Source organism: Bemisia tabaci, chromosome 6 (assembly GCF_918797505.1).
Source record: "Bemisia tabaci chromosome 6, PGI_BMITA_v3".
NCBI lineage: Eukaryota > Metazoa > Arthropoda > Insecta > Hemiptera > Aleyrodidae > Bemisia > Bemisia tabaci.
This window is the reverse complement of record NC_092798.1, coordinates 46,797,422-46,941,600: the sequence shown is the minus strand read 5'-3', so window position 1 is coordinate 46,941,600 and position 144,179 is coordinate 46,797,422. Positions and strand designations below refer to the sequence as shown.

Here is a 144,179-nt window from a genome sequence, read left to right as displayed (position 1 = left end):
TTTGCACAGGTACAGTTTTGTAAGATAAATTGATTGTTTGAGTCCGTTTGGCAACCTTGGAATGGAGTTACAATCCTTCGTCCGGGAGACATTAAATACAACTACATTTTGCAATTCAGAACTACAACTCTTGGCTCGGTTAAGGAACAACGTATGTACCATTAGTTTCTCTGTGTGAATACATTTTTCTTTACAGATGAGTCGGAAAGAATTGTAGTTCCTAACTACAAAATGAGTTCAATTATAAAAACTATGAAATTATGTTGTTGGTGGAGGGGGCACCGGGGTCATTCTGCTCCCCTGTGCCTCCTGCGTCAGAAATTTCTAGTTCCGCCTAAGTTTAGAGCACTCAAGGCGAACCCTGGGCGCGCGGACGGATTAAGTCGTAAAGATGTACTTGAGTAGTGTCAATATGAGCTAATCGAATATGACGTAAAAATGCAGGCCGCGCGACGACGTGCTAAGGAAGAACGCTGTATGAGCCTCAGACGTTGCTAAATGTACTTCGATAAAACACGAATTTCTTGTACACACAAGGTGGCTACCAAAAGTTCGTTTTATCATTCCCTCACTTCTTCTGATGAAATTCTCCGATTTTTTTACGATAACGTAAGGTCACTTGATTGACGTGGTCAAAGCGTTGACACAACGACGCGATCAGCTGGCCCACTGCGGACCCGATTTTAACGTGGAACCCGGCTCCATAAAAAATTCCCTGACCGTTGGACAAAATTCCCTGACTTTTCCCGGGCGAGTTGCATTCCCTACTTTTCACGGTGTTGCCGGTTGCTAGCCACCGTGATACGTTTCCCTTCCAATTTTTCAGAGAACTTTACTCCGCTGAAAAAAAAAACTCTGGGCGTGGAAGCCGTACTTACGGGCGCACAGACATACCGTCCACACTCCGGGCTCAGAGGCCAGAAGTTCCGGGCGTCGCACTCGGAGCGATCGAAGCTACGGTTGTTCCCATGGTTGCCACAGGATTTAGAGAATGAAATTCCCTGACATTTCCCTGACACATTTTGGTGAAATTCCCTGACAATTGATGATGTGACGGATGGTTAAGAGGGCATAATTGAAAATAGTTTTTCGGCAAAATTTGTTGTTCGAAATCTCAAACCCATCCTAGAAAGCAAAAGAAGGTGATTTAACAATTCCCTGACATTTTCGTCATTTTCCCTGACTTTTTAAAATTCCCTGACATTTCCCAGTTTTCCCTGACTGTGGCAACCCTGTACGGTTCCAAGACCCGGAACTTTCGGCCTCTGAGCACGGAACGGACGGTACGTCTACATAGCCCATAACTTTTTTCCAGTGTCGCAATTCAATCTACAGAATCTGAAAGTTAAAAGGAGAAACACTCTTAACTCTCCTCGAAAATGAATATTTCATGGAGGCAACATTGAAAAGTTGATAGAGCGTTCTTCCTTAGGCCGGCGGGTGAGGTCGGATTATCCTAACCGGTGGCGATTTGCATCGTCACCGAGCTGGGTGCGTGAAAATATTACAGGAGTCTCCGGTGAGCCTTGGCAATGGTCAATTCAAATGCGCGCCGGAGTTCACGCCGAGACGTGGATGACATTCTTCTGCTCGTCAAGATCGGGCGATTCGCCGTTGCAAACGATCCCATTACCGGCGCTTGCTCACCTTCGGCGTTATGCGTTATTTCTTCTCCGAGGTGCTGCCGGCCTTTGAGACGAGCATCTCAATGATAGGACGTCCTCAGATTTAAACGTACCTTTACGAATCGATAATCGACCCATCTAACTCCTCCCTTCCTACTTTAGACGCGATTTTGATTACATTTTGCGATAGATCGTATTCGATGCATCATTGGTTCAATAGGTATCGATTGGTTCAACATGTAAACATAGCCTCAAAAGTCCATTCAGAAATCTGAGGGAGCGGGTTTTTTGTGATGGATTTTTCATTCTTTTGAGTATCAAATGAACTGCATTTTGCAATTTGGAACTATAAATTCTGGCTCATCCGGAAAAACATTTATGTGCATAGGGAAACTAATGGCACATACGTTGTTTTTAAACCGGGGCGGAACTTGTAGTTCCTAATTGCAAAATGTAGTCCAAATGGCAATGCAAGATGTTCGGAATTAGCTCATTTCAGCATTCCCACCTTAAATCCTAAAATTTTCATTTGAGGTTATGTTCTATTGTTTTGAACCGAAAGATACATCGAACCACTGTCTAATACGATCCATTAGGAACGATACTTTCTGGCTCGTCCGAAAAAACACTTGGGGAAACTCGGTCAATGGCGATTCATGCAGGTTAGCAAAATGGATTTCGTCCATTTCAAAGTGGGTAAAGCAATCCTTAGTTTACCACGACAAGTTGCCTTACCCCGAGATTTTGATGACGGTACAACAACACTTTCAACTTCAAAACATCACCGCTAATGCAGTTCAAACGAGACCAATGCAAGAAAGTATGGGTTAGTAAAATACCAAGAAACTTTACACACCCCTTATCCATAGTATCTTAGCCGTTCTGGCTCAGCGTGAAGTGGACAGAACCAGAGAGAGCAACTAAAGATGAGAAGCCAAACTACTACCTTCCTCGAAAACAAAATTGCGGGTAGAAAAAATTAAACACATACCCGAAAAAAGATGTGGGGTGGGGGTGGGTGGGAAAAACTATAGGCCTATCGATGGAAACTTAATCACTGCACTGATGGTGATTCGTTTCAGAACGATCACGAAAAAAATGTCAAAAAGAGGATTTGAACAGGCAACATCCAGCAAAATCACTGCCTTTATCAAAAACGAATTCGTGCCGAGAAAGGATGAAACACATACCCCAAAAAAGGGGGGAGCGAGGGGAGGGTCAACACTGTAGATTAAAATGTATTAAAGTTGAAAACTCAAAATTTCATCACTACGCAGATAGATCGTTTTGCAACAATCACAAAAAAGAGTGAAGAAGTTCGAAAAAGTTTTTGTGAGAAAAAAAAGCGCAAAAGGCACTGAGGGAGGAGTGAACCGAAACTGGAGATCAAAGTGTGTGCGTAGATGTTATCACTACATGTGGCGTTCGTTTCGACTTTCGAGATGATCACAGGGGAAAAAGGTCGAAAAAAAGTGGTAAAACGAGGGTGTTGAACACGCGATGAGTTCTAGGGACCGAGGATGAGCAACTAGTCAAACTAACGACGAGGATTTTGACGAGAAATGATGTGCGGCGATCGGAGAGTTGGACACTAAAACAAACGCCGGCCGCGCGTTGGGCTCACGGGCTGAATTTTTTTTGCACGACCCTGAAGAAGGAGCGAAGGCCTCATCCGATAACTAAGGCCAGCGCTAATTAAGATTCACGGCGGATGAAAAAATGATAAAATTAGGTCAACAGACAGAGGCAGGACAGCTGAGAGCTCCGGCCGAGCCACGCGGAAAAAGATGGCGATAATTAAAATCACCATGAATTCCGATTCCATGTCTCCGCTAATACTACGTTATAGCCTAACGCATACCTCCCCGCCCGACCGGTGTTTATGTATCAAAGCTTGCGACACATCCCACCGGTGAAAAACAATCGCCCGCTCCGCGTCGCTCGTAGAATTAAGTTTCGACAAAAAAGAAAATTCCTGACGTTCCCGAGGAAAATTCTTCACTGATTCGGGAAAGTTTTAATTTAAATTGAGACAATTTTAAAATTCGATTTCAACGGAGAAAAAAGCGAATTCCTGACTTTCCTGAGGAAGATTCGCCGCACTTATTCGGAAAATTTTTAAGTTAAGTAGAGCTAAGTTTAAAATTTGATTTTAACGGAGGGGAGAGAGAATTTCTGACTAATTAGGGTACAAATTCCCGACATCATTTTATTGTTATTTAAAAAAAAGGGGGAATTTTCGACGCACTTTCTGATAGGGCGAATATCACACGCAGTGCGATAATCTCACAAAATCAAAAAATTCTCATCTTTCTTGGATATTTCAAACAGTCGCCATCAAAAAGCTGGAGATGATGGTTCGTCCAAACAACGTAAGAACTTTCTGAAAGTTAGCATGACAAACACATCAAGGGACCTTCCCAGGTCTAGTGAAAAGCGAGTGTTGTCATCTTCACATGCCGAGAGGTTGTTACTATGCAAAGTGACTTTTTCACTGTTAATTAGCGAATCTTGTAATCATTGGAAAGAACCGAAATTGCAGGATTGGGTGCGAAAAGATCACTCTTCAATTTCAGTGTTTCAGAATTTCCTTTTACACGCTCTTCCTTGAATGCTCGTAGAGAGATGAAATGTTAACTGAATCTTGATCATCATATCTCTAAAGTTCTTTAGCGCAAATCTCGAGTTGAATGATCTAACACTTTTCCCACACAAAAAAGCAATTGCTGGTGAAAATCCTGAAAAAGTCCAGCGGAAAAGTTCTCTTTCCGCGGCCAAACCCGCAATTGGACTACATTTCGCAATCAAGAACTACAATTTCCGGCACATCTGTAAAAAAACACGTGTCCATAGAGAGACTAATGGTGGATACGTCCTTCATAAACCGAGCCCGAAATTGTAGTTCTTAATGGCAAAATACCGTTCAATTTGGACAAATTTCCACGATCGAAAGTTCTTAAGCAAGAGGCATTTACAGTTATTTTACGGTGCGGAACATTGAGCACCATCTTGGATTGAAACACCTGATGATGCTCAACAAGTTATGATTTTTTTCACTTCTGACCCGAGTATCTGTGCTGCCGTGCTAAAAAAAAGTCGTAGGAGCCCTCAGACATTGCCAAATTTCCTCCGATAAAAACCGAATTTACTGAGAAAATCGTGCTTATTTGATTCCAAAATTTTCACACAATTTTGTACGCAATTTAATCTAAAATATCGGAAAGTTTAAAGGAAAAACACGCACAACTTTCCTAAAAAATAAAGGTTTTATTCGGGGAAATTTGGCAACTCTCGAATGTTCATACGGCGTTCTTCCTTAGCACGGCAGTATGTAAGGAGAGTGCGGACGACCGGACGTGTCGAAATATGGAGCTCTGAGGGCGCAAAAGGGCAGCCAACCTTCCAACATAAAAAATGTCACTGCCAATATTCAGATTCCAACATCAAACCAATATGCCAAAGAATGTTCACAAATGGGCGTTTTCCCGAAAAAATGAGTGAATTTAAGCAAAAACTAAGTCAAATGCGTGCTTTACAAACAATTTTTGTAACAATTGTAATAATAATTGACCGCCTTTTTGGGCCCTGAAAGCTCCTAAACCTAACTTCAAAATCAAAGACATGCCCTCGCTCTTCCTATTTAGGTACTCTACTCCCAACATGTTTAACATGTTTCGGCTCCAGGAATGAGAGCTTTCTTGTCGCCAGTCGCTGAATTCTTGCAATGGGCTCCTAAGCGGCGTTCTTTCAAAGAAAAGCCGGATGTTTTTTAAAAAACGCCACACACATCAAAACATAATCCTCGGCACTCGATAATCCACTGGAAAAAATGCAGTATTACCCGAAATGCATGAATGACGATCGACTCCACCATCCACACCACCATTTAAGGCGAGACCGACATCGCACTCTACCGGCACGCTCGGGCACTAGGATCACTTTCACGAAACGAAAAAAAAAACGAATTCAATTGTGTTTTTTGGAAAAAACTAAACGGAATACGTCGGAGTTGATGCGCAGGGGACTCGAAGGCGACGAATGTGAAGACGCTCTTTGAGAGTCGTGGCTCGGACTTGGGCGAGCGCGGCGGTGGCAAGTGACAATGACTCCTTTCAAAGCTGTCTGTGAAACCAAATGACACACTTTTCAACAGCTGAAAGACAAGGTCTAATCTTGCATCACATGCCCAGTGCCGGCTCGACGAGCTTATAAGCCAATTACTAATATTAGCTGAGTGCCTGATCGGTAGTGACAAATTTCAACAGCCGGTGAATACATCAACCAGCCGCGTTGCCTATTCGGTCGGGCGCAGTCTCCATATAGATTCGATAGACAAACGCCTTAGAAAGGGAGGAGGAGGTCTACATATAGATTCGATGGACAAACGCCTTAGAAAAGGAGGAGGAAGTCTACATATAGATTCGATAGACAAACGCCTTAGAAAGGGAGGAGGAAGTCTCCATATAGGTTTGATAGACAAACGCCTTAGAGAGGGAGGAGGAAGTCTCTACATAGATTCGATAGACAAACGCCTCAGAAAGGGAGGAGGGAGTCTCCATATAGATTCGATAGACAAACGCCTGGAATATCTCTAAACTATAGGAAAAAAACTCCGGTCGTAGAGGCCGTACTTATGTGCTATATAGACATACCGTGCGCGTTTCGGGCTCGGAAGCGGAGAGTTCCGGGTATAGCACCGGGAGCAATCGGTGCTACGGCTGCTGCACCCGGAACTTTCGGCTTCCGAGCCTGGAACGGGCGGTATGTCTATATAGCCCGTGACTGTTTTTTCAGTATTCCGAATTCGTTGTTTCCTAGACAAAGTAACGTAAGTCCGTTCCAAGGCTACAAAATTAACTCTAACAATTCGATTTTTTACAAGACAGGGTGTCCTAAAATTTAATTTCGAAATTTCCTGATATTCCGTACGAGATTTCCTAAATGATTATTCGCGCGAATAAACTGACTCTCGTTTGATTTAAAAAATTAACGTATTTGATGAATTGACTCAAATGTTTGAGGAATGCTTGCAGCACTCGAAATTTCCTGATCTATGACCAACTTTCCTCATATTTTCCTGATGACATCGAATTTCCTGCTGTATTCCGGTGTTCACTGATGGAAGACACCCTGAAACATGTACCTACGCAATTTGCGTCCGAACTTTGTCCGATTTTCGCATGACATCAGATGAAAAAACAGCGAAATTTTCAGTAAGGTAGATATTCCCAAGACTCTACGATTGAAATTGCCACTAGCGAGGGGAAATTTGGCAAGATTGAAATGTAGTTACGCTCTTTCATTTCCGGGGCTTAAAAATTTTAACAGACTATTTGCGGATATAACGGACAAATGCTGATCTTTTTCGTGTTTTCTGACTGGAGATGCGGTTAGTTCCGCGAACTAAAACGGGTATTCTGGTAAAATTTGCGATGACTATCTGCAGAGCTTTTGGTGCTCTATTTGTATATTTTTCTTAGAAAGTTCAATCGGCAGCACTGCAGGCTGGTGCCGAAATGTTTATTGAAATTTTTTCAAGCGCGCTGGCCGTGCAAAATATTAGCAGAAAACGCCAGGTCATTTTACGGCCTGGCTGTCCTCGCCTTAACTGATCGCGTAGGTCGGCTGCTAAAACAACGTATCTTGTTAAAAGCGTTGCCGACTTGTAGTCCTCTTCGATTAGAACTGTTCAGGAATACTTAATACAATGATATAAACGCATCAATAGTTATTTAATTTCATTAATTTATGTAAGTGTTCATTTTAATTGAGCCAGGGACCATTAAATTGCCGCTTAGACCGTGTACGTAGAAGTCACTTATTTCTCTCTATACGGTGGAAGGGCAGTATGCAACCGTCTGAGGAAAACTTGAACTTCGAGCTGATAACGTCAAAAATTGCTCAGAGGAGATTTAAACCCATGTTTTGACGGAAAACGTCACGTCAAGACGAAATTACGACGGTTCGAAATTTGCAGCTCATAAACTAGCTATAAGAAAAATCTAGGCAGTTTTATTTTGTCATGTCAAGGGTTAAATTGACTTCATTCGAAACTTACTAATTGCGATATGGAGAGCGCGTTTACAGTCACATATTCTAAATTCAATAAGTCGACTCAATCTGGTAAAGTTGGCTCTACTAGAAAATTGGGCTGCATTTTCCGATTGGGAACTACAATTTACGGCTCAATTTAGAAATAACGTCCGTTTCATTAGTTCCGTTAGTATGCGCATAATTGTTTCTACGGATGGATCAGAAATTGTAGTTCCTAGTTGCAAATGCATTACAACTTGCCCTTCAGCATTGCCAGAGGGTTTGTTTCTATACGGACGGTTGCATGGCGAGGAAAATTAAATACACGCGGGAAAATGACGATTAAAACTTGCGGCAAGCTCATTAAAAAGGACGCGGTCTTGGCAACATCGCAAAAGCGGTCCGTGCCTCGTTCTTTAGAGGAGGAAAGTGATACCGGTATGAATTAACATAATGTCAACGAATATCAAAAGACGATTGAACTAATCCCTACCGAAAGATACTTCGTAACATAAGCTCTGAGTTATTTCGCGAGAGGATCGCGTTATAAAAATACAAAATACTTTTCCGGATCTATTCTCAATACAATGAAGAACAGCGCGAGTTTTTAAAACGGGATCTCGTTCATGTATTCGTACTGAGAAAAAATCGATATAGCTGCCTCGACTAGAGTCGATTATTTGATGGATTTAAATGGATGAAACGCGGTGTTGCCAATTTGAGATACAATTTGAAAACGGAGCCAATAGGAATCAATATAGCATAAATACATCTGCCAACGCCGAAGAGCAATGGCGTGGCGTGCGTTGCGATGTATCGATTGATCTGCCATTTAAACCTATGCAAAACTATCGATAAACAGGGTGTTCGCAACGAACGCCTTAATAATCGATTATTTAATACAGCTTTAAATGGGGAAATATCGATAATCGATAATTCATGCCTCGCCACTGCCGAAGAGCACTGGACCAGAATCGGACCAATCAAAATTAATTCTCCGCTGGTGCTCATTGGCGGGGGATTTCTCAACTCGGCCAAATATTTTAGATCCCGCGTAAACTGGACATAAAAATTCATCAGTTTTCATGTGAGAAAACGAGTAAAAAGAGATTTCGAAAGAGTGCAAAAGTATTAGGCGGTGCCACGGAGGGAAACGACAACAACGAAAAACGAGACGCCGATATGCCAAATCGAACGAATTTCTCGAGGAATCTTCATTGAGAAACTGATTACGAGCAACAGTGAAGCGTGAATCGATTTTGATCCATTTGAAACTATGATAAAAAATCGGATATTGAGGTACACCCTGATAATCGATCTTTTCCCATAGATTTAAGTGATAAATTAATCGATTTATCGCACAGAACGACACACCGTTGATTCCGCGACACGACGACATTCCAACGCGAGGTGCGAAACATTTTCCTTCTCCCCTGGGCAAGATACACGTGTTTGCATCAAAATGAAATACATCCATTGTGATTGGCCCTTGCCATGCACGTATTCTCGTGGATTTTAAGGCTCATTTCAGAATGGACACAGTTGCTTTTGACTTAATTACGTCCACATGAGGAATAAGGAAAGTAAAAAATCCGCGGCGATACTTCGAATCCGACAGGGAACTCCGATTTCGTTCCACCCGATCCGGAGTTCTCCGGGATGTGTAAAAATAGCTTTTAAAACGAAATGATCCTGCGTAACACTCGGATGAAGACGTCAGTACGATACGTAGAATACGATTGGAGAAAAACCGTTGGAATTAAAAGCTTCGATAATTATGAATTCAGCTTCGGAAAAATATGCCGAAAAAACGTACTTTAGAAATCACAGGATTTTTTTCCCTATAGAAAAACGTCGATAAAGCGGCGGTTTTTTCGATCGAAGCAAGAGAGAAATTCGCGTCACGTCAAAAAAATTCTGTTTACAATGAGATAGCGAATTTAAAACTATGCAAGTTGTCCTTTCGAAATTCATTACCTAAACTTATTAGGTAAAAGTTTCTCCGTCAAATCGGTTTTCAAGCGCACCGTTTTACACAACGGATTTACTCAAACCGTTGGAAAACCAAGAGAAAAACCGTTGGAATTAAAAGCTTCCATAATTATGAATTCAGCTTTGGAAGGCTATGCCGAAAAAACGTACTTTAGAAATCACATGATTTTTTCTTCCATTGAAAAACGTTACCAAGCGGCGATTTTTTCAAATCAAGAGAAGAATTCGCATCACGTCAAAAAAAATCCTGTTTACAATGAGTTAGCGAGAATTCAAAACTATGCAAGTGTTCCTTTCGAAAGTCATTACATACACAAACTTCTCAATGTTTTTCCGTCAAATCGGTGTTCAAGCGCATTATTTAACACAGCGGATTTATCAGACGGAATTCAGCCAGATAGTTGGACGTTCTTGAGTTCGCAAAATTTCTAGGAGAAAATTTCAGTAAAAAAAAAGAAGAAAAGCGAATCCTCTCGATAAAGTCTAAGCGCCATGAACTCATCATATGTATGTTGATCGACGAAATCATACGGGTTGCATTACAATTTGTTGAGTGTTAAAGCTACAACCGGAGATATTTCAGCAATATTAAGTAATTATAAGCGCGAAAAAACCTTCGCACAAATTCTGAGAAAATCCTCGTCAAGATAAACAGCATTGAAAACGTTAATTTTTCATTAGGACAAGTATAAAAAAAGACTGCACTGGGATGATCTTATGATCCGGTGAGGTAATTAGTCATAATTTCCGAGACATCTGAGGTTAATTGCTGGGAGCGGAATTCACTGTAGATAAGATAACCCCGGCTCATTCATATTGACTCATATGTAAGCACTCAGATACAATAAGTAAGCGAGTATTTTTGACGAAAAAAATTGCGCTCGGAATGCGTTTACACTGCTGATTACAATTTGTCAACGTGTTTCATGGGTAGGGACCGTTTCGGACCTACGTCACGAACAGGTGTGGATTATTCAATATGTACTTTATCGACGAGCCCACTTATCGATAAAGAGGTTATGTTATTGTTAGGATCCAACAACTCAGTGGGCATCTGTAAACGATACTGACGTGTACCACTTTCAGAGGCGAATTTTCCTTTTGATGCGCCTGTGGGGAAAATTAAAGAATTTGAAACCGAAGCAAAGAATTATTCCGGCAATTTCTAAAAAGGCAAAAATATTGACGCCGGTTTTAAAACTTGCAAGTTGCAACTTGGACTGCAAGAATAAGCCAATTTCAAAATTCCCTGGCCCCTGGCACTGAATTTCCCTGACTTCTTACGAGGAGAAAAGAAAAGAGCTAATTTAAAAAGCGCGGAAACTATGAAGCAACGCGAGATTTTAGTTGCTGGGCCGTAACGCTGAGAATTTAACAAAGAATTAGAAGATCGACATTTAAAGTCGCTCGTTCTTGGACATAAAGTTCAACTAAATTGCATGATACAACTATTTCAACTCTGGAGTCGCTCAAATTGTATCCATCCAGTTGAAGGCGAACTTAACTTCTCACTCTCGTTTTCGTACATTCAGACGTTAGCGCGAGCGAAGGGCTGAATTTTGATATTCGCAACTTAACTCGAAATGAATATCGAAATACTTTACTGCAGGGAGAATGGAGTAAAGTTTTGAGGACCTTTCGCTCCGATGGTCATGAAAACACGAAGATTACGACGAAAGTCACTCGTTCTCGCGTTAGCAACATCCGACCGTTTGATCAAACGGCAGAAATTTGACAAGACAAGAAAAAAAAACTTCAGTGAATCGAAAGAGACTCCTCACATTTTTTAGTCCAAAAATACGTACAACCCACTTTTGCTTGGCAGCTACTATTCTAGAGGCATAATGTAACAGAAACTCCTTTGGGAGGAATTTATTAGATCCAAGCAGTGAAAGAATTGATCCTAGGTATGTTGATGAGGCAAAGAGTGAAATATTCATGACTACGAGATAGTGCAATCTACTGAACTTGACTGTCTAGACACTTCATTAAACTTCATTAATTCAATCATTAAATTCACGAACACGCGGTGAGGATCATGTGGAATCATGATGGACCGAAATAAAAGAAATTAACCCACTAAACCCGGAAACACAACAGGCTTTAAGTGTGTAGTGAGAATTTTCAGCTAAATGCTGAGTTTTTTAACGCACATTAGCGGGAAAAAATTCCAATATATTTAAGTATGAACCCTAGAAGAGGTCTTGTTTTTACTCATGAATTTTTGAGATGATAACTCCGAATTTCTATAGATTTTAAAAATGAGAGGTAAAAATGTTGGTCCGCTATTCTTATCCTTTAAATGTTTCTACCAAAGTTCAATCCATTGAACCTCAAATAACAAATCAAAAGAACCAAAACATCGGATTCTGACATTTTAATCATTAGTGCATCAGTCTGCTGTGCATTTTAAATTTTCTAATAGTTAATACCTCAAGTATGAGAAGACAAAGGAAAATTAAAATCTAAATAAAGGTATATTACCTACTAGTCAGTCTAAGCCTTAAAACAAACCTTACTTTGAACCTTCATAATACCTAACTTGAAAGTTCTGAACGAAGAACAACTATTGGGCAATAATTTTCAAAACTCTTTTCAGACAGGGTGCAGAAACCTGAGGCAAGAAAACTCTCTTGGAAAAAATGTTTCAGGCCTTGATCTGATCAAATAAATGGAGAGTTCATAAGAGGGTGAAAATCATCAGTGCAGAAAAAAGTTGAGAAAAATTAATATCTCTGAGAAGATACCTCGCCATTGACTATTAGAAAGTAAGTACCTTTGAGAAGCTGAAGTTGAAAACTGAACTTGAAAAAGTGAGGTTAGGCTAGGTGTATATAATACACGAAGCACTCACTTATATTATCGACTTATTGCAAGGGAATTTTCTTTGATTCGATGGACTTAGCTAAGAAAATAAATTGAGCTTTGTGGAGGCAGGAATGGTTAAAAATGATTAAAACTAATGTTTTGACAGAATTGAATGATTAGTAATGTTTGATCTTGATGATTACTCGAGTATGAATAAGATCTGTTTTGATTTACTGACGCTCCAACAAAGTTGGGACCTTGAGTAAATTTTCTCTCTAGATATACACCATCTTAGAAAATTGACTTGCGCAAAGCTCCATTGATGGAACTAGATAGAAAATTAATTGAAACTTGATGATTGACCACATGAACACAGGGAAGGCTTGAACTCGGCTTTCAGTCTCGCCGATGTTTCACTTCAAATACAGGAAAATCAGTATGATAGAAGATTTTGAAAAGAAATATTCCTACAATTCTAATAAACAGCAATAAGGACAGAACTTTGCCTCACACTAAGTAAGACTAGGTTCTGGCAGAAATGTGCTAGATTCAAGATTGCGAAACCAGCAAATGGTCGCTTTAGCAATCGGCAAGGTCAGCATACATCAGAGTGATTACAACACATCAAAAGGAATCTACCAGAGAAGTTGCAGCAAAGATGCTAGTTGCACAGATATCTAAGCGTATCAATTAGGTACTAAAGAAGAAAACTAAGAGTTAATAAAATTCCTGCGGCAAAGGAAGAAAATCACCTGGATGGCCAATGGTAGACATGTGATACCATATTGAACTCGAAGTTTCCCAAAATCTCGAAAAATTGAAACGACACTGAACAATGTAACCAAACCGAAAAAATAGAACGTCCAAAGGGAAAAATGCTAGGTTTCAACCGAATAACTGGGTTATAAACGCACCGAAGCTGAAGGAATGCTGTTATCACTAAAACAAACTTGAAGCACCTCACGATGAAGCGCAGACTGTACTTTAGAAAGTCAACTTGGACTTCTCGAATTCGACCGATTTGAAAATTCTAAAAAAACCACAGACATGAACACTTAGAAAATCGAATCGCGAATATCACGGATTGATACGCGAATTTGAAACGGATCACAGACACCGCCCGCTTTCGGAGAAACAGAGGGATGCGTTGAAAATGCCGCAGAGATGAAACTTACCGGCTAGGTTCCATTGTTGAGATAGCGTTTTCCGAATAGTAATTTGGAGAGAAGGTTGTCTGAGTCAACATTCCACCTAGATAAAAAAATATCCAAAGTGTTGCTAAACCACACACGAGTACACTCACAAACTGAACGCTGCTAACACTCTCAATACAACTGTTACATCAGCTGGCTGAGCTGTTAAAACTCGAGAGCCGAGCCGCGTACGCTACTTATACGGGCCGCCGCGATGACGTATGCTGTTCGGGAATTCACGCGCCGACCCAGGAATTACACTGCCGATTTCCATGCCGTATAATTCAAACCACTGACCTATAGCAACTTGGAAATTTCTGCCCGCCGTCTCCCGATTTCCTCGCCGCCCTGGAGCCGCAATTTTCCGTCCAAAAGAAATTTCCCGGCCGGGTTTTCGCTTTCAGTGCGTCATCGGCGCTCAAACGCCGCCACGAACATCAGACATCACACCATGAGACTCGTCGCTGATTGGCCGATAGAAAGTGGAGCGCTCACTTGGCCGCCTCATATGAATTGAATGCATCCTCCGGAATCCGCATCTCTCCTCATCTGCCATTCTTGACCTGGGACAACAATGAGTCCTGGATATCATTTGCTCAATCCAGACTCATCCTCCCCTGCCCATTTTTGCACCCTAGCGTCAACGGTCAAAGCCGGCCGGCGCGGCGCGCCATCGGGCTTTCTTCTCTTTTGATAACGGCAAAGGCTTCCGCATGTCCTCCTCATAGCCGGCATAGTTCCGTTACCGTTATTTAGAGGAAGAAGCAAAATATTTCGTGCAATATTTACAAGTTTATGCCTTCTCTATACCGACGGAGAATATGATAGAAAAAAATATAAAAAATCGCTGAGAGAATAGAACTACCTATAGCAAAGAAAGGAAAAGTTTTTCGGGGATGCCCGGATGCGTAAAATTACGCATTTGCAAACTACATACTAGTAATCCCGAAACGATTTCCTTGCAATTCCATGATTTGACTCGAATTTTCAGTCGAGTTTAAAAAAATTAAAAAACTAGAGGGTTTTTCCTTCTTTTTTTAAAAAAAAATCCACATTAAAAGTGGCACGTGATGTTTTGCGAAAAGATACAAGCAGTCTACTCAAGTTTTAAAATTCTAATGTCAGAGCGCCGGAACGTAACGACATTTAGCGTAAGGGGAGAAAAATCGATCAACCTTCGCCCACTAATCGCAAACATGCGAAAATACTCATATATTTAAATTTATAATTCAATATTTTTTTACTTGCTCTTATGGCCAACAATTCTGGTGAGGATTTAATTTTAATTTTCGTAAAAATGTCAACTTTGCATCTGGTGGTCCTGGATAAATATCATCATTCACCGAAAGATGACTATGTGATTGGCACTGAGGCGGTCGCAATCGACGGGCGACTGAGCGGTTTGAATCGCCTTCAAATCGGAGGCATACGATTTGTGCGACAGTCAAGTTGATTGTGTTACGGTCGGCCAGGCGATACTTGAATCCTTGTCGCATTTATACGTGGAAGTGTGGAATGATCGAATCAATTCTATGATACTAAAAGGCACTTATCTCCATTCTGATGCCATAAGCTCTCTGTTTGATCGTGATATTGTCAAAAGAAGAATGAATGATTGGTATTGTTTCCGCACATTTTCAAGGTGGTCCTCTCGGTTGGTTCTGCTATTGGTCAGATGAAAGTAGGTGAAAAATATCGAACTTCGCGACGTAAATATGTGCATTTCGCTTTACTTTGTAGCAAACTTTTTTCCATAACCATTTGAATTGAAAGCTAGTTTTGGATTGTGTCGTTTTACTTGATATTTATTCTTCGAAAGAGGTTCCTAATGTGGCTCGTTTAGAGATGATATATTTTAGAGACCTCGCGCTAATACCTCCTTAATTGCATCTGTAAACGATATTTGTGAGGGTTAATTAAAAGGTTAAAAGACTTCGATTCGCCGAGTCCTACTCAACGTTTTGAGCAATATGTTCTGCATACGATACCTAGTTTGACAAACTTGCTTTGCAATAACTCCTCGATGCGACTTCCATCAGTCCTCTGGACCAATTAGGTGCTCAACAAGTCGTTTTACATTTTCACACTGAAAAAAATTTCGGTCATACATAGGAACTGAGCGTCCGGTGTTCCATGTCATCTAAACTATTTGGTTTGTCAAACTGAACTGTCGGTTCGTGTAAACAAACATTAGGCTCATATAATCGAGCTTTATTCGTCAGTTAACTTCACCGTTGAAGTTCGGCTTGACGAACCGGAAATTTAGTTTGATGAACCGGAAATTAGGTTTGACAAACCGAATCAGTTGGGATGATATGAACACCGAACTTTGGTTCATACGGCCGAACTTTTTTTCAGTGCAACGGGCGAAAAATGGTGCTGAACACTGAACTCGAGATCTGCTTAAACCAATTATATACCTCTTGAAAAGGATGCGACGTTCAGTAATATGCCGTCTTTCGACTGGTCTAGACTTTCATTTTGCGTTATTCTATTTTTAAACTTCTGATTCAGAGGGACTTCCTTGAAGTATAATACTTCCGCCACATCCGATACAGCTGAGGAGTGGGGGCTGGGGGCGCGATGAGCTAACTCGTAAAATTGTGGCAAATTATACATTCAGATCAGGCGCAGACTCCTACACACAATTTTATAGGCTTGGAACATCCACTTCATTCCAAATCTTGAGTAAATGGAGGATTTTAATGATCTTATAAATATGTCAGACATCATAAAATCATTTACGAACCCCAACTCAGTCGCTCTCTTTTTTCTTTTCTCTCTGCATCACCAGTTTACTACACTTCTGACTATTATTGTCATTTGTCAAAAAACCAGGCGGAATACGAAATGACACCGAAAAGAAAGTGAAGTTGATTTAACATTATGGATGTAAAAAGAGTGTGCGATAACTTATAAAATGCTGAATTACCCGCCACTGCGCAATTAATTTTACATATTGGCATTGCTAAAGTAACTAAACTGTAGCGGGTAATTCAGCATGTAATAAGTCCTCGCACACTATTTTTACATCCTGAATGTTGAATCAACCTCACTTTTTTTCGGTGAAAGCACCATAATTTGTGTACCCAAATCAATTTTTTTTAAACACGATGGGCACATTAAACAATCCTAAATTCATCTCATAAGTTAGAAAATATAAATTTTTGTGTGGGTCAGATTCAAATTTTCCGCTCCCCGAACAACCGAACTCCGAATTCTAGTCAAATATAGCATTCATCTTATTTCAGTATGCTTCACGATGGAAGATTTTTCCCCGTAGATTCAAGAAAGGGAATAATTTTTTCAAACCAAATATTGATATTTCCCGCTCACAAAATAACCGAAGTCCAAACTCTAGTCAAATTGAGCACTCAACTATTTTCAGTGATCTTGACGATGGAGAATTTTTTCCCCGTAAATTAGAGGAAAGGGTCAACTTTTTTCAAACCAAACATTGATTATTAATCGGATATGCTTGTTTTCGAAGGCTTGGAAGTTTCCAAAGCGTTCAAAGTGTTCTCTGTGACCCTTTCACAGGGAAGCAAGTTTTGTTTAAGTTCAACTTTTATCATTTCTAGTGACCCACTGCACCGTCGCGTCGGTTTTGGTCGATCGGTCTGGGTGATTCACATTTTATCGATTTGACTCAGTAAAAAAAAAAAAAAAAAAAAAAAAGGAAGTAACGCGAATAAAATTCTCGGAAGAGCCTCACATACGATAGCGAAACAATAGCATGACGTTTCTGCCGAGGAAGATCACAATCTGTCATTCAATTTTATTATCAACGATTTTAATCTGACGTCATCTGACACAAGCGATTGAAAAAAAATTGTCAATTGAGGGGCTTGAGGACAAAGCGCATAAGTGCAGTTTTTGCTATGTCGAGATATACGTGTTTTAAGTTTCGAAATTGCATGCATTCTTATGGCGGAAAGAGAGTTCAAACCGACTTTTTGATGCTTAAATGCATTAAGATTAGTTTCACTTAAAGTCAGTAATTCCACAATTTTTCAAAAACTAAACTGCACATGCGCCTTTGTCCTCCAAGCCCCTCAATTGTCAATTCGATTTTCCTCTGTGTTCAACTTGGAACTAAAAAGGTATGGTAGTCAGCATGAAACCGGGGGAGGGGGAGGACGGGGGGTTTTTTCACATGCACATACAGGATTTTACGATTATATCATTAAAACATTGTATAGTTTGGAGCTTCTAAAGTACATTAAAAAGTGAGAAAGGTGACACACTAAACGGTGCTCGGATTAAGATCCCGAATTCGGCGCCTATGATGGTCTAAAATCACTGGAAAGTATGCTGTATGGAAACGAAATAGAATCTACTCTTTTTGCGGTATGAATTCTACTCTTACATGGGAGTGAGTCACCTCTTCTTGCGGAGTTGACCCTACTATACGGAGCAAATTTCACGCTCCTTTCGTATCATTTAGGTTCTTTACACGCAAGATGGACTTCAATTTGCAATAAGGAACTACAATTTCTGTCTCAATTTTGAAACGACGTATGTATCATTAGTTTCCCTATGCACATAAGTGGTTTTACAGACGAGCCAAACATTTTAGTTCCAACTCCAACAACATACCCATGCTCCCGTGCTGAGGAAAAACGTTGTATGGACATTCGAGGATTGTCAAATTTCTCCCGAGAGAATGATTATTATTAAAGAAAGCAATGTATATTTCTCTTGGATTTTCCGATACTTTAGATCTACTTGCAAATAAACTTCTTTGAAAAATTGAAACAAAAATATTCACAAGTTGTCCATGAATTGCGTATTTTACCATGGAAGGTTTTACGTCGTTCGAATGTTCTTATGGCGTTTCTCCTTGGCACAGCACCAGAAGAGTGACTTAAATTGAGTGGGTTACCGCAAGAACAACCCATATGCAAGAAACCAGTTTTGAGAAAAATTCATTAGGAGGTTCAATTCGTCGCTAACTTGTTACTTTTTTGAGCTCTTGCGTTCTTATAATTATAGCCCCCGTCGAAGAAGGGTTACATAAAGATCCATGAATTACTTGGGGGGGGGGGGGGGGGGAGGGAATGCCTACGCACCCTGCATGGCCGCTTTGGTGTCCAACCCCCCCCCCCCCCCCCCGATGCTCTTCGCGCCTCATGCGTTACGCGATACTCTTATGATTTTATAAGATAGAATACGAAGTATGATTTATAGTTTGACGTATTTCTATCAAACGGAGCTAAGCGTCATCTGGGGAGGAGGGAGAGGGGGGCTTGGATTGGTGGGTGTTGCGAGACGCGATGCTCGTTCCGTCCTTTACTCCCAATGCTTTTCCATGGCACTTAGTTCCGTTTGACAGAAAGCGCTATCCGGGATTCTCAAATCCTCAAAAGGAACTCAATTTGGCACATAGTTCCGTTTAACAGAACTACATCCATTTACTCAACAAGATGTTCGCATATGGGCTGTTGCTGCAACCACCTCCTCAATTTGTTTTAGGCTTCAAATAGAGAATCAACCTACCTCCTTGAAGAAGAATTCATGAAGTTTTCGGAGCGATATCGGAGGAGAAATTTCCAGTCACAACACTAAACCCACATCGAGATGTTTCACGCACAAAATAGAAACTAGAGCGTCGTGCGTCACACAAAAGAGCCTCCACATCCACTGCAAATTCTAGTATTTTCTAATTTTATTTTTAAGAAATTTAAGCACTATTTTCACTTTTCGGCCGGGACGATGGAGTTAGAAATTCCTCTCGCACATCCGGGTCCGGGATGATGGCAGTCGCGGTGGGTGAGCGGCCGATCGAAAACTGGTGTTGCGGAGCCTCGTTTAGCTATTTTCGAAAAAATTAGACCAAGGTCAAGTTTAAATTGGCTCGAAAACCTCCCGAACGATTGTCAAACTCAGCCGACGCCGCCGGCGAATTTCTAGCCAGACGCGATTCGGCTCATTGTCGGGCTCGGGGTAGCGCCGCGCCGTTTGGAAATCGCCCAATTTTATACCGGATACGAGTTGGCAACACTGTATTTTGCCATTTAAATCCACTATACCGCCGTGCTTAGGAAAAACGCCGTATGAATATTGAAAAGTTGCCAAATTTCCTCCGATAAAATGTTCATTTTTGAGGTTAGTTTTGAATATTTTCCCTTGAAATTCTCAGGAGTTTTCGAAGGAATTGCGAGCAAAATTATTTGAACAGTTGGAAGAAGTTGATTCATAAATTTACCATAGAAAATTTGTGTTTTATCAACCGAAATTTGGCAACGCCTGAAGGTTCATACGGCGTTCTTCCTTAGCATGGCAGTATAAATAATCGATTCTATATCGATGGCGAAAGTACCTGACTACACTGAAGAAAGAAGTTACGAGCCATATAGACGTCGAAGGCAAGTAGCCAAATCAGGCATTTTGTTAAATGCCTAGGTGAGTAGTCAAATATTCTTATTTAGATTTATCGAAGGAAATTTGGCAACTCTCGAATGTTCATACGACGTTCTTCCATAGCATGGCAGCATAGGTGCATCTATGGTGCGGTTCTTCAGCACTTTGCAGGAATGCAGAACAATTCGACAGTCGAAGGATCGACTGGACTGCATTTTGCAATTTGGAACTACAATTCCTGTCTCAGTTTAGAAACAACGTTTTTACCATTAGTTTCTCTTTTCACATGAGTGTTTTTACGAATGGGCTAGAAATTTTAGTTCCAAATTGCAAAATGTATTCCAATTGATACTTTCTGGATTTTAGAACTTTTCTATAGCATTCCTGGGCCTAGGCCTCGCTCGCATCATGCTGCGGTAGGACAGGCATTCGCGCATAAAGTTTGACGAAGAAACATTTTGAAATAGCTTTACTAGAGTTGTACTTTCGGAGCGATTTCTAAGTTTCTTGGTCAATTTTTGTACGCGCGTGTCGCGCAGGTAATCAGGAATCGCTGGCAATTTGTGAGCGACTTACATATTGTTTCGATTGATCGCAATAATGGGTAACACCATTCAAACGGTTCAAAAGAACGATCTTGGCTCAGAGCGCCTTCAATTTTCGTGATACTTAACGCTTTGCCATGGAGTTAGGTTAGTCGCCTATCCGGTATGATCTCAAGTAGGGTCACGAATTTCACTATACACACTCTTTTGAGTGTGTTTGTTACAACCATATTCTTACGGAGGAAAAAGTGTCCATCCATACTGAAGGCAAAATAATCAGCACTCAAATATTGTCCCTCCTTTTTTTTTACGGAATTCTATGCTTTTTTATTTGCTCACAAGTGACTTGTAAGTTGCCGATGACTGCTAATTGCCCGCGATACATATCAATACCTGAAGAAATCTTAAAATCCAGGAATTATCAATTTATCGATCGACTAATCGAATCTTTCTCCACTTAGCCGAAGAACCACCTAAATTGAACGAAGTCCAGTATTGCCACTTTGTGCGAATCGACACTGGACATGGAGGGCTTTCTCGTCGCAGTTGGCAACCATGGCGATTTCTATGCCCTCCGCAAAGCATCGGTTAGGTTTAAATCAGTTTAAATACCCCGCACCAATCGCCGATGTCTCTGTCGATCCGCAGACGAAAGACCTCCCGGGCAAATGATAATTCAGCCCGTCTTTCTAATCAGTGTTTCTCAGTATTCTCGGCCAGAAATCAGTTTCATAGACCTCAGCGTTAAGGACATGGGCGCAGCTAGGTCATTTTGCTGGGGGGGGGGGCTGGCCCTCCACCACCGGGGGTCTGGGGGGTATGGAATATCCCCCAGCTCAATGGGGGTCCGGGAAAATTTTTGAAATTTTAACTCTATTTGAGCGCATTTCGAGGCACTTGTGGCGCTAATCTTCCTTCAATTTCTGCCTAAAAATCACCCAGTTTCGTGTATTTTAAGGTTAAAATACTTTGAATTGTTGCATTCACCAGGTTATACTATTTAGAGGCATATGTTAGGCATGGTTGACTAACATACTGAATACATACTAACATACTACATGTTTACTAATTGCCGAAATATTTACTTTCTATTTGTGACGCATGAAAAATGCAAATGTTAAAAGGTAAAGAAGAAAAAGAAAACACTGTCTGTAATGCTTCTTTTGATGGTATCAGCTTGCTGCGTGCAGTAAAATGAGTAAACTAACGATGTGTTGCGTTCAGTTAGGTCACGCATCTAAACTAACCTCCCGGAGAAACAAGAAGTATAGCCAGATTTGAAGGCGTTCTATGCGTTCGGTTGGGTCACGCAACTAAACTAACCTCCCGGCAAAGCGGGAGGTATCGCCAGATTTGAAGGCGTTCTAAGAGATCGTTTGGGTCACGCAACTAAACTAACCTCTCGGCAAAGTGGGAAGTATCTCCAGATTTGAAGGCGTTCTAAGAGTTCGGTTGGGTCACGCAACTAAACTATAACCTCCCGGCAAAGCGGGAGGTATCGCCAGATTTGAAGGCGTTTTAAGCTTTCGGTTGGATCACGCAACTAAACTAACCTCTCAGCAAAGCGGGAAGTATCGCCAGATTTGAAGGTGTTCTGAGCGTTCAGTTGGGTCACGCGACTAAACTACCCTGCCGATAAAGCGGGATGTATAGGCAGTATTTGAAGGCTCTCCCGGCGTTCACAAACTAACAGTTAACTAAGCGTTCACTAAAACTAGCCAGGTTCCAAAAGATTTTCAGGCAGAACTAATATTTATTTCAGTCATATAAGATTAAGCAGACGACTGCGATGTGAGCCTTATGAATGCATTATATCTTTTGCACCAAGGAAGTAAAAGTTCTGGCTCATCCAAAAAAAAGCACCTATCTGCACCTATTTATCCCCTCTGCAAGAGACTAAAGGCGTAGCTAGATCATTTTGCTGGGGGGCGGGGCTGGCCCCTCACCACCGGGGGGTCTGGGGGATGTGGAATATCCCCCAGCTCAATGGGGGGTCCGGGAAAATTTTTGAAATTTTAACTCTATTTAAGCGCATTTCGAGGCACTTGTGGCGCTAATCTTCCTTCAATTTCTGCCTAAAAATCACCCAGTTTGATGCATTTTAAGGTTAAAATACTTTGAAATTGTTGCATTCAACAGGTTATTCTATATTTATAGGCATCCTCTCACGGGCCACGGCGACAGAGACTTACCGTTGAAGAAGATGTTTTTGCACCATCCAGAATTTCTGGGGGGGGGGGGGGGCAGATGATACTATTTCCAATTCTGGGGGGCAGCCCCCCCTGCCCCCTTCCTACGCCTCTGGTTAAGATGGAGAAGAAGAGGAACAGTAGTGTGGCGTGCTTTGCGATGTATAGATTGATCTGCCATTTAAACCAATGGGAACGGATTGATAAACAGTGTGTTCGCAACGAAGACCTCAAAAATCGATTCCTCGCCATAGCTTAAAATGGGGAAATATCGATAATTGATCATTCACGCCTCGCCACTGAAAAGGAAGAAGAGAAAAACTTTTGGAAGTTCCTGCGGCTACGCAGAATATTGTCAAAATTTGGAGAAATCTTCAAAAGGAGCTTAAGGATACAAGGAATTGTCAGGATAAAAATTTTATCATGGGTATAGCTTGACACACAGATGTGAGGGGTGAGGGTCTCGCAGAAACGCGGGGTTAAATGTATGGTAATATGTTTTGATATGATTCAACCTAAGTTTCCTTAGACTCGTGTGGATTTTGGATGAGGGCAATCAGAGAACTGCTACCATTTACCTCACTCTGTGGCAAAAGTGAGGTACCTAAACGTTACCAGAACTTTTATCATGCATACCCTCACTCAAATATCTACCTACGTTCAAAATTAGTCAGTTTTTCATGCTTCGCTACCATGAAGTGAATATATCTCGTATTTTTTGGCGCACACGTCCCCAAAACATACTTGGAGAAAATTTTCTGAGTTATTTCCCAAGAGTGCACAGAATGTTCTTGGTATACAGAAGGAGAAAATTCAAAACATTCCGAGTGTTAAAAAACGTTTTTGACGTTGGTCAATTATTTCTCTTATTCTAGAGGGATCCGGTGACCGAAGAGACGAAAGTCATGCCTTTGAAATAGTGCACCAAAAATATTTTCGCACCATTAATATGAAAATTTCGAGGAAAATAGCGGATCGCGCACTTTTGGATAGACAGAGCAGCGAGTCCATCTTGTAGCGCGTAACATGTTGCACCGTGACCAACATGAGGAGGATAATATAGTTGGAGCACGTTAACGGAGTGGACTCAGAGATACAAACGGAAGTCTATACGACTGAATAACCTTTAGAGAAAAGATTGCCTGGACGACTGCCTAAGAGATGGGCAAAAAAACTGGCTCTCTACTCCTGAAGATAATTGAGTATTTCATTTCCGTTTTTGTTTTTTTTTTTTTTTTTAGCTTGATGAATCCTCATATTCATAGGTGATTTATTTAAGCTCGGTACTTGAGAGCTTGACATACAGGGCCGTGTCCTAGTGAACGGTGGAAGAAAATGCCTGTTTCTGCCAAACGGATCTAATATAAGTGCATCATAATGACGTTAGCCCTGTGATGCATGTATCTTAATGAGTCTCAGGGCTCATGTCTTAATGCACATGGCAGAAAAACGTCCACTTAAGACCCATAGATTTAGGGAAAATCTCCCAATCAAAAGTTCTTGAGACGAGGTCATTCTTAGGTCCTCTTAATGTGAGCGAAAACGTGAACGAGCTTATTGTAGCACCTGGTGGCGCTTAAGGTGCTTTCAATGTTAACTTATCATCAAAATTAAACGAGGATAAAGTCAAGAACGTGGATCTCCACGGTAGCGTTGAGCTTTCCCGTTCGATTAGTTTAAATTTTCAAAAAATAAGTCAAAGATAAAATTTTCTCTTGGAATATTACATACACAGGGAATATACAGGGGTGCAGAATCTTTCAAGCTTTCACGTTTTCACGCGCCCGCCCGCGGCTTTCCAAATTTTTCTCATCAGAGGCGTGGCTTGCTGTGCGAAGTATCGATTGATCTGCTATTTAAATCTATGGAAGCATGATAATAATGGATTTTCAAGCATGATGAGCGATTCTTTACTACAGCTTCAAATGGAGAAATATCGATAATCGATCCCTCACGCCACGCCACTACTGTTACTCATTTGTTTCCCACTAAATGTCCTGCTAATTTCAAAAGTGAGGATCTTTTTCCTTTTCTTTCCTTTGGTTTTTGACTTTTGATCCTGTAAAGTTATCTCTCCTTCCACATTTGTGAGGGCTTTTCCACATTTTCACACGCCCGGGCGGGCGCGTGATCGAGGATTTTATTTTCTGCACCCCTGATTGATTCCACATTGGAAACGACAGCCATGGAAAATTTGAGCGAGCTCCTCGCGGAGCGACGCACGGTGGATCGAGTCAATCAGAGAGGTCGGACATGAAATTTTTTATTACAACTGAAAATTTTAATGTTTACTTCGTCATATTTCAAACTGCAAGGGGTGCTTCAAGAAGAAAATTTCACGAGGAAACCAATGGAACCGCACTGAAAAAAAATCTCGGTGTATTTACTAAGAAAATGGTAAAATTACCAAGAATTCAGGGGTCTATTTGATCCCAGTTTTTTCTTGGTAAAATTACCATTTATGGAATTGGTAATTTTACCTAGAAATCTCGGTAAAATTATTGAACTTTCTCGGTAATTTCACTGGACCTTGGTAAAAACGCCAATATTTTTTATCGACTGTGGTAGAATTACCGAGATAAAATGGCAAAGCTAACGGGAATTGATTACCGATAAAAGTGGTATTCTTACCTGAAAAAAAAATAGTAAAAATACCGGTTTTTAGGTAAGCGTACCAGTCTGTCTTGGTAAAATTACCAACAGTTGGTAAAAAAAAAAGTGAGATGGGAAAGGTACCAACGGACCGTGATAAGAACGCCGATAATTTTTTTCCAGTGCGTCTCTGGAACCTCAAAATTTTGTAGGAACGGAGTTTCAGGCTTTTAAAGTTTCCAAATTTTGTCCGACCTCTCCTATCGACTCGATCCACTGTGTGACATTTTGAAACAGACGTTCGAATTTAAATCTATCATTAGGGAGGCAATAGATCTTCGGAGAGCCCCGCGATTAAATCCAAGCATAATTCATGACTCGTCTTCACCCGCGAGTTCTAGCTGCGGGTCCAAAACGATGCGCTTCAACTTTGTACCGCACCGCAGATGGGGAGCCCGAAAAACCCCGACTGATCGCGCGAGAAAGACTCATGAAAGATGCGCAGCTCCGGGCGAAAATGCGAATCTGACTTGCGACACGTGTGTCACGCCGAAAGTTTTTGCGACACCTGTAAATCGTAGATAGCGAAGACTAGAAGAACTGGTCGACTGTTACGAATCGCCGCATTAATGTTGATGAGGAGTTTCTTTCAGAGGAAACCAGTGGTACCATTTTAGTATTAACTAGGAAGCCGTGGTTTCTGACCGCTTCACGGTCCAAACCTCCTGAGCGCTTCGGTCCCAAACAACAGCAAAGCAAAGATAAAAAATAAGAAAAAATGAAAATTTATTAAAAGGGAATAACATGAATTTAAAAATGAAATAAAATTCATAGTAATTAATTTTAAAAGTCGAAATAAAGATAGAAAAATAAGTAAAATCAAATTTAATGATTTGAGTACATAAACTAAACAAAACTAAAATTCGGATGAATCTTATATAAAATTTGTAAATTCTAGCAACTTTTTCAATGACAGAGGCGGATCCAGCAATTCGGCAACACCGGATCCCCTCCATTTAAGCCAATGGAAATGTATCGATTATTTAGCATAGGTTTAAATGGAGGCAATCCGGTGTTGCCAAATTGCTGGATCCGCCTCTGGTTATGCGTTACTCCTATGCTGCCATGCTAAGGAAAAACGCCGTATAAGCCTTTAGACGTTGCCAAATTTCCTTTGATAAAACGCGAATTTCCTGGTAAATTTATGAATATTTTCCTCTCAGTTTTTCAGATAATTTAGTTTGCAATTTTACCGAAAGATTCTGAAAATATAAAAGAAGAATATATTCATAAGTCTCCCAAAAATGAACATTTTATCGAAGAAAATTTGGCAACTCTCGAATGTTCATACGGCGTTTTCCCTTTGCACGGCAGTATGATGGAGTAAGATCAGTTCATTTTAAACTTTGGAAATTTAGTATTTTAAGCTTTTGACTTTGCTCATATTTTTAAAGAACTAAGAGCGTTCATCCGAAAATAGTCCGCACCATAATACAAAACACCTTAAAACAATAAATAATAAAATATATTTTTGGCGAACGCAAATTAATTACGCAAAACTTGCGAGTTGAAAACGGTCGTATTGTATTTGAGAAAATATAAATTTTAAGGAAAAATATCGCACAGCTCGAGATATTTGGTTCTCTAGTTCCAAAATTGGCACATCTCAATTGTCTGGCGGAAGCGAAATTTCAATGTTAAAATGCGTTCAATTCATTATGTGTAAGAGTCATTGCCACACCACGTGGGCCACTCGACCAAGGTCTTCGACTAAACCTACATCGAAATTCCCGCGGCAGTCCCGATTCCAAAATCTGCGTTATTTCCGATCCTCCATGCCCAGCTGAATAATTGTTGGGGATTGCTTACAGCGGTCAAAGGTCAAAACGCTGTGCCATGCACGGGTGTGATAACTGCCGTGCTAAGGAAGAACACCGTATGAACATTCGAGAGTTGCCAAATGTCTTTCAATTAAATGTTTATTTTTGAGAAAAATGATGAATGTTTTTCTTGAAATTATTAGACTCTTTAGATCAAGTTACGAACGAAAGTATTTGAGAAATTGGCGGGAAAATATTCAAAAAATTTCCTGAAAATTAGTGATTTGCCACAGGAAATTTGGCAACGCCTGAAGGTTCATACGGCGTTTTTCCTTAGCACGGCAGTAGACTAGAGGATTCACCTCTATAACATGTGCATGGAGGTCCCCTTTTCTACATGTATGTTTGGAAAAAAAGCCCGTGTTCGGTTTTTATCGAAATCCTATCTTTGCATAACTCGTCGTTTCCCAAATGAAGGAGCGTAACTCCATTCCAAAGTTGCAAAATTTACTCGAATATTGCGAGTTTTTGCAAGAATATGACTGTGAAATCTTCGTCCAAACTTCACTGAATTTTTCAGCGTGTTGTTGGGAGAAAAATCAGTGAAACTTGCGGTTATGAACGCCTGACAAGTTCCAAGTAAAATATACCGTCTACAGGTGGACAGTTCATAATGTAAAAGTGCAGTTACGTTCTTTCAACTGGGAGAGCGGACGGAGTCTCATTGCCGCTGTGAATAAAAAAATTTGTCTCCTCATCTGTAATATTCATAATGTTGGGATTCATCTTAGCCAAGTCTTAGTTGCTTTCAGGAGGCACCGAAACACTACACGGAAAAAAAAATTGCTGATTCAACAATTCAATTGCTAAAAACAATGAGTGCAATGTTTCAACGCAGATTTTACAACAAAAAAATGCTACTTTAACCACCCCCGTGGTTAAATTAGTTTACAACGTGGTTAAAGTAGCATTTTTTTGTTGTAAAATCTGCGTTGAAACATTGCACTCACTGTTTTTAGCAATTGAATTGTTGAATCAGCAATTTTTTTCCGTGTAGAACTGAAAACTACAGTGATCTCAGAATCTATGATGAAAAATTCTTCAGATGGTAACTGATAGGGTATTTTAAAATCATCTCATGAAAATTTCACACGTAAAAAAATTAAAAACAAATCCACAACAGTAGTGCGCTACGCTGATTGTTGTACCTTGTGAGTCATCGATCATTATTTGGGAAATCAGATCAAGATTCATGAGTCACCGGGAAAAAAGACAGTTTTTCCTGTCGAATCGAAGCCGTTTTTTATACTCGCCAAAACGGAAATGCTTGATTCTGAAAGGAAAAAGCTCGCTGACTCTACTTACGCATGAAAGGAAATGGTAAGAAAGAGAGAGGAGTGGGAATTTCTTACTTCTAAAAAGGACTTTGACCCTAATTTGAAAAAAGAACAAAAAGAGCATCGAAATGCAACTCAAATCGTGCATGCAACTTCTCTCATCGTGTAAGATAATTCAAAAACTAAGACTTTTTGTTACTATCGGCGGAACTCCACTCAATTTATTTTTTTAAATAATAAAGACCAAAAATCACTCTCTAAATTGTATTTTTTCGTCTGCTTGTATATACATAGGTAAAGTGACCAGGGCGCATAGGTGTTTTTCAACTGAAAATTAAGAAGAGGCAGAATTGACACAAAAAAGAGAATGGATCGACACATTCTCACTCCACCTTCAATTTTTAGGACCGACACGAAAATATCCTCCGTGCAGCAAGATTCGAAGATTTCGGTATTGCATTATCTAAAAATCTGCCTCACAGTGAAGTAAATTGAGCTTTACACGGAAATGTCAGCACGGTTTTTCTATTCCAGTCCCAATATGATTGAAAACAAAAACTTTAGATGCATTAATTCATTATCAAATTATTTGTTCTTACGGGGTGGGGGCTCTTTGCTTCGCCCGTCTTAATGTAGGAAATTCCACCGTTGCAGGAAAGAAAAGGAAGGGGCGCAAGACGATATAGTGACAGGGTTGCACGGATGAAATGAAAAATATGAAATATTGAAAATTTCCGTAAAATATTTCATGAAATCTCACAAAGTTGTGAAAATTATGAAAAAAATTGTCGGGGGCTGGGTACGCAACACGCACTTAAAAACAACACAAAGCAAAAACTAGTCGCCTTTCGCAGTTCGCACGAGATTCGAGAACTTTCTACGCAGTGCTTAAATTTAAACCCCTGAATGACCCATTGAAGAGGTGTCGTGCTGGAGGGCTTAGTTGCATTACAGCGGTTCAAAATTTCATCGGTGGCGAGGCGTGAATTTTCGACTATCGACATGTTTCCAGTAGAAGCAATGGTAAAAAATCTACTATCGGAGTGTTCATTGCGAATGCCCTTACAATCGATCCTTATTCATCGGTTTAAATGGCAGGTCAATCGACTCATCACAAAGCACAATCGACTTCGCTGAATTTCACCTGAAATTATTGTACTTTTTCGTTCAGCGGCAATAAACGCCTCACATGAAAACTGAGGAAATCCGTCGTAAAATTCAATAATTTCCACGTGGAATTTCAATGGGACAGTCTGCAGGTTGCACACGGTGTTAAACGTGTGTAGCCATCGGGACATCCTCCAGACTGGCAGCTTCTCTATGATTTACAACCTGCACTCTTCAGGAGGAGGACACTGGACGTCGCGCGTCATGTGAAACGAGTCGACACGAAGCAGCGCGCGTGAGTTCTCACGCTGCCTCTCGATTTTTTCAAGATCGCTTTATCCTCCGAAATCCGCACTTTAATCCGCCCAATAAAGCACACGGTGCCCAACTCCTCGTTCCGCTCCCGGCAGTAAATTCCAGTCGGCGCGCCGATTACGTCGAATTGTCCCAAATAAATAAACTGCGTCTCCGAGCTTGGAATTTTTTTCTCGTCTTACTTGACCACTAATTGCACCGAGGACTGAAATAAGTGGCGCAAAGAGCATACAATGTAAGAGTTTACTAACACACTCACGTGAGTTTCAGGGATCATGCTTACTCACAGTACCAGCGTTGAAAGTGATCGATCGAGGAGCTTGACTAGTAGGACACATTTAGACGAACATGTTCGGAAAAACTACTCATGGCGTGATCATCCATCATCACGAGGCTTTTATGAGTGGTGTCGAATGGTTGGAGTGAGGAAATTTTTTAGAAAAACATCCGGTGTAAATCAAGAACACGACAATAGATGCGACAATAGGGATTACCTACAGCAATTGTCAAAACGCGCAATTTTTCCGGGAATACTATCTTCGTGAAGCATATTGAACCTGCAGGCTGATTACTAAAATTTATAGACAAAGCATTTGACAAAGGAGACGAAGGGAAAATGCGGCGGTCCTATTGGTTGCAAAGTGCGATTGTTTTAGACTAAGAGGGATATTGCCCACCTATTTTGTCCATTGCAAACACGCTTCCACCAATATGATCGATTCAATTCTTCGTGCGTCTGTTTCGTCTATCACTGTGTCTATTTTCAATTCTCAGCCTGCTGAGGGGTGCAATCAGCGAAGTTCCTATAATATGTAAAGCTTCAAGGGAGGAGGGGAAGGGGTTGAGGAGAACGTTGCGCCATTCGGTGTCTATGTGCTGAGGGCTTGAGACCAACGACCAACGTCTCGCAAGAGTTATGAGGGAGGAACGAGGGAGGGGAGTCTAAAAATCTCCAAACTCATCGTTATTTATTTTATGAACAGCTCCAAAAAGGATTTTTAGAGCGTGCAGGTGGCCGAAGGTGCGAGGCATGAGCTTCAAATATGTTGTGAAAGGGACATCTAGCGACGTAACATACGAGAATTTGGTCACCTGTCACCTTTGGCCCGAGTTCAAAATTGAGCTTTTCGAACTTTTTAGCCCAAAATAGCTGGTAATTCATGTTTTTCGAGACCCCATCTCAGAATTTGACCCTGGCCCAGATTTGATAGGTGACCATATATACGCGTATGTTACGAATCGAGATGTTCCTTACAGCAAGTTCAAACCTCACGACCTGTCACCTTCGGACAAAGGGCAAGATCTGAGGTGGAACGCCCGAAAATGCGAATTTCCAAAGATTTTAGGCTCCGGGTGGAGCCTCCTACCCTTCCCCTAAAGCGTTAAGTAATTTGGACCGCGTTTAACAGAAAGGAACCAAGCCACATCAGTTATTGCCAAATTTAATTTTTTACATGGAAACAGTTGTGCGGATTTTCGTGCAAATTTCAGTGAATTTTCTCCATAGTGGGAAGCTAATTCCTCAACATTTTCAAAGGGATCCGCACACACGTTCTCTCGTAAAAAATTAAATTGCCCAGTACAAATTGGCAATAGCTGATGTGGCTTGGTTCCTCTCTGTTAAACGCGGTCCATTTGGGGACGGTCTAAAACGCCATTCTTGAGACTAAACCACTCAAGCTTGTGCTTGATTCTTGATTGTTGAATCGCGTCTTTGCCGTGCATAATTTTTACTTTCGATGGAACTCAAATTGGGAAAGCACCATAACGAGAGTCTCAACCGCTCCATTCATCCCACGTGTTACCATTCCTCACTTCACGACCGACCGACGACCAGGCAGGAAGATGCCGCATTTTAAAACGAGAGAAAAAGTGCGCTCTCTTAAGGACATCGGAAGAGCAGAAAAAAATTAAATTATTCGCACACTTCAACACACATTTGCCAGTTTAGCTCGTAAAGCTGGAATTGTACAGTCACTTTATGGAAATCGCGTAAAAGAAAACACAATATTGTAACTGACCTACTTTTTCACCGTGTACATAATACGTTTTACTCAAAAAAAAAGTTAGCGGCTTCTCAGCTGATGTAGTATCCCTGATCTGGTAGGAAGTTTTGCTAATTATAATGCGCAAAAGCGATTTTAGCAGGGAGAGTTAATTTTTCATTGAAATGTAGCAACTTCCGTCAGGCATGCGCGCCTCTGTCTGAAGCTCGACGCTTCCGCAAAAAGAGATTCGCAGACCCAAAAGAACGTGGCCTTCGCCTTTGTTGCCACATTTCTGCACTATGAATTTTCGGGAAGGCCACCGTCAAACTATAAGGTAACAATAATATGGATCGCATTCAGCAAAAAGGAACCAGCGCGATTACAGTGTAGAGTACCTATATTGGGAGAGTATGGCCATTGGGCCCCATGGAGAGGCTTAGGACTGTAAAATGGCGGTGCTTTGTTTTGGTTTTTGTGAATGGGAGGGGGGTCATTGCCAACTTTTGACGGTTTTCACCAACCGCACTTGCTGCCAACCTTCCTACATTTAAGATAATTTTTCTCAAAAATTGCACGCGATTAGCCTTAAAAATATGTAAAGAAGTCGCAATAGTGCGTTTGGGTAAATTTCTCGTTACGATAAGCAAAGAAAACTACATTTTGAGTCATTTTGCATTACCTCAATTTAAGGCGTCCGCCATTTTTGGGTCCTAAGGGCTCCATTCAGCCTAGGATGTCTGAGCCAATCACAGGTGAGTAGAATCAAATAAGTTTTGCTCTACCATGTCTGCCAACTTTTTAGCCCTTCAAAATGGAAAAATCTGACCTTTTTTTTTTTAAATTTGTTCAAAATTTTACGCTTAATCAGGTCCCAACATCGCTTTAGGCAGTTTTTGCCATTTAATATCAGAATTTTGGCCCTAAACAGCTGAAATGTCCTGTACCGTAGCCTGTCTGCGACTCAAGTGCGCAACTTTAACGCTTCATAACCATCATCTTGCATCTAAATACTTCCACTTCTGCTGTAAATTCACACTCAATTTGTACCTAACTTATTATTTTCAGTTATATTCATCCAAATAAGTGAAAATATTGACCGTCTTTGCGTCATGCAGCCTTGTCTGCGGAATTCGCGTCCTGTACCGTAGCCCCCTTTTTTCAGCATCATTTCGTCCGTTACAGTGCAGCACTTATGAACTTTGTTTACTTTTTTTTGTGTTATCGTGACTATCACACGCTGATGTCGAGCAGAGGAAAAAAAACCGCAATGAAACAGTAAATTTTGACCGTTTTTTATGAGTTTCTAGGTTTAACGACCATCTAGGATGTCCTTACCGTATACCTACCTTTTTAATGCATAAATCACTTCAAACTCTCGAATTTTGGTATTTTTCGATACGCTCTGATATCTTAACCTCGAATCCAGAATTTCAACCACATGCGTGAATATGCCCGAGCACCGTTGCCAATAATCACACGATTTGTCCGCACCGTAGCCGTCCGTACCGTAGCCCGTAGCCGTCCGGTACCGTAGCCCGTAGCTGACGCGCGATGCGGCCGGGTCTACGGTAAGTACGGACAAAATGCGAAAGTCATCCAAAAATCGGTGCGCTGTTTGATAGATCATCCCACTTTACTTTATTTTATCTATCACCAAAATTTGGAATTTAAAAAAAAAAGAGAGACGTATTTTTTTTTAGTACGACGCGACTTAGAAGAAGGAGGCTTTTTTTTCGATGATTGCATAAGGATCGCCATCTTTTTATTTTTTTCATTTTTTCTTTTAGAACTTTGAGTCCTCTTTTTCGTCTGAAGTTCATAGCAATTTATTCGTTTAATATTTATTCGTTAATATCTAACTTATTTTTTTCTTATTGTCCTTTAAATATTTATTTAAGGTGATTTGTGACCACATTTTCGATAAATTTACCTTTTTGTTTTCTTTCTTATTTTGTAAAAGTGCACCTGAAACGTTCTAACGTTGTCAAGCTTGTTTTAAGAACTCAGCTTCTAAGATTTGTCCCTAATTATTTAATGCGTTTACTTTAAAATAAAAGCAGTTCATTATTTTTGAAAAACTGATTTACTTACTCTTTTTACCTTTATTGCCTGTAATTATTTATAAAAGTGGCACTTATAAGCTATGCTATAACTTAGCAGTTTATTCCCCAATGAATTTCAGTTCTTTATAATTCGGCCCTTGCATACAGTAATATTTACGAATGCCTCTTCGTCCTTACCGCAGCCCGTTTGTCCGTACCGTAACGTTATTGTCCTGTACCGTAGACCAGTAAAAAATTGTACAATTTGTAGCTTTAAAAAGAGCAAACCTGTAGAAATTCTTTAAAAAAGTTGTCTACCACATCTTCTAAGTTAGTTCTAAAGAAATTAATTAAAATTAATCGTATAATTACATTTCCCGGTTTTTATGGGAGAAAAATGATGGCGCAAAATTCTATAAATCGGACTTTAGAGCAATTTGGGTGCTAAATTTTGGAAGTAAAAACTTTGAAGGAAATTTTTTTTTATTCTTCTACAAGAATATATCTCATTGAGTGCAAAAAAACTTAAAACGGTATTATTATCGCACGTATTGATAGAAAAACAAGCCTGTTTAATTGGTCTACGGTACGGACAAAAAAACTTAACTTCCAGCGATAAAAGAGGCCAAAAATTTTTTCTGTTGAAAAAGAAGATTGACCACTATTAAAATCGACTTTCCAAGAGTATGAGGACTTCAGAAAACATCCTGAAGTCTTGAAATAACTAAAGTCACTTTTTTACAAAACGATGGCTCCAAGAGCAAAACTTATTTGATTCTACTCAGGTGGTAACACCAGTGGCCATACTCTCTTAATATAGGTACTCTATTACAGTGTTTCCAAAATCATGCAAGCAACTTCTTATTTTCTTTTAAAAGTATAACTAATATATATACAGTAATCAAATGTACGCAATTATTTTACTTTAAAATTAACAATTTTTTGGTGGGAAGAAAAAACTATTCGCTATTCTGGGAGATTTCTTAGGTACTTATGAAGAAGAAACATTTTTACATCCCTGTAATCACGCTGGTTCCTTTTTGCTCTAGTGATCCATATAATGTAAAGAAAAAGAGTACGGAGAAAACATGCATGCCTTCGAACGCACGTACATCTCGGGAAAAAGAGCACGTGGTTGTTGGATGCTATGGATCTCTCCAGTTAATTGTGGTAGTATCCCAATAAATTAGGTTACTAACCCAATTTCTGTGGCACTACTCCAGCTGGAGTTGCGGTACTTCCATAATTAATTGGAAATGTCCATATATAATTAAAAAAATTGGTGTATACATGGGGGTATGGGGGAACATGATGCCAGATGACGTCACAAGGAGGTGCATTTTCTCACCTAAAATCAATTTTTAGACTATTTCCCATTCCAGCAAAAAATTGTAAAAAACACTGTGAAATCAGCTCTGTAAGCACTTTCAGATGGAACAATAAACAATTCGCATGCGAATTCTCCATTTCGAAACCAATTTAATAGTTGTGACGCAATGTGGACTTCAGAAACTGAAAATTCTCAGAGTTAGCCACATTCGAAGCCTTTTAAGCTCTTTGGTCAAAGATTACGAAAATGTCCAATTTAGCATGCATTGAAGCGGCGAGGGTACCTAATTCACGCGGTTAACCGTGTTCCGTAAGAATGTCATGAAACGGGGGGTTTCAGCTCTAAACGTCACCGTTGTAAAAACTTTCAATTCCGATCTTTCGGATTAGTCATTACGTTATTTTTGCCCTCTTCGAGATTTCTGCGTCGAAATTCAAGGTTGAGGAGACGACCTCGGTCCTTCACCTAGCATCGTCGTCAAAGTTCGGCACAATTTGGCAATATTCCAGCGGAGACTGCACAGTGTGATCTAAAAGTCCCGCGCCATCCCTGTGGCGCTTGAGGTTATTTTCAGGGTGGTCCCTTTTAAAATTTGCTGGTTCCCAAAAGTCGCTTTTGATTTAAGACCACACTCACAAAATTTCAAGTCTCTATCAGAATTTGTTCAAAAGATACAAGGATGATACAAAGAGCTGGTGGTGAGGCAATTTTGGATCATCCTGTACAGTTACAACATGTGCTCCGTTTCTAGAAAAATCGCGGGTTAAAGTTTCGACTCTTTCCACAACTTGGGAAAGCGCGATAGGATTCCCTGGAAAACCATGGCACGCACCTTTGCACTGAAGAAAAAACACAGTGCGCCCATTTGAAGGTTGCCAAATTTCTTTCAAAAATATATTTCATTTTGAAGGGAGTTATAAATATTTTTCCTTGAAATTTTCAAGTACACCTAAAAAAATTTGCGAATAAAATTCTCTAAAAACGAGGAAGAAATCAATTCACAAGTTCTAGGCAAATTTGTTTTATGGAAATCAATTTGGCAACGTCGGAATGTCTGTACGGCGTTTTGCCCCAGCACCACGACGCAGGTGTACGGCCGGCGCAGCATGTTGGTTGAGTTGGCATGCAAGAGATGATAGACGCGGCCGGTCTATCATTGCATCACCTGTCGTGTTGAAGCGCATCGTCGAATCTTGAAAAATGTGTTGCTATCTGGCATCTGTTCAGTCGCTAGAGGTTTGTGCTCTCCTAAATCGACAACGTTGTCTTTTACACGGTTATTAATTCACATTTTCAGGCAAAACGCGACGTATACTAATTTTATGTACATTACATGCGGCAGCGGAATTTAAATGAACCCGCAGTGGCAACTTGAAATACCTAAGTCGCACATAGGAGACGAATTTTCGTTGTCAAGACAACAACGGATCGAAACGAGGTCTCTTACCTGCAAAAAAAAAAAAAAAAAAAAAAAAAAAAAAAAAAAAAAGGCCACAACGCATACACTTTTTTCAAAATTATTTTTCGGTCTTTCAATAACATGATTTTATTGCTGCACGCTTTCTAAATGTGACAAGTATTTAAAGTGGATTTCAAGTGACCCTGGTTCAATTTTTTGTATTTTTTGTAATTTTTTTTTCTCCTTTCTTCTTTTAATTGATTGTAATTATTAATCGACATAACATGAATCTTCTAGACTCATACCCAAAAAGTACAGACTTATTTCCGACGGGAAAAATAAAAGAGCAGTGAAAATTGTGGGAAAGCTCGTGAAAAAATTCAGTTGTGTGTTTTTCTCACAGAGTGGGTGAACTACTTCACTCATTGAAATTGATTTTTCTTCGATATACCGATTCAAAAAAGTACAAATGAACATAAAATTAAGTAAAGTAAAACAACTGCAATATTTCTGATTTCAATAAAAGTCCCCGATTTCAGCCAAACGTGCAACGACTGCGAGACTAAAAAAATTTCGGTCGCCCAGATGCAACATCTGTCAAAACCGACGTCGCGAGTCGATTATTGAATCGGTATCGAATACAGAGCATAAGTATTAGCATCGATATATAGCATCGGTCGATATATAGCATTGTGAAGATGGGGAGTTATCGATCGAGTTTATTCGACAATCGACCCGCAAGTTTCAGTCGTTTGGGATTAATTCTCCAAATTACGAGAATCGTCTTCGCCGTTGCATGCGCCGGTTCGATTTATTCATGAGCGAACCACTCATAACAAAATAGTTGACGAGGAGAGGTCTCACAAGTTCTGGTATTTTTGCCATTATGAATATTCCATAAGACGAAGGATTATAGTTTCCTGCGCAAAATTTGCTTTCAAGAGGCCGCGTGCGCGAGGGCTTCCCAAATGACAATTGTAAATTTCCCCGACATTACATCACAATTTTTCCATAAGAATTAATCTTTGGAAGATTTTTGGAAAGTCTGAGTTGATCTCGTCTTGAGGACGACCATTCCAATAAGAATTTGTCCATATTTATTCTTACTCAAATGATATTCCTGACGCAGTGAAGCTCTTTTAAATCCCTCAATTCTTGTTTTACGTCACATGAGTTGAGGAGACTCACTATTCAGTTGACGTTTTATACAGCTGCATGAAAGCACTGAGAGCAGAAATGGTATAACTGCAATGTAACGATTTGAAATCAGATGGCGGCTAATTTTTTTTAAAGGAGCAACACTGCTTTTAAGAAAAACGCCGTATGAACATGCGGATATTACCAAATTTTGTTTCTACAAAGCATTCATTTTTGATGAAAGGTACCCTGGTAAACATTGGCGGTAAGAGCTGCGTTTCAAAATACCATAGGAATTCTTATAGCCGACTAAAGAAGGCTACAGAAAATCATATAGCTGGCTTTAGAATGCGGAGAAAATCATACGGCCGGGCTATACGAAGCGATAAAAAATTATGCGGCCGGGCTATTGTTCCTATCGCTGGGCTTTACACTTTATCGCCTGACTGTTGCTTTTTCGCCATCGATTATAAAAGGCTATAAGAAATTGTGTAGAAATTCGTGCGCTTTGGAAATCATTAAGTTTGATACGGAACCACTTTAATATTTACAAAACACACATTATTTATTCCTTTAATACATATTTTTTTTCATCAATTAAAATGAGAATCATCCATATAGGATGTGCAAAAATTTCAAAATCATGAGTTGAATACCGCTGACTCCGCCAGATCAAATATTAGAGCCTAACACAAAGCGGAGCGGCGACGCACTGGCGCCTACAAACCTAACAGGGATACTTCACGCATTGCGCAACGCGTGAAGTATCCCTGTTAGGTTTGTAGGCGCCAATGCGCGTTTCGCGCTGGCTGCCCGCCTGCCGCGCCGCAGCGTGCCACGGCGCTTGAAGCAACTATTTCACACCAGAGGTATTGCACAGTATCATACGAAACTAAAGGCGCTCTAATATATTAGGAATGGCAGGCATCCATCAAAAGTACGGAGCTTTCCTCGCAAAAGTAAATCAAGATACTACGGCCCAAAAAGAGAGCAGTATTCCAAAAACTCACTAAGTCCTAGCATCCGTAATTAGTAACGTTTAGCATACATTTTATCGCCTGGTTGTTGCTTAATCGCCATCGGCTATAAAAGGCTAGAAGAAATTGTGTAGCCGGCTATAGAAGCTATTGGAAATCTTACAGCCGGCTGTAGGTCTATGGTATTTTGGAAGATTCTACTGCCAATTTTTACCAGAGTATACATATTGTTCTTCGAAATTTTCAGAGACTGAACGAAATTGCGAATAAAATCACTTGAAAATTGGGAGAAAAACGTCTGAAAGTTTCCCTAAATATTCGTACGTTATCGAGAGAGATTTGGCAACATCAAAGGGCTTATGCGTCGTTTTACCCGAGCACAAAAGTATTGTGTTTAAAATTAATTTTAAGACCGGTAATAAAGCCGTTCATAATGATCATATATAAATTGAATAAGGCACTAGAGAAGAGGGACATCCAGGGCTCAACAAATGCCTCAAAGGGAGGATGGAAGGAGCTGAACCTTACGTAAAGGAGAGGGGAGTGGAAAATCGCGAAAAGTTCCTTGCGATATTCATGTCCTGGCGATACGCAAATTTTTTTCAAGGGCAAATCAATGTCCTTGGATGGATTAAAGTGTGGGCAAAGAAATGAAATTATTGCCTGCACACACACATTTACAGTAATTCGAAAGATGAAAAAAAAGGAGGGGAGCCTTTTGATTCTCATTTCGGACCTCAATGTTGAGGACTGAATTCGACAATGGGTAACTCGATTTGCAAAGGTTCAGGATATTTGATTATGTTACATTATTTAATTTTAAATTGTAATCATATTTGAATGAGTGCAGATTAATCATAGAGATATCAAGGAAAAAATTATCTTCGGTTTTCTTTGAAAAATATACCATGTTTATTTATTTTATTTTGTTGGACACAGAGTTGTCCCAGATAGAACTCGCAGAGAGTCTCTTATAATTGAAATAATTGAATGTAACCATAGAAAATGACGTTTACATTAACAATATCAATGAAAATATCCAAGTATTTTAGAATTTGCCCTCCTATGCGAATCTAACATAACCTAAACCTAACAATTAACCTAGGCTTTGTTTATGAGTGTAGAGGCTTAATTTTTACATATTCTACCAACTGCAACTGGCTGTATAAATCTAAAGTCTACACATGTTGAACTGGAACTTAACTACGCTTTGAATTCCCTTCAATTTGCCGCGACGCAATTAGCTAATCTCTAAAGCACGTTTTGTTGCTTGAGCCGCAGACAGAAGGAGAAATTTTGCCTGCGTCGACGCAAGAAAGGAGGGATTGCGATTCGGGCCAAAATCGGCCCCTCCACGGAATCTGGAAATTTGTGAATATTTGGCAGTTGGCGATGCAAATTTTACAAACATAGTCGACTTTTGCCAATTTTCTCATTTTTTGGCTGCGGAACAGGGGCTTAAACACGGAGCCTAATATGGCTGAAAAATCGATTTTTTTTCCCGGTTCTACCTCAGATTTTGACCTGAGCCCAAAGGTGACGGGTCATGAGCTTCGAATGTGATGTGACGGACAGAGGGACAACTAGACACGTATAACATACTGGAATATCATCAGACGTCGCTTTTAGGCTCAAGTTCCAAATCGAACTTTTCTAGCTTTTTAGCCAGAAATAGCTGAAAATCCATGTATTCCGCGCTTCTACCTCAGATTTTGGCCTGGGCCCATAAGAGACGGGTCATGAGCTCCAAATATGTGATATTTGCAGGCGGTAAATTGCATTTTTTTTACACCTAAAACTGTTACTGCGAGCTGATCGCTGTATCTGATAGACAAAAACGATAGACTAAGAAGACTAAAAGGATATGGAGGGATCCTATTGGTGGAAGCGGGTGGTTGCGATGGGCATAGGTGGTAGGTAATAGACTAACTAACTGCAACCCACAAGAGACCCTATAGTTTGTCCATCATTTACCCCCTTAGTTTATGAGAACCACCCATTTCAACCAATATAAGATTGCTTCATATACTCCCTATGTCCTCTATAACTATCGCTATGTCTATCAATGTCAACAATCAGCCCGCTGGCGAGAGAATGTGCATAAACGTGTGCTGAACGGCACGGACGCACCCTGTAGTGTACTTTCTACGTCTTCTTCATCTATCGCTTTGTCTATCTATTTCAACAATCGCCTCTCGTTGGGTCTCGGGCAGAATAATGCTTTTGACGGCTATTCTGTATGAAACAACGTTAATTGGACTACATTTTGCAATTCGGAACTATACATTCTAGCCCGGTTTAAAAACGACGTATGTGCCATTAGTTTCCCTATGCATATAAGAGTTTTTCCAAAAGAGCCAGAATTTATAGTTCCAAATTGCAAAATGCAGTTCAATTGTTGTGCACTTACAAACGAAAAAACGTCTGAGGGCTCATACGGCGTTCTTCCTCAGCACGGAAGAAATGGGGCCACCTGAATTAATTGCACCGATGTTCTGGATGCGCGTGCGATTGCCGGGGAAATTAGTGTCTCGCAGCAAAAGACAATGCTTCATTATGTCTCTTATCAACAATTCGTTGTTACCTGGACGAAGTAACGTAACTTCGTTCCGAGATTGTAAAGTTGACTAAGAAAATAAATTTGTATAGGAATATACTCTTTTTACAGTAGCACGGTTCAACCCCAGTGGCGTTTAATTTTTTACAGAAGAACGTTTCGCTGCAAAATCCTTTGAAAATTTAGTGAATTTGCTTCATACCGTGCAGAAAATCCACTGAAATTTCCACAAAAATCTGTACAACTATTATCATGTAAACAACTAAATTGTCCAATTAAATTTGACAATAGTTCATGTTGCTTGGTGCCTTTCTGCTTAACGCGGTTCACTTAGCATTCATATCGCTGGGGGTTTTTGGGAGCTATATCGACTCCGGTACACCGAATTTCACTCCGCGATTTTCGACAGTATTGTTTCCCGGTGTGCTAATAGGGCAAGAACGAATCCATTGTCTATTAAGTTGACTACTGGAGTGGGAACGCTCTATGTTTCGCCTGTTCGTTGAGTTGCCACTCCTTTTGGATGCGGTAATAGGAAGGGCTCAGTGATGCAGCTGTCAACACAGCCAGACGTCCCGGGATCTCCACGTTCGCCGTTTGTGTCTCGTGTCCAAAGCGTTCCTGTAAATTCAAGGATCACCGTTCCTTGGTTACCATGGAGTGCAACCCCTCCACTGCCCCGCTCAAACCTCCACTTCCCAGGTAAGTCCAAAAATTAGCCACTAGACAGGAGGATACGACTTTAGGGACCGCAATATCGACGCACAGTGGATCGATTCAATTAAAGGGGTCAGACATGAAATATTTGAAAATAATTGCGGACTTTGATGTTTATTTCGTCACATTTTAAAGTTCAAAGGGTGCTTCACTAGAAGTGAATTCCACGAGGAAACCAATGGAACCACTTTTAGAGCCTCAAACTTTTATATAAACGGAGTTATCAGCGTTGAAAATTTCCAAATTTCGTCCGACCTCTGCTATTGACTCGATCCACTGTGCGAGACTAAAGTGCGGAACCACGTATCTCCATTGCGGAGTCTCAAAATGTCCGCTTCTAACAGAGAATTTGTGTGTATATCAAGAGTAGAAAAAGATATACCAATTATTATAAGTAGAATGGTTATTACTGTGGTAATAATCAGTGATAAAGCCAAAATTAATAGAAAAATACTAATATTAATCGAATAACTATTTAAAAAAAAAAACATTTAAAACGCCTTCAAATACTCTCGTATGCAATACGCATTTACCATGAGCACGAATAGTTGCATCAAAGGCGCTACGACCCATTTCGGTGTGCTCCGTTAATAACTATTCAAAAAAAATGTAAAACGCCTCCAAATATTCTCGTAAGCGATACGCATTTTCCATGAGCACGAATAGTTGCACGGAAGGCGATCCGACCCATTTCGCTGTACTCCGTTGATAACTATTCAAAAACAAGCAGTGAACTCCAACACAATGTGTTGATAAGGCGCGTCATTAACTCACACATATCAACCCCTTTAGTTTTCATTTACAGAGATTTCAAAATAGGCAAGTAGCACAACAAGAGAATTCATACGATCCAACTCTTCAACGACGCACTTTGACGAGACCTTGTATTGTGAATGTAGGAAGCCATTCGAACGAGTTTAAGTTTTTTGATCTGCCCCCAGCAATATCTTATCAGATTCTTAAAGAAAAGTGCTACGGAATAATTTAAGCGAAGAAAGGAAAAATTCTGTCGAACTCTTGATTTTGTTATTTTAAACGTATTTCCATGCAAAGAAGTTCATAACCATGTCCATGCTTTATTCATTCATGAATTGAAAGTAAGCAATCTACATCCCGAAAATCTACCGATTTGCCGTAAAAAATTGCAGAAACTTGATATACCCCCAATAAGAACACAAATATTTTAAAAATATTGGAGGTCGATGCACTCACTCGTTGAATTTACCAACCAATTTCGTGGGTGCAAATATATAAAAATCAATATGCTATAGTCATTTTGGGTGCATTTATTTTTCATGAAACAATAATAATTTCTATCCCGAAAAACCATCAATTTTCCGTATAAAATGGAAAAAATCGAGATGTGTCGACTCCCTGACGTGAAAATTAGATTCTACGTGTAAAAATACTTACACATGGATATGCTGAACAGAAACCATGTGTGGACACAGTTAGGATACATAGCCCCAGAATACTTTTAAAGCGCCTTTACTTTCCAGAATCTTGACGGAATTTTTTTTTGGCTTAAACGACTCAAGAGACACTGTAGTTAAAAAATATTTAGAATTTTCGATTTTGACACAAAAAAAAATGTTCGTTCAGGCACACCCTGTATTGTATGGAGTATTGCGCTGGTATTCAATCCTTGCCTTCAGATCAAAATTCTTACAAGGAAGCCCCTTGCAAGAGGCGAATTTTTTGTAATTTCTCCCAATTTTTTCTCCGTTATATAGTTGAATTGCTTGCCAAAGTCTGAGGTCAATTATATTTAATTGTAATTTATACATTTCTTTTTTCCCCTTCATTTTATTTTTTGTATGGAGAAGTTTCGTTGATTTCTTCGGATTTTGAATACTGTAACTTCTCTTCTATTCGGCCGATTTTTATGAATGAGACCTCTTTCAATTCGTCTTTGAATGGAGAGTAAGGAAAAAATTGCTAAGTACTCGCGAAACAATTTTTTCGAAAATTTGATGGATCCCAGCGTGACGGTGAAATGGGTAATCGAGTGAAAGTAATTAGGTCTGACTGTGGCGAGGGCCGCGAGGGTCGCCTTTTGTTCTTCAGCTGGGAAGCCACGCGGCGAACCGAGCCAGGACCGGGACACTACCTGGGTTTTGTGCCTGCCTGTGCACTGTTTTGGCCTGATAGGGGAATGAATTTCTGTATGGGCCACGGTTAGCACATGGGCTAATGAGTCTCGAGGCTCATCACAGATTGCACTTACCACTATCCTGCTGGCCCTGGCTATCAGAGCAAGGAGTACCAAATTTTGAAAAGGATAACAGGGAGGGGTATGGAGATCTGGCAAAGCAACGTTTTAAACCAAACGAAGAAGTGAAATTTTCATTCAACGAGTGCCGACTTGATCAGCCATCCTCGAATCAGTTCGCTTGCTTCTGCTTATATATGCATATTTTAAATCAGCGCGTCGCATTCTAAGGTTTTTTTAAGAAAAACCAAGTAACGTAGACTCTTGGTATTCATTACACATAAACTAGAGAGCCCCAGAATGAGAAACAACTTTAAATCATAATTATTGACGGATAAATAAACTTTTTACACGCTTTGGAAAATCTCAGAAGTTCGCGCTAGTCACTTTTCGGTAAGGAACTAAGGGACTCGGTTATTGTATCGAGTGGGGGGTCGAAACGATCGCAAAGGCGGTATACTACGTATACGCGCCAAAAAATTTAAAACGCCTTCAAATACTCTCGTACGCAATACGCATTTTCCATGAGCACAAATAGTTGCATCAAAGGCGCTACGACCCATTTCGCTGTATTCCGTTATTACTGCGGATATGTCCTGCTTTGCTCGTGCCAAAAAAAAAATCCATCCGAACTTACGGACTTGTCAAAGTTCTGTTGATATGAAGCGAATCTTTAGCTAAACATGTGAATATTGTTCTTCCTATTTTCAGAGGCCAGAGAATTCTGAAAAAGAATATTTCAATGTACCACGAAATATAAAATTAAGTGCCGTGGTCAATGACGATTTTGCAAATTGGCAACACTGTTTTTTCTCCATTTAAATCCCAAAAAAATAAAAATTAATTTAAAAATATCGATATTTGGTGGGGCAAATTAGAGTAGATTATTTTACCTACATTTAAAGTGAGGGGAAACGGTGCTGCTAGCTTTCAAGAATCGCCACTGACCGCAGTTGATGTTCCCTCCATTAAATTTTACTTCGAAATTAGAATGCGATGGATCTATGGAAATTTTCCAAATTCTACTCATAAAATTTAAAATAACGGTTTTCGTCTACAGTTCTTCACACTTCTCGCCTACATGAAAACAGGAGTCTTTTGAGTCAAATAGAGCACTAAATTAATTTCAGTGTACGTTAAAATGCAAGAATTTCACTGTCTGCTAGCTCATTTCTGACATAGAAGGAATTTCATAGAAGGAAGGAAATGTATATAAAACCAAGATCTAGTTATTGCCTAACGTATAGGCTGATTTCGATACCTAATTTGGCCTACTTTGATTATGGTTTTTGCAAGAGTGGGAGGTTTGACTTTACCGTTTATATTGTAAACTACAAGCGTTTACGTATTTCTCACGTGTGAGTTTATTTTCTTGCGAATGGAGAACTAGATAATTTGATATGATCCCTCCATATTGTGTTCCAGTCCCAGATGGAAATTCTGGCAACGACGACGCTATTTGGTTGCATTTTTAGCTTTCTTTGGATGCTTTAACATCTACGCCCTAAGAGTGAATTTGAGCATCGCTATTGTGGCCATGACGTCAGAGCGTACTTCGAAAGTGGAGTCACAGAATGGAACCACTACGGTGTCAACGGTTCGTGGTAATTATCGACCATTAATGTTGAGGGTTTTACCTCAAGATTAACAATTTAACAAGTGATTTATTCATAAAATTATATTTTTATCGAGGGCCAGGTTATGGTGCTTAGCATTTAAAAGGCTGAATATTTAATCTATTTGGCCATTCATATTATAAATATAAAATTAATTTAGCAAACATTAGTACGTATCATTTAAATATTCCATGTTTTCCTAGCTGTTGATTTCCTTAAGCCTTTTAAATATTTTCCAACTTTAAAAAAACTTGGCAATGGCCGTATAAAAATAATTGTCAGCTTGCAGTATTGTCTACTCCAATTAGTGCCCCTCACATACAAATATTCACGATATTTTTTGTTCTCGTAAAATTTCATAGGATATTTCAATAACATTTCCAATTTTTCATGGGTCTCTTTCGTTTCTCGCCAATGCCACCCTTTCTGGAGGTGATGAAACACCAAACAGTAGTAAAAAGTGAATCCTGAAATTATCACGGCACATTTTATGAGCCGAACCTAAGAATTCCTTATCGAATTTTAAGTTATTTCTTGAGGGTTACATACTCAGCCGCTGAAAATTTTATGAATCCTCCGTAACAGACGGATATTGGAAAGCAGTTTCACAAAATTTTTCTAATGCTCCTTCTATGAAGAACATTTTTGGTGGAAGTAAGTGGTGATTTTGATTTTTGTTTTCATAGATACGAGAGTTCGACTGGGATTCGAAGCTGCAAGGGCTGATTCTGAGTTCATTTTTCTACGGCTACATCTGCACTCAGCTGTTCGGCGGGTGGTTAGCCGCGCGAATTGGAGGCGCACGTGTTTTCGGGGTTGGGGTGGCTGTCACAACCCTTCTCACCCTCATCACACCACCTTTTTCTAGGCTCAGTGTCAATTTCCTCATCGCCCTTAGGATTATCGAAGGATTTTTTGAGGTACCCCGTCTTCAATTATTTGAAGGAAAGCACATGTTCTTTTAAGTGCTACCAGCAAAGAAAACTCAGATTACTTCGATGAATCGTGCGATTCCCTGGCTTCAAGTCATTGATCGAGTTGCTTCTTAAAAAATAAGAACTTCACGATATTCTTAAAATCTTGTCAGTTATTTTAGATACATTCTCGGTTCCACTCAGAATCGTAAATGTGCCACAGTCAATGAGTAGCAAATGAAGAAAATATTAATAATTAATCTGTAATGCAAAATTGGAAATTAAAACATAAATAGATCACAGCTCACTTACATGAAACTTCAATTTAACACCATGACCTAGTCGTGACGACTGATGAAAAGCATTAAAAACTTGTGGTTTTGGAGATTATAACTTTTTGGAAAAATTTAAAAAGTTCTCGTAAGAGAAAACCCATCTTTTGTATCCTTTTACGTGAAATACGCGAGAGATAAAATGTGAGTAAATTCAGAGTTCAAAAACTCTGACAAGATCTTTTGTGCCTCTTTTCAATTTAATTGTTTGAAGTGAAAAATTTAAACTAAATTTTACTTCACCGAAAAAAGAAGGATGCAACAGCTCACAAAACGCTGAATTAACCACCACAGCAGTTACTATTCCTCCCCTAAGCACAAGATAGTTGCCTAGGAGAGAAAATATTCCTCTCCACTGCATTGAGTATATAGTTGTTTTCGAGAGAAATGTTTTCTCTCCTGTAAGACGTCGCACACTTTTTAACATTCAGAACGTCAGCATCATTATTTTTCGGTGTTTAAAATATACCCATAAAGTGCTTTCTTTCATGTAATTATAACAGTTTCCTTAGAGTTTTCGAAAAGAGTTTTTAAATAGTTACGATCACAGCGGAGACTCAAAATTTAACTCGTGATTTAATTTGACCCTTAATTCAATTGGACTCGTAATTTAATTTTTACATATTTGGACATTGGATCCTGCTCATTGACATACCCTTATTTTTGCTTGCTTCGTAGGGAGTGACATACCCGAGTATGCACGCAGTCTGGTCGCAATGGGCGCCACCGCTGGAGAGAACCCAACTGGCATCCATCGCATTTTCCGGAAGCTACGTTGGAACGGTCATTGCCTATCCTGCTTGCGGTCTTCTAGCCGATCAATTCGGATGGGCCGCCAATTTCTATGTCCCAGGTGATATTTTGGAAAAAGTACCAAAAGAAAGGTCACACACCAGGACTTATTTCTGCTAAACGGAGCCAGAGACATATGCAGGTGGGAAAGATGGGGTGTACTCATTAGTTGAGGGACGTAAGAATGGATGGGAATTATAAAGCGCCGGTGATGTCAGTTGCGACGAAGCCGCAATCGTGGTTGTGGTTCGTTGTCCGCTTTAACTCATGAGCCGTGTCCACAACGATCTTTTGCCACGCCCACGGCTCATGAGTATGCCGCAAACAGTTGGCTCTTAATTCCGTTTGGGAGAAATGAAAATCCCACTTTTCCATTTTCCCAAAGAGAATCGCGCCCCCTTTAACATTGCCTTATATCCAGTTTTCCAGAGCACATCTCATCTTTCCCACTTGTCTATTGTTCTGTTTAGCAGAAATACTTCCAATAAGCAAAAAAATCCGACCATTTTCTCAGAAAAAAGTATCGAATATCATTAAGAAAAAGAAATCGTAGCTTTTTCAATGGTTTTGCCCCATGTTTGCGGCTCAAACGTAAATGAGTATTTAAAATTCAAAACCTGACAAGCGAAATCAGGTGATGCTAGGATCCTTAAGAGGACCCATGGGGCAGGCATTGAGGGCGTACGCTCCCCCACCCCTCCCCCTTTGCCCCGAAAAAAAGGAAGAAAGAAGAGGAGAGAAGGAAGGGCCGGAGGAAAGAGGAAGGATGAGCAGTGGGCACTCAGATTTGATAACTATCCATGACGAGATTGACCCAAACTGCAAATCAAATGCTTTAAAACTTTCAAAATTTTTCGGAGAGAAGCCCCCAGGGCCCCTCTTAATTCCGCTCCTCTTATCTAAAGCGTGTGTGAGGATCCACCTATGCTAAGACTACACTGTTAATCTCTCTCATTTAAGGGTGGATCTACAGCTTTGGCGCAATGCATTCTGGATACGATCGATTTATCTCTTATTTCAACCATTTTGGTGGATTATTTTGGGAAAATCAGAATTTCAGTCAAATCTTTATCCACATCCTTGGTCATAACTACCAACTATGAAGCTGAAAATAAAGTAAAACGTATAGCATGGACGTCTTGCTAAGAATTGTTTTCTAAATTCTAGTGAGTTACAGAATTCTGTCGCATACTTTCTCATTCTCTCAACTTCGAATTTCCCTGTTTTACAGGTATAGTTGGCTTGCTCTGGGTTCTAATTTGGTTCGCGATTGTCAAAGATCGACCAAAAGACGATCCTCACATATCGAAGGAGGAGCTGAGGTATATTCAAGACACTCTGGGTAACATCTCAGATGAAAAGGTAACAAAAAATTGGACTACATTTTGCAACTATTAAGAACCTCAATTTATGACTCCTTGCAGAAAAAACAAAAAAGCTATTAGTTTGCTTCTGCATATCGACGGTGAAACTACCAAACCACGTATCTCGGTTTGCGACGTCGCAGACTTCCTGTCATACTTAATTTTTTAAATGAAAAACTACTTAACGTCAAGTCTTGAAAATTTCTGTGATTTTTCCTCTTCGTGCGGAAAAAATTCTGTGAAAATTTTAAGGAATGATATTGATTTGGTCTACTTCCAAAAAATAATATGCGAGCGTAAGATTTTTAAACACCGCAAACGGGATACGTGGTTTGGTAGTTTCACCGTCGATATGGATTATTTCATGTATGAGCCAGAAATTGTAGTTTCTCATTGCAAAATATAGTCCAAATTACAACAATAGACCACTAGACAGGATAAAAAATTGAGAACCACAATAATTGAATGGTATATTGCAATTAAAAATTACGATTTCTGGCTTATACATAAAACACCCATCTAAATAGAGAAACTAATTGGGCCGGACAGCAGTCCAAATAATTAGTATTTTGGTTCCGCAGAATATTGGCTGGCCTATCGACCCTTTATCCCCTAAAATATTGTCTCACACAATATTTTCTTAACTATTGTCTCTTCCTTACACCACCAGCAATTAGTTAGAGACTAATGAAAACTCAATTCGGAACCATTTAAATATTCCTACCATGGTAATAGGTTATAACTGTGCATACATATTTCTCCTCCAGGATCGACCACTTTACTTGACATGACTTCGATGCTTTAAGCTAGAGGCGTACTTCTATAGTTCCGTGTAACTATTAGCTTTTCTAACCCTGTGCCACTTTTGGCACACTTAGCTCTCTGGAACTTTTCTAAAATTCTGAGCGTTGACATTCGAGACGAAACAATATGAGTGATGGTCATTCAAGCCGTACAGTGATTAGACCGTTTGATTTCAGATATCAATACCGTGGAAAGCCATATTTACCTCTATGCCCGTCTGGGCGATTGTCTGTGCTCATTTCTGTGAAAACTGGGGCTTTTACACCTTGTTGACACAGCTGCCAAAATTCATGCAAGGTAATCAATGAATCAATTAATTACCTGGTGATTATTTACCTTATGTTTATACCTTATTTTGCCTTATGTTCATTTTACTCGTATAAATCAACGCAGTGATTTTATAATCTCTTCTATACACGGACAATTTTTAAAATAGCCGATGTAAGAATGGACCAAGACGCAACTTAACTCACAATCAGAGTAAAGTTTTTCCATCAACACTGACAATGAAAAACAAGCGGAAAAGCTCTAATACGTTCGTATTAGATAAGCGCTCGGCTGTTTTCTATGTAGGCGCGCTTTTAAATTAGCCGAAGAAGATGAGCAACTTGAGTGAAAGAACTCGCTTTACCAAAATTTAAACTATCAATTTTGAGAAAAGCACACTACTGTTAGACAAATATATTATAGAAAAATGATTATCGTCCTTCGCGCTTTGATACCAGAATCATTAAGTAACGGTAAAACACTTAAAGATCTATTTTGAATATGTGAGGCCCCTATCCGCAATCTTGTCATTGAGCCGGTGCGCCATTTGAACGCATTGCCACTAGTACACTAGAATTCTATAGGCAGATCGAGATAAAAAATCACTCCGTAGCGGCTGAGCGCTTGAAACGCATAAAATGTAATCAATATGGTGAGACTGGGCAGCAACGACTTCTGTGCCGCGCATTGCGCTTTTGAAGTATGCCGTTACTTAACTTCTGTATCCTTGGTTGGAACCGCATCGGATTGGCAACTATACAAACCACGTGGCAAAGCGCAAAGTATCATTAGAAAGCGAAGGCACCTCGAGCCAAGGTTGCAGTTATAAGTTCTTTGTAAATAGAACCTCCAAACAGCATAAGAAACAGAGAATTTCATTGGTTGAACCGAAAAAGTTATTATAAGAACCAAAAAATTCGCCCGATTACGTGACAACAAACTTTTCGTTCTTTCGATCGGCGATGATAATTGTAAGTTGGCAACACGTCATTAAAATTGATAGACAAAGTTATAGAAAAAATGTTCAAAGAGAAAATGAAAGCTATTCGGTCGGTGGAGGTGGGTGGTGGGTGGTTGCAATGGGAAAAGGAGACAAGTAATGGACCAACTAACGGCTACTCACGGGAGATGTCCATGAGAGTCAGTCCATAATTTTCCCCTTAGTCTGTAACAACCACCCGTTTCAACCATTCGGATTGCCTCATTTTCCCGTAGGCTCTTTTGTCCATCGTTTTGTCTATCAAGTTCAATAATCAACCCGCAAAAAACTTACCTCCTTGCGGGTTACCTATAACTCAATCCATTGTGCGCACTTAATATCGTACGATCAAGTTATTGTGATACCACTATTTGAGCTCCTGTGTGTTGCGGAGTATCATCATTATTTGAAGGCGTTTTGAAAAACGGAGGAAGGAGACAAATTTAAATACTTAAACGTATTTTCCCTCTCGAAAAAAGCCGTGAAAAATTGATTCTTAAGGTTTTCGCTAGGAACGGCATGTTTTTCGATCATTTTCCATCGGTATAAATGACAGATCAACCGATATATTGCAAAGCACGCCACGCCACTGCTCTGGATCCAAGATACTTTTATTTTCAGTGTCGCTACTGCGTATGATAAACTTAATTTTCAGGGCGTCCTGGCTAGGCGGCCACACACGATATACCCCCTTACGGAAAATGTACACTAATCCTGATGCTTCCTCCTAGATACTTTGAACTTCAAATTGTCCGGATCCGGGTTCATATCTGCCCTGCCATACTTGGTCATATCCATCGTGATTCAAGTGTCCGGCTACCTTGCCGACTGGTTACGATCCACTCATCTGACGACCACTCAAGTAAGTTGGAAACTCTAAACTCGGACAATGGAGAATTTGCACACAAATATTTTATTGCTTCATCTGAGAGTACCGAATAAGCTGAGTTCATAGTATTTTTATAATATTTTTCTCGCATGGCAAATTGGAGAAAAATAGATTCATAAGTGAAAAAATGTGCCGCCTTATGACGTCCTTTGGCGGCATTTCCCGTTTAAACACATGTATTTTACCAGATTAGGGTTTTTTTTTCATACTTCCTGAAATAATTGTTCAAATTACAAACCAATGATATCCTCGCACTCAGTTTTCCTAGCAGTATTAACTATTTCAAAGATGAAATTCACAAAATTTAAGACACCTGCAAATTTTCCATTCCGAGGTTCGAAAAAAAAAACACGTCACGGCATTTAGAGTAGAGATTTGAATGGATGTATACTCTCTAAAAGCGCGTGCACCCGAAAGCGCAAAATCCAGACGCGCAAAAGCGGTAGGCAATAACCACAAAGGTGCAAGAAGGAGTCGCGAAATGCGAGTGACTAGCGCACTGGATTATCAATGACGAGACCCAGGTTCGTGCCTTTCGATACGCGCCTAATTTTTAACGAGATCGCAGATTTCTATAACACAAAGATTTGGTCACTTCAACCCCAAGCCCAAATCTTTAGTCGATTCGACACAGGGGAGACCAACACACAAAAATTCACTAGCAGCTTGTGTTAATTGGACGTATTTCTGCCAAACAGAACTATGTGTATTAAATCATGAGCTCTGAGACCCATAAGAATGTATGCATAACAGGGCTCACGTCATAACGCACATAGTCCCGTTTGACAGAAATACATTCAATTTGTGTTATACTTCCGTATTAATACAAAATTGTTGTTACCTTTCCTTAATGCGTGGGAAATCCGTTCCCAATTTGCTCATTATTTTCAGTAATCTTAGGCTTATTTCGTTGTTCCTCTGACGTGAGGGCGTATTCACGTATCTGTAATTGCCCATGAGCCACGGAAAGCGTTGAATTATACGGAGAGCAGGACTCAGGTAGAAATTGAGATAAGCCCTGTAGTGATGCATATAGTTATGTATTCTTCATGTTTTAGTGAAAATCGCATAGAATTTTAATGTGTATAATCCTCTATGAAAGAATGGGAGGAAATTAGGTAATGCTAAGAGCAATTGGACCGCGTTTAACAGAAAGGAAACAAGCCACATCAGCTATTGCCAAATTTAAGGGGGCAATTTAATTTTTACGAGAGAGCGTTTGTGCGGATTCCTTTGAAAATTTTAGGGAATTTGCCTCGTATTATGGAAAAAATTCACTGAAATTTGCACTAAAATCCGCACAACCGTTTTTATGGAAAAAACTAAATTGCCTGATTAAATTTGGCAATAGCTGATGTGGCTTGATTCCTTTCTGTTTAACAAGGTCCAATTATGATTATGCTGAGCGTTACTTTATTAAAAACGTGAAGCTAATTTGTTTAAAAACAGTTTCAAATCAATTATCAATTTATGATGATTTTTCGCATTCATTTACAATTACAGACTCGAAAACTATACACTTGCACAGGTTTTATCAGCCAAACCATTTTCATGTTTGCTGCATCGCATCTGACTCATCCTGCTGCCGTCATATTATGTCTTGTCATGGCTTGCGGACTGGGCGCTCTTGCTTTGACTTCTTACAGGTATCTCTCGGTATGACCTAGTTGGACTGCATTTTGCTATAAGGAACTGCAGTTTCTGACCCATAGATAAATTTACCTATTTGCATGGAGAAGCTAATGACACATGTCTTGTTTCTAAAATGAGCCAGAAATTGTAGTTCATAATGAATTGCAAAATGTTGGTCAGTTAAAGGAGGCTGGTTCTCACTGGAATTCACCTAACTATGTAACAAGTTACGTAATTTGGTCTCTACTTTTAATTTTAGATTTGACACTTAAAAAATTGTGCCTTGAAATGAGATGGATTTTTTTACCCAGGAAAAATTTGTAGGAAAGTTTTAAGAATGGACCACTAGACAAGGTACGAATTTAAGCAATTTAATACCAGTTTCTTATCCAAAATTTTACGTAGAACACGATTCGCAGAACGAAAATTACTGAAATCAACTCCTTACGAAGATATGAACGCTTTTATTTCACATTGGTTACGAAGAATTTGAACTGCCCGCTCACAAGAAACTCAAAGCTCTACGTGAGTCAAATCGAGCACTACAACGGTTTCAGCAAGCCTCTCAGTCGAGCAATGTTCATTTCCCACCGTGTTTTCTTCGAACTATAAGTAATTTGCTATAGCTGAGCCAAAGCGTCAACATTGAGGTTGCCAGATTTTTATATCGCAGAGACTGTCATGATAACGTTTAGCGCGCGATATGAATCACGTAGAGCAATGAGTTTTCATGCGCGGGCGGTTTAAATTCACGCATCAAGAATTTTTAATTATCTTCGTAAGCAAGGAGTTGATTTCGGTACTTTTCGTTGTGCGCATTGTGCTTAACGTGAAATTTTGGTTCAGAAACATGTATCAAAATGCTGTAATTCGTACCTTGTCTAGTGGTCCATTGCGTGGATTTATTTCAGGTTAAAACAATTTGAAAACGAGAAAATGAGGCATAGTTGAACGCTGTTAGGCTGATTTTGATGAAAGTCATTTAAATGATGCATTTCGTGTTAAGAAACAAAAGAAAGAAAAGAAGAAGAAAAAAATTCAAGCACCCCCTGTTCTTTAAGGAACGCAAACTTTTGATTTTATCTTGGAATATTTAGTAAATTTAGAAAGGAATCCGTACGAACTAAATTGGTTACACTGCGAGAGAAGCTATCAAAAACTGTCAAAACTTGTTGTTTTTTCCCTAATTAGTCGATCATCAGTTGTACCTAAGGCTGATGCATCAGTAGGTTTGGTAGAATGAGGAGAACTTTCTAAAAAAAGAAACAAAAAGATTTTCGATCGATTATTTGCTGCTAAGGGGGATTCGTTTTGCTTCGGGAATGGGCCAATAGACCATAATTCAATAAATATTTCTTACTATTAATGATTATTTCACTTCTCTAATAGCTCAATGCTTCGCGTTTCATTTCCATTTCAGTGTAAATCATTTAGATATCGCCCCGAAATACGCTAGTTTATTGATGGGACTTTCGAACACTATCGCCACACTTCCAGGAATGATAAGTCCAATAGTAGCAGGAAATTTAGTGCAAAACAAGGTAAAAACTGATTTTTAACATATTTGAATACTTTTTCCTAAATCCAACCTTTAACTCTAGTAAAATATTTTTGAACAGATTTTCCCTTCCTCTCTTGAACCTGCTTTTTTAAAGAATAAATCCTAGTCATGCCGTTGAAAAGATTTGAAATTAACATGCAAATTCATGTGATTTTCTTTTGACCTGAATTCTTAGGGTCTACAGATTCCATGATCAAGAATAGACCTCTATCCCCCCCCCCCCCTCTTTATGCATTAAGATTTTTCCTCGTAGAATTTGGAAGAGAAGTGTAAGCGCCCTTCACCGAATAGACAAGAGTTACAAAGATTAATAGTAGGACTATAGAGAGACTATAGATACTATGTGCGAAATGTTCAAAAGTGACAGTCTTCTAGTATGTATACAAAGTGAGCAAAAGCCTCTTAGGAAGTCATTTGGTTTGAAGTTGGCCGATTTATCGAATTACGATAGTCATAAATTTCGTTATTTTTTTCACGCGATGAGATAGAAACCATCCGAGTGGCAGAACGTGTTTCTGGTCGCTAGTTTTATCTACCTGTTGGGAGCTATTGTATGATTTCTTACCGTGAACGTACTGCCTAGTAGAATTTTTCTGGCAATGAAATAATTTTGATGGGTGCAATCAGAATCAAGTATGGTTAAAAGCCATTTCGCCTTGCCTAATTTCCAGCTCTATATATTTTTCAACGAAAAGTTAAGGAACAAAGTGCAATGGAATTTTGTATAAATTTCTCCATATCTAGATTACGAATAAAAAACGTACGATATATTAGGGCAAAATTTTCCGAGAATTTTTATTAAAATATATCTATTTGAAGACATGTAATGTGAAAAATGAACGGAAGTAAAGATATGTGCGAAGTTCAGCCATACCGATCCTGACCAAAGCTGTCCACTCGATCGATGAAATAAATTAAAAAATTCAATTTTATGAGAATTAATTATCCTGTCCCTCCAATCTTTAAAATAAACTTGAGTCTAAGATGCCACTGCAAAAAAAAGTAGGAGCATTTTGATACGGATAACCGAAGTCGTTGCAGCGTACCGACTAATTAGTGCTGTGTTACCAAATTTTGTCGTACTTCAACTTGTTAGTGTGACTCAAATACGCTTGGTGCGGAGTTCCATTAAGCTGGTGAGCAACGCAATTTTGTTTGTGCGCAACATCAACTTGAGTCAGTTATGTTGAAATCACCCCTCTTCATTCCTCAGTAACAGACCAAAAGAATCTATACAGTTCTTTGTTGATTTTCGGCCCAGAGTTGACTTCTGAAAACCTGCATCAAAAAATTTCACAGGTATCGTTGATTTTTTGCAGGTCTCTCGGAAAGAACAAGCTGCTTTATCTGAAGCTGAAGAGTCCACACGGCTGAATCCTCCTGCTACGACTTCAGAGGAAGAACCAGAATGAGATCAGCGCAGAAAAGAATGACTGGGGGATAATTTTGTAGAAATAGTTGGACATATTTATGGTAAATGGAACTATGTGCAAGAGGAAAGATGGGGTGTGCTCGTTGGTTGAGGGCCATAAGAATGAATGGGAATTTAAAAGCGCCAGTGACGTCAGCGGCAACGATCGAGCCCGGGCACGACGCGACGGGGAGATCGGTATCGGAACTGAATCACGGACAGTAGGTCTACGAAAAAAAGGTCTACTCGAGAAATGTCTACATTTTTTGGTCTACAGTCAAAATGTCTACAATTGAGCAGACTTCTTTTAGAATGCCTAAAAAAGTAAATATCTACATATTATAACGCGTCTATCAAAGAAAAATGAATACACGATGATTCTTCTCCATAGATACAACTGAAGAAGTAACTGATGTGAGTTCACTCTACATACTCCATTCAGAAGTGAACTCTCTGGGTATGGACTTTTTTTTAGAAGACTTTATTATTTGTAGACGTTTCCGTAGTGGATTTTTTAGTTCTAGATATTTTAAATGTAGACTTTCTGCTTGTGGACATATTTTTGCTGTAGATCCTCTGTCTGCATACCTCGGAACTCTTAAACTATGCCATGTCCACGACTCTCTTGTCACATGCCCACGGCTCACGAGTTAGCGCTCAGTTCCTTTTGATTTAATTGAAAATCCCGCTTTTCCATTTTCTCAAAAGGAACTATATCCACTTTTACGTTGTTTGTTATGCAGTTTGCACGAGCACACCCCATCTTTCCACTTGTACATAGTTCCTTTTAACATAAATACGTCCAGCTAGGCTCTTGCACACAACTTTATTACTTGTTTCGTATGACTCCATGTCGTATGCTTGATGACATTTAAAATGACGCATGGATGACACAAATTAGAGTCAGTCGCACATCAGACGCTGGCCTAACAAATCACTACATTGTTCAAATTGATGGTAAATTCAACACCAATTGGACCGCGTGTAGCAGGAAGGAACCAAGCCACATCAGCTATTGCCAATTCTGACTGGGCAATTTATTTTTTTACAACAGAACGTAAGGGCGGATTCCTTGGAAAATTTCAAGGAATTTGCTTCACACTATGCAGCAAAATAATCGAAATATGCGCGAAAATCCGCACAATCGTATTCATGTATAAAAAATTAAATTACTACTAATCCTTTGTTTCTTAATCGGGAACTACGTGATTGACACTTACTTTTCTTTTTCGCCCGATGAATTTTTTCCTCGGTTGTCACTCTTACACAATGGCCATTTCGACTTCTGTAGAAGTCATCATCAGGTGCTTAAAATTAAGAACGAAAATAAAAATAAAAACCGAAGCTAAAAAATTGACGTTAGATTCACGTAGTATCGCGTAGTATCGCGACGCGTCGCCGGCGATAATACGTGAATCTAACGTCAATTTTTTAGCTTCGGTTTTTATTTTTATTTTCGTTCTTAGTTTTAAGCACCTGATGATGACTTCTACAGAAGTCGAAATGGCCATTGTGTAAGAGTGACAACCGAGGAAAAAATTCATCCGGCGAAAACGAAAAGTAAGTGTCAATCAAAAATTAAATTGATTGCCCAAGTAAATTTGGCAATAGCTGATGTGGCTTGATTCCTTTCTGACTAACGCGCAGGGCCCGATTACAGTACAGGCTGGCCAGGCTGAAGCCAGGAGCGCGAGCTTTTTGGGTGCGCCAAATTTTGAATTTTATCGAGACTATGAAGGGAGAAAGAAAGAGAATCCTCGTAATCAGGAGCGGAAAAAATGTGTGGAATAGGTAAGTCTATGCGCCTTGCGCCCCTTCTCTGAGCCCGGAGGCAAAAAGAAAAGGAACATGGAGGGGGGGGGGGGGTTGCAAAGAACAGAGGTCCAATAACTACTTTCTGAAGCGTAAACACTTTTCTGAGAAATTGTCACCTTTTTGTTGACATACAGGCGCTTTATCATACCCCTCCTTCATTCGCTGTGTGTGACTCCCTCAGAAGTGATGATCGGTTCGAATTTTAGACGTACGCACCCTTCATGGATCTCTTGAGAGACCTTTAAACATATTTCTTCCCTTCAAGAATAACTATGATTTGGACATATCATGGCATGTCTCGGACAAACTTAACCTTAATTTATCTCGAAATTAAAAATAAGAAATATCTAAAGTGTAAACGCGATACAACTATTCGCACAAGATGGATGTCCACACTGCGTATGAAAAATGTAAGACGCGATGGCGTGAGTCCTGAATTTGCAATGCTCTGCTCCATGCTACTAGTTTGAAGCACCATTGCGAATCGACAAACGCAAGCGAACACAATGGAAATAGAGCGAGGGAAAGGATGCGCGTTTACGACGGCGCAGAGATACAACTATTCGTACTTGATGGACGTCCGTGCTGCATCTGAAAAATTGAAGGCGCGATGACGCGAAGCGTGAGCTCTCAATGCTTTGCTATATGCTGTCAATGAGGTTTTTTTTTTTTTTATTTATTAGATAATTGAATACAATGACATGTTAGTGAGAGATACATATTATATACATCTTATTCTAAGAAATAGAGAACTAATCTAATGCAGCCCCGGAACCGCCTGAAGGCATTACATCGGGGGTTTTTGGTGCTGAGTTGTTTCTGTTATTTTCAACTGACTTATAGATTTTAGCCTTAGACTCTAATATATCCTTAATATACTTGTAACCAAGTTTCCAGTAATTTCTATTTTGTAACATTAATTCCAATAAATTATTTGCATTAATTTTAGAGTTCAACTTATTTTCTAATTCTAACTTAGGGGCTTTATTAAATTTACATAAAAAGAACGTGTGATCGGGGGTATCGAGCTCGCCACATTTGCATAGGGGAGAATTTATAATGTGTCTTTTTTCTAAATAGGTTCCAAAGGCCCCATGGCCTGACACATACTGGGTGATATAGAAGTCCGGATAGCCGTGCCTGCGATCTATCCAGTCGTCGAGATTTTTCAATATGGTTTTAATCCATTTGTTGCCCTTCTCATTCATCCAGATTTCTCTCCATTTATTTCTTATATCTTGTTCTACATCTAATTTATTCTCCCCTCTTGCAATTCTAAGTTTTTGCTCTATTAGAAGGTTGGAAGGAGGGATTCCGGAGATTGTATCTTGAGCAAAATTTGATACGAATTTGTACCCGCATATCAGAGATTTCTTTAATGGTCGAATTGAGGATTCAATTAAAGTGGTTGTCTTTTTCCATTGCATAGCGGTAATCCAGATCGTGACGTCATAAAATAGGATAGAGAGTAGTGCGTGAAAAATCATTTTACGTCTGTAGTAAGTGGGTCCAAATTTGTTGGGAAGGATGTGATTGTAATGGTTAGCAGTTTTTCTAAGTTTGTTACAGGTAAGTTCAAGATGTTTGCTAAACTTAAGATTTGTTGTAAGATAAAATCCCAAATTTTTTATTACATTTTTAGTTTTAACTAGGGTGTTATCTATTTTGATCTTTACATCTTTGTCTTTAACGCTGCCAGCTAGTATTAGGGCTTCAGTCTTACTCTCTTGTCTGAACTCTCTTGTCAATGAGGTGTCGCTCAGATTCGGGAGAAAAGTTAAAAAAGAGGCCCGATTACGTGTCTCCCGTTTTCGGCTGTGTTGATACTCGTTCTTTCTTATTTTTTCAGCTTCTTGTCTGATTCTTTATTAGGATGGATTTGCAGACTCACGTCTTAAGCTCGTGTAAATCGCAGCACTGGCTCGCTTCTTTTGGAAATAATGGTGCTTGAATGCGTCTTGTGTCTTTGATTTTTTATGTTTTCTTTAATTTCAGAAGTCTGTCGGTTACTTAAACACGTTCAATTTTGCAAGTTTTACTCTGTACGATTAATAGACTTAGAACCTGAAAATAGCGTAAACTTCATGCTGCTTTGCCATTGCACAAAACAATTGCATAATTTTGAGGGATACGCCCTTTTCCCCCGGAACCGCTTAGAATATTGTCACAAATAGCATTTATAAGACAATGTATCATGCGTGTTCGATGACATCATTTCAAATCAATGTTCGTTTCCTCACTTATTGATTGTTTAATTTTTTTCCCCCGTTTATTTTTATTGGTTGATCTTACACTTTTCAACCGTCTTTAATCGGTTATGCGTGTTTTGACGAGGAGATGTATCTATGAATATGAAACTTAAATTCTTACCCCGCCGGGGTTGGCCCATCATCTCGTCAATTTCTAAAAGTCCAAGTTACTTAAAGTCCATCGCGCCTAAGAAATATTCATGCGCCTGAAAAATTTAACAGGAGCAGAGCTTTGAAATATATCTATGGAAAGTTCGCCGATGAAGGCAAGACAACTGAAAAATAAACCTACGCCTAGACCGATGAAAGCTGACTGTAAGTCATTCATATCGTACGCTCTTGGTTCATCATTTACTTCTCTTACAGATGAATTGCCCCAACTAACGGCATCCGTCGATGTTTCATCCAAAATTCTTCTAGCGTGTCCAGTCTCCAGCATATGAGCGATAACTTGATTGAGTTTATCATAAAATATCGAATTCTTTAGGATTGGCATTGTAAGAGGATGCATCATGAGGCACTCTTTCACCAGATGGTATTCAAATGGTTCTCGGAAGCCTGATTTTATGATGACACTTTCCTTTGGGTTTGACATGAAAGGCATACTCACCAGAAAGGCGTTAGAATTTGATGTAGAGAGCATTAACGATACATTTCGGAATGTCTTCAATGTTTCAAAAGAGCCGATGGAATCAAATTCATCGTAAAATTCAGCTTCGTAGAACAAGTGATTGTCCACCAACTTTGCTTTCAATGATTCCGATCTGTCCACAAAGAAATTAAGGTCCGTTTCTCTTTCCAGAGCATTTAATGTTTCGATGAAAAGGTCGGACTCCTCTAAACTCTTTAAAGAGTCGATTTCTGCATATAATACTCGGTTGCTGAGTAAAGTTGTCATGCTACCTAAAAATGCTGTGGACATGATGAGAGCAAAGAAACTAAGTATTACAAAAAGAATCTTGCCTGTTACTACACGGCCAGAAATCAGAGACGGTGGACTTCCACAAACGAAGTATGCGTAGACGGTCAACATCGACGAAGTGCCTCTGAAATGATCCCTCTCCGCTTCGGAATACAGTTCATTAAAAAGCACATGCTGGGAAAACTGAAAAAAGTATTGTATAAAGCAAAGGACAAAGATGGTAATTAAAGTCAAAGCCCAGACAATTGGTGTGAAACTTACAAAAATTACGAGTCCTTGAGACATGAAGGTACTGTGTGGAGCGGCAACACATACAGCGGTAGTATCAATGCTGACCGCAAAGTCAATTTTTAAGTCATCAGAATCGCCCAAAAAGACTCCATTCTCTCCAAATATGTACAAATTAATGTCACACCTCAAGCCGTCTTCTTCTTCACGCAAATCAAACCACCACGATTGCGGTGTGTCTGCTGCACCGACTTTGAAAGTACTATTTAGAGAGGTGGCGAGGTACTTGACGGCAGTAACATGAAAATCAAACCAATTTCCCCAAGTGTCGAGGTTCACAACGTGCATATTGGATTTAATCTGGAAGTCTATGTGCGCTATCATTGGTTTGTTATGCATGTTCTTCCAAGAAAAATCGAAAAAATCGGAATCATTTTCTCCTACGAACGAAATCAGGGTTTCTGTGAAAGGGTCATACTTTTCGCAACCTCGAGGATGGCAAATTATCGCTTTTCGGCCTTTGAAAAACCGCCAAAAAAATTTGAAGCAAAACACCACGCTGCTAAACGGATCTATTTCGCGATGATTGAGGGTGTCGTTTGCAAATTCTCGATGTCTCGAGTTTTGTCAGGGCTTAGGGCTTGGCTTACTGAAATTATAGCGTAAATTTTTCAAGAAGAAAATCAGGTGATTCTTGGAATTCCAAATTTTGTTGACGTAAAGACCGCGAGTCGCGTTGAAAACCGCATCGCTGAGAAAAGAGCCGTCTCTCAACTCGGCGGATGATAAACCAATCGTTTTATCACAAGTTCTCTCCGTCCTTGACCAGAGAAACTGTTCATCGACTTGAATGCAATAGTGAGGAAAGGAACTCCTTAAACGCAACCCTCCATCCGCTCGATGACTCATAGAATCCGTGGAAAATCCACCGGTTATCGGAGGCGGTTTTTGTTGAGAGGTCGAATATAAAATCAGACTCAGGAGTTCATCGACGTCATTGACGATGAAGATCATGTTTTTGCTGTGATAAGAGAACACTGAGCTCGTCAATTTACTATCCTCGGATATCACGATTGTTTGAATGAACGCCTCGTGTAAGTGTTGATTGAACTTTACGAATGTGGGATCCGAATCGAGTTCGATCGTGTAGAACAACTTGTCCTGCGATTGGTTGACTATGTTTTGACATGCGCGGAGAGCGAATGATTTCGGGGACTCCCATTCATCGCTCACAATATTCTGAAGATGAATGATACCGAGCAATCTGTGCTCTACCCAATAGGAGAGCGACAAACCCGCAAGAAACAACTTCAACATTGCAATAATTGTTTTAAATCGAGCTGCGGAAGGACAAAATCCCAAGGAGCGTTTCTCAACGGAAAAATCTCTGTAAATTGCGATTTTATCGGCGATAAAATCGCCAGGATCATCATCATCTCATGCCGCAATCACACGCTGAATGTGACTTGAATGTGGAAGTCATCGGCCCGATGCCTGAGTTTTGCGCGTGACGCGCAAAATTCAGCAACAATTCTCAGCGACTATCTGACGAATGTTGAATTTGTCTAAACTATTCGAGTAGATTTGATACACATCTGGATGAAAATAACTCGAATTTGCTAAATTTCAGCCGTTGGGCGATGACTTTTGACTTCCACATTCAGCTGCTAAATTCAGCGTGTAATTGCGGCATGAGCGATTACCCTCGACCTTATCGCGATGAAATCGTGCTATTATCGCCCGACAGTTTATCGCGATAAATTGTGATTTAATCTCGATTTTATCGAAAAAATTTATCACGATTTTATCGAACCAAAAATTGTGATGTGTAGCAATTTAATCGCCATATATTGCAATTTTTAATGCGATTATATCTCAATGTATTGCCACCTATATAATCGCGATAACCAACCGATAAAATCGCTATTCATCGCGATTACTGCTACTTGGGATAAAATATTCACGTACCTTAAAATAATATGGATAGTAAGCGGATTTTTGTTAAGACACCGTCACTATTTACAGAGTGATTAGGTAATTTCGAAATTCAAGGTTTTGGCGGTAGCCTACCATGAACCTATATCGTCAATGATAAACACTCGATTAAAGCAACTTATAATTGTATGAAACTTAAACTTTGTTCAATCTATGTCCTTTACTAAAATCCAAGATATAAATTACTACACATTTAAAAAGAGAGTGAATAACGTGGGGCACTGGACAAAAAACCTGTGAAACTGCGCATTTTCCGCGAATTTTCAGATATAATGCTTAACCCATTTTGCCTTTTTTAAACAAACAGAAGTGCCGCACATGGCAAAACATTTTTAGTGTTTTCGTCGACAGAAAGCTGCAAGAGAACAATTCTTCATAAGTGCTGCTCTAGGCTTCATCAGAAATTCAAAAACATTTCTAAATCGTAAATGTCAAAGTAATCGAATGGACAGAGAATACACATACTTACAATAACGAGGCAAAGTATTAAGAACAGTAATGGAAATATAGGTCAAAAGAATGTGGATACGTGATTATTTCTCGTCACACAATATTTTTCTACTAATGCGAGTTTCATGCGAACTCTTGATGAATCGTAGCTAAAAATTATCTGGAGAGGTGAGAAAAGCGAAAGCGCCTTCAATTTTTGATCATGCAACACGCACCTCCGTGGAACACGAATGGTTGCATCAAGGTACCACAGCCAATTGGGCGTAATTCTGTCAAACGGAAATATGTGCATTGAGCCATGAGCCCTGAGACCCATAAGAATTTAAGCATAACAGGGCTCACTTCATAATACACATAGTTCCGTCTGACAGAAATACGTCCAAATAAGAAATATTTTTCCGTTTTTCCAATAGCTGTTAAAAAGAGTTGGCTTTAATATCAAAATTTCTTTAATTTATAAAACGTGTCAACTTTTTTTTAATCATTTATATATCTCCAAAGTGGTCTGGATAATTCAGACAAGCTTTGAGGTCCAGCCAGGGCCTTAAGGGTCCTCCATTACTGCCGCACTAAGGAAGAACGCCGTATGAACATTCGAGAGATGTCAAATTTCCTACGATAAAATGTTTATTTTTGAGAAAAATTGAGAATATTTTTCCTTGAAATTTTCAGACATTTTAAATCAAATTGCAAACAAAATTATCTGAGAAATCAGCAGAAAAATATTCAAAACTTTTCCTGAAAATTAGTGATTTGCCGGAGGAAACTTCGCGACGCCTGAAGGTTCATACGGCGTTTTTCCTTAGCACGGGAGATTAGGTGAGAGCGAAGGGCGACGAACAGTGGATCGATCCAACAGGAGAGGTCGGAAAAATTTTGGAAACTTTAAAAGCTCTCAACTCCGTTTATACAAAACTTTTGATGTTCCAAAAGTGACTTCATTGGTTTCCTCGTGAAATTCGCCTCTTAAAGCACCTCTTAAAATGTATAATGCGACGAAATAAACATCAAAATTTGCAGTTTTAATCCAAAATTTAATGTCCGACCCCTCTGATTGACTCGAACCACCGTGCGACGGTTAGAGCCTTGCGGGGCAGCAGGGTGAAAAGTGGAGAGGGGTGAGCCATGGTCGCACCCTTCTTTAAGACCCCCTCTTTCATTCTACAAGGTTGGCACGCGATATGCAAGTACCTCTCTCGGACAAAAGTGCTTTATTATGCATCGATATTCCTGCTTTGAGGTTGCCTAAGACTCAGGAAACGCCTAGTTTTTTAACTTCCTGCTTTATTCGTCGCCCGTAGCGTGGATAAAATTGCCCATGGATTCTTTTAGAATCCTACGTTATGAAACTTAGCGGCGGAGGAAGGCTGTCGATGCTACCACGTGGAGGAAAATTTCCTGGTGGATCAATAAAAATTCCTATTAATAATTCCCTAAAGACGATTCTCGTTGAGTAAACGCCAGTATCGAGGCGTGAATGATCGATTGGATATCGATATTGCCCATTTGAAGCTATAGTAAAGAATCGCTTGTTAAGGCGTTCGTTGCGAACGTCCTGTTTATCGATCCTTTTCTATTTATGAATGGACTACATTTTGCAATTTGGAACTATAAATTCTAGCCCGATTTAAAAACGACGTATGTGCCATTAGTTTCCTTATGCACATAAGTGTTTTTCCAGAAGAGCCAGAATTTAAAGTTCCAAATTGCAAAATGCAGTCCAAATGACATTCCAAATGGCAGATCAACGGATGTATCGCAAGGCATACCACGCTACTGGTCAACACGAAATCTTCTTGTTTCCAACAGTACCTACATCTGTTGTTTTGAAGAGACGTCCTGTTACTTCAAAGGGATTTCCCGTTGACTCAACGAGAATCATCATAAGGAGACCGATGATTACCGAGAACCGAGATTAACCGGAAATAGTTTTTCAGAGTATAGATGGTGAACAGAGCAAGATTGAAATTTCATACAGCTTATGGTTTTTCTGAATTTTTTCACGGCCAAATACACGAGAAATTTACATTAGCGATTAAAATAATTCTCACTCGAATAATATTGGAATTGATGTCAGAAAAGAACACTTGCGGGTCATGTGATCAAGTGAACGCGAAAAAAGGCCTGAGTGTACAACCCAAGTACGATAAAAAAAAATTGAAATTTAACAGTACATAAACATTTAACAACCTAAAGTTGTAACCTTATTTCATTTTTCAATTAGATTCTAGAAGGCTGGTCGAGAAATAATAATGAAATCGTGAAATGTATAATTGGTTTCCTGTTTCTAGACCACGAGGAACTAAATTTGTTTCGTGTTTTTAGAAAATAAAATACTTTGAGTATCTTGAGTTATTTCGTTTCATTTCCTTCTTTCCCTCTTTTCCCCTATCCTTTGCCGGTCAAACTTTTCAGAAATCGGAACTGAAATTTGGTCCAAAATATTTCGAATGCTTTTTGAAAGGAAACTTTCATAGAAGAGTAACTCGAATTCCAAAACTCCAAACCAAAACTCCCAAACTCCAGACTCCAAAACTCCAAACCACCCCCCCCCCCCCCAATTTTGAGACCCTAAAAGATTTTCATTTTTTTGCCGATAGAATAAATACGAAGTCAAAAAAAAAACGATTGTGTCAAATGTTGAAAAAAAAATTACAATGTTACAACATTATTGCAACACAATGCATCAGTTCAGCTACGAAGTGCCACTATTGTGAGTCCCGAGAAAAAGTTAAATAAGATGATAAACTTGGCAGCATGGCTGCATGGCGTGTGAAGGCGCGTGCGGTCGGAAGGTGAGGATACTTTTCGCGCGCTTTTCGGTCTCAACCGTGTCTCGCGACCGCTATCAGCTGAGGAGGGTTGTCAGATTGTGTGATAAAATGTGAATATTTCATAAGGGCTTAAATAGAGGGGAAATCTGATTTTTTGTACCATCTGACACCAATAACCGAGCCCCTTTTCTGCTCTCTCTGAAGCTGCGATTGTTTATGTTAGTTTGCATTATCAAGCACCAAGTGTTGCATGTAGAGTGATATAGTTTTTTGACATTCCGTGCGTTTGATCCAGGATGAGCTGTAACAGCGCGAGACGACCTTTCACCGTGTTCGTGGAGGGCAATATCGGGAGTGGCAAGTCAACTTTCCTGTCCTATTTCAATGATTTTGCTGATATTTTCGTCGCCCTAGAACCAGTACATTTGTGGCAGGACGTCAACGGACACAATATATTGGTACACAACTTCCGCATTACATAACCTAAATGAACCCCTTCCATTTTTTAATGTTAATTAAGGCGTTGAGTGCAGAGAGGGCATATTTCTTGGTTGCGCTAATTTATATTTTAGACGGTAATTATTGAATGAATTTTCTGAAATTTTTCGTTTCCAGCATCTGCGCCCAGCGCTTCACTCAAGTAACCATTGTCTCTTGGTTCATCATTTTAATATTTTCTATACTGTACAGAACGCTGCTATGGCTTATGGAAAATTACAGGTTTATGTTAAATCATCAAATTTTGCATTTTCCGTTAGCACGCAAATTTGTTTCCTCTACTTGAGACTCCTTGAAGTGCTTACGGAGCTGATTTCGCAGTATTTTTTAAAATGTTTTTTTCTGGAAAGGGGAATGGTATAAAAATAGATTATGAGACGAGAAAATGCATAGCTTAGTGAAGTCATATTACGGCATTTCCCATCTAAACGCATGTATGTTCGCAGATTACTGTATTTAAAATACGGGAATTTACATGGTAAAACCGAGAGGACAACAGTAAAGAGTAGCATAAGTTGCGTTTTGTGGTAATGAAGGCGCAACATATGTCAATTTTAATTCCTGGACTATACTCGTGTTTCGCTGCAGTTAATTATTAACTCCATTATGGAAAGGCACTGAGAGGAACACTGTTTTTACTGGACTTGTCTTGTTCTTCCAGCCTGTAAATCATTAGAAATTCACAATCACACTGAAAAAAAAAGTGAAGTTGATTTCACATTCTGGATTGAAAAAAAAAAGTGTGCGAGAACTTACAAAATGAATAAGAATTGACTCATAACATGCTACAACAATTACTTTAACAATCTCAAGATGTAAAACTAACTGCCACGTAGCGGGTAATTCATTTTGTGAGCTCTCGCACACTTTTTTTACATCCAGAATGTTAAACCAACTTCACTTTTTTTCGGTGTAAATCACAAACAAAATACCAATTTTTCTCTCTTGGAGTAATCTTAAATGAAAATCAATACGGCAGAGAGATTAGAGGGGGCCTAGGTCTTTCATTTTCTCTTAGATTTTAGGCCGGGAAACTAGTTGAAAATATGTTGATATTTTTATTTGTTGAAAGCTCAAGAAGTTTTCACTTGATCGACTAAGTCTGAGAATTGTTCTTGTGCCTATTTTACTTTTTTTTTTTTTTTTTTTTTTTTTTTTTTTTTTTTTTTTGTGGCAGTTTTTGTTTTACTACTCTTTGTTGCAACGACTATAAAGCAAACTTTTTTCGCATATCCACCAGGAATTGATGTACGAGACTCCATTGTTGTGGAGTTTTGCGTTCCAGTCTTTGGTTCAAAAAACTATGCTTGACATTCACACTGCCAAATGCTCACAGCCCGTGAAAATGATGGAAAGGTCTCTCCAAAGTGGCAGGTAAATATTGATATTTAAAAAAAGTGTACCCCTCTAATTTTTTTTTACCTAAGACAAACAAAATATCTCAAATGATATTTTTGGCTTATGATGAAGGTAATCGCAATGTTTATAAAAAAATTAGGTAAAATGATATTTTGAATAAACCTTCGTTCGAGGTAAATTTTGCAAAATAAAAATCATATGGAACTACTACTTCGAGCTCACTTTAGAAACAACGTATATGTGTCATAAGTATCCTTATGAAGAGGGGGACGATCCAAAACCGCACAGATCGAAATATCCTACCTGAAAACCAGAGACCCTAAACCGCACACAATGATGTATCATTAGCAATAGAGGGAATAAGGAGCGTACCTTATATTTTGACTCATTGGCAACGCTGTCGTATTTGTATCAGACTTTCATATATTCTGTAAAGAAATTTACAGGCTGTACAGACATTTGCTCGCTGGGCAAACAGCATGACACGCGCATAGGCGCCGGCGCCTATAAACCTAAAATGATACTTGACGCATTGCGCAATGCATGAAGTATCCCTCTAGGTTTGTAGGCGCCAGTTACAGCCTTTCTGCAGCACTTTGGCGCGCAGCAGCTGAGACTCATCTCTCTCTTCATAGTCATCGCAATCTTCTGCAGGTTTTTCTGTAGTGTGAAGGACTGCGTATTCTCTCAATAAAATGTTCTGTTTTTTTTTTTTTTTTTTTTTTTGACAGCAGTTTTAATTATTGCTCGCCGGTTCTTCAGGAAGGAGTTAATATTCAGATCAGTGTCTACCTGCATTTGAGCTAGGACGTCAGTAACTAAAGAAACCGAGGGTTCAGAGGCGGAAACATATTGCCGATCCTCGTCGAAAATATGCGATAATGCACACATATTTGCGTAACAACTCAATTTTTCCTATCATCTTCGAACTGGCCTCGCGATCCCATGTTGTCAATTATTGCAGTAAAAGCATGTGTTTAATTTCCCATGTACGTTGTTATACGCTGTGTGTGCGGTTTTGTCCGCCAAAAAAATGTGCTGTTTTGGGCTGTGCCATGCTGTGCGGTTTAGGGCTGGATTCGCGATGGGTGTGCGGTTCTGGGCAAACCCGATGAAGAGATAGATGTTCCTGTGGACGGGGTCGGACTGGCTTGCATCTGAGGACGTAGACCCTTGGATGGTTCAAGGGACGTAATGTGACATTCCCGGTAGGTCATCTCATACGTGGAGAGGGGTTCAGAAAATTTTGTCAAAGCAGCACAAGTTTACGCTATTTTCAGATTCAAAGTGTATTAATCGTACAGAGTAAAAATTGCAAAAGTGAACGCATCGAAGTAACCGACAGACTTCTGAATTTAAAAAAAAACAAAACTAATTAAAGCCACTTGACGCATCCGAGCACCATTATTTCCAAAAAGACCGAGGCAGTGCTGCGGTTTACACGGGCTTAGGGCGTGGGTCCACAAGTCCGTCCTAAAAAAGAATCAGACAATAAGAACCTGAAAGAAGAGAAAAGAACGAGTATTAACACAGCCGAGGGTAGGAGAGGTGTGTTCGGGCCTCTTTTTTGAATTTTCTTCCAAATCTGAGCGACACCTCATTGACAGCATATAGCAGAGCATTGAGAGCTTACGCTTCGCGTCATCGCGCCTTCAATTTTTCAGACGCAGCACGGACGTCCATCAAGTACGAATAGTTGTATCTCTGCGCCGTTGTAGACGCGCATCCTTTCCCTCGCTCTATTTCCATATTGTGTTCGTTTGCGTTTGTCTTATTCGTAGTGGAGCTTCAAACTAGTGGCGTAGAGCAGAGTATTGCGAGTTCACGACTCCCGCCATCGCGTCTTACATTTTTCATATGCAATGTGGACATCCATCTTGCGCGAATCGTCATATCGCGTTTACACTTTAGATGCCTCTTATTTTTTAATTTCGAAATAGATGAAGGTTATGTTTGCCTGAGATATGCTATGGTATGTCCAAATCAGTAGTCATTTTGAAAAGGAAGAAATATGTTTAAAGGTCTCTCAAGAGGTCTACAAAGGGTGCGTATGTCTAAAAATCGAACAGACCTTCGCTTCTAAGGGAGTTACACAGAGCAAATGAAGGAGGGATGATAAAGCGCCTGTATGTCGACAAAAAGGTGAAAATTCCACAGAAAAGTATTTATACCTACTTCAGAATGTAGTTCTAGGACCTCTGTTCACCACTATCATACGAGAATGCCCCTTTCTTGACTCCTAACTCTCTCTCTTCTTCTGTTCATTTACGAAATTTTCCGCATATATTCTCGGTCGTAATTTTTTTTCTTTTCTTATTTTGCTATCTGTCAGAGGGGCGGGTTTTCGGCGCACCAAGGGGGCGTATCTGCCTATGGCAGATTGGCCTTATGGCCAGTCCGAGCCTGCCTGTGGATGAGCCAGAAATAGTAAGGTTTCCATATTGTACAAAATGTGGTTGAATTGTGACTCAAATTTAGGCTAAAAACTAAATATGACTTTTCAATTTAATACTCGTTTTTATTTTATAAAAATCAGAGAAATGATTTTCAAATTTTTCATTGTGTCACAGGTTTCTTTTAGTTTCTTTTTTGCCCAGCTTAGATTTTCATTCGTGATATTTTCGGGGAAAAAACTCGTCGTTTTTGCAAGGACAAATTTAAGCTGTTGCGGGTATTCAATGTGATTGCCACACAGAAATTGTATTTTTAAAGTGGCATTAACCTTGACATAGCGCTTTTCTTTGTTTACAGGCATGTTTTTATTGAAAATCTATATCGGCAGAATGTAATGGCGTCTGCTGAGTACACCGTGCTGACCTCTTTTTACGAATCGATGCTGAAGAATTTCGATGTCAACGGAGACCTGATAAGTGAGTTGCTTCCTTCAATTCGCGTTAAACCACACCGCACACAGCCAGTCCAGAGATCAAAAAATTGCACGCTTCGTTTCCACGTACAACGATGCGGACATTTAACTGCATTCATATACGTCCGTAACATGAGATGATTTTCCTTCAATTTTGTGTGATACCACATACCTGCTCCGGAGTTCAAATAGTTGCTCGCTTCATTTCTGCTCTTGAAGAGTAGGCATTGGCGCTAATTTCATCTCAATATTGCGAAAATTACAGTATTTAACCAGCGGTTTCGTTGAATCTTAAACAATTAAGAGCTTTTAATCTCTGAATCGCGGAAAATGCGCGATTTTTCTGGGGATTCTGGAACAAAAATTAGAAATTACGCGATAATTACCGCAATATCACGGCAAACACGCAATATTTCTCGGGGGTTCGTAAGAGCATTATAATTGCGCGTTATTCACCTAAATATATTTCCTGTTTAATTAAGAAAGTAAAGGATTACAACATTTTCACATAAATATCGCGGCAAATACGCGATTTTTATATCAATGCGTGCATGATACTTATAAACGTTCGTAACTTGAGATAGGCGAAAACCTATGATTTTCCTTCAATTTCGCGTGATACCGCACATACCTACTCCGGAGTTTTAATAGTTGCTTGCTTGATGCTGTGAAAAAGTAGGGATTGGTGCCGGTTTCTTCTAAAAATCGTGTGAGGTACCTACGCGATATTTCCAAAGGGTATTATTGCTAAATCAAAAGATACTCCTCGCTTTTCATCTCGGTATCGGAGGAAAATGCGCAATTTTTCCAGCAATTTTTTTTAAACGAGAAATTACTCAATATCAAGACAAATGCGCGAATTTTTCGAAGGTTTCTAAAAATATTTAAAAATTACGCGTATTTATGTAGATACAGCGGTAAATACCAGTGGATCATAGAGAAAAAAAAGGTGTTTGCATTTCGGGCATCTCGGAATTTTTTTGATGACGTAGGTCGGTACAGCGACGTTTATCATCGATTTTCTTGGAAATGGTGTAATTTATGGAAAAAGTCATTCTATAAAAAGTGCTTGAAGTTATATCATGAGTTGATTTAAGCAAAAAAATGGGACATTATGGTCCGTTTTTCATACTTCGAATTCCGGATTTCGCTAGCCAGGTTGTACCGACCTACGTCATAGGGTAAACAAACCTCAAGATGCAAACACCTCCTTTTTTTTCTCTATGTCAGCGGATAAACGAGATCACAAAAAAGGCACACTTTTTTCACCTCGATATTGCGGAAAACACCCGAGATTTATACTAATGCGAGAAAGTTATTTATAAACGTCAGTAACTTCGGATCTGCGTAAACATACGAGTTTCCTTCAATTTCGTGTGATACCACATACCGACTCCGGTGTTCGAATAGTTGCTCGCTTGATTTCCGCGTGTGAAAGAGTAGGGAATGACGCGAGTTTCTTCTGAAAATCACGCGATGTGCGCGATATCCTAGAGGATTCCCTGGTTCGAAAGAAATTACTCTCTTTTCATCTCGGTATCGGAGGAAATGCGCCATTTTGTGAGCGATTTTGTCAATAAATTGAAAAAATACCCGGCAATCACCTCCATATCGCGATTTTTTCCAACGCTTTTGTAGAATCTTTAAAAATTATGCGTACTCACTTCAATGCAGCGTCACGACCGTGAATTTCCCATCCGAAGAGTAAGCAGTTCACAGAAAGTCTCACTAGTTTCACCTCAATTTCGCAGAAAATATCGACGGTGAAACTACCAAACCACGTATCTCGGTTTGCGACGTAGCAGACTTCCTGTCATACTTTATTTTTTAAATGAAAAACTACTCAACGTCCAGTCTTGAAAATTTCTGTGATTTTTCCTCTTCGTGCGGAGAAAATTCTGTGAGTATTTCAAGGAATGATATTGATTTGGTCTACTTCAAAAAAATAAAATGCGAGCGTAGATTTTTAAACACCGCAAACGAGATACGTGGTTTGGTAATTTCACCGTCGATATGCGATATTTATATCCATGCGAGCAAGTGATACATAAACGTCAGACCCAACTTCGGATATGCGAAACCCTACGATTTTCCTTCAATTTCATGTGATACCACATCCCTACTCCGGAGTTCGAATAGTTGCTTGCTGCGTTTCCGCGTGTGAAAAGACGGGGAACGGCGCGAGTTTCTTCTGGAAATCGCGCAAAGTACGCAATATCTCCAGCGAATTTGCTAAATCAAAAGAAATTGCTCGGTTTTTATCCCGACATACAGCGGGAAAGACGCGATTTTGTCAAAAAATTGAAAAATTAGGCTGCAAGCATCTCCATGTCACGGCAAATACGCACCCTGGTAAAAATTGGCGATAGGAGCTGCATTTCAAAATACCATAGGAGTTCTTATAACCGACTGGAGAGGCCGATAGAAAATCATATAGCTGGCTGTAGAAAGTGGAAAATATCATACGGCCGGGCTACACGAAGCGATAAAAAATTATACAGCCGGGCTACGCCCGAAACTTTCAAATCAAACCGACATTGTTATTTATGACGGTCTAAACTTTAAATTTCAAGACACGTAAATTCTAAAAAAAGCTCCTTTTATAAATTTATCTGCTTCAATCGGGGCTGAAAATTCTCGGATGGAATACAACTTCCGCCTCAACTACTGTGAACATCATCTAAACCACTCGTAGCTTATTTGTTAAGGACACAGAAGAAAATTTACCGTCCAGAACACAAATTTCGATTTTTTAACTCGAGCAGACAAAACAGTTCTCTCTCGCTGTGTACCTAGGTCCCTTTTCCGCGGGATGATCACAAGTTAAATTAACGTTATGCTAAAAGGAACTATGTGCATGGGATTTGCGTGAAACATAGTTCCGTTTAGCGTAAATACGTTCAAATTAAATAAAGGAGGTCTCTTATAAGAAACAATTCTAATCCATACCAATAAAACAGACTTTTAGAAGAAGAGAGTCTTCGTATGTTGAGACAAATATCAATCTCTGATTAGCTCTGAATCAGCACCACTCAATAGGTCAATGCATTCAGTCCGATAACACCAGTTGATGAGTGGTGACATAGACATATTGTACTTGACTTTTGACTCCATACGATGACTCTGCTCTAAGATTAGCAGAATCTTTCCATATCACTGCAATGCACCTGAAGCACCCTCGCATGTATGTGCAAGACCCTCGAGTTTTAATTTGCATAAACATATAGACGGTGTAAGTCCGCAACCACGTATCTCTATTGGCGGATCCAGCAACTTGGCAACATCGTCTTTCCTCCATTTAAACCTATGGAAATGTATCGATTCTTGGAGGGGCTAGACGTTCCGACAAGAATCGATTATTTAGCATAGTTTTTAATGGAGAGAATCCGGTGTTGCCAAATTGCTGGATCCACCTCTGCGTATCTCGGTTTGCGACGTCGCAGACTCCCTGTCGTTATCTTCATTTTGTAAACGGAAAACAACTCGACGGCAATTTTTTTAAAACTGCCGTGATTTCTCTTCTCTGACTGAAAAAATGTCTGCAAAAACTTCAAGGAATGATGCCAATTTGTTCTCCTTTAAAAAAATAATGAAGAAGCGGAGATTTTTAGATACCACAAAGGGTATACGTATGGTTGCGGACTTACGCCGTCGATACACTCGCATCCTCCAAGAACCTCTGTGGGGGATCACGAGTCAAATATGATAAAAACTGTTCGTGTGTTTACTTACGGTAGACCCTGGTAAAAATTGGCGAAAGGAGCTGCGTTTCAAAATACCATAGGAGCTCTTATAGCCGACTGAAGAAGGTGATAGAAAAACATATAACTGGCTGTAGAAAGTGGAAAAAATCATACGGCCGGGCTACACGAAGCGATAAAAAATTATACTGCCGGGCTAAGTATAGTTCCTATCGCCGGGCTTTACACTTTATCGCCTGGCTGTTGCTTTTTCGCCATCGGCTATAAAAGGCTATGAGAAATTGTGTGGAAATTCGTGTGCTTTGTAAATCCTTAAGTTTGTACGGAATCACCTTAATATTTACAGAGCGCACATTATATTTTCCTTCACTACATATTTTTTTCTCTCATCAATTAAAATGAGAATAATCCATACAGAGTGTGCAAACATTTCAAAGTCATGAGTTGAAAAACGCTGACTCCATGAGATTAGGAATATTAGAGCCTAACACAAAGCGGAGCGGTGGCACACTGGCGCCTACAAACCTAACAGGGATACTTCACGCATTGCGCAACGCGTGAAGTATCCCTGTTAGGTTTGAAGGCGCCAATGCGCGTTTCGCGCTGGCTGCCCGCCCGCCGCGCGGCGGCGCAGCGTACCACGGCGCTTGAAGCAACTATTTCACACCAGAGGTATTGCACAGTATCGTACGAAATTGAAGGCGCTCCAACATATAAGGAATGGCAGGCATTCTTCAAAAGTACGGAGCTTCCCTCGCAAAATAAATCAAGATACTACGGCCCAAAAAGAGAGCGGTAGTCCAAAAACTCACTAAGTCCTAGCATCCGTAATTAGTAACGGATAGCATACACTTTATCGTCAGGCTGTTGCTTAATCGCCATCGGCTATAAAAGGCTATAAGAAATTGTGTTGCCGGCTATAGAAGCTATTGGAAATCTTACAGTCGGCTGTAGGTCTATGGTATTTTGGAACACAGATTCTACTGCCAATTTTTACCAGGGCAATTTTTCTAGCCTCTTGGATCTTGCAAGCAATGCATGAAGTACATACCTAACTTGGATTTTCATGTTTACAGTTTATTTGAGGTCAGATCCTGAGGTCGTTTACAACAGGATGAGAGAGAGGGGTAGAACTGAAGAGAACCAAGTATCTCTGGAATATTTGAAGCAAATCCATCAACTTCACGAGGACTGGCTCGTTCGAAAGACGGTAGTGGAAAATTTACCTCCGGTAAGACCGCTTTAAATGAGAATGAATTTTTTCGCTAGAGATTTCAAAAAATCTACGTTTCAGACGTGTTTACTCTAGGAAAATGGGAATCATCAAAGACAGAAAATAAGAGAAATCCGTTTCACAGAAAACGTTTTGTTAGTGGTTCCTTCTTTGTCGTAGATCTCGTTACATAGTATTACGTACTGCGGTGCTAAGGAAGAACGCTGTATGAACGATCGAGAGTTGTCAAATTTCCTTCGATAGAACGTTTATTTATTAAGAAATGTATGAAAGTGTCCCTTGAAATTTTCAGGAACTTTAGGTAAAATTGAGAACTAAATTATCTGAAAAATTGGGAGGAAAATAACAAAATAGGTATATTCATGAGTTTACCACGAAATTTGTGTTTTATCATAGGAAATTTAGCAACGCCTAAAGGTTCATGCGGCGTTTTTCCTTAGCACGGCAGAGTAGGGACCTTCAACAAAGAAGAAACGACTGAACAATTATGCCCCATCAAGAAAATAAACTTTATCCTGGACAAGTATGTTGTCACATTGATGAAAATGCTAATGGACCACTAGACAAGGCACAAAGTTAAGCATTCTGAATGATGCAGGCATGCATTCTGATTGCATGTAAGAATCTCATTTACCAATTTATGTAACTTTGTTTATCTTCGTCTCTATTGAAAAGGCTAATGTTTTCTCTCCTAGGTTTTGATCCTGGACGCGAATAGCAGTCTCGCAACGATGGAAAAAGAGTTTAAAAAATGTGAAAATATAATTTATAGTCGCTTAAATCAATTAGATTCTGCGCAGTTAAGCAATGCGTCCACGCCTGATATCCTTACTATGGTCTAAAACGTATCACATTTATCTCATAAGTTCATTCATATTCGAACAAAGTGTATTATTTAGTGTTTTTCTTCATCTATTTGAAGAAACTACTGTATTATTTCGTATTTTTACCTCTTGATTTATTCATTGTACATATTGTTACCTCTATTTTTAAACCCCCCCCCCCCTCCCCAATGAAAAATGAAGAAAGTAAGTTTTATACAACCGGTGTTTTGTTTTAAAATACCGCACCCTCAATTCTATTAGAACCAGAGTGCTGTTACTGGACCTGTTGTACAAAAGCCAATCAAGGAAATGATCGAAGTATCATTCCAAGTTGTTGGCGTGTTATCAATGTCGGTAAATAATGGAGCTGATGCGAGATTCATTCAATAATTTTAAAATGATAAAATTTATTATTTCCAATTATAAAATAAAAAACGATAGGGAAACTTGTGGCGGTATTTGAATTTTCTCAAAATTTGGTAATAATCCTCCAATTATCTTCCATTTATTGTTAAGAAAACTAATAATATTGTCTCCTTGCATATTTGCACATATGATTTCTTGCACAGATGAAAATTCATAATTTTCATAGAATCTGTTGGTTAGTTTTCGTTTAAAAAATAGAACATAGAAACTTGCAACGTTGCAATCTGCAAATACACATTTTCTTTATTTTAGGTATCACATTAATATGTGACCGTTCACAAGTTGCTTTCTTTAGTTGACATGATAAAAATTTCAGTAGAACTATTTTTTGTTGAGTTGAATTAAATCAAAAGGAATTATAAGCATGCGGTTTGCTTGTTAGATATGTACATAGTACCATTTGACTTTAGTAATTTTCAAATCGTTCCTTTTAGCATATATGTGTCCAATTATGATCTGTAGTGAGAAGTTTTAAAATCGGGAAATTTCGTGCTTCAGGCATAGCAGATTAGTTAGGTAGCTCTCCTTCGAAACTACATTTTTTGAGAAGCAGACCATTAAGTATAACTGTTTGGTTTGACATTTTTGGAAGTGTTTAATGCCAAAATGTTCGTCGAACACACTTTGTACTCTAGTATATATTATTTAATTTGAAATTTTTGTGAAATTAATTCTTAATATAAAGTACAAAAGAGTTTAAAGAAATAAATTTTTTATAGAACTAAAGTAACATATTTAGTTTATTTCATTATCCTGGCATTATTATGGGCAAGGCTCTTTGCTATCTTAGCTTAGAACAGGTGAATTGGAATTTTGTACATAAAAGGCAGAGCTAAATTTTCTTAACACCTTAAAAAGATCGGAAAAATCTTCCGAGGTTTCAGAATTTGCTTTGACTTTTTTGGTGCTTTTATTCTTTAAAAGATCATCAGATTGAAACTGATCCGACAATTTATCACAACAGCTGCATTTTTTTGAAGAAGAGTCAAGACTTAGCGTTTTTTCCAGCTTCCTCTTGAAAATTTCATTCATATTCATTCCGTAGCTATCATCCGAACAGTTCTCTTCTCGGTCACTGCCTTTCCTTTCTGTATCATTCACAATCTTGGAGTCGGGAAAAGTCTGAGTTTCATACTTTTCAGTTTGAGCCTTAATTTCTCTCAAAATCGCAATTAATCTAAAAGTACAGAAAGAGTTGAAAATAACACAAGGAGAAACACAAAAAGAGCATTAGGTATTTTTAATATTTACGGAGGTAGTTTAACGAAGAGAAAAATCCCAGCTTTATGAAAATTTCTAAGAGAGGGTGATATTGAATCAGAGAAAAGCAGAAAATGTTGAAACAAGATGATTCGTTAAGAAACAAAGCCACGAAATTCCAAAAATTAAAATTAGAGTCAAAATTAAATTTTTTGAACTCTAATGCGCACCAGTACGAAACTGACCTCAGTACAAACCTCAGTTTCGTACTGGTGCGCATTAGAGTTCAAAAGATTTAATTTTGACTCTAATTTTAATTTTTGGAATTTCTTGGCTTTGTTTCCCCGCGAAATGGTGTGGAACCAGCACCAATTCTTCACCTTGTTACATACAGTTCGGGCCACTTCTAAGTGTTTTTATTTTTCATTCGTCCAGAAATTGACCAGAATTGTTGACAGAATGTGGTCAGTATGTTGGTTGGTCTAACTCTTTGTGAGCTATCAGTAAGACTTGAGAAATCAGAGTTAGCAAACACATCTTGAGGGCTGAAGTGTGAAACCAAATCTCTCAGTTTGTGATGTTGCAGACTTCCTGTCATACTTCATTTTTTCTGAGGAAAACTGGTCAAGATAATTTCGTGAATACTTCCTCTATTTTTCCTCTCTTCCAGCAGAATATTCTGTGTAAATTTTGAGCTGTAACTTTGGCTTGTTTATTTAAAAAAAAAATAAATAAAGTGGAAATTTTTAAACATTGCAATCGCTTCAAACTTTGGCTATTAAACTATACAGTCAATTATCAGACTTATTTTAGGATTAATCAAGGAAGCGTTAATTATTCCAAATGTCAGTGGGTAAAACCTTGACAACCTTTAGATCCCATTTTATTTTTTTATATTTTCTTCACCTGACAAGAAAATCATTTTTCAGGGAGTAATAATTGTTCCAGTTAAACATTCGGCCATATCTTGAAATTCATGAATGACACTTACATTTTAGATTTTCGAAGACCGATCATCCTAATTTGTACAAGAAATGTGTTGTTTTTTTTTCAGCTTTTTTATGCATGTGAGATGAGATTTCATTTTAACTTTACTACAATGAACAAGAGAGTGATAAAATCATGAACATGGAAAGAACAGATCCATATACTTACTGAGGTAGGTTAAGTCTGTGAATGAATAAATTAATTTTCTGAAGAGTTGAATTTATTTCCATCAGAATTGTTTTCTCTACCATGATCAATTCCCCATTTGGGTCTCTCAATGCATTTTCTACGGCTTGGGTCGTCCTCTGTTTACAAAAACCAGGCTCAATACTTGGGGTTTTGTTTCTGTGAACAGAACATAAACATTACGATTACTTATGCATTAAAAAATGAAACAGAATGCAACATCTGTGGGTGTCAGAATTGTGCAATGAATGAGGATATTATTTAGAGAAAGGATTTTGGATGGCATAAGAAACTAGCAGAGACGAGATAATCTCAGTCACAGTAATAGTAAAACTAGAAGAACGACAGAACGAAACTCTTCCAACGACAAATTACAAAGTAAAATAAAAGAACCTGCCTCATTGAATGTTGATGACTTTTCGATTTTTCAGTACTAGTGAGATTCTGGATTATGTTTAATTTACACAGGGGGTGTTGCTGATCGTATTCAGACCAATCACTTGAGTTTTGATATTTTGAAGAGATGAAAGGATCAATTTTCGTCCATTGCCACTGAAAAAGAGGGGAACAAAAGACGTGGTAAGAACATTTCAACTAAAAGCAAATAACTAAATCTAACAAATGAACTAAAAGGTGCAGAAAAGAAATAACTGAACAGACACCATGATTTTAAAACATGGTGTCTAGAATTCTTGGCTGTACAAATTCCCTGATTTTCAGGAGCTCATGTGAGCAGGGGGTGGATGGAATGACTCCTCTAACGAAATGATCACCTGTGCCATGATATCGTTTTTGAAGCGGGAAGCTCGAAAAAACGCAAATTTCTTATGCAAACTGTGAAGTAAGGAGTGCATTTCAGACTTTGCCGATGCGCTCATCATGATTTTTGTGACACTTTCTATGAATAACAACTCTTATTTTTGCTCAAGCAAGAGTTTGCAATAGGCCCATTTTGAGATCAGTCCGATTTTTCAACAGAACAGTTAATATTTTGGAGAAAGTACCTGCACTGGTGAAATTCTATTGTTCAAAACCAGCATGCTCAAAATCTCATCGAATATGATGCAATCTAGATCATTGAAGCGTAGATCTACTATCTGAAGTGCTCTGTTCACTTGCAGCACACACTTAATTATCTCTCCTCCAATGTTCGAGATTCCGCAATCTTGTAAGTCAATTGCTGCAGATTTAAAATTAGAGGTGAATTTCAAATTTAGCAAAGGATAATATCAAAGATGAAATACCGATCATAGTTTCATATCGACAGTGAAACTGCAAAAATGTGAATCTCGGTTAGGTTGTTTCAAAATCTGCGCTCCAATTCAATTTTTTAAAGAAAGACCAGACCAACACTAACGCTTCGAAATTCCACAGAATATTCTTCGTATAGAGAAAAAATAACGCCGTGTTTTTTAAGAAATGACGTCAGAAAAATAAAAATAAAATGAAAAAAATGAAGGAAGTAAAAGAGAGAAGAAAATGAAGTAGCTACAGGAAGTTTGCGATGCCACAAACCGAAGATATGCATTTTTGCCGTTTCACCATTGGTATACAGATAACTAAAGCCAGAGTTAGACAAACTGAATGGATGCTATCCAATTTCATCCTACCTTTAATTTTTTAAGCATGGAAGAAGGTAAAATTCCACCTTAAAGTTTTTAATGATATTTTTAATGATCTACCTAGAATAAATTTACCGAGAATTTGGTAGCATTTCGTTGCTAGTATTTACTTTAAAATATAACATGAGCGGAAACATAGAAGGAAGATTTCAGGTTCGCACAACAAAATATTTTCTCTTCAGCTTTTTCAATTGATAGATCACAAAAAAAGGGATTGGCAATAGGCTTTCAGGCGGTTTGAATTGAAGCAATACTCATCATGGTTTCTCGTCAAAAATGGTAGAAAAAAAATTGCACACCCAGAAGGCTGGAAATCAACTCCTTACCAAGAATTAAGTGTTACCAATGAACACTGATTGTATGGCGGAGATGCAAAAAATATCAATTGTATTATCTAACTTCCATTTGATCTGTGACCATTTCCAAACATCCGATTGCGCGAATTATTTGCTACGTTTTCGGAAGAGGACATATTACTTATTTATCTAGCTTAGACCTCGTCCAGTGGCTGCTTGAAAATTTTGACCCATCTTCAGGGGCCCCCAAAAGTAGCCCTCTATTCATCAAATTAGACCTCAAAACGATGAATAATGGACCAAACCATTATGTGACTTATTAGCTCTACTAAAAAATAGAAACATTTTTACCTTTCAGACACACATCATCCAGTAAATGCATAGCGAGATGATCTATGCCCAAATCTCCTATCATAGGATTTTGATTCAAAGTGATACGTTTCAAGCCATCGCTATTTGCTGTTCCTTCTGTGTTGGCTGGATGAGAAGTCGGAGACCAAACTTCCCTGGAGCTGATTGACGAATGCTCCTGAAAATGAAAAAATTACATTTTTTACTGAGAATCGGGCATGTAATTTACTTAATTAAGGAAAAAGGGGGCTTGAAGGTGAAAATCCAAATATTAAAAAATGTTACCCCTGCTTGGAGAAGTGGTTTATGAAAGTGTTTGCATAATATTGTGAAACCGAACTGTAGTTTGGTATAAGCAAAATAAAAAAGAATAATGAGATGAATAAAATTATTCTAATTTTTATAGTGTTATAGAAATAAAAATTAATAAATTCTTTAGTTAAAAGCCGCAATAAATACAAAAAATATAAAAATTTAGTTAGAAACTGGTTTTAGCACTGTAGTGCTGACATTTTGAAGTTCCTAGTTTGAATTTTAGTGTTGTGGAAAAGCTCTACACTGATAACAGCAGAAACTGAAAAAGCCTGTAAAGATAAACAACAAACTGTGAATGTAAAATTAAGGCAAAAATGCAAAGTAAAAACGCTTGAAACCAAATTTCGATTTGGCATATTTTTGTGTTGTGTCTTCGCAACTACAAATTCCCAGTTTTGACTAGCTAAAGACACAAAATTATCAGATTTTAATGCACTATTACGCCACCACCTTGGCACAAAAATAAATTAAACTATAATCACAACTTATTCTTCAACATAAGTACTAGACATTTTTCTTGAAAGAAAACTAAAATTTTCAGTTTTAATTTTACTCAAAAACATACATACTTAAGAGCAATTTTGACAGAATGTGATTGTTTTAAACCAGCTCTGAAACCATTATGGAATTGCCTCTTGCCAGTGGCCGTGCTTACAACCGAGCAGATTCTGAATCTTTGAAGGTGAAAACAGATCTCACAAATATTAATAAAATTCCGTGACAAATTTTGCCTTGCACAGAGACTGGAAGGAAAGAGACGAATCAAGACAATAACTTTTCCAGACGGAGCCACAATGGGAAAAAATCAATCATAAACCCCTGTGTTGGAACCTAGGTTTGCAAATCAGTGCTAGCATTAGAGCTAGACATTGCCGTGCCATATATTCATGACATATAAATCATAAACTTAAAAAATAGAAAACAATCCCTGACTTCACATACCTTAATTAAATTTGCGACTGCATTAGCACCAACTGGAGTGATCAGACATCCTGCCAAGTTTAATGTGTTTAATTTTGAACAATCTTTCAACGACTTGCAGAGTATAATGCACGCATCATCTCCGAGGCAAGAGTGTGACAGAGATAAGTGCTGCAGGGATGAGCAGGAGCCAATTGTCTGAAACAAAAAAATAATTTTTGAAGCTCTTGAAGTTTCAGAAGTGCTGGTAATGAACTCTGGATCCTTCAAACTGCAGGACAGGGAAAATCCAATATTTTGTCCATTCAAATGATTCGTATAAAATTTTGATACCACACCTCTCCAATAATTTAAACTTAGAGACTGATTTCAAGAGGATGAAGCTTCCTCTTAGGACTGCTCCAGAGGTGTGCAAACACACTTTCTTTGAGAGAAGCGCTTTAAGAGAAAACATCGGTTCGAGAAGAGTGTGAAAGACATTTGACGCTTTCTCAAAGAAGGTTGAAAATGGAGTGCTCAAAGAACCAATATTTTCCCTGATATAGCTCTATTTTTATCTCACTATCTTTTTTTGGCATTAGGAGATAGCTTTGTAACTAGTAAGAATTTAAAGCATCCATTAATTCTGGTTCAGTCCTCAATTACCACTCTTAAACTCAAATCTACAGTAAATAAATGGTATTTTTACGGATATTTCTTTTGTTGTGTTGTGCCTAGGTAATTTATTGACCGAAGAATTTTTCATGTAAATTCGTTTTCCAGAGCAACTTGTGCCCTCAAATTTCCCAAAATAAGAGACTTTTCTTTTCTATTCCTGTGAAACTGATAAAGATTAATACTGTTAGAAATCTAGACACAAGACTAGAAACTCTTTAAAATCATTTACCTGGAGAGTCAAAATGTGTGGCTGAATTTAGTACGGATAGAGTAATCTTTCAGAAAGTGGATGTACTTAGCCACAGCTACCTTGAGCAAACACAATATTTGTTTAGAAAGAGCACTTATGAATTAAATATAGAGTTTGAAGATAGAGACAGCAGGTTACCTCGGCAAGAAGTTTTGTATCATGGCTTAGTAGAGGCAAGAAGTGTAATTTGAGGCATGTAAGGGCTTTTGAGATTTGGAAACATCGGGCAAGGGAGCTAATTAATGAAGATATGATCTTGGGTTGCAAAAATGGAGGAATATTTCTCATAACTAAGGCTTTTCTCTTGAAACCTTCTTTTAAAAAAGCTGAAAAAGAATACAAAAGAAGGTAGCTAGTGGTAAACATAGCGATACCAGGGTAGAGCACTTGAGGTGATAAAACGAACAGTAAGCATCTTTGGTACAGTGAAGTCGATTACATAGTAAACATTGATAGGTGTTGCAATGGCGCAGCAATTCAGCATGGAAAAAGAGGCGAAACTAAAAAGGTAAAGAGGCGATGATGAAAAGCCTAAGAGAAGAAAGATAAAATGTGACTGTCATATATGCATCTCCATAACTGTACCTATGCGGAGGAATAGTTTATGTAAAAGGAAAATCATTTTCTTCATTAGATACCTATCTTGTGACCTACCTTTTCTACCGCTTCTTTCTAAATTTAATTTTCTTTTTTCTTCATTAACTATACTTATTTCACACATTTCAGTGAATGAATGGAGAAAAAGCCAATTAGGTACCAAAGAATAAAAAAAGGGGAAAATGCATAATTTTGGTTGCAGCGAGTTTCTTCTACAAATATTTGAGAAGGGAATTTATGGACTATGACAGACAAATTTTAATTATTAAGTCATTAGAAAGATAACTTCTGCAGCATTTTTTCGATTGTTTAGACTGTAAAACTGCAGTAAGTCATCGCATACAGCACAGAGCTTACCTGGATTCACTCTGCAGTAACGGCTCCAAATATAGATGGATTCCAGACTTAGATCCTTGCTTAGAGCTTTGGTAATTAGTTGCCAATCTTCGGATCGCACTCGGTCTCCGCATAGATTTAATTCATTACATTTGATTGCTTGTTTGATGGCAGGCGATGGATTTAAGCAATGAAACTGGCAGAGATCCAAGTAGTATTTGTAGAAAACATGTCGATTATTATTCAGATTCTTCATGATACCTGATCAAGTGAGAGCAAACAATCAACATTATTTAAACATACACTTGTCAAATTCGTGCAATTAGGAGCTACAATTTTTGGCTCAGTTCAGAGGCAACGTTTGTACCATTCGTCTCTCTATGCATCTAAGTGTTTATACAGATGAGCCAGAAATTGTAATTCCTGGTGCACATTATACTGCAGGGAAATCAAGGCAACAAATTCCAAAAATTAGCATTAGAGAACCTTTTTTTGCTCTGATACTAATTTTTTGCTTTAATTAATTATCCTGCAGAATAGTACCTATGAACTCAGCACAATTGCACCATCCTGTGTGTTTATATATAATGAAGATAAAATCGATTGGTGATTAGCTCAAGAAGCATTGTGAAAATCATCTCTTGTCTGTGGCTAATCAAAAAAATTAAAGGGCATGTTTTAATGGAGTCATAGTTTTTTTTAAGCTCCTGAAAATGTTGGCACACGAAAAAACCTTCTTACATACTTGAGTTAATGTCACATTAGTTGAGTGACTCCCAGAGTGTGACAAAAAATCTGCCATCTTCCTTTTCACATTGGAACTGAACAAATAAATTTAGATGACAGTTTCCCTTACTCACTCTGGGAGGCAGTCAAATTGGAGTAACTGAACTTGAATCAAAATAAGAATCAAGTGGAGCTGAGAGGGTTTAGATGCTTATTTGTCCGATTGTCACCAAGTGCTGACGTTAAGCAAGTGTACGTATTTTGATGGTGTAAGTTGCCAATCACACAGCTCGGGTTGCAACATTGCAGACTTCCTGTCATACTTTATTTTTTAAACGGAAAACTACTCAACGGCAATTCTTTGAAACTGCCGTGATTTTTCTTCTCTGAAGCAAATTCTGCATAAACTTCAAGGAAAGATGTCAATTTGTTCTCCTTCTAAAAAATAACATAGAGGCGGAGATTTTCAGACACCGAGATATGTGATTGCAGACTTACGCTGCTTAGAGAAGAAAAATCACCGGAATTTTAAAGAATTGAGGTAAGTAGTTTTCCACTCGAAAATTAAAGTAGGTATGATAGAAATTCCGCCGACTGAGATACGCGGTCTGGTATTTTCACCATCGTCAAGGTACGGAACCTTAGACGCGTCAGCCCGCAGCGTCCTGGAGGCCGCGGAGAGCCGCCGATAAATCTGCCTGATGTTTTTGCGTGGGGACAGCACCTTGGCGGTGGAGAGATGCTGCGGAAAACGCCAATGGAGGACGCTCCGATCCGTCGCCAACAGATCGGAGCAGAGACGCCGACAAATTCCGCTCAGTCTGCTGCCTTTCCTACCGATTTTCGAATGTGTTTAGTTGGACAAACCTGCGAATCGATCACAAAAGCCATGAATTGATCAACAAAAGCTGTGAATCGATCGACAATCCTGTGAATCGATCGACAATCCTGTGAATCGATCGACATAAGCCATGAATTGATCAACAAACCTGTGAGTTGATCGAAAAACCCATGAATCGGTCGATCAAGCTGTAAGTCGATCGGTTCACGTTTTGGTTTTCGATCAATTCATGTCAATTGAATTGATATCGTTTTTTTTTTTTTTTTTTTAAATTTTGTCAATCACTTATCGTCGATGGATTCACATTTTTTTTTCAATCGATTCATGCCGATCGAATCGACACCGGTTTTTTAATAATTTGTCCATCGAATTAGTGTCGATCAATTCACGTTTTTATTTTTCAGTCGACTCTTGTCGATCAAATCCACACTCTCCTACAAAAAAGCGCGTCCAGTCATTTTCGCAGCTCAAATCATCTTGATCGATGAATGAAAGATTGAGAAATTGACAGCTGACAGAGCAGAAAAAATCCGCTCCTGAGGTGCCGTGCCCCAAAATGTGAGCGTCTTCTCGCCCTCGACTCGGTAGCAGAGTTTTCCGCCGGCGTTCAGGATACCGCGGACAGATGCGCCTGAGGTTGCGTAGCTTTATGCTAAGTATATAAGTGAAGAACTTCTATGCCTCATAATATCTTTGAGAAATGTTTAAACCTACAAACCTCTTTTTTTGTGAAAGATTACTGGAAAAAGAAGTAGTTAACGAAGACACTCGACATCAAGTCAATTTTTCCAAAGCGACGTTTTCTTCACACGTTCCTGACGAGGTGATGTTCAATTAATTCTTAGACTGCAGTCATATTTAGAGGTAGATATACAGACGATTTCATGAAAATTTTTGCTGATGAATGGAAAAATCAAAACAAACAGAGGGAATAAAACAAAGCACGGTCGAATTATTTCGTCGATACTGACAATCTGCACACAGAATTAAAACTTTTCCTGTCATAGTTCATAGTTTCACTCATGGTTTGTTTCACTTTAATGTTCTTAAAAAATCGTGAAAATTTTGAGGTTAGTTTCCATGAAAATATTTTGCTTCTGAGGTTCGAAACATGAACGCTAGGTAGCAGCAGCAGCGACGAGAAAATCGCCGCGAAAATTTAAAATTGGGCTCCTGGAGAATTTCATCATGAGCCGCCCTGCGCCGCGCGCCGCGCCGTCCGCATCGCGCATGGCGCACAACCCGCGCCTTCATAATCACACTTCATCTAGCGTTGAGAGTTCACTAATTACTTCACACGACCAGTGTCTAATTTTAAAATTCGAAAATTGGAAAAAAAAAAAAAAAATTACACGATACACGAGTATCTCCGCCAGGGAGCTCTCCCCGCAAGAAATCGTTCTCCACCCGCTCGCCGGGAGAGCCGCGACTCGGCGCGGCGTGCTGCCAACTCGCAACGCGCATTGACGCCCTACAAACCTAAGGGGATACTTCACGCACTGCGCAATGCTTGAAGTATCCCCTTAGGTTTGTAGGCGTCAGTGTGCGTTTCGAGCAATTCCAGCTGGCACCACGCCGCGCCGCAGCGTGTCTGTTTCAATGTAGGCAATTAAACTCAAAATTAGCGACTCAAAAAACATCGGTTACGATACGACACTTTCGTGATCTTTCAGTCATTATCCGACTTATTTCTTCCTATTCTTGAGTTTTGGACCGTAGTGCGCCGTGGGCGGCGGCGCTCATGAAATTCTCCCTGTGCTCAATCGTCTATAAATACGCCCTTGCGCGGTCACAGGCGGATCCAGGACCCCCCTCCCCTCCTCCTCCTCCCTTCGCCCGAAAGAAAGGTGGAGAAAGAAGAGATGGAAGAAAGAACGAGAGAACGAAGAAAATAAGGAAACTCGCTTACATATGATAATTATTAATGACGAAATTGACTTTCATCACAAATTCAAAATTTTTGGGGGGAGACCACCGGACCCCCCTCACTCCCCATTACGCCCCACGCTCGAAGAGTCTAGATCCGGCTATGTGAGCGGTGCCGCATCCGGTTATAAAGACGGGACATTTACAGAAAGCGCAGGAAGTAATTACTCTAATGGAATACTTGACGTGCGTTTTACCAGTAAATGGCCAAAAATGGTTTCCTAAAAAAAAATAGTATTTCATGGTTTTTTTAAGCGTTTTTGAAAAGAGCTTTTTTGTGATCATTATGCCGCTAGAGATTTAGGAAGGAGCGCTGGTTCGGAAAACACTGCTTACCCATTCCCTATACTGGGAAATTCACGAAAAGCAACCCGATAGATTTTTATAAAACGTGAGACAACCGGAACTTTGAGGGGTCGGAGAGTTAACCCTACGATGCTGAAACCGAGTTAAATTGACCTGTAGCTAATTTTTACTTTCTCGCTCCCATAGGGTAGAGAGGAAGTATTGTCATCCTCCAAAAAAAAAAAAAAAAAAAAAGTTGAAATTTCATCATTTCTAGACGTTTTAAGGTCCCAGGAGTAAAAATAACCATACTTGAAAAAATGTGTGTCCGTCCGTGTGGCGTCCCCCAAATCTGTCTACAGCGATATCTCAGAATCTATCTGTTCGATTTCATTCAAAATTGGCACAGGACATCATATCTATGGTCTCCTTATGCACGTCCAACGATTTTGAGGTACGCTAAAATTTGGGGGGGCTACGCTCAATTGTCCATTTTTAGCAAAATCACACGGAAAGCTCATTTTGAAAGACTGTAAATTTTGAAAAATGGCTTTAATTCTTTAAAAATGGGCATCAAGCACATCACCTGGGTCATTAATTTAAGTTCCAAAAAGATCTTTGCACTAAACTCAAAATTCAAGGGATTACGAGGCCCAAAAGTAGGGCACTTTGCTCCGCGACATCACAAACAGCTCATTTTCAAGGACTGTAAATTTTAGAAACAAATGCCTTTAATTCTTCGAAAGTTAGCATAAGAGCACCACCTGGTTCATTAATTTAAGTTCCTGTGAGGTCTTTGGACTAAACTAAAAATTGAAGGGTTACGCGTCATGTAGCGAGGAGAGCACTTCGGTCAGACGGAGAGCTCATGGACAGTAGATTTTAAAAAAATGCCTTTAATTCTTTGAAAGTTGGCTCAAAAGCACCACCTGAGTCATTAAATAAGTTCCTAAAGGGTCCTTGGACTAATCTCATAATTGCAGAGGGGCCGATAGGAAACGCTCAATTCTCCAATGAATGAGTCGGTACGCTCCTAGATAATAGCAGCGAACACTTTGAGTCAGATGAAACCTAGGAATTCAAATGCATTGTATAATGCATCATATACTATCTCCAAAATTACTCCGTAGGTATACACCAAGCAAAATTAGACAACTAATCAGGTACTTACATTACATACAATTATCGAAGCTAAAACGCAAGCACTGACACTTGGATTTTTATTAGAAACTAATATGTTTGTTGTTGATGAATTTAGAATCCCGGCAGATTCCACCTTTCGCGGTTCCTTTTTACGAGGTACTGAACACAAATATAATATAATAATATAATAAAACTGCACAAACATGATTGATTTAATTAGGTATTGATGTTGTTGTTGCGAGGTTTGTTGACTTGACACGGGGTTACGACTGGTTACGAGCAGCAAGAAGGTGGCGCCGGTGGCGCTCTCTATTGTTTTCGTTTCGAATTACGGGGATACGCGCTAAGGAACTGGCGCTCTTGGCGGGCGGGTGGTGAACCATTACCAGCAGGTAGATTCGCCCGCCAAATTTAAAATTTGGACGATGCTAAGCGAAAACCGTTTAGTTTTAAGACTATTTAAACATCGAATAGTCAATCTACCCATTGAAGTAGATTTTTGATGGCTTTTGACCGTGCTTAAGGAAAGATTATAACATATAATCGTATCTGAAGTATGATGCCAATGAATCTAATGGATCCTAATGAATCGTAGAAAAGCTAAGATTTTTACGGATCGCCGTCTTTAATAGGAGGCATCATTAATCAATTACATATTTAATTGAAGATGCCTCATAATATCGACAAGTCGAGTCCGAATGTATGAATTCATCCTATATCTCGAAGACATTTACAATATAGTGCAGTGGTTTGAATAAAAATTTCATAACTATTATCCTGCGATCAAAATTCCAATCAAACTTTATGATTTTGTGAAATTGGCAGTATTTTTCTAAATATTGCAGTAAAAGTGTCTATGCCGGCGCGGAGCGCCGGCAAAAGCGAGAAAGTCTTGTGCGATCTTCGCACCATGATGGGGGGCGAAGCCCCCCCACATGCCGGCGCGAAGCGCCGGTACGCGGCGCTTGCGCCGCGCATAAATTGGCCGGAGGCCAATTTTTTTTTAAAAAAGAAACAAATTTAGTGTCAGGGAATTCTTCTTGATAACTTTCCCCAGAAATCTCAAGCCGGGTCAAATTGCCCCGACTATCTGCTCTGGAGAAATTATGGGGGCCCGGTACATGCAAGCTTTAAATGTAGGTCCACAAGTACATCCTTAAAAGAAACCGGACATCAAATTGAGAAGAAAAGAAAACATAGAGTGTCAACGCAGCCTATGATAAAAAAAGACGGAACTGGGCCTCGTTTTTCAACCTTTCTCCCGCAGCCGAGCGCCACCTAATTCGAAGCTCAGGACAGAGTGTCTTGAGTTTACGCCTCGCACCATAGCGCCTTCAATTTTGCAGATGCAACGCGCACATCCATCAAGTATGTATAATTGTATCTCGCTCCGTAAAGAAAGCGCGTCGTTTCCCTTGCTCTATTTCCTCATCATGTCCGTTTCTGTTTGCCTTATTTATGTTGATACTTTAAGGGCTACGTAAACAACACAGCTGAAGATAAGAGAGACGTAGTCGAAACTCTTTTTTTTTAATTTTTCTCACGAATTCGAGCGACGCTTCATTGGCAGCATAAAGCTGGGCATGGACCATTGGACAAGTCACGAACTTAAGCATTCTGATACTTGTTTTTTAATCAGAATTTCGCTTGGAACACGATTCTCATTCTGAAAGTTACAGAAATCACCTCCTAACTAAGATATTAACGTTTTTATTCACATTGGTTACGGAAAATTTGAATTGCCCGGTCACAAGAAACGCAATACTCTCCATGAGTATAGACGCGCGCTTCTCAATCGAACAATGTTCCCTCTTCATTCTGCGTTGTTGTTTTCGAGTTCTATCGAGTTTTCATGAGCGGGAGATTTAAAGTTACGCATCAGAAACATTAAACATATCAGTTAAGAGTTGATTTTAGTAATTTTCATTTCCCGAATTGGACGTATTTCTGTCAAACAGAACTAAGCGTCAATTTGAGTTCCTTTTGAGGAATTTAGAATGCCGGATAGCGCGTTCTGTCAAACGGAACTAAGCGCCATGGAAAAGCATTGCGAGTACAGGACGGAACGAGCAGGACGCCCGTTTCCGCCGCCAATCCAAGCCCCCCTCTACCTTCCTCCTCCTATGGCGCTTAGTTCCGTTTAACAGAAATACGTCCAGTTGTGCTCAACGCGAAATTTTGGTTTAGAAACATGTATCAGATTGCTTAACTTCGTACCTTATCCAGTGGTCCATCGCGAGTTCACGCCTCGCGTCATCGCGCCTTCAATTCTGCAGATGCCACATTAGGGTGCGTCAAAAAAAATGAAAGTCTGAAATGTTCCGCTCCCCAGGCGGCAATCGATGACGTTTGGTAAAAAAGCATGTTTGCCAAAATTTGGGCTAATTTCAATCATTTTAAATGGTGCCAAAGGTCAATTTTGTGATGAAATTATGATATTTTGGTTTAGACCTCGATTTCGTACAAAAAACTCGATTTTACGCTGAAATCGTGCGTTTACGAGAAAAATGTCAAAGAACTCGACTTGTAGAGGATGAAATTTTACACCAGGAGAACGTCTTTGTAACCGATAAAAATCAAATTGAACTAGAAAAACTCAACTCGGTATTTATTTTTTTGGTCCTCAGAATTTCCGAGGTCTTACAAAGTAGAGGTTTAAAAGACTAATTTTTCACGAAAATAAGTCAAAAGGGGGTATAAATGAACTGTAGGCAAGTGTTGAGGATGCAAATGTCATCAGAACTTCCTCAGTTTCAAAAAAAGTTCCAACTATTTTGCACAATCCTCCAAAAAGTGTACGGCTCGAGGAGCAGGATCGTGCTATAATAGTAGGGGGAAAGTGCGGTTTGACCGGGAAAAATTGCGTAACAAACTTTCCCTATGTAATCGTCATCAGTAGGTCCCCCTGAACAACTTCCTAAAAGTTAAAAATGGCCCGACCCCGGAATATCCCTCAAAAAAGTTAAAATTGAAAATGGCGACCGTAATAAGAGGGTCTGGGAAATCGGTATTTTAAAATGCTCATTCTGTCTCATCATGTGAGGTATCATTTCCTATGTAATTTTGGTCGTAGATTTCATAAATGAATTCCGCAAGGCCCTCCGGCCAAAGGGGGCGCTCCAAATCAAAGATGGCGGCCAAATGTGAAAGGCAGGAGGTTGCATTTTTTTAAATATTCACCGAAGGAACAAGGAAAGTGAAGTGTCTTTATTTTCATGTATTTATGGCCAAGAAACTTAAATTTGATGTTATAAATGTATTTAATAAAGGAAATTAAAGGAAACATACGACTACTGAGAGAAACGTAAGCTCAGTAGGGGCCTTGCGGAATTCATTTATGAAATCTACGACCAAAATTACATAGGAAATGATACCTCACATGATGAGACAGAATGAGCATTTTAAAATACCGATTTCCCAGACCCTCTTATTACGGTCGCCATTTTCAATTTTAACTTTTTTGAGGGATATTCCGGGGTCGGGCCATTTTTAACTTTTAGGAAGTTGTTCAGGGGGACCTACTGATGACGATTACATAGGGAAAGTTTGTTACGCAATTTTTCCCGGTCAAACCGCACTTTCCCCCTACTATTATAGCACGATCCTGCTCCTCGAGCCGTACACTTTTTGGAGGATTGTGCAAAATAGTTGGAACTTTTTTTGAAACTGAGGAAGTTCTGATGACATTTGCATCCTCAACACTTGCCTACAGTTCATTTATACCCCTTTTGACTTATTTTCGTGAAAAATTAGTCTTTTAAACCTCTACTTTGTAAGACCTCGGAAATTCTGAGGACCAAAAAAATAAATACCGAGTTGAGTTTTTCTAGTTCAATTTGATTTTTATCGGTTACAAAGACGTTCTCCTGGTGTAAAATTTCATCCTCTACAAGTCGAGTTCTTTGACATTTTTCTCGTAAACGCACGATTTCAGCGTAAAATCGAGTTTTTTGTACGAAATCGAGGTCTAAACCAAAATATCATAATTTCATCACAAAATTGACCTTTGGCACCATTTAAAATGATTGAAATTGGCCCAAATTTTGGCAAACATGCTTTTTTACCAAACGTCATCGATTGCCGCCTGGGGAGCGGAACATTTCAGACTTTCATTTTTTTTTGACGCACTGCCACATGGACATCCATCAAGCACGAATAGTTGTATCTCTCCGCCGTAGACAAAGCGCGTCATAAGAACAGCCCTGGGCGCTTCGCAGAGGTGCCCTTTGAGGGCGTAGTATTGTCCAAATTTCCCTTTGTCCGGAATCGCAGAATTGACCTATCCTCAGAGAATTTTAATTAGTTTTAATTAATAATAGAGCGTTCTTCGAGAAAATATTTTATTCAATGCTTCTTTTTATGCTTTCTTTCTTCTTCCTCTTCTTCTCTTTAAACCTAGGACGAACGCATATCCCTGTTTGTCTGGCTATTGTCTCACCAGATACTTCGTCGTTTCTCTCACGAAAGAACGTAACTATATTTCAATGTTGCCAAATTTTCTGTCAGATATTGCATTTTTACTTGGAGAATCTTGGATATTTTTTACTGAAAATTTCACTGATTTTTCCTCTGATCTCATTCAAAGATCAGAACAATTTTGGACGAAAATCCCATAAGTACCTACTTTCTCGTAAACAAATTGATTTTTTGAGTCAATTTGACAACCTTGGAATGGACTTACGTTCTTTCGCCCGGGAGACGACGACTTATCAAAATAGATTTAAAAAAAGTTTTGCGCTTAAAAACGTTTAGCGCATTTGAACGGACAGTCACGTTAAAAACATACGATGTCCTCCAGCCCACTTCCCCACAATTTTCGCCCACCTCCACCCCTCGCTGCATTGACGCCCATGTTGCCGTACTGAGGAAGAACGTCATATGAACATTCGAGAGTTGCCAAATTTCCTCCGATATAATGTTTATTTCTGAGGAAATTTATGAAGATTTTGCCTTGACATTTTCAGACGCTTTAGATCAAAGTACAGACAAAATTACTTGAGAAATTAGAGGGAAAATGTTCACAAATTTGCCTGTAAATTAGTGATTTGTAGAAGGAAATTTGACAACGCCTGAAGGCTCATACGGCGTTCTTCCTTAGCACGGGAGCGTGGCACTGTATAATCTCGATAGAGAGCCATCCGCGGCGTCAAAACGCGAAACTGAAATATGCGGATCCGTCGAATCCAGCGCAGCCCGTTAAAAAAATGTCATTGTGGCCACGGAAAGGCACGCGGAGAATCGCAGCCCCCCCCCCTCCCCTCCCGCGCGACGCGCGGGGCGGCTCGCGGGGGTGAAAAAGGTCCGAAGGATGCGAGGCACCGCGGTATAAATAAGGAAAGAGCGCCGAAACGTGTCCCGGACGAAACGAGGCCTGAAAATATTCATGCGTCCCCTCCGCCTTTAATTTATCGGTTTATCAGATCATTATTCCGGCGGCTCTTATCGGTTAATTGATTGCATTTTTTTTATCGGCCGGAATAAAACAACGCGGAGCGCCGATAACCGCGGCGGAATACCTGGGCCCCGGCTCAGCTGTAATCTGCATACCTGGCCGGGTCCCCCTCGCCACCCCGTCTCCGCGGGGGAGGGGGCGCACACTTCGCAGACTGCCCCGGTCTCCGGCCCCAGCCCCGGCCGCCGGGGCCAGTGCGTTCTGGAGCGGCGGACCGAAGAGATGTGGTGGCGCTATGTCGCTCGTGGCGCGTGTCTTTTTCGCGAGTGTCTTCTCCGCGAGCTCCTTCTTCGTCCTTCGCTGAGCCCTCGACGCGGCTCGGCCGCAACTGCGAGCCCATCCGCGTGGACCTGTGCAAGGGTCTCGGCTACAATGTCACCGCCATGCCGAACCTCGTCGGGCACGAGCTCCAAGGCGACGCGCAATTCACCCTGGAGACCTTCAAGCCCCTCATCCAGTACGGCTGCTCGGCCCAGCTCCACTTCTTCCTGTGCTCCGTCTACGTCCCCATGTGCACGGAGAAAGTCTCCACCCCCATCGGGCCCTGTCGCAGCCTGTGCGAGTCTGTTCGGAGTCGGTGTTTCCCGGTTCTGCAAGGGTTCGGGTTCCCGTGGCCGGCGGCCCTCAAGTGCGCCAAGTTCCCGGAGCAGAACAACCACGAGCACATGTGTATGGAGGGCCCTGGGGAGGCGACTGCCGGCCTGGCGCCGGCCATCCCTCTCTTGCCGACCATCCCCAGGATCCCGCTGCAGGACGATGGACCACGGCTGACGCCGTGCTCCAAGTACGCGCGGGCCAACTCCTACGTCTTCCTCAACGGGACCGGGCGCTGCGCTCCGCTCTGCGATGCGGATGTGCTGTTCACGCGGACGGACAAGACGCTGGCCGGGGTGTGGTTCTCGATCTGGGCCGGGTTGTGTTTCTTCGCGTCGCTCGTGGCGTTGTTGACGTTCCTGGTGGAGGCGAGGGATGAGCGGGCGAGGTCCTACTACTTCCACCACCCGCAGGTGTGTTTGGTGTTGTGCTATAACTTGGTGAGTGTCGGGTGGGGGCTGACGGCCATCCTGGGCCACACGCGGGTCGCGTGTCATCTGGAGCCGGTCGACCCGGAGAAACTTTTGTTGGCCCAGTACGGGTCCGGAAAAGCTGCTTGCGCCCTCGTTTTCTTCTTCCTCTATTTCTTCGGGACGGCTTCGCTAGTCTGGTGAGTTTAATACGTTCTGTTGCTTTTCGAATTGCGTTCGATCCGAGCGCAAAAAGGCCATTTTTTCACATGTACTGAGCGCATTTAAATCGGAGAGCGAATTCAGACGCCGCACAGTAGATCGAGTCAATCAGAGAGGTCGGAGATGACATTTTCAACTAAAACTGCAAATTTTGATGTTTCATTCGTCACATTTCAAATTTCAATTTTGGTTCTGAAGGAAAATTTCACGAGAAAACCAATGGAACCACTTTTAAGACCTTAAAATTCTGTATAAACGCAGTTATGAGCGTTTTAATTATCCAAATTTAGTCCGACCTCTCCTATTGCCTAGATCCCCTGTGCGCCGGGCTGATTTTTAAAATTCGTCGTTCCCCCACGAAAGAACGTAACTACATTTCAATGTTGCCAAATTTCCATTCGAAAATCGCATTATATATTTGGAGAATCTTGGGCATTTTTAATTGGAAATTTGATTTATTTTTCGATCTCATTAAAAAATCACAAAAATTTTAGATGCAATTTGCATAAGTATACTCATGGAAAAAATTGGATTGTTTGATTGTTCAATTTCGCAACCTTAGATTTAAGTTACGTTCTTCCGCTCGAGAAATGACGAATTCATGGACGATGGAAATAACGGGAAAATGGAGCGCTCCTATCGGTTGAAACGGGTGGTTTTTATGGAATATGAGGATAAATTCTTGACAAACTATGAGATCCCTCGCGAGTTGCTCTTGTTTAGACCATAAGTTAACTTCCTTTTTCCATTAAAACCGTCCGCTTTCACCGATGGCATCGCTCCATGCATTTTCCATTTGTCTTCTCTGTCTTTCGCTTTGTCTATCTAGTTCAATAATCGGCCCACTGCACTCCGTTAGAGGAATGGCACTATCAATGCACATAAAAGACTAAGTCGGGCAGAAGGATACAACTCTTCTGCAAATAGACTTGGCATATAAGATGCAATTTTTACTGTATGTAGCATGTGGCAGAACAAGTTTACATGTATGAAAACTTCGGAGAAGATTTCTATCGGCAAATTAGCGATAATGTTGAATTGTGGATAGCTGATAGAACTGAAGAATTTTCCTTGTTTACATATGAAACAAAACATGTCACTAAAATTTTCTTACGTTCGTTGTTCTCTGTAACGCAACAAAACAAGGAGAAACATGTTTTGATGAAACCCTTGAAAAAGGAATGTATTGTCCTGACCAGGATTGAGCGTGCAAAAAATTGGCAGAAACAGTCGCTCGCAATCAGGAGCGAAGTCGGGAGAAAGAAGGGTATAAAGAGAGAGCACCGCTCCAGTCTGGTATTTAAAACGGCAATCGTGTTGTGTTGTCACTCCATACACTCCCCTGCATAATTAATCACGGGACAAGGCATTTTGATTCCGGCGTCTGATTACATTATTCGATCCTTATTTTATCTTCCTTGCTTTTCAATTGTACTCTTCACTCTCCATCCTTTCAAACAATGAGTCCTCTCTTCTTCTGTGAAACCGAGTTGAGAACACGATCCCTACCAAATCAGGAGAGAATTTTTGACGGTCAAGGATGTGATTCAGCGCAATGCTACTTGGAATAAAGCGAAAAATTGGCAACGCACCGCCATTTCTCTCTTGAAGGCAGACTTATCAAGAAGATCCAAACATATACTCAGAAAACTGAAGAGTGGAATCTCAAAATGATATATTTATGCCGAAAGGAACTATGTTGCACGCAAACTTTATGAATAGTTCCTAACCGCATAAATACATCCAATTGGACATATTAAAATCAAAGGGACCTATCTTTTGTGTGATATAAGCCCCGAGACCCATAAGAATCCATGCGTGATAGGGCCCGGGCCGCAAATGGAGATATTCCCTTTTAATTTAAATATCTCCAAAAACTCTTAAACTCGATCGGGAGTTGCAAAACATTTTCATGTTGTTTGTTATCGAAGAGGAACTAACTTGCCTTCGCTTCGAAATTTTCGACGAGAAATTCTCTTTGATTTCCGCTCTTAATTTCGCAGCGATTTGATAACTGATAACGGTACCAATTAAGTTTTACTACTAAACTACTTTAGAATCACCTATTTACGTAGGAAAACTAATGGTACAAATTTTGTTCCTAAATTGAGCCAAAAAAAAGTCGTTTCTTATTCCAAAATGTTATCCAAATATCGGTGTCTATAGTAAAAAAATTGGCCTCCGGCCAATTTATGCGCGGCGCTTCGCGCCGCGTACCGGCGCTACGCGCCGGCATTTGGGGGGCTTCGCCCCCCCATCCGCTTAGCGGATTGGTGCGGGGACCGCACGGGACTTTCTCGCTCGAGCCGGCGCTTCGCGCCGGCATAGACACTTTTACTGGAATATTTAGAAAAATACTGCCAATTTTACAAAATCATAAAGTTTGATTGGAATTTTGATCACAGGATAATAGTTATGAAATTTTTATTCAAACCATTGAACTTCATTGTAAATGTCTTCGCGATATGTGGTGAATTCATATATTCGGACTCGACTTGTTGATTTTATGAGGCATCTTCAATTAAATATGTAATTGATTAACTAAGTCTCCTGTCAAAGATGGCGATCCGTAAAAATCTTAGCTTTTCTACGATTCATTAGGATCCATTAGATTCATTGACATCATACTTCAGATACGATTTTATATTATAATCTCTCCTTAAGCACGGTCAAAAGCCATCAAATATCTACTTGAATGGGTAGAATGAATATTCGATGTTCAAATAGTCTTAAAACTAAACGGTTTTCGCTTAGCATCTCCCAAATTTTAAATTTGGCGGGCGAATCTACCTGCTGGAAGGTTCACGACACGCCCGCCAGGAGCGCCATCTCCTTACCGCGTATCCCCGTAACTCAAAGCGAAAACAATAGAGAGCGCCATCGACAAACGTCAACGAGAGACAAGTCAACAAACGTCACGTTATAACAATTATAACCTCCTTCATTAACAAGCATTAAATCAGTCATATTTGTGCCGAATTATTACATTATATTTGTGCTTAGTACCTCGTAAAAAGGAACCGCAAAAGATGGAATCTGCCGGGATTCTAAATTCATTAACAACAAACATATTAGTTTTTAATAAAGATCTAAGTGTCAGTTCTTGGCGTTAGCTTGATGATTCATAGTACCTTTGTAATGTGAGTATGTATCTAATTAGTTGTCTAATTTTGCTTTGTGATTACCTACGGAGTAATTTTGGAAATAGTATATGATGCATTATATAATGCATTTGAATTCCTAGGTTTCACCTGACTCAAAGCGTTTGCTGCTATTATCTAGAAGCGCTCCGACTCATTTATCAGAGAATTGAGCGTTTCCTATCGGCCCCTCTGCAATTATGAGATTAGTCCATGAATCCTTTAGGAACTTAAATTAATGACTCAGATGGTGCTTTTGAGCCAACTTTCAAAGAATTAAAGGCATTTTTTCAAAATCTACAGTCCATGAGCTCTCCGTGTGACCGAAGTGCTCTCCTCGCTATATGACGCGTAACCCTTCAATTTTTAGTTTAGTCCAAAGACCTCGTAGGAACTTAAATTAATGAACCAGGTGGTGCTCTGATGCCAACTTTCGAAGAATTGAAGGCATTTTATTTTATTTTTTTTCAAATTTACAGTCCTTGAAAATGAGCTGTTTCGCGGAGCAAAGTGCCCTACTTTTGGGCCTCGTATCTCTTGAATTTTGAGTTTAGTCCAAAGATCTTTTTGGAACTTAAATTAATGACCCAGGTGATGTGCTTGATGCCCATTGTTAAAGAATTAAAGACATTTTTCAAAATTTACAGTCTTTCAAAATGAGCTTTCCGTGTGATTTTGCTAAAAATGGACAATTGAGCGTAGCCCCCCCAAATTTTAGCGTACCTCAAAATCGTTGAACGTGCATAAGGAGACCATAGATATGGTGTCCTGTGCCAATTTTGAATGAAATCGAACAGATAGATTCTGAGATATCGCTGTAGACAGATTTGGGGGACGCCACACGGACGGACACACATTTTTTCAAGTATGGTTATTTTTACTCCTGGGACCTTAAAACGTCTAGAAATGATGAAATTTCAACTTTTTTTTTTTTTTTTTTTTGGAGGATGACAATACTTCCTCTCTACCCTATGGGAGCGAGAAAGTAAAAAGCGTTTTCTAGTTCGCGACGTTGCAAAGTTCCCGTCATAGTTTGCTTCGTAGTCTGCAAACTAAAAACTGAACTGTGCAATCAAACCTGAGGCAGTCCGAACTGAAGCTCGTCACTTAGCCGGACCAGAATTTGCAATTAGGAACCACAGTTTCTAGCTCAAACAACGTAAGAACCATTAATTTCCACGCACATGCGTGCATTTACGAATGAGCTTGAGATTGTACCTCTTAATTGCAAAATGAAGTCCAGCTCATGAGAGGCGTATCCAACTACCCGTTAACATCCTCGTAGATCCAGGTTACTCAGGGCTCATACGTATATGACTTACGTTCTTTCGTCATCAGAAAGGCGATTCAGGAACTTAGATCTCCTATGACAAGTGTTGAGCCGTCAAAGGCGAGTGTCATCATCGAGAATTACGAGCCGGCGGCGGGTTTATTAATGTGCCGCGAAAGGGAGACGAGGGGGGCAGGGGGGTTGAAAAGTGGAAAATGGACAACTATATTGATGTTCCGAAGCAGCCAATAACAGATCACGGCATCTCTTAATTCATTTCGTCCTCGGCTCCGTCACACGACACCTCAACACCCAACGCTCAACACTCAACATGGTCAACACCCCGACTTCTCCGTATCTCCGCATGCTAAGGAGAACCGCCGTAACAGCCTTCCAGAGTTGCCAAATTCCCTTCGATAAAACAAGGATTTTCCGGTAAATTAGTGAGTATTTTTCCTTAAATTTTTTAGAGTATTCTTTCCCCGGTATAAACTGGAGTACCTGAAAATGTCAAGGGAAATATACGTAACTTCCGTTTTCAAATTAATACTTTATTGGTGGAAATTTGGCAACGTTCGGATGTTCATACGGCGATTTTCCTCGGCCGGCGGATCTGATCGCAGTCCCGCGAATGCGATACGCATTATTAATTCGCGGACATCGGAAATCAATTTAGCTCCCGATCGTAGCAAAAAACGCAGATCTCCATCAGCGCAGCGAGTCGCAACATTGTTTCCCGCCTATTTAAATCCGTGCAAATGATCGATTCCGAGCGAGGTGGCTTGTTTCGATCGATATCGATTATTTTGCCGGCGTTGAAATGGGCGGAGCCGAGTGTAGCCAACCTGTAAAAATCATCACGGACTGGAGTTAAGTGGTTCTCGCCGAGTTGAGGATACCTTCCATGTCTCAGCCCGGGCTCAGTTCATTTACATTAGCTGGAATCTCTCTATGCCATTTTATTTCTTCGACTTCACCCAGTTCGTTGTATTTGCGACCGTTGCTGTGCGGTATTTACGTGAGGTGTACATCTGATTTGGACGGATTCTTAACTGAAATCGACCTAACTGCATTTTACGTTGCCTCATTTTCTCAAATGCGTGTTTTTAATTTCATTAACAGAGAACTAAGCTACCGGACGCTTTTAAACATTTCGTGAATATACCCTAAACTCTGCAGAAATGCAGAATATACACACAAAATTTCATGTTTCAGTGGTGCTTGGATTTCTGTTCAAAACTTAATAATAATGTTTGAATATTAAGCTTTAATTACACAGCAGGGACTTGGCGGATCCAGCAAATTGGCAACATTGTTCTATTTAAACCTATAGAAATGTATCAATACTTGAAAGGGCCAGGTGCTCTGGACAAGAATCGATTATTGAGCATGGGTTTAAATGGAGGGAATCTGATGTTGCTAATTTGCTGGATTCGCCTCTGCAGGGCAAATTTAAAGCGAAATCACACTCAATAAGCTGTGGCGCGAGGCATTGATCATCGGCTACCTGTACATATTTCCCCATCTATAAATATGGTAAAAAAATCGATTTTCAAAGCGTTCGTTGCGAAAATACCGATAATCGATCCTTTACCATAGGTTTAAATGGTGGATCAATCGAATCATTGACGCCGCGTCAATGGCAATAAGTTATTAGTATTCTCTACTTTCTTCCTTGCGTCTAAGTCTCCAAAGTAGTTGGGCCTAAATAGCAGCAGATGGGTGTTTTTAACTTTAGGTTAGACGATCTTCCAATTGAACAACTCGCTTTGTGGGTAATATTGCCTAGGCATTTGACAACGTGCCTGATTCTACAATTTGTCCGCGACAAAAACATTGAAAACTCAAGAGCTCTTCGTTGAAAACAAACGCAACTTCGTAAACTACGAGAATTTGACTATCCGTCGTTCCAATTGATAAAACGCCTGATTCGAAAATTTGTCTCTGACAAATACATCCTCTGGCAATTTTTTTCATGTAACTGATGGTAATGAGATGGTTGCCTCATTTACTTTCCTTCTAATAATTTGTCTGGGAAGATTAAAACGCCATCGTCGATGCTCTCTGCGCAGAATCCTCGGAGACAGCAAATCGCCGCTCATCTAACGTAAAGGCATATCTCAATTACTACGTGAGCCCTGCTTCACATTTAAATCCATGCTTTCTGGGGCTCATGCGGAAATCTAAATACGTCCTTACGTCAGAATAGCGACGAAATGTACTGCCGCGCTAAGGAAGAACGCTGTATGAACATTCGAGTGTTGCCAAATTTCCCTCCATGAAACATGTATTTTTGACGACATCCACGCATATTTTCCCTCGAAATTTTCAGATGTTTTAGATTAAATTGCGCACAAAATCGTCTGAAAATCTGGGAAAATAACATCTGAAATTTGCCCAGTAAATTCGGAATATATCGAGGGAAACTTGGCAGCGTCTGAGGGCTCATTCGGCGTTCTTCGTTAGCGCGGCAGTGTAGGACTGCAGTGGTTGGAAACGGCGGATTTATATTTGCAGAAATACAAATGAATTTATTTGGTTCATAGTCTTGCAGACCGTTTTAATGGTGCCCATAACTTGGGACAGAGAGTAATTATACTATTGCCGGTAATAAAAACAAAACAAGTCATTACTGCGAGAGTGTGCGCTGTGTGCACTTGAACTTGGCGCGCACAGCTCGGAGCATTTGCGGCCGGGGAGTCGGGTCTATGCTTCTTCCCAGTGTTGTCGTCTTCGATTTTTCTCCTTTTCCCGTTTTCACTTGTTTTCCTGAAGACTAATCTATTCTGCCATGCTAAAGAAAAAACGCCGTATGTACCCGCAGGCGTTGCCAAATTTCTTTTGATAAAATATGAAATTATTGATGCATTTTTAAATATCCCCCCTTCCCCCTACTTTTTTTTAGAAATGTTTGCTCGCATTAAAATATCTGAAAAGTTCAATAAGAGGTAAAAATAAATTTCTTCAAAAGTAATTCTTTCATTCGAGGAAATTTAGCGACATTCGATTGTTCATAGGCGTTTTTTTGTGGTATGACAGATTAGTAGTCTGTTGTTGAGTCCTACGTGGAACTATACAATTATTTTCGATCAGGCAGTTGCATTGTTCTCTCTTTCCTTTTTTCGCTTCGCTTTCGTCATCCGTGCTTTTCCGGATTTACAGAGGCGGATCCAGCATTTCGGCACCACCGAATTTTCTCCATTTAAACCTATGCTAAATAATCGATTTTATCGTCGGAGCACCTGGCCCCTCTAAAAATCGATACATTCCCATAGGTTTAAATGGAGGAAATCCGGTGTTGACAATTTGCTGGATCCGCGAATGCGGATTTATACCTCCACTTACGCATGTAGCTGTTTTAATGTCATCTTACTGCAATTGAGACTATTTGAGCACCCACCCAACAATCAATCATTGATGGTAATCCCCCTTTTATGAGTTGAAATACGGAATTCTTCTTGGAAACTTACTCATTCCGAGAAGTTTTTCAGAGCGCATCACTTGTGTGTGATACCATTCACAATGTGAAGATTCCACTTTGTACGTAGATGACATAAAAAAAAGATCAGGACCGGTGGAGGAGCAATAGCTCAATTTAAGTCAGCTCTGGGATATTTTCATTGGAATTGAAAAGTGATAGTATCCTAAGCCAGGCCGGAAGGTTAGGCCAGGTCAGGCATAAACTCAAGTCCTCCAGTTGGGGAGGGATCTGGTGTTGAACTTAGTTTTTTTGTATGGAAAGTTTTCATGGGTATAAAGTATCTGCGCACTCCTGTTTCTGCTGAGATCGATTTCAAGTGAAGCACCCTGTCCTGATAATTATCGATTGTTTTACATGCATTTCGATGGACGCAATCCTGTATTGCCAATTTCCGATCATAGATATACTAGTGTTATCCTCGTGCAATTTTTTGCCAGTTTTACAGATATGAAATTGATTACATTTTGCAATTAGGAACAATAGTTTCTAGCTCGGTTCAGAAACAACGTATGCACCATGAGTTTCCCTACTCACATGCGTGATTTTAAGGATGATCCAGAAATGGTATACTCAGAGACTGGGTATACTGTTTTTAAAATTGAAAATGAAGTTAAATTCTGCTATTAATTTCCAGAAAGCAGATAGGTGATTCTACAGCTTAGCCAGAAATAGAATTTCTTCGCTGCAAAATGTTGTCCAATTAGGAATCGAGTTCAAGACATTTACTTTTTTCTTTTTTCAATGTTTATTTCGGGAAGAATAATCAGTTAGCGAAACAGAAAAATACACATTGCACGGAGTCTTCCATCCCGAATTATTCCCAGCAAGCTTGCAGTCTTCTCGCTGCCTCTGGAGAAGAATCTGCATAGAATGTGGCGTTACGAGTGCCCCGAGGACATCCATCAAACAAATGACCAGTAATTTAAATAACTCCTAACTGCTTGCCTTAAACATGTTCTGAAACAGATTGCTCGTCCTTTTCCGATTTTGATCGCACACTAAACCGAGACGCCTACATTCCTGTCTGCATACGCCACGCAGAATAAATATATCTGGAGGTGGACGATAAAATGGTATGCGATGATATAGATCTTAATGATTTGTCTGTAGTTGGTAGACTACTTTCATGAAATTACTTTACGTTACCATGTGCCAAAATCGTTAGGTTGTCTCCGTCCGCAGATTTATACGGTCGTATGTGGCAAGTACTTGCCAGTAGATACCTACTTTTTCCGAAACTGCTGTCGCACTCAACCAGTGGCGATTTTGCAAGTTGGCAACGGTGCTTTTCCTTCCATTTGAATACATTGAAAATATCGAATTCAGGCGAGTCAAGCTGTCACCTCAAGAATCGATTGTTTTACATACATTTAAATGGGGGAAAATAGGTTGCCAACTTTTAAGAAACGCAACTGTCCTCAACATGATAACTAAAGTAGCTCGTATGCTTTGAAACATCAACATTCCAATGAAAGTGTAGCAAAACACCTCAATGTTAAAATAATTCATTCTTTTTTTTTTCTTTTTTTTATAAAGATTACTCGGGGAATCTTGCATTGTGATCAAGGGAGGTCAAAAATCCTTGATGTAGCATAATAGGAAGAGGAATTTTTGTGAACCTTGAGTAAAATTGAATGGTATAACCCTGGAGATGGCTCCTTTTAAGAGATTACTAGGATTTGCCTTTACGGAAAATAAAAATGAGAAAAGAAAATATATAGTGAGTTATGTAAATTTGAAAGAGAGCCCATACCTATTTCAAAGTTTATCCACATTATCGAATCATTTATTTCATTTTTTTAGGTATTTTTTTAGTGGTGAATCATTGTAATATTTTTCAAAGACCAGAATCCAAATTTTTACTGCATAATTAATTTCACTGGTGGTTTGCAAAAATCGTCCTTTTTATGATGCTGTGCAGTTATTGAACTCCCTTGGCTGCAATGTAAACCAGATCAGGCCTCCTAAGGAAGCTGTTTAAGGAACGACCTTTTTGCGTTCCTGGCTTAGGGGCTTGTTAGAATCTGTTCCTGCAGATCCAAATGTCAGTTTCGTGAAATTTGATGCCACTTCCGGGATTCGAACCCGGGACCCCAAGGAGCGACTTTGAAAACGACCCTGGGGCTTCTCTGATAGGAGGAGCTGCTAGAAAAAAGACTATGAAGATGGTCCTCTAAATTCAATTCTAGTTTTCTCGGTTTTAACTTTCCCTACCCTTGTTCTTTCTCACTGGAAGCGTTCTCGTAAGCATCATAGTTCACCATTAGGTGTAGTCGAAGCTGAATGTAGGAATCTGGCATCGCCGCAAACGTTTCGCCGGTCCAGATGCCTCAGACATGGTTGCATACTGCCATGCTAAAGAAGATCGTCGTTTGAACCATCAGGAGTTACCACATTTCCTACGACAAATCACGAATTTTCAAGAAAATTTTTAAATATTTCTCCTCCCATTTTTCAGAGGATTTAATATGTCATTTGATCTGAAAAGTCTGAAAATTCCATGGGGAATAATTAATAACTCTCTTCAAAAATAAATATTTTCTAGGAGTGAATTTGGCAACGTTGGAATGCTAAACGGCGTTTTCCCTTAGCGCGGCAGCATAGCGAGCCGGTATTTATGGTTCGCGATTAACGATTCCTCCGACGAAAGAGGAACTCAAGGTTTCGCCATAATTGAAAGCGATCGTTCACAAATGAAAATAGTCCAGTAACTCAGCTATGAGCCCTCCGTCCACTCCGCGTTCAATTAATGAAATACACGCGCATATTTTATGGTTCCATCTCATCGATTTATAGATTCCTGTCCGCAGAGCACGGATCACTCAGACTTGACAATCATTAAATGATTATCGAGTTTATTGAATATTCAGTGCTTCGAGCCATCATCATCGTCAGGGATCGTTCATAAGTGTCCAAGCAATGGACAAAACTTTTGTTTCCGTCGATGTCATTGACTTTACTGATTGTGTCATCGCCTAAATATGGACCATGGACCAGTTCAATTATTTCTTGCTCGCATTTCTACACACACAAAAAAACTGTGGATTGGAAATTCGAACCGTCCGAAACCTTGTAGTTTTCATCAAGCGTTATAAAAGCTTATTCCCGGAAATTTTAGCTATTTTCGGATTTTCTCGGAAATTCGGGGTTTCACGTCAGTTTTACCGATTATTTAATCAAATTTGACGATCTTTGAAACTAAATCCGGGCGTCTTTCCCCTGAACTTTCGAAAAAATCGGAATTTTGCTCGAAACTTGGGGGATCGGAATCAATTCCGGAAATCCCGGAATCGTTGGTAAAACAAAATGGCAGCACTGGATTAGCTCCTTCCCTCCCACCTCCTGGATCTGGTCAGTAGAAACGGATGTCTCCAGACAAAAACCCATCTCAATCCCACCGTGTGTAGATCGTGATATCACGCTTACTGGTCAAGGCTAACCGTGGGGGTACTAAATGCACGTCTTTAACCCCCATTACCCGCTATTACGCCTGAATTTGCTCGCTAATTAATTTCCTCCTCGACTTTTTGAAACGGAAGTCCAAGCAGACACCAGCTGGCGGTCGAAATCGCACAATTCCGGTGCAGCCATAATCTAAGAAACACTAGGGGCTTTTGACGTACCTAACCTTGTGCTGGAACCCTTTCAATTCTTAAATTTTTTCCATGCACTGGAAAAAAAGGCGCTTTGATCTAGAGTCCAGACCCTTAATAACATCGACAAGAAAAAATACTCTTGATTCAATACGATTTTTTCTCTTTATCTAGGCGGATTTCCTTTTGATTCAAGCGAAAAGTCTAATTGAATCAAGAGTATTTTTTCTTGTCAATGTTTCTAAGAATCTGGACTCTAGATCCAAGCTACTTTTTTTCCAGTGTGCTAATATACTTTCTAGGAGGAAAAACGCTCCTCAGCGGGGATTTTTGAAATTTGGCAACCCTGGTTTTTCCTCCATTTAAATCCATTAAAAATATCGATATTAAGTGAGACAAGCTTAAGCTGCCTCACCTCACTAGGAATCGATTGTTTTCAATACATTTAAACGATAGATAAACAATGTTGCCAACTTACTAAAGAACCCCAAGTTCCCACGAATGAAGGCACGCATGCATGCTGAGTCTACGAGAACGATTTACTTTTGCAATTGGTCGTAATTTATGACTCAAAAGTGCTGTAGGTACGAGTGCCGGCGGCGGAACCGAACCTCGTATGTGAGGCAGCGAAGATTCACCGACTGAATAGATTGCCTCTCGTTGCAAACTATCAATGAATGAGGCTGAGCAAAGATTTCTCTGGAAATCGAGCGGAGAAGGAAATCCAATTTTCCGCCGCCAGGTCGCGACCGCGGAATTCATCCCGACAGATTAATATTTCAAACAGGGATCCAGGATGAGCAGCGGGGAGGAAAAATCAAGTTGCACCTCGACGCTTAAGCAAAGTTATTAAATAGGCAATTATGTATCGAGAGTTGAGCTCTGTCCGCACACCCTCCGAGAACTCCGCATCGTGGAGTCATGCGGTGGCGAGGTTGCCGCCCGGAAAATAAAGAGGAGGAATAATTAATTGGGGTGTTATAATGTAGCTGGGCGAGAATTTAAAATTGATGACAATTAGGGCGGTGAAAAAAGTTGAAAAATCAAGTTCATCATTTCCCTTGGAAGTTGTGTTCTCTCAATTCTGGACGATTTTTAGATCTAAAAATGTATGTGGTCCCAATTTTTGCGGAATTTTTTTTTTCCACACGGTTTCGCCTATTTAAATCTTAGCTATTTGTGACGGTCGTGAGTTTCGAAAAATAAACGCAGCACCTGCGGTCATCTTTGAAAACGTTGAAAAGTTGTGTGCACTGTTTTCTAGATATGATTTTGAAGCTAAAACCTCTACTTGCAGACCTTTCCTAGCGGACCATTGGGAACGGCGATTTCTGGATAGTCGGTGTAAACACTCATGTACATGGGGAAACTAATGGTACATGCGTCATTTCTGAACTGGACCAGAATTGTATTTTCTACTGAAAATCAAGTCCAATTGATGTTCCAATGTCCATAGATTTCCACCCTGGAAAAGGAGCCGGGGGTTTGGGAGCTCGGCTTAGGCGTGCTGACCGAAGCTCAGATCGTGTCGCATCAAGATTGCCAGATTGTGCAATATAACGTGGGATTTTTGCATTTGATACAGATTTCGACGAAGCAACCCGAGACAATGGTAACATGAAAAAACAAGGGGTGAAAACGGGAAACACGGGAAACACGGTTAAATATACAACATTAAAAACGCGAGAAGTTTCGGCTCAATACTGAGTCATTTTCAGTCGGAAAATATGTTAAAAATTAAAAAAATATCAAGGAAAAACCTGAGACCTACATATTGGTAGCCGTGATTGGAGAAAAACCTAGGAAAGGAAAGTTTTTTTCTTTAATTTCGGCCACCAACATGTAGATCTCAGGTTCTTTTTCGATATTTTTTAATTTTTAACATATTTTCCGACAGAAAATGACTGTTTTAAGTCAAAACGTCTCGCGTTCTTAGTGTTGTATTTTTAGCCTTGTTCCCCGTTTTCCCTACGAGTCAAAACTGAGTCATTTTCAGTCAAAAAGTATATTAAAAACTAAAAAATATCGAAGGACAACCCGAGACCTTCATGTTGGTGGCCGAGATCCAAGAAAAACCTTTCCTGCCTGGCCTTTCCTTCCCCAGGTTTTCTCCGATCGCGGCCACCAACATGTAGGTCTCAGGTTTCTCCTCGATTTTTTTAAATTTACACTAGATCATACGGAAAAAGCGCGAGTATTCCAGGATTTCTGGCAACAGTGCGCGTCGTCGGTCGGCGTCGCCGAACTCCCCGGGTCCGGGGCCCGGGGCCCGGGGGAATCGGCTGAGAGGCGGCTAACAAGCTGCCCCTCGAGTGCCCGTTCATAAAACAGAGCTGCGAGCCCGAGACACTCTCCGCCCCTTGTTAGTTTAGTATTCCGTAATAACATCTTTGGCCCCCCGCCCGCCCCCCGCCCCCCGTCCAATATCTGCACGGAGGATCTGGCGATCGCCGATCGGCGTATCTTCCATCTCCTCCGCGGCGGCGCGGCTCGGCCGGGAGATGGAGATGGAGAGCACCCACGTGGAAACCTCCTCCGAGGCCGCCGAGGCAGTCCTGAAATTATATCACCCCCGGATCCCGGATTCCGTGTAATTTTCACTTTTCAGCGCGGTCCCGTGCCCAGCTCCGATCGGTCGAGCTCGTTAAAGCTCCGCTTCCACAGGCGTTGCGCGACGATGTGTCAAGTCGACCGCGCGACTAGGTCAGGGATGATAAATTTCATGCGGCACTTTCAAATGAAACTTTGAAATACTTCTACGAGTAACTCAGTATGCCATAAACGCAAAGAAACAGTAAAATCTTAAATATGAAATAGGTTCAAAAAGTGTATACAAATATTCCAACTTTTATCGAACTATCGCACTATTGCTCGGCACTATTGCATAGCGTCGTCATTATTCTTTAATTATTTTTACACGCGGAAAATGTACTTTGATCACATCCTTGCAGCTGCAAGAGCTCCACTCTAAACTCGTCTCTGTTGATATTGATGGGAAAATTCGAGTCATCAATGTCTACATGCAGTCAGGTTTAAAACCACCACTCGCAGTTGCGCGAATCTGCCGAAAAAGGTTGACCTCGCGCAACCAATTCCGCGTCACGTGCTGCCTGTGAAAAACGGCCTGCACCCGGTGCGTCAGGTGTGTTCCGATTATCCCTGTCTTCGCTTAGCTTCATCATGCTGAAGTAATTGAATCGTTTATTTACAAAAAAGCCCTTGTGTAAAACCCCATAGAAGGAGCTTTGAGAGTCATTAGCCATGGCGGATAATAGGAAGGAAGGATCCGATCACGTCGATGGTCAATCTGCAGAAATGCGTGTATCGATTTGCGGTGTGCAGACTTCTTGTTATACTTTACTCTTTACATGGAAAACCACTAAACGTCATTTCTTAAAAATTTCGGAGATTTTTCTTCTCTATGTAAAGAATATTCTGTGAAAAGTTCAAGCCATGATGTTGATTTGGACTCCTTCTAAAAAATAAAATAGGAGCGGAGATTTTGAAACACCGCAACTGAGATACGCATTTATGCAGTTTCACTATCGACGAGTTCTCGGCACTAGGACCCTGTCTTAAACAATTGGTCCAACTGGAACAAAACAGTGAAGAGGAATCATTTGTTTTGTTGGTTTTTTTCCAGATAGAATCGACCTTAATACGACAATAACGCTTCAAAAATGTTTTAAATATCTCTATAAAACGTATTTTTTACGGACATTTCTTTAAAAAGAGGGGGAAATGAAATATTTCAAAAATGACTTTCACACAGTGCTGCCATTTTATTTTACCAAGTATTCCGGGATTTTCTTAATTAATTCTGATCCCTCAAGTTCCGAGCAAAATTCCAATTTTTTCAAAAGTTCCGGGGGAGTTTCCGAAAAACGCCCGGATTTAGTTTGAAAGATTGTCTTTGATCAAATAATCGGCAAAACTGACAAGAAACCCTGAATTTCCGAGAAAATTCAAAAAAATTCGAAAATAGCTACAATTTCCGGAAATTTCAAGGATTCCGAAGAAAATTCTAATTACTTGAAAAGTTCCGAAATTCGGAATCAATTCCGGAAAATGGCAGCACTGCTTTCACAAATCATTCCTACCGGTCAAGAGGCCGCAAAACCGTCTTTACGGCAAATCCAAAATTTCACGGTTGCATGATGACGGTGTGCCATAATTTGAACTCTAAAGTCCAGGCATATTAGATCAAAAATCGGCGATTAGAAAAAAAAATTTATATATAAGGTTTTATGTGCCCAAGTTGTTCATTGGGGTGCCAGGGACTCCCAGCAAAAAGTCCCCAAGAATCCCCTGTACGCTCGACCCCCCGCCCCCCCAAAACCGCCAAAAAATCGACCTTTCCTCGGTTTTTTCGTAAATATCTCAAAAAGAATTGGTTTTAGCGAAAAATGAGTTATCTAGTGAATAAAAGTTCATAAAATTTCCAATAAAAATGACTCCTATGAATTTTTTGTAAAACGACTTTGAACCCCTCAAAATGGCCGCCGAAAAAACGGGCATTTACGGAAATTTCAGTTTTTTTCCCGAAAATGCCCATTTTTCTTTGAAACGGCTGCTCTCATGCAAAAGTTAAGGGCAGATTCTGAAAGAGCGTTGAATTTCACATCAGAAATGATTAACATCGATCATTTTAGACTCACAGTAGATCTACGGAAATACGATATATCGAAGCTCTTCCGCCCGGGCCTATCAAATCAAGCACTAGGTACTTAAACATTTGCGGCCGGGGTTCTAATGACACTAAAGTCATACTTTTTTCACTCGGGGGTCGTTTGTATTAGCCTTTTACTCCTTTTTAAGGCCATTATCGGAGGGAAAGGAGTAGTGATTGTGGGGGGGGGGGGGGGGTGTCACCCATTACCCTTCCTCCGCTTAGCCGCGCAACGGTTTAACATACAGGAACTAGAGTCCCTTTATATCCAGAGTTAAGACAACTCACTTTTGGTTGGGCCAGGGTTGGGCTGAAAGTGGCCTAAAAAAAAATCCAATTTTGATTGGTTCTCGCTCATGGAGGCCGAAACGAGTGCACCAAGATGGCGGTACCTCGAATGTCAACAAGAATAATGAAAATATTACCTAATTGTGGTTTATCAAGAGTAAATTGTTATTTCTATCGGTCCAAAATGGCAATAGATAAAGAAATTATTCACAAACCAATCTCATTTTCTTTTTAATTGATCAATTTGTTGATGTTGTTGTTTTTATGTGACAGACATCCAGGATCGATCCCTCAATATCGTTCGTTTGGGTGCACTCGTTTCGGCCTCCATGGCCAGCCAAGGCCGGCTGCCAGTCAGCTGATAATCGAGTTGTCTTAACTCTGGGTATAAAGGGACTCTAACAGGAACGATAAGCATGGTCCAAGCCTGCGAAGACGTCGATGTGACAAGATGAGCCACGTTTTTGTTTTGTCTTCGCATTGTCGCATTTTGGAGGAATCGTAGCTGCCAATGACAGAAAAATGATTAATGTGAAATACATGGCCGAGAGTGGAGGACATTATACTGCAAACGACGAGCCCTTCTTATCTAGATCGGGACTTATATGTAGCTCGTTCAGGGGCTTCGGTTTCATAAAAATTCCACTTTCGCCTCTCGTTGCCCCCCATCGAATTTATTTCGTCGGGCTCCTTCCTATGTTTTGCGATTTGCGATTAGTTCGAGAACTGATCTCTAGCAGTTGCACGGACTTCCACCCTCGATCCGCGTTGTGGCTGTGTCATTCTTATTCCAAGCATATTATATATCTGCATATTTATTATCATATTATTAATAGGCAGCGTCCGATTAATATATATCGGACTTTATCATGCAAATAAAAATATCGAAAGTTTGAACGAACATCGTTTCATCAGGTTTAAAAAAGGTGCAGTCACGGCTAAAACAAGTAGTCTCGAAATTCTACCGCCGACAGAAGATGCCGCCAAATTGCACGGTTTTAGAGCATTCCTTCAAATTCAAACGTGGCTCGGTAATGCACTCTCGCCTTTAAATTGGGGGTGGAAATTGGATCCGCAGCTTACTCCTGTACGAACCACTTTAGGGCCTGCACCTAAACAAGTTTTGGACGCAATTTTCTGTGGCTGTGTTAAGGGTTGCAGAAAATCGTGCGGTTGTAGAAAAACAGGCCTGAAATGTTCAAACGTTTGCTTGCATTGCAACGGCATCTCGTGTGATAACTCGCTTGTGCTTAATACAGACGAGTAAGAAGAAGAAGAAAAGGTCAATATGGATGACGCGAGGGCAACACTAGAATTGAGCGGCAATAAGGCGGAAGAAGAAGGAGAAGAAGATAAACAAGAAAAAGAGATGGAAAAGAAGAGAGAAAAAGTTGTAAGCAATTACGCACTTAGGCCAAAAAGACGACGATTATTTTAAGACTTTTCTCTAAGTTTTACAGCTGGACATTCCTTCAAAAAAGTTATTGGGCAACCACTTGCTCTCGAATAAGTAATTGTAATTAATTAGAATACACTGCTTTACAATGATTATTAAGTGAAACAAATCGAAAATATTATTTGTGATTAATATACTGATCATTTGTTCTTTAGCACGGTTTTATAATTGACTCTATTCAAGCTCAAAGTAGTACATGAACACCTTACGCTTAAAAAGATAATCATTCAAAAAATCTGAGTCCCCCCCCCCCCCCCCGCTTACAACCATCTGTACTGGAGCTGGAGGTATCGAAGTGAAAAAGTGAACATTTAAAAATGTGTTTTATTGCTTTACTAGAGACAAATCGAAGTGAAAAAGAGGAATCATTTAATTATAAAGTAATGCTCTATTTCTATTTTTCAGCCCCCCCCCCCCCCCAACTCTCAATGCACAATTTCTGTTTTCTGGATGGGAGAATCCCGACTCTCCTCCCTCTTCAGATGCATTACGCGATAATTGAACGCTTCCTTGCTCCAGCAGAACCGTAAACTTAAATGAGTAACTACCCAGTACTTGATTTGTTAGGCCCGGGCGGAAGAGCTTCGATATATCGTATTTCCGTAGATCGACTGTGAGTCTAAAATGATCGATGTTAATCATTTCTGATGTGAAATTCAACGCTCTTTCAGAATCCGCCATTAACTTTTACATGAGAGCAGCCGTTTCAAAGAAAAATGGGCATTTTCGGGAAAAAACTGAAATTTCCGTAAATGCCCGTTTTTTCGGCGGCCATTTTGAGGGGTTCAAAGTCGTTTTACAAAAAAATTCATAGAAGTCATTTTTATTGGAAATTTTATGAACTTTTATTCACTAGATAACTCATTTTTCGCTAAAACCAATTCTTTTTGAGATATTTACGAAAAACCGAGGAAAGGTCGATTTTTTGGGGGTTTTGGGGGGGCGGGGGGTCGAGCGTACAGGGGATTCTTGGGGACTTTTTGCTGGGAGTCCCTGGCACCCCAATGAACAACTTGGGCACATAAAACCTTATATATAAATTTTTTTTTCTATTTTTCCTATAATGCCTGGACTAAAAGCTTGCTGCCTGAAAATTTGACACCTCAAATTTGTGGTTCTAATTAAAGTTCAAACAAGGCACGCGGTAAAACAGAAGAGGGTATAGTTTTTTCACCCACTGACTATTGTTTGATCAAGCTATTATAGCCCGACGCTTTTGACTAAACCGCACAGCCCAACATAGTAGTACAACTCGGATGCCTGATGCCTGAGGTTTGCGTTCATTTTTTTTTAACAAGTTCGCCTTTCATTCACACCAGTGGTGTGGCGTACTTTGCGATACATCGATTGATCTGCCATTTAAACCTAGGGAAAAGAATCGATAAACCGGGTGTTCGCAACGAACGCCTTGATAATCGAATCTTTATCATAACTTCAAATGGGGGAAATATCGATAATCGATCATTCACATCTGGCCACTGATTAACACCCTCCAGAAGCACTTTCCGGTTTAGCGATTGTGAGAATATAAAAATTCACCAAAGATTTCGTCATTCCCTTCACCAAAGAACGTAACTGCATTGCAATATTGCCAAATTTCCACTCAAAGATTGCATTTTAAACCAGGCGAATCCTGGGCAAACTAAAAAATTTACCGATTTTTCCTATATGATCTCATGCAATGATCAGAAAAAATTTGGACGTACATTGCGCGATTATATTCGCGAGTGTATTGCGCGAAAAAATTAAATGGTTCGAGTCAACTTTGCAACCTTGGAATGAAGTTACGTTTCTTTGTCCGGGAAAAGACGACTCGATTCCTATTTACGCACTGTTCGTTGACCTCAGAGTAGCTCAGAGGCGATTTATTTTTAAGACCTCGCACAAAATGTCATTTTTGGCGAGGGAACGTAGCCATATTCCAATGTTAACAAATTTCACCGCGCAAATTTCATTTTTACCAGGAGAATCTTGAGAATTTGTCGCCGAAAATTTCTCTGAATTTTCCTCTGATCTCCTACATAAAAATCAAAAAAATTTAAAACGAAAATTGCGGAGGTGTATTCTTGTAAAATTGTATTGTTTGAGTCAATTTTGCAACCTTGGAATGGACTTACGTTCTTTCGTCCGGAATTCGACAAAAATTGAACCATACTTTTACTTTCGGGAAATTTCCGAAGGTATGAAACTTTCAAACCGCTGCTGAAGGCAAGTTTATTTTTCATGCCTTAATGGAGCGAATTTCAGTTGATACATTCTCGCAGTTAAAGAATCTCCGGAATTTTCAGTTAACAATGAGTGAATCAAGCCGATTCATCAAACGAACTGATTCCAGGAGAGACGTGCGATTCACATGTCAGCATTTTACGTATTCTTCACGCTTGAGACTATTTTCTCAACACAACCCAACGTTGGAATGTTTCAGGTGGACACAGCTTTGTCTAGCGTGGCTCATGGCAAGCGTCTCGCAGCCAACTCAAGACGAAACGAAATTCCGCATTCCTCTCTTCCAAATTTCCGGATGGGGACTTCCGGCCATTCAGACCGTTGCGGCCTTAGCAAGCAGATCTGTCGATGCTGATGAACTGACAGGTCAGTGTTTTCTTTTTTTCTCTCAACATTCATAAACATTCCGTCGTGAAGTAAGTTGGAATAATCACAACATCAGAAGTTCGCCATGAAGGTATCAGGGATTTGCGATCTCAGTACTTTTTTTGTGTAATATTTCGCGAGAAACACGATGACGATACTAGTTCTCTCCAGAATCAACTCTCAAGCTTTAAAAGAGCTCTCAAAGCTCAGGTCTAAATGGAGCGGATATTTCACTTTGGGTTATTAAGAGTCTATTTTTATATATGTTAAAATCTTCATGCCAAAGGGAGTAAATGCATCAGCACGGTTGCTGGTTCCAACTTTGGTTCCCCAAACAAAGTGGCAGTATTCATGCTAATGTATAATTCCTTCCTAGATACAGAAGTGATCTCTCAACGTATCGTGGCATATCCCTCCTATTACGGCCTGAACTTTGAGAGAATTTTTGAGCTTGGGAGTTGATTTCAGAGAAAACCTGAAGCATCATCGTGCTCCTCGCAGAAATTTTACGGAAAAAGAAGTAGAGTATCTATATAGGGAGAGTATGGACCTGTCGAAATATGAAGCTCTTAGGGCTCAAAGATAAACGTAAGTAATATTAATATTGCTTGCGTTTTTCTTAACGTTTTCAATGTTAAGTCCTGAGTCGAAAAAATCTCCGGAAAGAGCGTCCGATACGCATAGCGTGATGAACGCTCAAAAGGCCAATCAGTGGAGAGGCGTGAATTTTCGATTATCGATATTCCCTCATTTGAAGCTGTGATAAAGAATCGATTAATGAGGGGACATCCTGCTTATCGATCCTTTCCCATGAGGGGAAAAACGCCGTATGAACCTTCAGACGTTGCCAAATTCCCTTTGATAAAACACGAATTTCCTGGTACATTTATGAATATTTTCCTTTCGGTTTTTCAGATAATTATGTACACAATTTCACCTAAAGTTCCTGAAAATTTCAAGGTAAAAAATCTATAACTTTCCTCAAAAATAAACGTTTTTTCGAAGGAAATTTGGCAACTCTCGAATGTTTATACGGCGTTCTTCCTTGGCACGGCAGCATAGGACAAATTGGACTAAATTTTGCAATTTGGAACTATAAATTCTAGCCCGGTTTAAAAACAACTTATGTGCCATTAGTTTCGCTACGCACATAAGTGTTTTTCCAGAGGAGTCAGAATTTATAGGTCCAAATTGCAAAATGCAGTTCAATTTATCGATACATAACAGAGCACGCCTCGCCACTAAGGCCGATCAAATTAACAAAGCATCGTTTAGAATCCGTTTTAAATCCAAACCCTGGATTTGTAACACCTCATTCTGCTATTTTCCAAACCCAATCGGATCGCCAGGCTCCGAACTTGAAACAAATTCTGCATATTCCAATAGTAATATTCATCCTCCCGACATGCATAAATTATCGGGAAAAGAGGGCGGGCGCACTGTTGACTCATAGACTCATCCCGCTCGATCTGTCGATGGTGAATTACGAGAGGAGTCGTAAAAAGCCGTCCGAGAAAAGTTCGAAAAGCGCGCGTCTCGTTAGCGGCCGAGAAAAGGTGTTGAGGGGTGGAAAAAGGGAGAGGGCCTCGCTCCGCATTTCCACGCATAAATCAACTAATTTAGTGAGCCGGGATGCTAAATACTTATATTTAAATAAACTTGTTCGAGGGGCGGACGCGCGGCCGGGGCGAGGGGGAGGGAAATGCAACACGACAATTAGCAGTGGCGTATGAAAAGTAAATTTATGATTGGCCATGCCTCGCAGAGGAGTTCCAGCAGAAGAAGACGGGCGTTGCCGGCTCGACATCATTTCCACATACCTCCGACCTGCTGGTAAAATGCTTGCTGTTCTGTCGTGCTAAGGGGAAACGCCGTATGAGCCTTCAGGCGTTGCCAAATTTCCTTTGACAAATCACTAATTTTCAAGAAAATTTGTGAATATTTTTCTTCCAATTTCTCGGGTAATTTTGCTCGTAATTTGATTTAAAAAGTCTGAAAATTTCAAGGAAAAATATCGACAATATTCCTCAAAAATAAGCATTTTATTGGAGAAAATTTGGCAACTCTTGAATGTTCATACGGCTATCTTCCTTAGCACGGCAGTGTTCGTCCCTAACTGCCAGGAGCGTTAACCTCGAGATGCTAATTAAAATTTCAACGATTTTACAGGGGCTGCATAGTGCATATGCAAGCCCCAAAAATTATCCGAGAATTAGATTCGCAATCTTACTCGTTATATTTTTGTTTTTCAAAATTTCAAAATGAAGATTCCACTATTTCTATACATGCATTTCATCTCTTAAAGCTCATTCTCTAAAGAAGTTCGCATTAATTTCGTTAGTAGCGGACTTGAGTGGCTTTTATTTAAGAAAGGTACAAATTCAAGTTCATTTAACATTTGGCATCGTCGTTCCTTACAAAGGCTGAATCGCAAGATCCTCCCCGCGTGTCGCTATGCTGAAATATAAGAACGTAACTCGACCGTCACAAGAACTCCGGAATGCATGAAATTATACGAACAACAAGGCTCCTCTTAAACCAAAATCACGCCTCTGCAGTCAAAGATGCGACGATGTTACCTGGCACACAAATTAAATTATAACCTCCTGGATTATATTTCACCGTGCGGTTTTCACTGTTCATCACAGTCACCTTTCGTTCTGTTCTGCCCCGCGCCTTTCCTTATTCGGACGTACTTCGCAGTCCGCACATGCAAACTTCGCCGCGCGTTATCGCCCAATCGAATTCTTGTCTGAAACAGAGGAGTCGGGACCACACAGTTTCAAACGAGAAACGCCATCGCTCGGAATCCGCCTTTACCGACCGCTGAATTTCCCTCTTTAACCCCCGCTTCTTGCACCCCCTTACACTTTTATCAGATCCTCTCGACTGTAAAATTTTTCACTTGCGGTCCATTTGTTATGTTATATCCCTCACGTCATTAAAATTCCGCATTTAGAGCTCTGGTTTTCTAACTGGAATGTACGATACTGCACTGAATTTAAAGGTAGGATTGAAGTCTGCCTTGTAGGATGAGAATACGTGTCATTTTAGAAAAAGATAAAGGTTATTTGATACACAATTTGTTTTCAAGTAACCTTTGCAAAACAAACTTTAGCTCAACAGCAGAAATCCAAAATGTTTCATGAACCACATAAATCAATGTTTTTTTACTTTAATCTCGTTTTTCTTAAAAATATTACCCTCAGCCCTGAATAATGGGACGTATTTCTATCAAACGGAATTATGTGCATTATGACGTGAGCCCTGTTATGCACATATTCTTATGGGTCTCAGGGCTCATGTCTTAATGCACATAGTTCCGTTTGATAGACATACGTCCAATTTGAAGGCCTTAATGATTGAGTTTGGCACTTCCACAATCAATCCTATCACGCGTCTAAATCGTTCGTCAGAAAAGTTTCGCGTTAAAACCTTGTTTCTCTAAAAATTGAGCCAAATTGATAACTGTATCCTTATCGAGTCAGTGGCAGTTTAAAGACTTTAAAAACCGAGTGACTACTGAGGGTTTTGTCGCAAAAGGGGCACCAAAAAATGTTTCTCACCTTTTTTCGTCCTTCTCTTTCACCGCTGTCACCCAACAGGACGGATTTATGCTAAAAGGAACTATGTTACACGCAATCCCAATGCACATAGTTCCTTTTATCATAAATAAGTCCAATAGTGCAGCATCTTGTAACGGCGAGATGCTCAACGCACGTCGTTACGAGGGAGGAGAAAAAACTAGAGCGCCTTCAATTTTTCGCTTATGCAACGCGGACATCCCTTAAGTTCGAATAGTTGCATCAAGGCGCCAACATACACTTCTTATCACGTGTCGGGTTGAATTTTTGACCTAGCTGTTCGGAAACGTTCTATTAATTAGTTTTTTTTTTTTTTAGTTTTGCTCCTAAGTAATTGAATTTCATCAATAAATTCCTAATTTTTTTACGTTATTAACAACAACATGATGTTTGATTGCAATTTAGATGTTTATGTCGGTCAGTTTTCTTGCCCCCTGCCTTCGGTTCCTTGTTTTGTATTATCCAGTGTTAGAAATTTTGAAGTGAAATGCGCATTGTATTTCACCACAGGGGACTGATTAGTGATTATTGAGGTTTGATAGACAAAGCGATAGACATAGAAGACATAGAGAGTATGGAGCGATTCTATTGGTTGAAACGGGCGGTTTTTATGGATTGAAGGGGAGAGTGATGGACTAATTATAGAGTCTCTCGTGAGTTGCTGCAAGTTAGTCTATTGCCTATGTCATTTATCCTTTGGAGCCACCAGCTTCCACCAATACAACTGCTCCATTTTCTTTGTGTCTTCTATATCTCTTTCAATAATTGGCTCACTGATCGTATGTGACTGTCAGATAACCCAGATGATACAATGCGGGGTAAAATGCGGCACGTGAGAGCGGAAAGTATACCCCAGAAAAGAATAATATATCCTGAAAAATAGTAAATTCCACATCGTATTTGTAGGTTTTCTGACGGCCACACATATTCTGGAATGACCCTGGTAAAAATTGGCAGTAGAATCTGTGTTCCAAAATACCATAGACCTACAGCCGGCTGTAAAATTTCCAATAGCTTCTATAGCCGGCTACACAATTTCTTATAGCCTTTTATAGCCGATGGCGATTAAGCAAACAGCCAGGCGATAAAGTGTATGCTAAACGTCACTAATTACGGATGCTAGGACTTAGTGAGTTTTTGGACCACTGCTCTCTTTTTGGGCCGTAGTATCTTGATTTATTTTGCGAGGAAAGCTCCGTACTTTTGATGGATGCCTGCCATTCCTGATATATTAGAGCGCCTTCAGTTTCGTATGATACTGTGCAATACCTCTGGTGTGAAAAAGTCGCTTCAAGAGCCGTGGCAGGCAGGCAGCCAGCGCGAAACACGCATTGGCGCCTACAAACCTAACAGGGATACTTCACGCATTGCGCAATGCGTGAAGTATTCCTGTTAGGTTTGTAGGCGCCGGTGCGTCGCCGCTCCGCTTTGTGTTAGGCTCTAAAATTTAATCTGGCGGAGTCAGCGTTATTCAACTCATGATTTTGAAATGTTTACACATCCTGTATGGATTATTCTCATTTTAATTAATGAAAAAAATATGTATTAAAGGAAAATATAATGTGTGGTATGTAAATATTAAGGTGGTTCCGTATCAAACCTAATGATTTCCAAAGCACACGAATTTCTGCACAATTTCTTATAGCCTTTTATAATCGATGGCGAAAAAGCAACAGCCAGGCGATAAAGTGTAAAGCCCGGCGATAGGAACTATAGCCCGGCTGCATAATTTTTTATCGCTTCGTATAGCCCGGCCGTATGATTTTCTCCGCATTCTACAGCCAGCTATACGATTTTCTGCAGCCTTCTTTAGCCAGCTATAAGAATTCCTATGGTATTTTGAAACGCATGCTCTTATCGCCAATTTTTACCGCATGGGAAATACAATGCGGATCTCATTTTGAGGTTTGATGGCGCAAATACTTGTTTCGTCGCTCAGTTTTGGGATTAATAGAATTTGGAACTCTGTGATCTCTTTCATAGATGTGCCACCGTTTTAAGCTAAAATAACTGGAAAGTAAACTCTGGAAAGAGGCCATTTCCGATTCACTCGGAGCGATTTCCTCTCAGAGCTCTCCCCTGCTCAACAGATATTTTTGTAGACCCTCGACCCTGCGCAATATTTTAATGATTTGCACAAGGAGTTGTAAATTCTCAGACCACCACTTCCAACGCCGCACAATGCCATAAATCCACTGTGTGATCTGTGTTAAAAATGCCTATTAATATCTCGTTTGGCAGTTGCTTTTCAAACCTCTCGTTGTGTGAATAGTTTTCTGCGTATAAGACTTTGAAGAGAAAACTTGTGACGCTTTCTTCTGGTTCTGACCATGTCTAGTCACCCATTACGCAAAAACTAGTCAAAATGCTTCACTGAGAAAAAAATTTCGATCACATGTACCAAAGTTCGGTGTTCCATATCATCCAAACTAATTTGGTTCGTCAAACTGAATTTTCGGTTCGTCAAATCGAACTTTCGGTTTATGTAACCGAACTTGTGCAGTAAAGTGAACTAAGTTCGAACGAACGTTAAACGAACTAAGTTTGGTCATGTATGACTAACGCTCGGTAACACGAACCGAAAGTTCAGTTTGACAAACCGGATATTTGGGATAATGTAGAACACCGACCGTTCGGTTCACTGGACCGCATTTTTTTTTCCAGTGCTGCTTTGTTTACATGGAAACTGAAATATTTTCACGATCAGGTCACATGGATGATTCTCCAGCACAAGAAAGAAACCAACATTTCAAGCCCCTGTTACGCCCTAGCAAACGGCCAGCATATGAAAAAAGAGCTTTTTCCGACCGTCGCTGTAAGAAGGATCCAATCGGCCGCCCCGTGCTCATTAGCCGAGGTCTCGGACGGCGCGTTCGTGGGCCTGGATGAGTCCTCCAGGGGCTCCAGGACGCGCTGGGAAACCCAGGACAATCGGGCGGTATGTTAATCGGACAGCTGTCCGGTCCGCGGAGTCATTGTGCGTCGCGTTGTCCGAGTCCCGGACTCGGTAGGATAATCCCGGACCGAGTTCCCGCGGGACTTGACAACAGCGCCCTCCGGCGGAAATGTAGGAGAACGTGGAAATAAGTCAGGGATCGAAAACATCGGATCGGCATGGCATGTGTCCGCTCTCGGTCTCCCTTTCCCATTCACCCGTCGTCCCTGACTCCGACTCCCTGTCCCTGTCTTTCACCGTAAATGACGGCAAAGAACCCCGGCCGCATCTCCCTAAGTCGCCCCCCCCCCCCCACCCAAGACCAGAGCGCCGTCGTGTCACGCACTCCAAGCTCAAAGTCCTTGAGATCTGCGTCCTCCGGGATTCAATTAAAATCAGTTTCCTCCCATTAGAGCCGGGAATGTTCACGATTAAAACCGGAGACAGTTGCGATGGAGTCGGCCTAGTAGAGCTGTCCGGCAGGAAAAGGACTTTTGTTCGCGGAGGAAATTTTTTCGTTTTCCCCCGAGGCGGATCGGAAAATCGGACTTCATTCATTCGATCAGATTTCGCCCATTAGAGCCAAGAATGTTCACGATTAGAATCGGAGACAGCTGTGGTGCAGTCGGGTGAAGAGTGCCTTCAAGTAGATTCGCTGAGCAAAGCATGGACGTATTTCTGTCAAACGGAACTGTAAACGAGTGGGAAGATGAGGTGTGCTCTAAAAAGCTGCGGAAGAAATGGACGTATTTCTATCAAACGGAACCATGTGCATTAAGACATGAGCCCTGAGACCCATAAGAATATGTGCATAACAGGGCTCACGGCATAATGCACATAGTTCCGTTTGATAGAATTACCACCAAATAATGCTAAAATGGGCGTGATTCTCTTTGGAGAAATGGCAATTCGGGATTTTACATTCTGTCAAACGGAACTATGTGCCAACTGAATGCGACACTCATGAGCCGTGGGCATGTGACAAGAGCGTTGTGGACAGGGCTCATGACCTAAACACTCCAGACGCCAATCCCGAATCTGCCACCGCTGACGTCACTGGCGCTTGATAATTCCCATTCATTCTTCCCGCTCTCAACTAACGAGCACACTCCTTCTATCCCACCTGTTTCTGGTATACCACCTGGCAGAAATACGTCCAGCTGTCTTCCAAAAATGGGATTTTTGCTTACGGAGGACATTTTTTCAGAAAAGCGTTTTCCCCCGAGGTGGGTCGGAAAATCAGACTTTATTCATTCAATCAGATTGCTCCCATTAGAGCCAAAAATGTTCACGATTAAACTCGGAGACAGTTGCAATAGAGGCGGGTAAGTGCGTCTTTCCTCAAGTACAATCACAAAGTTATGATCCACAAGAAAAGGAACTTCTGCTCACGAAAGGAAATTTTCCAGAAGCGCGATTTGTTCTGTGTAACACCATCACGATTCACCATATCGATTATCAAATGACGTAGTTATCCAATCAGATCAATCTAAAAATATAAGTGCGCGATGCGGCCCATGGAAGTTGGACCAAGCGGGCGGGCATGAAGGAGAGAGGGAGTGCCTTGTGCTGGGCTACACAATGATAATGATTGGCAGGTGAAGACAAGTAATGTGAATATCACCGTCGGCCACCAATCATCTTGCTCCTTCATATTTCCAACGATCGTTGAACGATACGGCAGCTTATAATACCAATGAAGTGGGGCGAGTGGAATTTTGATTGGTCGAACATGATCGACGCGAATAAAGCTTGGCAATTGTTGAGTTGGAGTACACAAAACGCGTATTATCACGCAATGGCGATCATTGTGATAGAGGACCACCCGTGCTAAAAACTACATACACACAACATACTGATTTCGGATTGAAAAAAAACCCGGTGCGAGCCTTATACGTATGATCAATTTTTGTTTCATAAAGTCTGATGTCAGTCCCTTGTACTTTATCACTTTTGCCAGGGAGGATAATAACTGACTTCAATTGGACGCATATAACTCAAAAGAAACTGTACGCATCGTGACATGAGCCGTGCCATCGTGTATTCGTATGAATCTTAGGGTTTATGGTAGAACGGACATAGTTTCTTTTACTTTTAATACGTCTAATTGAAGCCTAAACTACGTATAAGGGCGATCGATGTGCATTTTTTTAAAAATCAAAAATGAGACTTAGGCAATTTTTAATAGAATTTGTTTCAAAGTAAACATTGCAGCAGAAGAAATGGTCCTCGAAAATCTAATTTTTAAATCCGTAATATCTAATTAAACGTCAAATCAGACGTGAGACTTATTCCCAAGTTGCACAGAGCAATACAAATATTGAGATGAAATTGCGATTTAATGCAATAAAATTGCAATTTTTTACCGTGAAATTGCAATATTTTTAAGTCATTTAGTCAATAGCATCGCTTTTAAACGGCCAGAAAGATATAAACAGTTTGTAATGCAAAGAAAATTCGCAACGTATTTCAATTTTATTCCGATAAAGTTTAATAAGAGGCGCCTTCTTAAACAGTAGACCAGGCAACACGCACAACATTCCGATGCAATATAGCAATAATTTTACAATGGAATTGCAATTGATTGCGATCTGTGCCACCTGGATTGCCAATGTAAGTTTCAAACTTTAACTCCCATTTTCGAGGTCTTAAACAAGTTAATAGTTGCCTCTCAAATCGCCTAGAGCTTCAACTCCTCAAGTGTCACATAATTTATTTTGCATTTCTCTAATTTACTACACCGAAAAAAATGTGGTAGGTACGAGTAACATCTACCATGAGTCTACTTGATTTTTTATGCAGTGATCCTATTCAGTGAAAATGATCGGAATTATAGTAGTATTCATCGGAACTCTGGTGATACTACCATTATATGGTGAATTCTACCATAGAGTCTGACTCATATCACTGCGTCAAAGTATGGTAAAATCTAACATATTTTTTTCAGTGTACACACAGTAGTTTTGCTAAATTCGCTGGAAAGTATTTGGTAGCACCAAACGACTTTTCCAGCCAAGTAATAACAATAACAACCACCATGTTAAAAGCTTCCAAGTTCATCTCATAACTCTCGACGAACCATTATCGAAGAACGAAGGAAACTGCCTTGCCGCACTCTCATTATATCTGCGCCTCTATTTTTGCTCCTTGCCATAAAAACAGAATTTCCGGCGTAGCGTGTCGAACTGCATTCCCTCTTCGACGAGGTCTGCCTCCTATAGTCGTCAAACGGTAATTTATAGAATCCAAAGCGTTTATTTTTGAAAACCATTCAAATCATCCGCAAAAAAAGGAATGAATACAGAGAAATAACTTTGACATTCGGAGGGGGTTAAAAGCACGAAAATGGCCGTAGAAGTTGGATGATTCCATGAATTCATTAATATGGAGCTTCTTTACGACGGAGTCATCAGAGTTAAGCCATCTCGTTGATCATGGTGAACGTTTTGTCGTCTCCCGGAAGAGAGAACATAACCCCATTCCAAGATTGCCAAATTTACTCAAATACTAAGTTATTTTACAAAAAAGTACCTGTGCAATTTTTGTCTAAAATTTTTCTGATTTTTGCATGAAATCTTAATAAACGTCAGTAAATTTTTCAGTTAGAAATGTCCAAGATTTCCCTGCTTAATATGCAATTAGCGAGGGAAAATTTGGCATCATGGAAGTGGAGTTATGTTCTTTCGTGAAGGAAACGATGGTTTGAGTCCATTGGTCGGGTTCGTTGATCGCGATCAGCAATTACTTTTCTTGGCGCTGCTGGAGCTTCATACGTGGGCGGAAGTGTGAGTAGTGGTGTGGCGTGAATCGATAGTTCCCCGTTTGAAGCTATGGTGAAGAATCGATTATGAAAATGTTCGTTGCGAACACCTTCAGAATCGATATTTTTCCGTGTGTTTAAATGGCAGATCAATCGATTCATTGCAAAGCACGACAGGCCACTGATCTGTATTAGCAGCGACGCTAAAATGAATTCATTAATCTTTGCCCACCAGCAAATGTCACAGAGACATATCCAGAGACAAATCGGGTGAAATGCTCATCGAAATCCAGAATTACCCATCAGGGGTTCCACTACAGGTGAATTTGTGATGGGCCAAATACTGTTAGGATGAAGGAGACAGCATGAATTTGCAAAGTTGCCACACTGTGTATTGGAAAAATTGAAGTAATTTTATCACAGCTTAGGGGGAATTAAGTTAAATGCATAAACGTATACTCGTCGAGAGAATTCTAAGGCTTGAAAACAATACATACGGGAGGTTCATAAACTTTAACTGCGTGTTATTAGAAACCCGCAATTACGCCAAATGTAACCTATGGCTTGAAATTTTGATTCAATTTTCTTTAGAGTATTACAAAGTGTTTGGCATCAGAAACTTAAAATTGTTATTTTCAGGCCGAAAATATTTTTTTAAATCTTCTGTACGAAGCCAGTATATGAACGGAAAAAGCCCTTTTCGATTAAAACTTACAATCTTTTTATGAAACCCAGAGTTTAGAAGAGTTTCCCGCTAGATTTATAAGGCGAAAAAAATCGCCCAAAATCTTCCAAACCAAATTTAAATCTTGCAATTTGACGTACGTCATTCAAAAAACGAATTTTTGGAATAAAAATAGGAAGAAGAAAACTCGGCGATTATTAATGGACCACGTTTGGGGCTCGAAATTTTTCCATTATAATGCAGCGTTGCATTTTCCATTGACACAAAAATAAACCAGACTTATTCGATGGGATATTCCGTCAAACAGTAGTGCGGCATGCTTTGCGATCTATCGATTAATCTGCCATTTAAACTTATGGAAAAGGATCAATGTACAAAATGTTCGCAACGAACACCTTAATAATCGATTCTTTACCATAGCTTCAAATAGGGAAATATCGATGATCGATCAATCACGCCTCTCCACTGCTGTCAAAAACACAAACTCCGACTTTTCTACTCATCAGGATTCTCTATTTAATGGACCTTCCTATTTTAATAAGGAGCAGGATTTGTTAAAAGTTGAAAACAAAGAAATCCATAAGCCGTGCCATTCGGATGTCTAGTGTTCTTTGTTAGATTCTGTTCAATGCGATTTTTTCCCCTCGGCGTACGCCGGCACTTGATTCGAGACCCCTTTTCACACCTATTGTCAACATCAGTATCTTCAGTATCTGTGATCTACATTCCGCAAATGCCCTCCCCGCGCACTTACAAACACTGCGAAGCGGGGAGGGGGGGACGGTGCAAGGAGAGGAAAAACTGGCCGTTGGCAACGCGGACCAGCGGCCAGCGGCGCGGCGTGCTTTGCGATATATCGATTGATCTGCCATTGGAACCCATGGAAAAGGATCGATTTACAGGATGCTGGCAATAAACAACTGAATAATCGATCTTTTACTATAGCTTCAAATGGGGCGCTATCGATAATCGATCGTGACGTCTCGCCTCTGCCAGCGGCGAAGAAAAGCGGTCTCCTCGGACCGCGGCAAAAGCGTATGGGAATCGCGAATCGCAAATTGCGTCCAAGACACATGGGTGACTCACCCCCTCCACCCGCCCTTCCGCACGTAGCCCCTCGTGCCCCCGCTCCCCCTCCCCCCACCGATCGGTCGCTGGAAAGAATGTAGATCGGCCGCGACTCTGGCCTACCGAGCCGAGCGAGGGGGCGAGGGGGCCCAGAGGGAAGCAAGGGGGCTCTGGGCGCATGGGGGGAGCGAGGGGGCGAGGGGGGATCTGGTTCGGTAGGATGCTTTGAATAGCCTGACTCCGTGTATGTAAATACTCAACGCTGGCGACATCGGTGAAACTGCATCCGCGGTCCAACTAGTGGCACCCCCCGGCGTTGCCAAATTTCCCGCCATTTTCCCGCTAAGTTTGTTTTTTTTTACCGATAGAGGGCGTTTCGAGTTGTATTGCTAACTGGGAAGATGGTCGTTTCCCGGACGAGGGAACGTAAATGTGCCGTCCACGTCAAATACGCCGTAACTCCATTCAAAAGTTTGCATTTTTCTTTCACACATTCTGTTCTCTTACCAAAAAAAAAAAAAAAAAAAAAAAAAAAAAAAAAAAAAAAAAAAAAAGTTTGAGCTCTCAGTGGTATGCTAAAGGTATTCAAGAATTCTAGATGACGAATGCTCGTTGGTTTTTGTATTGGAAAACATTGTAAGAGAACTTTTTTTAAAAAACGTCCAAAATGGAGTTACGGCGTTTTTGCATTGGACAGTAGAACTCGACTCAAAGGTTGCCGGATCAACTGAAAACGATGCAATTAATTATAGGGTATTGACTGTGCGAAATCATGCTCAATATTTTGATCATTTTCGTGAGTCATCAGAAGAGAAAGGATTAAAAATTTCATCTAGAAATACCCAACACTCTCAATTTTAAGTGAAGAACCAAAATTTTCGAATGATTACTAAGCTGTACTCAACCACGGGAGGGCAGATTCAGGCCAGAGTATATTCCAAGCGAGATTCGTAAGGAATTTATTGCCGATACTAGCCGAGCGATTGTTACTCTCTTAATTTGCGTTTAAGTCTCCCAAGTATATTAGACTTGGTTAGCAGTAGAAAGGTCTTTTAGTGCATTTTCCGAAAAAAATACACTATTTTCTTTAGGTTAGACCATCTTCCAATTGGACCACACTGTGCACTGAGGAACTACCATTTCTGTTCTGGCTCATTTTAGATGCGACGTGATTGCTGTTAATGTCTCTATGCAGATAGACGCTTTTATGAGTTCGACTTAGCAGTTCCTTAATGCACAACGTGGTCTAATTGGAGGGTTGTTTAACCTAAATTCAAAAAGACCTTCTTCCTGCTAATTAAGCGCATCATACTTAGGAGACTTAAACGCAAGGTTAAGAAAGTAGCGAATATATCAAAATTTAGTGACACTCTCACTCGATTGGAAGACTCTCTAGCCTATTGATGGTTGAGCAAAGCTTCGCAATCATTAAAAATTGCAGACAGAAAACGAGCAACACTAAAACTTTAAAAAAAAATGTAGTTTGAGAATTAAAATTCCGCTGCGTTAAAATGTAGGTAAACGTCCTCTTGTGCAGGAATCGTGGAGTAATGTTTAGCCTTATGGAGAATTTGCCAAATTAATAGACAAAGCGATAGACTAAGAACACAAAGAAAAAACGGAGAGATCCTGTTGGTGGAGGCGGGTGGTTACAATGGACAAATAAGGGAAGGAGTCAAGTAATAGACTAACGGCAATCCACGAGAGAACCCATATTGTTAGTCCATGAACAACCGCCCGATTCAACAAATGAGAGCGCTGTAGGTATTTTTTCATTGTCTTCTTTGTGTATCGTTGTGTTTATACCTTTTAACTAGTCGTGATTAGCTCGCTTTGCGAGCTGGCACGTCTAGCCGGGGAGTGCCCCTGGACCCCAGTTCTACGCTTCGCGACGAACTTGCGACAGACAACATCTATGTCTTAATATTCTATTTCACCAATTTTTACAGAAATTGATGTTCTAGGAGTCCGGACCGCGTTTTCGTGCAGGGCCGCCATCTTGGATTTGGAAATGTTGAAAATCTGACCAAAAATTCGAGTTTCTCGAATTTCGTCGAAATACACCTCCTAATACCGAATTTCATAAAAATCGATCGATATCAGGAAGCGATATAGCATTTTAGGCCACGGCCGCCATCTTGGATTTTGAAAATCTAACCAAAAATTCGAGTTTCTCGTCGAAAAATACCCCTGGATACCGAGTTTCACGAAAATCGATATAACAGGAGCCGACTTAGCATTTTAGGCCACGGCCGCCATCTTTTGGATTTGGAAATTTTGAAAATCTGACCAAAAATTCGTGTTTCTCGTCGAAAAATACCCCTGGATACCGAGTTTCACGAAAATCGATATAACAGGAGCCGACTTAGCATTTTAGGCCACGGCCGCCATCTTGGATTTTGAAATTTTGAAAATCTGACCAAAAATTCGAGTTTCCCGTCGAAAAGTACCCCCGGATACCGAGTTTCACGAAAATCGATATAACAGGAGCCGACTTATTTGAATTTAGAAACAAAGTGTATAATTTCATTGTGAAAGTTCGCTTAACACTAATAAAAAAAAAAAAAAAAAAAAAAAAAAAAAAAAAAAAAGGAGCCGACTTAGCATTTTAGGCCACGGCCGCCATCTTGGATTTGGAAATTTTGAAAATCTGACCAAAAATTCGAGTTTCTCGTCAAGAAATACCCCTGGATACCGAGTTGCACGAAAATCGATATAACAGGAGCCGACTTAGCATTTTAGGCCACGGCCGCCATCTTGGATTTTGAAATTTTGAAAATCTGACCAAAAATTCGAGTTTCTCGTCAAGAAATACCCCTGGATACCGAGTTTCACGAAAATCAATATAACAGGAGCCGACTTAGCATTTTAGGCCACGGCCGCCATCTTGGATTTTGAAATTTTGAAAATCTGACCAAAAATTCGAGTTTCCCGTCGAAAAGTACCCCCGGTTTCCGAGTTTCACGAAAATCCGTTGAAAAATACCTCCTAAAACCTTATATTTCGTCTATAAGGCAGTGACGTCACGCAACAGGATTGAACCTGTTCGGCGCGATGCGCGTAAACAACCGCGTATCTCCAATGTAATACTATATGGAGAAATAACTTTTCGCTCTTGCGGGCATCCGAGGCAGCGGATTTGAATGGGAATAATTTTAATCAACTCCTCATTACAATAGCTAAGCGTGTACCAATTTTAAAGGAAATCGCTTCGGCCAATTTTTATCTAGGGGGGGCAGAGTGAGTGGGAACAGCAGCTTTATATAGAGTAACTAGTCGTGATTAGCTCGCTTTGCGAGCTGACACGTCTAGCCGGGGAGTGCCCCTGGACCCCAGTTCTACGCTTCGCGACGAACTTGCGACTCGCTCCGCGAGCCGCCACCGCCCCGCACAGTTTTTAACATTGATGAGGAGACAACATCTATGTCTTAATCTTCTTTTTCACCAAGTTTTACAGAAATTGATGTTCTAGGAGTCCGGACCGCGTTTTCGTGCGGGGCCGCCATCTTGGATTTGGAAATGTTGAAAATCTGACCAAAAATTCGAGTTTCTCCGTCGAAATACACCTCCTAATACCGAATTTCACAAAAATCGATGGATCGGAAGCGAGATAGCAATTTAGACCACGTTCGCCATCTTGATTTTTGAATTTTGAAAATCGGACCTAAAATTCTAATTTCCCGTCGAAATACACCTCCTAATACCGAATTTCACAAAAATCGATGGATCGGAAGCCAAGATAGCAATTTAGACCACGTTCGCCATCTTGGATTTTTGAATTTTGAAAATCGGACCTAAAATTCTAATTTCCCGTCGAAATATACCCCTAATACCGAATTTCACAAAAATCGATCGATATCAGGAAGCGATATAGCATTTTAGGCCACGGCCGCCATCTTGGATTTTGAAATTTTGAAAATCTGACCAAAAATTCGAGTTTCCCGTCGAAAAGTACCCCTGGATACCGAGTTTCACGAAAATCGATATAACAGGAGCCGACTTAGCATTTTAGGCCACGGCCGCCATCTTGGATTTGGAAATTTTGAAAATCTGACCAAAAATTCGAGTTTCTCGTCGAAAAATACCCGGATACCGAGTTTCACGAAAATCGATAAACAGGAGCCGACTTAGCATTTTAGGCCACGGCCGCCATCTTGGATTTGGAAATTTTGAAAATCTGACCAAAAATTCGAGTTTCTCGTCGAAAAATACCCCTGGATACCGAGTTTCACGAAAATCGATATAACAGGAGCCGACTTAGCATTTTAGGCCACGGCCGCCATCTTGGATTTTGAAATTTTGAAAATCTGACCAAAAATTCGAGTTTCTCGTCGAAAAATACCCCTGGATACCGAGTTTCACGAAAATCAATCAAACAGGAGCCGACTTAGCATTTTAGGCCACGGCCGCCATCTTGGATTTTGAGATTTTGAAAATCCGACCAAAAATTCGAGATTCCCGTCGAAAAATACCCCCGCTTACCAGTTTCCACGAAAATCCGTTGAAAAATACCTCCTAAAACCTTATATTTCGTCTATAAGGCAGTGACGTCACGCAACAGGATTGAACCTGTTCGGCGCGATGCGCGTAAACAACCGCGTATCTCCAATGTAATACTATATGGAGAAATAACTTTTCGCTCTTGCGGGCATCCGAGGCAGCGGATTTGAATGGGAATAATTTTAATCAACTCCTCATTACAATAGCTAAGCGTGTACCAATTTTAAAGGAAATTGCTTCGGCCAATTTTTATCGAGGGGGGGCAGAGTGAGTGGGAACAGCAGCTTTATATAGAGTAATAAACAGCCCACTGTGGTGAAATACAATGCGGATTTCACTTCAATATTACCAGAAGACGAAGGAAGGGGACAAGAAAACTGACTGACAGAAACATCTAGATTTTGCAATCGAACACCAAATTTCTGTTATGAAAATGATCAAATTATGGATTTATTGATTACATTAAATTATTCGCGAACAAAACTAAAAACAAAGAGTCAGTAGCACGCTCTCAAACAGCTTGGTCAAAGTTTTAAACCCGATACGCGATAAGAAGATTCCGTCAGCGCCTTGATGCAACTATTCGAACTCAAGGGATGTCCGCGTTGCATAAAAGAAAAATTGAAGGCGCTTTATTTTTCTTTTCCTCCCTCGTAACGATGCTGCGACGTGCGTTGAACTTCTCGCCTTTACGAGATGGTGTGCTCATAAGAGACAGCTTTAAGGGCAAAAGACAAATGGACCGCATTAAGCAGAAACGAACCAAGCCACACCAGCCATTGTCAAATTTAATTTTTTAATTTCATTTCTTACATAAAAACGGTTGTGCGGATTTTTGTGCAAATTTTAGTGAATTTTCTGTATAGTACGAAGCTAATTTTCTAACCTTTTTATAGGAATCTGCACAAACGTTCTCTTGTAAAAAAATTGATTGTCCAGTTAAATTTGGCAATAGCTGATGTTGCTTGGTTTCTTTTTGCTACGCGGTCAAAATAAAGGTGAGGAACCCGTTTGGTGCACCTTTTGCTACAGCACCCTCAATGGCCACTCGGATTGTTATGTCTTAAAACTGCCACTGATTCCTCAGTCCGCAGCTCTTGCGACAAAAGTTTGCCTCTCCGTGAGTAGACCCGCAAGCAGAGATGGAAAGTGAAATTTCACTTAATTTCAAAAGGCTTCGATAAATTTCACAAAATTTGAACTTTGTTAATTTTTATCAGAATTATTAATTACACCTATGGAAGTCCAGAGAGCGTTTCAGGTGGTCTTTCTGTTAATGCGGCAGTATTATGCTACCCTACTGAACTGAAGTGCTGTACAGTGGCGTGGCGTGCTTTGCGATTCATCAATTCGTATGCCATTTAAACCTATATGGAAAAGGATCTACACACGGGGTGTCCGCAGCGAACACCTTAATAATAGATTCTTTACCATAGGTTCAAATGACAGATCGATCGATATACAGCAAAGCACGCTACGCCACTGGTGCTGCACACGAAGGGGGGCAGAAGGGGGAGCTCAGAGAGAAATTTAGCCCCAACCCAACCTTTGAAGCAAATGAAAAAAAGTGGACCGCTTTCAACAGAAAGGAACCATGCCACATCTTCTATTGCCGAATATAAGTGGATAATTTAATTTTTTACAATAGAATGTTTGTGTTGATTTGTTTGAAAATTTCAAGGAAATTGCTTCGTACTGTGCAAAAAATTCATCGAAATTTTCTTCAAAATCCGCATAATCGTGTTCAATTAAAAAATTAAATTTCCCTATTAAATATGGCAATAGCTGATGAAGTTTGGTTCCTTTCTGCTAAACGCGGTCCAATTACAACACTTGAATGCTTTAAGCTCGGGCTGAAAAATGTCAAAATCGAGAATCACTTTTTTTAGGCGTATATTGGCCTCTTGTATGTACTCCCAAAAGATTCATAACATTTCATAAAATTTCACACGTTTTTCACGCGAATAAATTTCATGAAATTTTCCATTTCTGCCCGCAATTATGTCGAAATCGAAAGTTTGTGGAAACTAGAGTACCTGTATACAGAGTATTTCCATCTCAATTCTTTTAATACAGAAAAAGTGTGCCACTCCCTGATTGCTCGGCTATCATGGAGCCCCAAAGTTGGACCATTGTAGACAAACCCCAGCGCCCAGCCCCTCAACTCCTACTTTGGACAAATGTAAACAAACAAGATTACGACAAAGTTCTAGACGTGTTTATGGGTGTGATCGAATTTTTTTTTTAACATCCAACTTCGGAATTGAGTTCGGATCGATCTTTGATGAATATTTCTGCCGAAAATTAAGCTTTGAGTGTGATTATCAATCATTTCTCAGCCGATAATACGTGTTCCTCTGGGTCGGGTTTGTTTACATTGGTGCAACTTTCGAGCCCCATGATATCCTAAAACTGATGAACCAATCAGACAGCAGAGATGCACGGGTGAAATGAAAAATATGAATAAAATTTTCGTGAAATATTTCATAAAATTTCACAGAGCTGTAAAAAATATAAAACATGCGAAACATATTTTCAGGGACTATGGGTATGCAACACGCACTAAAAAACACCGAAAAGCAAGAACCAGTCGCCATTCATTTGATTTTGCGTTTAATTTCGAAATGTCTTTTTCAACATTTTTCATATTTTTCCGAAATTTCACGAGATATTTCACATGAGATTTCAAGATTTTCTTTTTCATGAAAAAATTGCATCCCTATAAGAGAGCGGCACAGAGATGGCAGTACTTTCTCGTATGCAGGCACTCTAGTGGAAACTGCATGCAAAGCTCCAGCGAGTGGAGGGATTGGTGGGGGGGGGGGGGGGGCCTGAGTGGGGCCGCGGGAAAATTGGCAAAGGTGGTTGCGGCGGTTCGGCCGGGCGTTTTCCGATGAGGCGGCGATAAAGAGGCCCGAGCGGCCTGAACTGGCCGCGGCGGCCGGCCGTGGCCGGCATGGGCATCTCATCGCCGCTATCGGATCCAAGTCGGACTTGCAGTCGGAGGCAGAGGCAGAACACTCGGGTCGAAGGAGGCTGGTCACCACGGCCACGGTCACCGGTGTCATCAACCACTGGCGAACAATGTGCCGGCCCCGGCGCAACAGCGCTCCATGCCCCATGCGTCTTCGACTGGGACTCGCACAGAGCGAACGCCCTCATTAGTATTCATCATTGGACGTATTTCTATCAAACGGAACTGTGTGCATTATAACGCGAGCCCTGCTACGCACATATTCTTATGGGTCCCAGGGCTCATGTGTTAATGCACATGGTTCCGTTCGGCAGAAATACGCCCCATTGTATTAGCCACGAAGACAGGGCCACCCCCTCCCGCCCTTATCGCCCGCTTACATCTGATTCTTTGTATTTAAATGTTTTCCATTTCCCGATCGATTCATGGCTTTCTTACTATCGAGTAATTAATAAGGCCATTCAGCGTCTCCGCACCCCCTCGCCTGGTTTTTTCGAGAGAGAGAGAGAGAGAGAGAGAGCCGTCGTTTTCGCAGTATTATTTATCGGCCGTTTCCAGTTGTTTCAATTACCGGCCGTTTGACGGCTCCCGGCCCCTAATCTATTCATCTCGTTATAATATTTGAGCAAGCGCTGCGAATAGGTGGCATGTGAAAAGGTCGTAATGAGGTCGGGTGACTTTCCGTGGGATCGCGCGGCACTGCGTGCTTAGGCTTAAACGCATCGTGATTCCTCCCTATACGCACCCGAGCACCTCTCCTCGGCTGGAGTGAGATGGTAAACTTTGCTGGGATCCAACGCATCATGATGTTGATAGATTTTGGAATTGGGTCACTAGTATGTGTTAGAATCCTAAGCTCCTTTGATAGGTACTTGTAGATTCCTGGGCAAATGAGAAAAAAGCTTGGAATTTGAGAAGTAAGAATGAAAATTAGACGTATTCATGCTAAAAGGAACTAAAAGCAAGTGAAAAGATGGGGTGTGCTCGTGGTAAGTTAGATGAGAAACAATGAAAAAGTGGATATAGTTCCTTTTGAGAACGTGGAAAAGCGGGATTTTACAGCAAGGGATTTTTTAATCAAAAGGAACTGAGCGCTGACTCGTGAGCCATGGACATGGGACAAGAGCGTTGTAGACAGGGCTCATGAGTTAAAGCCGAGCAAGAACGACATTGGAGACGGCTTCGTTGCACGGCAACGAGCAAAAGCCATCTTTCCACTTGCAGATAGTTCCATTTAGCAAAAATACGTCCGATTCTGAAGCTGGTGAGCAACATTGGGTGTTGCTAAGACTGTGCATATTGTTTTACCCCATTGCTAGGCTTAAATTCGTCCACCTTGTTGAATTTTTTGACAAAATTTTGCCTACATGTTGGTCTCGTTTTCATGAGAAGACGTACCGTTTTCAAGCCACAAATTGTTTTTCCGACTTGTGACAATCGCCAAGTGCTGCTCATGTCACTGATTCTAAGTCCTATCATCATCAGCTTCAACTCTAATAGCATGTAGTATTAGCAAGAAGGTGACGCAACTATTCGAACTTCCCCGTTGCGGTGGTGGTATAACTTCCGAGTTGAAGGCGTTTTTCCTCAGCTTCCTCCACTTTGCGTTTTTCACAGTATTTTTGATCCGACAATTTGATTTCTTTTTACGTCGAATCTGATTTTATTATTTTATCAGAACACATAATGCTAGCACAATGCTATGGACGTATTTCTGTTAAACGGAACTAAGCGCCAAATTGAGTTCCTTTTGAGGATTTTAGAATCCCGGATAGCGCGTTCTGTCAAACGGAACTAAACCCCCCTCTCCCTTCCTCCCCCGATGGCGCTTAGTTCCGTTTGATAGAAATACGTCCATATGATGGTATTGTCATTCACGTCATCTAAATAACCATCATCGTAAACTAAATTTTTGCCTTGTGGAAATTTTCTTAAACATATTTTTCTTTCATGTTACAGGGATCTGCTCGATCGGGAACCAGAGCTCGCAGGCGCTGCTGGTGTTGGTGGTGGTGCCGCAGCTGGTCTACCTCATCCTGGGGATGTCCTTCCTGGGGGTGGGCTACCTGACGCAGTACCGCTCCTGCTCCGGGAAATCGGGGAAAGACCGGGTGTCGCCGGACGCCCACGTGGGGGTATTCTGCCTCATCTGCGGGATGCCGGCCGTCTGCGTCCTCCTCTCGCACCTCTACGAGCTCTGGCTCCGGGAAGAGTGGCTCCTGGCCGTCCTTTCGGCCACGCCGCGGGCCCAGCCGAGGCCCCAGCTCTGGGTCTTCCTCACCCGGATCTTCATGTCCCTCGTCACCGGCGTCGTCGTCAGCGCCTGGGTCTCATCCCCGCGATCCCTCCAGGTCTGGAGGCGCCTCTGGAAGAAGCTCGAGCCCAGGTACAAGACGACCCCCGTCAAGTGTCACCAGACCATACAGTATTACCACCCCCAGGCCCACGCACACACGCACACTCACCCTAGGACGAAGAAGATCCTCCACAAACACGCCGGTAGTGAGACTATCGTGTAGGCCCGGAGGTAATTCTAGAGTCCCTTTATACGGCTGACTATCTTTTCCGCACAAAGTACATTTGTGGTAATTTTTCCGATTACCGTTGCCGCACAAAATCATTTTCGCACGAATAATTTTCTGTAGTATATGTGGCAACGCCGAGAAAAATATGAGGCATATTTAAGAAAAATGAGTGAAAGATTGCGATGTTGCCAAATGTTTGAGATCTGATTTGTGCGAAAATGATTTTGTGCGGTAACGATAATCGAAAAATTACCGTCAATGTACTTTGTGCGGAAAAGATATTCTGCCCTTTATTCTGAGAGTTAAGACAATGTGAATCCATTTCTGATTGGTTACCGTATTTTAGGCCTCCACAGTGTCACGAACGGGAATAAAGATTACGTTTTCACCAATTGCAAAGATTATAATCTGGAATGGATCGAGGAATTACGGGTTTGACAAGGAACAAATGGAATGAGAGAAGGAACGGAGAAAGGAATTTGAGAATGAGCCGATCAGCGATTACGAAAAACGTTCAATTTGTGTAATATTTATTTTCGTTTGTGACTCCATGAGGGGGTGTTGTCTTAACTCTCGGTATAAAGGGACTCAAGGTAATTCTACCGGGCTCAGAGGCGAATCCAGCAATTTGGCAACACCGGCTTTCCTCCATCTAAATATCGATTCTTGTCAGAGCACCTGGCCCCTCCAAGAATCGATACATTTCCATAGGTTGTAATGGAGAAAAGACAATGTTGCGAAGTTGCTGGATCCACCAATAACCGGGCTTAGGAAAAACGCCGCATGAGCCTTTAGACGTTGCCATATTTTCTCCAATGAAAACTGGAATAAATGGGAGATTGTGTAAATTTTTCCTCATAGTTTACATGCAATTTTGATCTCGATTTCATCTAAAATATCTAAAAATCTCAAGGAGAAATATGCATGCGTTTCCTCAAAAATGCATGTTTTCTTCGGAGAAACTTGGCAACTCTCGAATGTTTGCACGGCGTTCTTCCTTGGTACGACAGAAAATCGATGGCTGAAGCACGAAACCACGAATCTCCGTTTGCGACCTTGTGATCCTCCTGTCGTACCTCGTTTGAAACTAGTCTACGTAATTTATTGAAAACTGCCCTCATTCTTTTTCTTCAGTAGCAGAATATTTTGTATAATTTCAAGCCAGTTGGCTTGTTCTTCTTCGAATCAATAAAATTGGAGCTGCCCCAGTAGCCATAGCTCTTTAAAAAATTCTACAGAAAGTTGTCGAATAAAATGTAAAAAACTTGTAAAATTTAAGAGTTCGTAAATTTTGAGTAAAAAAAACCCATGAAATACTCGTTTTAGGAAACTCTTTTGGGGAATGCTTTTAAATAAAAAAATAGTGTTATTGTAATTAAAAGAAAACGTAAAGTTTACGCAAAAATCAACAAACTATTTCCTCAATTTTTATGGGCTTCAACTTTTCCTTTAAACTTTTCTGTGCACCACTTTTTCCCTCGTTTTTGCCCAGGAAGTTTTTGAAAAAAAAATATATAAATTTTACTTTAAATTTACGTAAAAAATTTACTGAAAATGTTCTTCAATTGTATGTAAAAAGAGTCCTCCAAAGGGTTTCCTGATACGCATATTTCAACAGTTTTTTTTACGTAATTTTCAAGTGCTTTTGAAGAAAACCTTAAGCTCTTTTATGATTTACGAGTTTTTTTTACAACTTTTCCCAACAGCCACTGCTCCTATGGAGGGTGAAATTTCGAAACACCATAATGAAGATACGTAGTTTCGAACTTCGATCGTCGACATACTCGAACATGCAGGGTGTTTCAAAAGACGAATATCTTTAGAATCAATATTGGGGTCAAAGTAAAACTTTGTTGTTCTGTTTCGTTTTCCTAAAAAATACCTCTTCAAAACTCCAAGCTTCCCTCTAACTCCTGAAAATATGATGTTGGTTTTTCTGAGGTCAGATGTGTATTCAGCGTGTATGAGTACCTAAGTGTATTTTTCACGCATTTTCATTGATAACTATCGTCACAATAAAAAAATTGGTGTTTGGCCCAAAGCGGGGTGTCAAAATTGAAGGATTATTTGGGTGTTCACAGCTGAAATCTTTCCACTTTTTCGATCGTTAGTTTGCGCTTTTCTTGATGAAGCTCCTTTAAACGTATCTCTTCTTGTACGTCTATTTTGTCGTTATTGCACAGATTTCATGTTTATTTTGCTGTCTGTAATTTAAGGGTGCTGTTAGCTTTTATTCTTATTTTCTTTTTCTTTTTTTCTTTTTTTGCTTTTTCTAAATTTAAAATTTAAACTGGAAAAAAATATTGCATGTTTTGCCAGGAATGATCTCCTGACTTTTATCAATTGTTGTGTTTTTCGACAACTTTTTTATGTGAAAAATTAAGAGTTTGATTCATCTGAAGTTAATCAAAGTACTCGTATATTTAAGGAAAACTGTGATATTTTTATTCTTTATTTTGTGTGCACTTTAAAAGTAGCAATAAGAAACGAAAATATGATATTTCACAAAATGCACTTTTAGTTCCTATTCAAAAGTTTAGAAAAAAAAAATATGTAACTGAGAGGATACGGGGTATTTATGTGGGTGCTGAACTCAAATACCTTTCCATTTCATATTAATATCATGCCTGTATTCAAATCAATAATTCTTACTTCCGGATTCAAATTTTAATTGCTCTGATGAATTATTTATCTCAAATTGTGTAAATGATACAGTATTACTGTTAATTGTCGAATTGTTCTGTATAAAATATGTACATATTTGTAAATATAAAATGTGAATATACAAAGACTCTCGCCTTCGTTATTTGTCATCTCATTTCTTTCTTCAAAAAATATCATTCGAAAATTCAGATTTAATAGGAATTTTTGGTCTATAAGACTGCATGATATTAGTTGCGGCCCTTCAATCCATGGTTGGGTAGTATGTGCTGCGTCACGTCGGATTGAAGGGGCATTTTAGATTACGGAGCAAATACATGCTTACCTAGAGGTACGGCTGACGCAGTACGACAAACAAGATAGGTACAAATGGACTGCATTTTGCTATAAGGAACTACAATTTCTAGCTCATACATAAAAACACCTACCTGCATGAACCCAATAGCACCTATGTTGCATTTACAATCGGCTAGATATTCCTAGTTGCACGATGTGGTCCGAATACTGCCTTGCGACGGAAAAACGCCGCATAAACCTTCAGGCGTTGCCAAATTTCCTGTGATAAAACGCAAATTTTTTTGTAAACTTATAATTATTTTCCTCCCAATTTTTCAGATAATATTGTTCGCAATTTACCCTACAGATTCTGAAAATTTAGAGGAAAAATATCCATAACTTTCCTCAAACATAAACATTTTATCGAAGGAAATTTGGCAACTCTCGAATGTGCATACGGCGTTTTTCCTTAGCACGACAGAATAGTGTTACGTCCATACGCCAGAAGAGCAACGATATCAGCCCAAAGCCGGCCTCGAATATTGGAACTATTGCCCTTCAAAAACATAAAGTATGACGTCATCAACCGCGGTGGTGCATATACCAATATACCATGGCTTCCATCTCGGTTCTGTCCGTGTCTTAAATGGATTGCATTTTGCAAAAAGGAACCACTAGCATTGCAATGTTGCTAAGATTGTGCAACTTCTTTTGTCTTGGAGGAAAAACCCGATTCTCCATTCAGTTTCTATTTTACTCGCTAAAAACTGTAAATTTAAGACAAAAATTACCATCTAAATTTCATAGTTTTTCACGATTTCCGCAATTTTATTGCAAAAGATGAAGTTGCACAATCTTAGCATCATTGCAATGCTAGTGGTTCCTTTTTGCAAAATGCAATCCAAATAGAGTACCGAAACTGAGAAAATGTATGTATCATTACTTTGAAATGTTTGGGTACTTTATCGGGTTGCATGGTGGCAGGTTACTTACTTTATTTTCTGCCCGATCATGCTGAAATTTGATGAATTAAGTGAAGATGGTCATTTCGGACTATTTGTATCCATCTTCAGGTCAATTACAGTCGCACTCTTAAACGCGTCAGACTTTAGTAGGAAATTTAAACAAACGAAAAACAATAAATAAGCTGAAATTCGGTTGAGTACCATTAATTTGACTACATTTTGTAACTACAGAACTATACAGTATTTGGTTCATTTTAGAA

General features: G+C 40.1%; 5 protein-coding genes across 10 annotated transcripts in view; 3 read left to right on the top strand and 2 right to left on the bottom strand.

Moving 5' to 3' along the window:
• LOC109030136 (mid1-interacting protein 1-B) overlaps positions 1–19,280 on the bottom strand; it is a 23,293-nt gene extending 4,013 nt beyond the window's left edge. The window contains exon 1 of one of the 4 annotated variants that reach the window (XM_019040953.2): positions 19,151–19,280. In XM_019040953.2, the coding sequence (XP_018896498.2) occupies positions 19,151–19,170 (20 nt within the window). In that variant the 5' untranslated portion in view covers positions 19,171–19,280. Of the gene's footprint in view, positions 1–5,466; positions 5,729–13,210; positions 13,232–13,633; positions 13,840–19,150 lie in introns of those variants that run through there. The other 3 variants (XM_019040952.2, XM_072301719.1, XM_019040954.2) reach the window with 3 other exon arrangements.
• Positions 19,281–41,747: 22,467 nt separating this feature from the next.
• Positions 41,748–58,148, top strand: LOC109030004 (vesicular glutamate transporter 2). 3 transcript variants are annotated; one of them, XM_072301292.1, is made up of 10 exons: positions 41,748–42,051; positions 45,704–45,875; positions 46,581–46,814; positions 47,819–47,993; positions 49,164–49,294; positions 50,277–50,397; positions 52,078–52,208; positions 53,739–53,881; positions 55,288–55,408; positions 56,748–58,148. In XM_072301292.1, the coding sequence occupies exons 1-10, from the start codon at positions 42,005–42,007 to the stop codon at positions 56,838–56,840; spliced, it is 1,368 nt and encodes a 455-aa protein (XP_072157393.1). In that variant the 5' UTR covers positions 41,748–42,004; the 3' UTR covers positions 56,841–58,148. The 3 variants fall into 3 exon arrangements, with proteins under 3 accessions (XP_072157393.1, XP_072157394.1, XP_072157395.1); XM_072301293.1 differs by lacking the exon at positions 56,748–58,148 and adding an exon at positions 55,917–55,985; XM_072301294.1 differs by lacking the exon at positions 41,748–42,051 and having other exon boundaries at positions 45,721–45,882.
• Positions 58,149–67,485: 9,337 nt separating this feature from the next.
• Positions 67,486–78,906, top strand: LOC109030166 (deoxynucleoside kinase). Its single transcript, XM_019040997.2, has 5 exons — positions 67,486–67,730; positions 69,011–69,144; positions 71,881–71,999; positions 76,773–76,927; positions 77,626–78,906. The coding sequence occupies exons 1-5, from the start codon at positions 67,569–67,571 to the stop codon at positions 77,770–77,772; spliced, it is 717 nt and encodes a 238-aa protein (XP_018896542.2). The 5' UTR covers positions 67,486–67,568; the 3' UTR covers positions 77,773–78,906.
• A 54-nt stretch (positions 78,907–78,960) lies between these two features.
• Positions 78,961–88,676, bottom strand: LOC109030165 (centrosomal protein of 78 kDa). The gene is made up of 9 exons (XM_019040996.2): positions 88,184–88,676; positions 85,920–86,159; positions 85,104–85,291; positions 84,080–84,256; positions 82,823–83,000; positions 81,558–81,733; positions 80,951–81,105; positions 80,536–80,712; positions 78,961–79,357 (listed from the first exon to the last, which is right to left on the bottom strand). Exons 2-9 carry the CDS (start codon positions 86,152–86,154, stop codon positions 78,967–78,969), a joined length of 1,677 nt encoding a protein of 558 aa, XP_018896541.2. The 5' UTR covers positions 86,155–86,159; positions 88,184–88,676; the 3' UTR covers positions 78,961–78,966.
• Positions 88,677–96,357: 7,681 nt separating this feature from the next.
• LOC109030198 (frizzled-4) lies at positions 96,358–143,953 on the top strand (the record flags this gene model as incomplete). Its single annotated transcript, XM_019041035.2, has 3 exons — positions 96,358–97,475; positions 117,820–117,986; positions 139,452–143,953. Coding segments are annotated over 3 exons (1,845 nt in total), but the record flags the coding sequence as incomplete, so codon positions are not given.
• Between the last annotated feature and the right edge of the window lie 226 nt (positions 143,954–144,179).

Bases quoted from the DNA above. Each gene is read 5' to 3' on its own strand.
- LOC109030166 (XM_019040997.2), top strand. From the start codon at position 67,569: ATGAGCTGTAACAGCGCGAGACGACCTTTCACCGTGTTCGTGGAGGGC. The intron at 72,000-76,772 runs GTGAGTTGCTTC...TCATGTTTACAG, and splicing joins TGTCAACGGAGACCTGATAA to TTTATTTGAGGTCAGATCCT. The intron at 76,928-77,625 runs GTAAGACCGCTT...TTTCTCTCCTAG, and splicing joins TAGTGGAAAATTTACCTCCG to GTTTTGATCCTGGACGCGAA.
- LOC109030004 (XM_072301292.1), top strand. From the start codon at position 42,005: ATGGAGTGCAACCCCTCCACTGCCCCGCTCAAACCTCCACTTCCCAG. The intron at 50,398-52,077 runs GTAATCAATGAA...GCTTCCTCCTAG, and splicing joins GCTGCCAAAATTCATGCAAG to ATACTTTGAACTTCAAATTG. The intron at 55,409-56,747 runs GTAAAAACTGAT...GATTTTTTGCAG, and splicing joins GAAATTTAGTGCAAAACAAG to GTCTCTCGGAAAGAACAAGC.
- LOC109030165 (XM_019040996.2), bottom strand. From the start codon at position 86,154: ATGAAGAATCTGAATAATAATCGACATGTTTTCTACAAATACTACTTG. The intron at 85,292-85,919 runs GTAAGCTCTGTG...ATTCTTTTTCAG, and splicing joins TTACTGCAGAGTGAATCCAG to CTTTTTTAAAAGAAGGTTTC. The intron at 81,734-82,822 runs GTAAAAATGTTT...TTAAATCTGCAG, and splicing joins GGATGATGTGTGTCTGAAAG to CAATTGACTTACAAGATTGC.